The 134,550-nt window shown below is 34.6% G+C and overlaps 1 protein-coding gene across 5 annotated transcripts; it reads right to left on the reverse strand.

Annotated features, from left to right (window-relative positions):
- Positions 1-46,874: 46,874 nt before the first annotated feature.
- Positions 46,875-120,011, reverse strand: LOC145254829 (RAB6-interacting golgin-like). Of its 5 annotated transcripts, XM_080113661.1 has the most exons (6): positions 119,842-120,011; positions 78,088-78,117; positions 59,137-59,536; positions 52,409-52,510; positions 49,791-49,931; positions 46,875-48,124 (listed from the first exon to the last, which is right to left on the reverse strand). In XM_080113661.1, exons 1-6 carry the CDS (start codon positions 119,909-119,911, stop codon positions 47,365-47,367), a joined length of 1,503 nt encoding a protein of 500 aa, XP_079969787.1. In that variant the 5' UTR covers positions 119,912-120,011; the 3' UTR covers positions 46,875-47,364. The 5 variants fall into 5 exon arrangements, with proteins under 5 accessions (XP_079969787.1, XP_079969788.1, XP_079969790.1 ...); XM_080113662.1 differs by lacking the exon at positions 78,088-78,117 and having other exon boundaries at positions 119,842-119,992; XM_080113664.1 differs by lacking the exons at positions 78,088-78,117; positions 119,842-120,011 and adding an exon at positions 62,598-62,748.
- Between the last annotated feature and the right edge of the window lie 14,539 nt (positions 120,012-134,550).

The raw sequence follows: 134,550 nt of genomic DNA on the forward strand, positions 1-134,550 counted from the left end.
TTTATTTGGAGTTACTGTATAATAATTCCAGATCAGGCACCAAGGAACATTGCCCGAGGAACCACCGATTTGCACAAAATACTCGAATGGCATATTCTAAAAATTAAGTGTGCAGTCGATACGATATTAGGACAGTATTTGATGCATTAAAATACTTGGTATTTGAGAAATTAAAGACGCAATAATTTTATTATAAGATTATGACATGCTGAACATATTGGCGTTAAAACAAATTTAGTATTACATACGAAAAAGGAAAATAAATTTTTAAATCAAAATTTTATTTGGAGTTACTGTATAATAAATAAAATTATGTTAGTAAACCTCACATTACTAAAAATGCCTCTTACTTTAATCTGTCAACATATATCTGGGATTTACTTCGGTCATTTCATAATTAAATCCATCTTTTCATAAAATAAACAGGAACATAAAACATTCAAGCATTTTCACATCTATACAGTTCAACATTGATAAGTAGCATGATTAATTGTCCGTTCTATTGAAAGCCAATCATCACTGAACAATATTGCAACTTAGACTCACACCATCCATATAATGTGCAGAAAGAAGTCTTCGTTACCAATACATACCGTAGGAAATTAACAACCTAAGAGAAACTTACCATTATATCAGCTCCAGAGAAATCTGAATCAAGCAGCAGAGGATTACTCCAAGATTCACAGTAAGAAAATTGCAAATGATCAAAGAAAACACCAAAATGTAAAATTTTGGAAAATAATGGGAGTATTCCAATATCTACCTGCACCTCTAAGGGAGCTATAAGGGGATAAACCCCTTAAATCTTCAAATATAGAGTATTCCATTGCTATTTGCAGGATCTCACACCAAAAAGGTAAAACTATGAATACGAAATGCAGTTTTAAAACTTCTATGTAAGAGATTTTATACAGTACTAATAAGATAAGACCCTTAAATCTTCAAATATACGGTATCCCGTTGCTTTTTGCAGGACTTATGTTCTTTATATGCATTGCAAAAAGAACTGCAAATATGTAGATTTTATACGGTACTAAATGCTTCCCAAACACTTTCTAAACTTACTCATTAATACAGTAATATTTTAATTTTGTATTGCAACAATATTTTAAATCAAAATAGAAACACAGTATAGTTACTGATACTGTATCGTAAAGTCATTTTCTATGTGTACAACATGTGTATTAGAATTGACAAGTGAAAATTTAAATGCAAACTTAAATACAGTGTGAACAGTTCAGTTAATAATACAGTACCCACTATATTCCAAACAAAATCTCGAGATCTAGTGAAAAAAAAAAAAAAATCACTAAATTGGCAACACTTAACGGATATTTGTTTTTATGGCATTATGATGCTGTTCCAGTATACCAAAATAAAATGCAATACAGGGCCATGAACAAATGCAGGTATACTGTATCATTTTAATGAAATTTAAATATGTAGAAAACTTTCTGGAAGACAATGGAAGTGGTCCCAAATCTACGCTATCCTCTATGTAGAAAATATTTACACCTACACCTTTCAGTGATACATAGAGATACCACTATAAAATCTAACACTCTAAAAAATCTTAAAATATGGATATCAAATTTTAAATGAATTTAAGCATACGACACCAACTAAGAGTTAACTGACCTGGAAACATAGCAAACTAGATCAGGAAGCATTCGTTGGTACTTCAAGGAGTGAACACTTTGAATGAGCTTCCCAATTCAGTTAGGAATGCAGAAGGCACAAACTGGTCCAGTAGGCAATACAGTATTCAACCTATGCAGGTGTCCAAGACTAAAAGACAAGGCGCAGGAGTTAGAGGCTGCATAGTCTTTTCCTATAGAAGTATCCAAGCATATTGTGTGAAATGAAGAAAAAGAAACTAATACCTGGAATGAGTTTCCTAGTTTTCCAATGCAAAAAGATGCAAATTTGATCGCAAACTAGACAAGTATTGATCCAGTAGGTAAACCACTATTTGACCTATACACGAGTTATATTGGGGCAAAATGAGGGCGAAACAGTAAAACTAAGAAATATGGGGCTATAAGAATAGTGAAAAGTATTCACTATTTCACCTATACATGAGTTTACAGAGACTAAAAGACGAGGCATAGAGCAAGAGTTACAGGCTGCATAGCCTATTTCCTGAAGTATCAAGCTATATTGGGGGTGAAACAGTAAAACAAAGAAATACAGTGTTATAAGAATAGTGAAAAGTACATAGTAATTCTAAGCAACGTTGGGTCTTCCGGCTAGTAAATATAAACTAGACGTTTTAACTCACTAAAAAGTTATAGCCTATTGACTTCAATGAGTGTTTTATATCAAATTGTTGGTTGAATATAGTTAAATTTGTGCTTTTTGCATTAAATACTAATTCCTATTAATTTTAACTGTGCATTAATACTGTAATTCTTAGTTTGCTGCATCTTAAAACCAAGATCCTTAAAAAATTTTTAAAAAAGTTAAAAAAAAATTCAGCCAGATCGGTGCAGTAGTTTCGGAGACAAAAATGGAATGGACAGAGACAGACAAAGAAATAAAAATTAATGCTCGCAATTCTTGATTACCCATGCAGAGGTGATAATAACTATGATTAATATTAACACTTCCACCCAGTCATGGCAGAGAGAACAAGAAAAATCTACCAATTAAATAAAGAGTTCAGTTTGAAATTCCACAGATTACTGAAAATAAAACGTGTCTGAAAAACTGAATATAAAAAACAATATGAAAATAATCTGAAATCCAGATCAGTTTAGTAGTTTTGTTTTATGTTATTTAATTTGGTCATTCTGGTGAAAAAATTACGATTTTATGTTCTTTCTAATATTTATTCATGGTGTTTGGTTTTATTGACTTTATGTCAAATTGTTGGTTAAATATAGTTTAACTTGTGCTCATTTTTGCATTAAATACTAATTCCTATTAATCTTAACTGTGCATGAAGACTAATTCTTAGTTTGCTGCATCTTAAAACCAAGGTCCATAAAAAAATACAATTTCAGCCAGATCGGTGCAGTAGTTTCAGAGAAAAAAAAACGGAATGAACAGACAGAAATAAAAGTTTAAGGCTCTCACAATTCTTGATTACCCATGCGGTAGTGTTGAAAAGTATTAGTTAACAGTTTTCAATCTTTTAGGACTTGAACGCTCAATATGTGCAAGGTGATATAACTAATTAATATTAACACTTCAAACCTAGATAGGGCAAGACAAATCTAATTAAAGAAAGGGTTCTGTTTGAAACTCCACAAAAATAAAATGTGTCCGAAACCTTGAATATAAAAACCAATATGAAAATAGATTTTAATTCATCAGTCTAGTAGTTTTGTTTTATGGCATATCCACCCTTTCTGTTATTTAATGCCAACTCTGATCATTTTGGTAAAAAAATAAAAAATTATGATTTCATGTTTTATATATCTTCAAATATTTATTCATGGTGCTTGGTTTGGTTTTACAAAGGAAAACACTTTCCTTTTGGCTTGGTAGAACAGGATCGAGTTTTGAAAAGGAAAAGAAAACATCAATGTTTGTTGCTTTTTAGGTCAAGATGGTGGTATCTTTAGGCAGCCTGATATAGTAAAGTAGATTTTATACTTTTTCCATAATTTAAAATTTTTGAATGTCATATCTTGCTTGATGCAGCCTTTTAGATACATTGATTTTTTTTTAAGTTAGGAGAGTTGATACAAGACACTTCAGTTTAATTTTCATATTAGAGTATATGGACTATACGTTTGTACAGATACATTTAAAGTTAAATAGCTATACCCTTAGATTGGTCCATTACCAAGAGTTCAAAGAACTGTTAAGGACATTCAAAATCAACAATTATTAATACGAAACCTAGAACTTTCAGATTTTAGTTGCCAGCTTCAATTAGCGGATTTGGCAATAAAAACGCCAGAGATCAATGCGTTTCCTATGATGTGCATTTGGTACGGTTTCAAGTTTTGGACTAGTTTAAAAATGAGGATATTCCTCATTTTACCAGGGGTGTGATCAGGTTGTCACATAGAAAAAAAAAATGGTAGGAGGGGGAAAGATAGGATTTTAGACACCAAACAAGATCTTGGTCAAAAGAGACTTCAACTGCAGTGCATAACATTGGTTGGAACTACGATATCAGTGATGACCATAATGCTTACAATGTAGAAGGCAAATTTATCTCTAAAGGACATAATTGGCTTTGACAACGGAAGGTGCCATAAACTTCCACGTGATCATAAATCAAATACAAGACCAAGACATTTTATAGTGTGGCTGAATAAAACATGTCCAACCCATTTCCCCTGCAAGAGTTTAAAAGACTTGTCTCATGCTAATCACTTCATATCAATTGGGAAAAAACATGGAATATTTTTCCAAGAAATAAACTACATTTCATAATACCTATCAACAAAGAATGGCAACTAGGACACTGATGACCTAGGGACACAGGTATTAGCAAGAATACGAATTTCATGCTCCCTTAACTCATATATCCTGGAGAACCTTCAACATTCATACAATAGCAGTCACCATTCTTAATTTTGATAGATTTTCAATTATATTTTTTACTTGTGTCAGCAAGAGACAATTGACTTTTAATTTCTTTTTTTTTTTAGAAATAATGCTCAAATTATTTTTGAACTCTAATATCAATTAATAGTCTCAAAACACACACAAGTGATAGTGCATAACAGTAGGGGAGATAATTCAATATATATTCAAGTGAACACTTGCATCAACAGATGCGAAGTATTAGTATTGTTTGCAATGTAAATACAACACCTCCGCCCCCATCAAAAATGAATTTAAGTTTTTTTAATTCACTAATTTTTTTATAATCTAAGGTTATAAATCTACCAGTAATTTTGTTAAACTGTCTCTTACGTTATTGTCTGGTCATTGACTGTATCTGAATGTATATACACCCACAACAGTCTTTAGATTAGACAACACTGCTAGATCATACATATACACAGCACGTAGACATAAATGCCATTATATATACACAGCACCACTACACACATACAAAAATTAACGCTAGACACACAGGTAGATTATATATAGATACACACACACACACACACACACACACACACACACACACACACACAGTGTGCGTCTTGTATTTGAGCACGTCACTTATTTCATCTTTTATCCATTTCATCTTTTACTTTGTTTCTTTCAGAAAATTCATTATGGCAGATAACTCGGGAAATGAAAAGACATGCTGCAATAATGGCAGAACAAAGTGATTTGCAAATTGCATGATTTCTAAAAGAATTAGGACAAAACTGGTCCAATTTCTCCAGTTGCTAAATGCAAAAAGCATCAACAATGCTCTGATAGCATCAGAACACCTGAATTTGTTCCAAGAGTTCAGAACATCATTGAGTTAATGAGGTCAATTGCAAAAGATCTTAATGTCTCAGAAGCCACAATTCGTAGGACTTGTCATGAAAATCTTCGATACAAGTCATATGTGATGAAGAAAGGCCAGTTTATCTGCGGGACCAAAGAAAACCAGTTGGTAAGATCCAAGAGGCTTTTTTAAGCAAACTGAAACATCCTGCTGAGCAATACATTCTTTGGGTTTTTTCAGCCGAAAAAATTTTTGACCAAGACCAAAAGGTAAACCAAAGAAATGACAGATGGCTATGTGCTGACCCTTCTGAAGTTCCAAGAGTCACGCACACAAAATTTCCAGCAATTGTTATGGTTTTGGAGGTGGTTAGCAATGACGGACATGTGATGCCACCGCATTTCTTTCCACAAGGACTAAAAATTCTGCTGCTTACATTGAAGTCATGAGTACTGTTATGAAGCCTTCGATTGATAGAGTAAGAAATGGAAAGTCCTACATCTTTCAACAAGACACTGAACTGGCACATAAGGCTCAGAAGACAAGAATGGTTAGCAGAGAATATCCATGATCACATTACCCCCAATTTGTGGCCTCCAAGCTCTCCAGACCTAAATCCGTTGGATTATTATGTGTGGGGCGTTGTTGAGAGAGATGTTAATAAACATCATCATAACACTAAAGATTCTCTGAAAGCATCCATAGAGTAATGCAGGATATCGACGAGGACCATGTTAAACGTGCCTGCCAACGGTTTAGGTCTCGAATAGAAACTGTAATTGATGCTGAGGGCGATTTCTTTTAATAAAGCTAACTTTTTATGTACAATAAAGTGACTTTTTGTAATACCGATTTTTTTGTTTATCTTTTTGATTATTTTTAAAAAGGAAATATGTTCTCATACCAGACGCACCCTCTGTGTGTGTGTATATATATATATATCCACTTATCTTGTGCTTCCTTTTTTAAAATTAAATGTTTTTAACTCTTTTTCAAGATGTCTTTTAACATGTTTTATCAATCATTTTTCATATATATATATACCTATATATATATATGTATATATATATATGTTCTCATACCAGACGCACTCTCAATGTATGTATATATATATCTGCCAGTTATACTATGCAACTGGTAGGATTATTTAGTCTGCTATGCAACATTTTAGCTTTGATGTCCAAGCTTGACAATATATATTTAACACCTACATATTCAAGTGAACACCTGTATCAACCAACTTGAATATTAGTATTGCTTGTAATGTAAACACCTTTCTCCCTATCCCAAGTGAAGAGTTTTAATTTTTTAATCTTTACTTTTAAAAATGTAAAAGCTATACACTAGTTACCTCCCCTTGACAGCTTATTTTTTTAACACTAAAAACATTATTCAAGAGAATATTTTTCATAGGCAACATACAAGTAACAAACTTACTGTCATTTCTAACTAATGTGAGTGAAGAAATCTCTTCAAATAAAAAAGCTACTTAATGCTATTTAAGAATCTTAACTTTTTACTGTTTCCTTGCATAGTCCAATTTCCTGAGTCAGTAGTTTACAGCATATATGTAAGATACGGTAGTTACCTCCCCTTCCATAACTTGGAATATAAAAATTCAAGAATCTCATTGAAAGGTTTTGAAGAGGATGCCTAGAATGTAAATTAACAAAAGTTAACTGTTCCATAATAAAATGAAGCCATAACTTTAAACAGAAAGCCACCCACAAAAATTCATTTCACTTACTTTGGTTGGGTTCTGGAAACTGATCTCTTTGGGCTGAAATAAACAATTACACCAAGAAAATCTCAGACTTTGGGCTGTAAAAGTTTTCTGGAACAAACAGCCAGCACCATAGTTTCCATTTATAAGGAATGAACCCTGCTGCAGAAACGTATGTTATAAAGATGCTACACAACTAGTCTTCAAAAGATTGATTTTCTTCATGATTAAACATGTTGGATAGGGTACGCAATGAGTATGCCTGATCATCGCTTGAAGCAATGAGTCCTTTAACTAAGAGCTGCTGGAGTTTATTATATCTATTATATAAAGAATAGTTGTGTGTGTATGTGTGTTTGTACGTCCAGCTAAAAGTCAAAAATACAAAGCCAAAGAACCACAAAATTAACATATTTTTAATTCACAATGCCTAAGATGAATATATAAAATATAGAATGAATTATTCATTCTTTTGGGGACAACTGGATCTATCAGAGTGGGCTGAACAAGGGAGAAAAGAAATAAGATGTTGTAGTAGAAAAATGTTACCCCCCGCCCCCTTCAGGGCAACTAACCCTGCTATAAAAAAACAAAAACAACTGCTCATCTTCCAGTATTGCAATACAGAGATGAAGGTGGCTAAGTTGTTAATAATATGGACGGACAACCTGGGTTTGCAAAGTTAGAATGAGTTTGTTCCATAGAAACACTTTCACTTGATGGTGACAACCTTGACGGTGTCACTTCAATAAGTAACCAATGTCTTTCTAGAAAGAATTCTTAGTAGAAAGATACTAGGGAAATGAATACCAACAATCATCCAATTCACAAAAAATGAATGATTAATGCTTCACAAAAACACTAAAAACAACTTGACTATGGCTAGGGATCTTTATCCCTATTTTGTGGTGAGAGTTTAGTTCTGTGCAGTTCTAGGAGGTTCACCCACCCAAGCCTTGCCTTCTATCTTTTAGAAGGGGTTAGTTTATTGCTAATCGCCTGAAACACCCTCACCAGGAAGTGCTGATCGAGCTGCCCAGGCACCTTCTGCAAGTCAGAGGGCCCCCTCGTCGGGGCTCAGACTTCTCAATCTCACTTTCCAACCCTGGTGTCAGAGTTCTTACAGTGAGAGAACTAACATTTGATTCTCTACAGACCAGTCTGAAAAGTCATCCATGCCATGGCAAAAGATCTAATTATATATATATAAAGACAAGTCAACAGCATTACTTGTTGGAGAGTTTGTGGTTCACACGTTGTCTTCTCAACCAAATGAAGTGGCTCCAGTATCAATGATACCAACCCTTCCTATATCACTCCCATGTTAGGCTGTCATTAGAAGATGGTTTGGTTTATAAAAAAATCCTTAGCAGTAATCTTAGTCTTCAATACAACTGACCTTCAGCTACTGCTTTCTGGTATCTATTTGCAAACAAAAACGTAGAATCACATTAAATGATATGGTTGAGGATGAACTTGATACTCTGGCATGAGGTGACCAACTGATTGATTGGTTTTACTCGTAGTCTAAGGGTAAACTGGTTTTCAGGGCATTAAGTTTGTCTGCATGGGTCAAAGTCAGTAAATTTGTGCGATTAGAACAAAATCTGTTGGAAAAACAGAAAGAATGCCAACCTATTTTTCAAAACGAGTTCGGTATACAAAACTAAATGACATTTTAAAAGGCGAGTAGTTTTGCTTTTCAAAGAATTACTAGTCGTAAACTTTAGGCTGTTCTGAGAAACTAGATATATGACAGATTAAGAAATAAAAGAAACAATTTCATTTGTACTGAAAAGTTGAAAAATGAAAACAAGTTTCAATCTTGTGAAGTGAATAAGTATTAATAGGCCAAGACATATTTAAGAAACTATGAATTTAAGTTTTAAATTATTTAAAATTTATAAGTTATTGATTATTATTATTACCATGTGATCCGCTCGGCTAAAAAGTGCAACATTATTCCACCAGCACCTGACATCTATTGCCAATCAGCAACTGGCAGTTCTGTACAAAGTGTAACAGAAGCTCATCTATCACATCTTACTTTATGATCAGCTAAGAAGAAATTAATCTATGGACAGTTAAAAGTGGTTCAAGGACAGTAAAAATGTTATATTGTAAACTGTAATAACAGAGGAACACTTAGCAGCTGAAAAAAGAATGATGCTTTGCACACCATGACTACCTCTAGGTTAGCTCTTTTGCCATTATTGGTTACTTTTGCATTCTAGTTTAGAATTGTGTGTGCGACTAAAATTTCTCTGCTGAAGTATCATTAACATTGTAAATTTTATTTAGCAATACTGAATAATTTGACATACAAAACTCTAGATCACATCTTAAAGTTTAGTTTTTCTTTCCACAGAATTTTTAAAGGATTCTCTGAAAACTGGACATTTATGATAGATCAAGGGAGGAGGGATAAAGCAGTGGTTCCTAAAACCTTAAATAAAGAAAACGCGGTATCCTCAGGTTCCGTAAACCCTACTACCCTCGGGTCAGATGGAGATGGAAATCGTTCGCCCTTCGTGTGCTCGTGGGTTTGCTTCTGGTCGCGGGTTGAGCCAACATCGCAGGCATGCCCAACTGGAAGATCTCACCCAGGACAGGGTTGCTGGGCCCTGTCCCGGTTCGGCCTGGAGTTCGGAGGAGGATGCGCTATTGTCAGCCTGCGCATCTGAGATGAGGGATCTGTATCTAACAAAGGTGGAGCTGTGTATTGCGATCTTTCCTCGCTTTGGCCATGTGGCTGAGGCAGTGAGAAAGCGCCTTATTCACCTGGGCAAGCAGCAGTCTTCAGCAGTGTGATTTGCAGGGCTCTGCCATGGATGATCGGAGCTGGTGGCCAAAGGTGGAGTATCAGCTTGATGCGGGTTGCTGGGGAGCTGGATTCATCCTTGGATCAGGCTCGCATCGAATTGCGGCAGATTCTTGGTTTAATCCGCCAGGGTACCGACCTGGAGGTGGAAACCAGGCAGATCGACACCTTCCTCCTGCGCTACCTTTCCCTGTCCACTGGAGGGGAGGGGGATGATGCGCTAAGATCGGGTCGGCCGCTTCATCACAAGCGGTCTGGGAGGTTGGCTCACAAGAGTCAGCTTCACAGGAGGAAAGGCTCTAGACCGAGGTCTGTGGCCCCGAAAGGTAACAAGAGGGCATTGCGGAGGGCGGCTTATGCTGCCATTCAGCGACTTTACAGTGTTAAGAGGAAGGACTGCGCCGACGCGGTCCTCTCTGCGAGATGGATAGATGCTACATTGCATGCTAAACGAGGTCTTCCAGAGGTGTCCGTAGACTTCTAGGAGCAGAAGTTGTCCGCACCCGGCGAGCCAGATAAAAGACCGGTGCAGTCTATGGGGGCACGAGTGGTGGTCTGTGCTTGCCCCCTCTGTGAGGAAGAGATGGAGAGTTCCCTAAAGGCTATGCTCAGTTCCTCGCCTGGCTTGGATGGTCTCTCAGCCGATGAGGCCTTGCAGCGGTGCAAACTAGTGACAGCCACCTTAAACCTCGTGCTGCTTTGTGAAGCACCTCCGCCTACTCTAATCCGATCTAGAGTCTACCTTATTCCAAAGTCGCAGGATGCTAGTGAGCCCACCCTCCTGCATCCAATTGCTGTCTCCCCTATACTACTGCGCTGCCTCCATTGTACACTAGCGCAGCGATGGGCTCAGGTGTGTGAATTTCCCAATCAGTTTGCTTTCCAGGCTAAGGACGGATGCCTGGAAGTTACCACTGTCTGAACGCCATCTTAAAGAGTGCCCATAAGGAGACACGAGATCTGTGCGGTGATGATCAATGTGTCCAAAGTGTTGGACACCATCAATCACGACTCAATCTGCCGGGCGGTGCTAAGGTTCGCCACACCAGGTCCCTTGGTGCACTACATCCGGGCGAATTATGGTGCTGCGACCAGCGTGCTTGGAAACCGGGTTTTTCACCCTACCCGTGATGTTCGCAAGGGTGACCCTTTGTCGCATCTGCTTTTCAATATAGTCATGTCCAAGCTTGCTTATCCGATGGGGTCAATTGAGGTAGGGGCGTTGGCATATGCTGATGCCTTACTCTCCACTCCCAGACTCAGAGTTAAGCTTGAGGCGGTGGAGCTAGCTCTGGCGAGATCAGGTATGGTGATCAACCCCCGCTAAATCTCGGTGTCTCGCCATCGTGTCTAACAAGAAGGCGAAAAACGTACACCTGGCCACAGTGGAGCTCGTCTGGTGCTCAACCAGTCCGAGGCCTAGGGATCACCGATACTTTTGAGCTGCTCAGGGTCAGTTTTGACTGAAGGGGGATACTTCCCTTTCCACACCGTAAGGTAGTCCATGACTGGCTCAGTGAGTTGCATTCGTCTCCGTTGAAGCCGCAGCAGCGCATTGAGCTCTGGCGGGGATATGCGATGCCCCGGCTCTTGCATTCAATGGTCTTGGGCAATTTTTTTTCCTGTTGTAAAGTTCCAATCTTTGATCATAAATATTTTTTTTTTTTACTTCTTCAAAATGAAGTAATTATTATACTAAAAACAGATGCAAAATGTCTGCTTTATAAAATGTGAATATCTTAATAGTCTAAAACAAATTATGAATTTAAGTTTTAAATTATTTAAAACTTGATGTTACATTTGACTTCCAGTAACTTATTTTAAATACTGAAAGAAAACAAAGTATGGGTTATCTCCCCTTGTAATCACTACTAAAATAAAATTTTAAATACTGACTGTGCAATCATCCTGTAAGATTCAGAAGACAGAATGTGATGCTTTGCACGTCATTCGAGTTTAAAAGTGAGTGAGTGATCTCCCTGCTGAAGTATTAGAAAACAAACCTTGTGAATTTTATTTACTAAAAAATTCACAAGCACCAATTCTTTAAACAGGGTATTCAAATATATACCATGCTTAATACACAAACTACAATTAAAATAAAGGATATAATTTTGTTTTCACACAAGTGGTTGCAGTTACTAAAGACAATTTATGTTTCTTTTTCGAGATTTGGAAAGAAGGGGATAGAAAGTGATAATGGTGGAAATCTATTGGACAGTGTGATTGTTGTTGTACCCCCCCCCCATTTTTTTTTTTTTTTTTACCTTACATATAAACTAAATTGTAGACACTGGAAGTAGTGCTCATTGACCAAATTGATAAAGTATAGTCTGCTCCACTTGAAAACTGGAGATATTAGTCTTAAAAAGGAAAAATTAAAAACACTATATTGTCCACAGAAAATGTTTAAAGCAAGACAATACAGTCTATACCTACATATATCATGTATTCAGAATTTTAATTTGACACAGACACTAGAAGTGGAAAATAACAACCAGAACATGATGCAACTGTATTCTAATGCAATCATCCTCTAAGATTCTGAAGACAGAATGTGATGCTTTGCATATTATGAGTACATTTGCGTTTAGAATGTGTGACTAAAATCTCCCTGCTGAAGTATTATAAACAAATCTTGCTAGTTTTATGACCAGTATCAACTCTTTAAACAAGTTATTCAAATATATACCAGGCTTATTACACAAACTATGATTAAAATAAAGATACAGGATATAATTTTGTTGGGGTTGCAGTTACCGAAGACATAGTTTATGTTTCCTTTTCAAGATTTATAGTTAAAACTAGTTAACATGTGAAAACCAACCAATATATACAAAAAGATTGACGGAGTAGATTTGCAGAGGGCAAGAAAGAGATAATGGTGGAAATCTGGACAATTGGATCGTCTTTGTAGCCTTTTTAATCTTACATATAAACTAAATTTTTGATACTGAAATAGTGGTCATTATTGACCAAATTGATAATCAAAGTATAGGCTGCTCCACTTGAAACAGGAAATATAATCAGTCTAAAAAAAAAAAAAAAAAAAAAAAAAAAAAAAAAAAAAAAAAACCCTGTCCACATGCAAAAATCAGAAAATGTTTAAAGCAAGACAGAGTTTATACCTACATACATCATGTATACAGGGCTCTAATAAATTATTTCAGAATTTTAATTTGACACTAGAAGTGGAAAATAACCAGAACATCTACAAATGTAGAAAAGTGAAAACAGAAATCAAAAAATCCCCCCCCCCTCATTAATCATTATGAAATATTAACTGAATTGTGTCTACATTTTGTTATTGGTGAAGAGATATTTTCCACTTAAGAACCATGAATTTAACAGCTTTTCTGTTTTAAATGTCCAAAACAAGTACAGTTGAATTCCTTTTGTAATTGTGAATTTCCTTGCATTAAGTGCAAAGTCTACAATGTTCAACTTGGTATCCCTAGAGATTTAAATTGCATTTTAAAAAATTATTTTAGGTTTTGAAAATAAAATACTCCAAGCTTTAGAATATATGTATATTATACACGTTCAACCTATAGTACAAAAATCAAATAGATTAATTATAAACTCCTCAAAAAAGGTAAATCTAATGACCCATCCCTCAAATTATACTCGTAAGATCATGCATTTAAAACCTAATAATTAGAAAAAAAAACAAAAAAACATTAACTTAACTTTAAGCCAATATAAATTTACGAGCTCATTTGAGGAAGGTGTTCATAACAGAATATACATTCTCTGTGTATTCAGACAGTTTTCATTAGGCAGATGAAATCGCATGGAGTGTGATTATTCTCTTTTTGGTTTGTAAATTTTCGTCGAATTGTTGCAGATAGAATCCACAGGTTTTGTTATTTTGCTAAGCTTAAAAAATGTGGCAATTTAGTTTTTAAGGTAGATACAAGTATGACTATTGAATGCTGCATGTGAAATCATGGTCACATATTGGAGGCGTGGCTAAATAAATGTGGTCACATCATATAGGAGGCGTGGCTAAATAAATGTACGAGCAGTATTTAAATGGGTTAATTCTAATGAAGATATTAATACAGATCCTCCAAACTACTGAAGTAAATAAAATCATTGTCTCTCTGGATGTCGGAATTATTTTCACTAATGCCCGAGTACGTAAAACAATGAAGACAATAATTCATCTCTTCCTCCACTTAAAACGAACCGTATAATGTAATATAGTTTCTGTTCACACTAAGTTGAGCTATCACAAAGATTGTATTCAGAGTCAAACAACACATTCCATCCAAGGTTAGACATGCAAATTATTCACCATCAGGTTTTGAATAATACTTACGGTTCAGACATCTGTGAACACCTTATAATTAACAGCATTTGTGCCTCCAGGTTTAGTGGACCTGTTCTCCGTCCTGATAAGTCACTCACTTTTCATTTGAAAATTCTTGAAGCCATCTACATAAAGTCTGTGGCCTCTTTGCAAACAAAAAGATCTTTTAGGACTATCTGATTATTTCCCTACCCCGCTTTGGTCCCCCACAGTATTTCCATTGATTTTTTTTTTTTTTTTTTTTTTTAATTTAAAAAATCGTAGTTTAACCTTGCTTTAGTCATGTTGAGTGAGGCACGAAACTAATCAGCCAGGGTTTACATTTTTTACTATTTCATTCAATATGTTGAATAAATTTTGTCCATTATATCAAAATTCTGTACTAAATATATTCAATTAATAGGCAATGCTTCAAGTGAAGGTAAAAAAAAAAAAATTCATTTCAATTTGCGCAGCTAACATGACATCCCTGCTGATGACTTATTTTTAGTTGTTTTTAGTCTTCAAAACCTATCCATGTTGTTTTTAGTCTTCAAAACCTATCCATTTTAGATACATAATTTCAATGCAGGTAAAAAAAAAAAAAAAATTCTTATACGTACATACAGTGTAATATTGATTAATATGTACCTATAAGAACTGAAGCTACTAATTAAGAGCTCTGCATTTGTGAATAGATATATTTATGGTATCAATTTAGAAAATTTAGATTTTTCTCAAAATTGTTTAACTACAGGTACGGTATATTAATACTTCACAATTGGTATGAAAGTGTTCCAAAAGTGATCTTAATTTGTCATGGATCAACCTTTACATTTAATTAAGTCTTATCCTCTAGTGCTAAGACTAGTGATGAGCCAAAAGAGACTTGGTTCATAACTTTTCCATAAATGAATACAATAGATCAGTGAGAATTTGAATTCAACACCAATTTCATAGTCTGTGTGGTTATCCATTAGGCCCAGGTAATGTGCAAGACGAAAAATTCCAAGTTATACCACCCATCAGACTTTGTTCCTTTTCCATCCAGAAATAACATGATAACTTGTCATGGATCAACCAAGAAAACATAATTCAAACAAACAAACGAATGCCAATGAAAAACAAAGAAAAAACCTTGCAGTTCTGAATTTGTAATACATATCGGAAAGAAGATCCAGATCAGGCAGCAAGGGACACCGTTCGTTGAACCACCAGTTTGCACACCATACTCAAAAAATTAAAAGTGTGCAGTCGATACGATATTAAGACAGCATTTGAAATTGGTGCATAAAAATACTCGAGAAATTAAAATACTTGAGAAAATTTTTAAAAAAGACGCAATAATTTTATTATAAGATTATGACATGCTGAACATATTGGCGTTAAAACAAATTTAGTATTACATACGAAGTAGGAAAATAAATTTTTAATCAAAATACAATTATATATCAACATACATTTGGAGTTACTGTATAATAATAATTTTATTTATGTCAGTAAATCTCACATTGCTAAAAATGCTTCTTACTCGATTCTGTCAACATATCTGGGATATATGTGTTATGAAATTTAAATACGTAGAAAACTTTCTTAAGACAATGGAAGTGGTTCCAAGTCTTTACGCTATATATAGAAGATATTTACGCACCTACACGGGGATAACACCTCAGACTTAAAATATAGATAGCAAATTTTTTATGAATTTCAGTGTATGACAAAGATAAAGAGTTTCCAACATTTCAGCTTCTGATTATATTAACGGACCCAGAAGCATACAAAACTCTAGATCAGGAAGCATCCATTGGTATTTCAAGGAGTGAACACTTTGAATGAGCTTCCCAATTTAGTTAGGAATGCAGAAGGCATGAACGAATTTGATCGCAAACCGATCCAGCCTATGCAGGTGTCTGAGACACAAAGACAAGGAGCAGGAGTTACAGGCTGCATCGTCTTTTTCCTATATCACGTGAAATAAAGAAAAAATAGAGACCAAGAAATATGGGCCTCAAGTAGTGAATACCTGGAGTGAGTTTCCTAGTTTTTCAATGCAAAAAGACAAACTAATTCATATGAGATTACAAAAACTAAGACTAAAAGACGAGGCATAGAGCAGGAGTTACAGGCTGCATAGCCTATTTCCTGAAGAAGTATCAAGCTATATTGGGGTGAAATGAGGGCGAAATGGTAAAACAAAGGAATATGGTGTTATAAGAATAATGAAAGTATATATATAGGATTATCAAACAATTATGGTACATGGATACGTATTTGTTTATCAGTCACATGTGTACTTATTAGTTTCTGTTATTTTCAGATCTTGATCATTGTCAATCTTTATTCGTTGATTAAACAAAGAGCAGACTCTTATTTAATATATAGTAGAAATCCTCATCCAATCCTAAGCAACGTTGGGTCTTCCTGCTAGTAAATATAAACCAGACGTTTTAACTCACTAAAAAGTTATAGCCTATTGACTTCAATGAGTGTTTTATATCAAATTGTTGGTTGAATATAGTTAAATTTGTGCTTTTTGCATTAAATACTAATTTCTATTAATTTTAACTGTGCATGAATACTGTAATTCTTAGTTTGCTGCATCTTAAAACCAAGATCCTTAAAAATTTTTTAAAAAAGTTATAAAAAAAAAAAAAAAAAAAAAAAAAAAAAAAAAAAAAAAAAAAATTCAGCCAGATCGGTGCAGTAGTTTCGGAGACAAAAATGGAATGGACAGAGAAAGACAAAGAAATAAAAATTAATGCTCGCAATTCTTGATTACCCATGCAGAGGTGATAATAACTATGATTAATATTAACACTTCCACCCAGTCATGGCAGAGAGAACAAGAAAAATCTACCAATTAAATAAAGAGTTCAGTTTGAAATTCCACAGATTACTGAAAATAAAACGTGTCTGAAAAACTGAATATAAAAAACAATATGAAAATAATCTGAAATCCAGATCAGTTTAGTAGTTTTGTTTTATGTTATTTAATTTGGTCATTCTGGTGAAAAAATTACGATTTTATGTTCTTTCTAATATTTATTCATGGTGTTTGGTTTTATTGACTTTATGTCAAATTGTTGGTTAAATATAGTTTAACTTGTGCTCATTTTTGCATTAAATACTAATTCCTATTAATCTTAACTGTGCATGAAGACTAATTCTTAGTTTGCTGCATCTTAAAACCAAGGTCCATAAAAAAATACAATTTCAGCCAGATCAGTGCAGTACTTTCGGAGAAAAAAAAAACAAATAAACAGACAGAAATAAAAGTTTAAGACTCTCACAATTCTTGATTACCCATGCGGTAGTGTTGAAAAGCATTAGTTAACAGTTCTCAATGTTTTGGGACTTGAATATGTGCAAGGTGATATAATTAATTAATATTAACACTTCAAACCTAGATAGGGCAAGACAAATCTAATAAAAGAAAGGGTTCTGTTTGAAACTCCACAAAAATAAAATGTGTCCGAAACCTTGAATATAAAAACCAATATGAAAATAGATTTTAATTCATCAGTCTAGTAGTTTTGTTTTATGGCATATCCACCTTTTCTGTTATTTAATGCCAAATCTGATCATTTTGTTAAAAAAATAAATTATGATTTCATGTTTTATATATCTTCAAATATTTATTCATGGTGCTTGGTTTGGTTTTACAAAGGAAAACATTTTCTTTTGGCTTGGTAGAACAGGATCGAGTTTTGAAAAGGAAAAGAAAACATCAATGTTTGTTGCTTTTTAGGTCAAGATGGTGGTATCTTTAGGCAGCCTGATATAGTAAAGTTGATTTTATACTTTTCCCATAATTGAAAATTTTTGAATGTCATATCTTGCTTGATGCAGCCTTTTAGATACATTGATTTTTTTTTAAGTTAGGAGAGTTGATACAAGACACTTCAGTTTAATTTTCATATTAGAGTATATGGACTATACGTTTGTACAGATACATTTGAAGTTAAATAGCTATACCCTTAGATTGGTCCATTACCAAGAGTTCAAAGAACTGTTAAGGACATTCAAAATCAATTATTAACACGAAACCTAGAACTTTCAGATTTTAGTTGCCAGCTTCAATTAGCGGATTCGGCAATAAAACGCCAGAGATCAATGCGTTTCCTATGATGTGCATTTGGTACGGTTTCAAGTTTTGGACTAGTTTAAAAACGAGAATATTCCTCATTTTACCAGGAGTGTGATCAGGTTGTCACAGAAAAAAAAAATGGTAGGAGGGGGAAAGATAGGATTTTAGACACCAAACAAGATCTTGGTCAAAAGAGACTTCAACTGCAGTGTATAACATTGGTTGGGACTACAATATCAATGATGACCATAATGCTGACAATGTAGAAGGCAAATTTATCTCTAAAGGACATAATTGGCTCCGACAACGGAAGGTGCCATAAACTTCCACGTGATCATAAATCAAATACAAGACCAAGACATTTTATAGTGTGGCTGAATAAAACATGTCCAACCCGTTTCCCCTGCAAGAGTTTAAAAGATTGGTTAAAAAAAAAAAAAAAAAAAAAAAAACTTTTCTCATGCTAATCACTTCATATCAATTGGGAAAAAACATGGAATTTTTCCCAAGAAATAAACTACATTTCATAATACCTATCAACAAAGAATGGCAACTAGGACACTGATGACCTAGGGACACAGGTATTAGCAAGAATACGAATTTCATGCTCCCTTAACTCATATATCCTGGAAAAATTTCAACATTCATACAATGGCAGTCACCATTCTCCATTGAATACATACTACCTACAAAGATCTACATAAAAACATAGCCAATACCACCGAAAATCTACACACAATCTACGATAAATAACCTTTCATGGCATTAAATGACTTAACTCGATCGATATGCTTTTACTGACAGAACTGGTAAAGCGTAATATCAGAACAAATACTACACTTTGCTCCTAGCCAAAAAGCCAAAGTCTTTCAAGCTACCTAAAATGGTACTAAAAATTCTCCATACCCAACCTGTACAACCCTGCCTTAGTGAAGTAGGGTGGTAGCAACATGGTAGTGTCGGACCAACCTGGTTCAAAGAGCTCTGATGAAAATCTAGAAGTCAACATAAGGATTGATCATCAAATAGTCTCTCAAATCCATAAGATAAACATACCAGTTACTGCTATGCAACTGTCATTATTTGGGCCAAACCTTGCCTAACTTTGTATGCATCAGCTGGGTTTTGCTACTTAGTTTTGAACTTCAACACCTGCAATCATACACGTCTAATGAATAGCTTCGGTTAATGAAAAAAGAAAAAAGCCATATATCACTGAACAGCAATCTACTGAATTCAAATTGAAACATCACAACCTTTTCCCATGTGTAAGTAGCGTAATGATAGAAGATTGTTTGATATTTATGAGATTCTGACTAAATCTTGCATTCCCTAACCATTAATAGGTTATGTCAGTTTCAATATACATAAATTATTTCCAATAACCAACATGACTCCCAAACATTACTGAACTATCATACCCGAATTAAATCATTACATCTAAATAGATTCTCCAACTTATCGACAATCGAAAGTTCTCAGTAATCTACTAAACATTTTTTTCGTATTTGTAGACTTGCAACCAAAAACTGAAGTTTTCAGCATTACACACACAAGTGATGGGGTGATTCTAATACTTCACTCCAGATTCTGATATAATTACAGATTCTCTTCTATATTCTAGATTCTGACTCAAGAAAAGTTAAAATAAAGAAAATTTCTATTACTTTTGAGGGAGGGGGGTAGGTTGTTGCTAGCAATCAGTCATTATATAGTTTTTTTTTAATTGACTAACTTCTTAATGTTTTCCCTTTTCATAAAGATTTTGATAGATTTTCAATTATATTTTTTTACTTGTGTCAGCAAGAGACAATTGACTTTTAATTTCTTTTTTTTTTTTTAGAAATAATGCTCAAATTATTTTTGAACTCTAATATCAGTTAATAGTCTCAAAACACACACAAGTGATAGTGCATAACAGTAGGGGAGATAATTCAATATATATTCAAGTGAACACTTGCATCAACAGATGCGAAGTATTAGTATTGTTTGCAATGTAAATACAACACCTCCGCCCCCATCAAAAATGAATTTAAGTTTTTTTTAATTCACTAATTTTTTTATAATCTAAGGTTATAAATCTATCAGTAATTTTGTTAAACTGTCTCGTACGTTATTGTCTGGTCATTGACTGTATCTGAATGTATATACACCCACAACAGTCTTTAGATTAGACAACACTGCTAGATCATACATATACACAGCACGTAGACATAAATGCCATTATATATACACAGCACCACTACACACATACAAAAATTAACGCTAGACACACAGGTAGATTATATATAGATATATATATACACACACACACACACACACACACACACACACACACACACAGTGTGCGTCTTGTATTTGAGCACGTCACTTATTTCATCTTTTATCCATTTCATCTTTTACTTTGTTTCTTTCAGAAAATTCATTATGGCAGATAACTCGGGAAATGAAAAGACATGCTGCAATAATGGCAGAACAAAGTGATTTGCGAATTGCATGATTTCTAAAAGAATTAGGACAAAACTGGTCCAATTTCTCCAGTTGCTAAATGCAAAAAGCATCAACAATGCTCTGATAGCATCAGAACACCTTAATTTGTTCCAAGAGTTCAGAACATCATTGAGTTAATGAGGTCAATTGCAAAAGATCTTAATGTCTCAGAAGCCACAATTCGTAGGACTTGTCATAAAAATCTTTGATACAAGTCATATGTGATGAAGAAAGGCCAGTTTATCTGTGGGACCAAAGAAAACCGGTTGGTAAGATCCAAGAGGCTTTTTTAAGCAAACTGAAACATCCTGCTGAGCAATACATTCTTTGGGTTTTTTCAGCCGAAAAAATTTTTGACTAAGACCAAAAGGTAAACCGAAGAAATGACAGATGGCCATGTGCTGACCCTTTTGAAGTTCAAAGAGTCACGCACACAAAATTTCCAGCAACTGTTATGGTTTGGGGGGTTAGGGTTAGCAATGAGGGGCATGTGATGCCACCGCATTTCTTTCCACAAGGACTAAAAATTCTGCTGCTTACATTGAAGTCATGAGTACTGTTGTGAAGCCTTCGACTGATAGAGTAAGAAATGGAAGGTCCTACATCTTTCAACAAGACACTGCACCGGCACATAAGGCTCAGAAGACAAGAATGGTTAGCAGAGAATATCCATGATCACATTACCCCCAATTTGTGGCCTCCAAGCTCTCCAGACCTAAATCCGTTGGATTATTATGTGTGGGGCGTTGTTGAGAAAGATGTTAATAAACATCCTCATAACACTAAAGATTCTCTGAAAGCATCCATAGTCAGAGTAATGCAGGATATCGACGAAGACCATGTTAAACGTGCCTGCCAACGGTTTAGGTCTCTAATAGAAACTGTAATTGATGCTGAGGGCGATTTCTTTTAATAAAGTTAATTTTTATGTACAATAAAGTGACTTTTTGTAATACCAATTTTTTTGTGTCTTTTTGATTATTTTTAAAAAGGAAATGTTCTCATACCAGACGCACCCTCTGTGTATATACAGTGATGATCATATTTATTGGCACGGTAAAATAAAAGTTAAATTTTGTCTAATAAATTCTAAAAAAGGGATTAAATTAAAGAAAATAACAAAGTATATTATGTATTTTTAACTGGCCTTTCCGATGCAGCAATCGGATTTTAGAAAAAATAAATAACAAAGGAACAACAAACATAATTGCAAAAAACCCTTGTTCAAAATTATTGGCACGGCTTTGTTTTTCTTTTAGTATCAGTATAATATCAATCAATTTCCAGTTTACGTGCTTTCTGAACTTTTTTATAGCCATATTATGCTTGTTTAACGCTAATTCAGTGAATAATTTTTTTCAGATAATTTTTAGATAGCGATTTATTTAAACTATTATGAGTGACTAAATTATAATTTTCAATCGCCATGGTTAAAACTAAGGAACAGCGAAGACATCAGGAAGCTTGTTGTAGCATGCCATACCAATGGGGAGGGCTATGATAAGATTTCAAAGAAGCTAAACCTTCCCAAATTCACTGTTAGAGCCATAATAAACAAGTTCAAATCGCAAGGCCACGTTATGAGTTTAGAGGGTAGAGGGAGAAAAAGGATTCTTTCCCCAAGAGATGAACGGAAAATTGTTCGACAAGTAAAACAAAACCCAAGGATCTCTGTTGGGGAGATTGTTGATAAACAGAGCACCTCTGGAGTGAATGTATCTCGACATACAGTTGGTAGAGTTTTGAAGAGAGCTGGTTTAAAAGCATGTCGTCCGAGAAAGACTCCCTTATTGAAGCCTATGCACCTGAAAGCAAGGCTAGCCTTTGCAAAACGTCATTGATAAAGATGTTGCATTCTGGAAACGTGTTCTATGGACTGACGAAACGAAAATAGAGTTATTTGGCCATAATAAAGTGTCTTATATTTACAGAAAATCTGGCGAAGCTTTCCTGCCTAAGAACACCATACCCACAGTGAAGCACGGTGGAGGCAGTTTGATGTTTTGGGGATCCTTTGCTGCCTCTGGACCAGGGCGACTTGTTAAGGTCACAGGTAGCATGAAAAAGGAAGATTATGTTAAAATATTGGATGAAAACCTGAAAGACTCTGCTAAAGAGCTCTCACTTGGTCGTCGTTGGTGGTTCATGCAAGATAATGACCCAAAGCATTTGGCTAAACTGACTAAGAAATGGCTTGAGGACAATCATATTAATGTTTTGGAGTGGCCATCACAAAGCCCAGACCTTAATCCAATTGAAAATTTATGGAGAACATTAAAATTGAGGGTAATGCAAAGGAAGCCTAAGAATCTTATTCAATTGGAGGATTATTGTCAGGAAGAGTGGGCTAAAATTACTACTGAAGAGTGCAACAACTGGGTTGTAAACTATGAAAAGCGACTGAGGAAGGTAATCAAGGCCAAATGCTATACAATTGATTATTAAATAAATCGTGCCAATAATTTTGAACAAGGGTTTTTTGCAATTATGTTTGTTGTTCCTTTGTTATTTATTTTTTCTAAAATCCGATTGCTGCATCGGAAAGGCCAGTTAAAAATACATAATATACTTTGTTATTTTCTTTAATTTAATCCCTTTTTTAGAATTTATTAGACAAAATTTAACTTTTATTTTACCGTGCCAATAAATATGATCACTGTATATATATATATATATATATATATCTGCCAGTTATACTATGCAACTGGTAGGATTATTTAGTCTGCTATGCAACACTTCTTTAGCTTTGATGTCCAAGCTTGACAACTTATATTTAACACCTGCATATTCAAGTGAACACAAGTATCAACCAACTTGAATATTAATATTGCTTGCAATGTAAACGCCTTTCTCCCTATCCCAAGTGAATAAGAGTTTTAATTTAATCTTTATCTTTCAAAATGTAAAAGCTATACACTAGTTACCTCCCCTTGACAGCTTATTTTTTTTAACACTAAAAACATTCAAGAGAATATTTTTCATAGGCAACATACAAGTAACAAACTTACTGTCATTTCTAACTAATGTGAGTGAAGAAATCTTTTCAAATAAAAAAGCTACTTTATGCTATTTAAGAATCTTAACTTTTTACTGTTTCCTTGCATAGTCCAATTTCCTGAGTCAGTAGTTTACTGCATATATGTAATATACAATAGTTACCTCCCCTTCCCTAACTTTGAATATAAAAATTCAAGAATCTCATTGAAAGGTTTTGAAGAGGATGCCTAGAATGTTAATTGACAAAAGTTAACTGTTCCATAATAAAATGAAGCCATATCTTTAGATTAACCAGAAAGCCATCCACAAACAATTCATTTCACTTACCTTTGTTGGGTTCCGGAAGCTGATCTTTGTGCTTAAATAAACAATTATGGAACAAACAGCCAGCACCATAGTTTCCATTTATAAGGAATGAACCCTGCTGCAGAAACGTATGTTATAAAGATGCTACACAACTAGTCTTCAAAAGATTGATTTTCTTCATGATTAAACATGTTGGATAGGGTACGCAATGAGTATGCCTGATCATCGCTTGAAGCAATGAATCCTTTATTAACTAAGAGCTGCTGGAGTTTATTATATCTATTATATAAAGAATAGTTGTGTGTGTATGTGTGTTTGTACATTCAGCTAAAAGTCCAAATACAAAGCCAAAGAACCACAAAATTGCATATTTTTAATTCGTAATGCCTAAGATGAATATATAAAATATAGAATGAATTATTCTTTTGGGGACAACTGGATCTATCAGTGGGCTGAACAAGGGAGAAAAGAAATAAGATGTTGTAGTAGAAAAATGTACCCCCCCCCCTTCAGGGCAACTAACTCTGCTATAAAAAAAACAAACAACTGCTCATCTTCCAGTATTGCAATACAGAGATGGGGGTGGCTAAGTTGTTAATAATATGGACAACCTGGGTTTGCAAAGTTAGAATCAGTTTGTTCCATAGAAACACTTTCACTTGATGGTGACAACCTTGACGGTGTCACTTCAATAAGTAACCAATGTCTTTCTAGAAAGAATTCTTAGTAGAAAGATACTAGGGAAATGAATACCAACAATCATCCAATTCAGAAAAAATGATTAATGCTTCACAAAAACACTAAAAACAACTTGACTATGGCTAGGGATCTTTATCCTGAGCCCCTCAAAGCAACAGATTAGACCATTCCTGTAATGATCTGGTTTGTGTTGATTTTGTGGTGAGAGTTTAGTTCCGTGCAGTTCTAGGAGGTCACCCTCCCAAGCCTTACCTTCTATCTTTTAGAAGGGGTTAGTTTATTGCTAATCACCTGAGACACCCTCACCAGGAAGTGCTGATCGAGCTGCCCAGACACCTTTTGCAAGTCAGAGGGCCCCCTCCTCGGGGCTCAAACTTATCAATCTCACTTTCCAACCCTGGTGTCGGAGTTCTTACAGTGAGAGAACTAACATTTGGTTCTCTACAGCCCAGTCTGAAAAGTCATCTATGCCATGGCAAAAGATCTAATTATATATATATATATATATATATATATATATATATAAAAAGACAAGTCAACAGCATTACTTGTTGGAGAGTTTGTGGTTCACCCGTCGTCTCCTCAACCACATGAAGTGGCTCCAGTATCAATGATACCAACCCTTCCTATATCACTCCCATGTTAGACTGTCATTAGAAGATGGTTTGGTTTATAAAAAAATCCTTGGCAGTAATCTTGGTCTTCAATACAACTGACCTTCAGCTACTGCTTTCTGGTATCTATTTGCAAAGAAAAAAATAGAACGGAGAATCAGATTAAATGATATCGTTGAGGATGAAGTTGATACTCTGGCATGAGGTGACCAACTGATTGATTGGTTTTACTCGTAGTCTAAGGGTAAACTGGTTTTCAGGGCATTAAGCAAGTTTGTCTGCATGGGGTCAAAGGCAGTAAATTTGTGCGATTAGAACAAAACCTGTTGGAAAAACAAAATGAATGTCAACCTATTTTTCAAAACTAGTTCGGTATACAAAACTAGATGACATTTTAAAAAGGCGAGTAGTTTGCTTTTCAAAGAATTACTAGTCGTAAACTTTATACAGGATGTTCTGAGAAGCTAGATATATGACAGATTAAGAAATAAAACAAACAATTTCATTTGTACTGAAAAGTTGAAAAATGAAAACAAGTTTCAATCTTGTGAAGTGAATAAGTGTTAATAGGCCAAGACATATTTAAGAAACTATGAATTTAAGTTTTAAATTATTTAAAATTTATAAGTTATTGACTTCCAGTAACTTATTTTATCTACTGAATGTGCAAAAGACAAAGATAAGTACGAGTTATCTTACCTTGTAATCACAACTTAATGTAGGACAAAAAGGTTGGTTGGTTGTTTTGTTTTACGGCATATCAACTCTAGGACAAAAAGGGAAAGTGCCATCATGGAGGCATTGCCACTTCAAACAAGGACACTGCCACCAAAGCATAGGTTAATTTCATGCCCACCATCAAATGGTTGTCTCTTTCAGTGGCGATTATAAAAAAAAATTAAGAAAAAGCGAACTTAAAACTGCATGTAACTGTTGCTAAACAAGTGTTACATCTCATTTCAGTTTCATGTATACTTTGCTGCCATCGTTGACATCAACCTACTGACACCAACATCAACAGTCTACGTGCCCTTCACTGCCATCGCAGACATCGACCGGCTTGTTGCTACTGACGATATTAACAATACTACGAATACATCGCTGGCAACGATGACATCAACGTACTGTGAATACTATCGTCGTCGTGACCAATCTCCCGCGTATACATCGCCACCGATGTCAACGATATTAACCTACTGCGAGTAACTCGCCAAGATTCAACCAAACTCTCGGGTGATAACGACGCTTTGCCACTTTAAATCTGATTTGGCGAGAAAATATATTTAATTTTATTCAGTCGTTTGTATTTTTCTTGCAACAATACACTTGTTTATTACAAACATCAGACCTTATTTTATGATTAGCAAAAAAGAAACTAATCTATGGACAGCTAAAAGTGGTTCAAGGACAGTAAAAATGTTATATTGTAAACTGTAATAACAGAGGAACACTTAGCAGCTGAAGACAGAATGATGCTTTGCACGCCATGACTACCTCTAGGTTAGCTCTTGCCATTATTGGTTACTTTTGCATTCTAGTTTAGAATTGTGTGTGCGACTAAAATCTCCCTGCTGAAGTCTCATTAACAAACATTGTAAATTTTATTTAGCAATACTGAATAATTTGACATAAGTATTGATTCTTTGAACAGAAGATTCAAAAATACATATTTACCACACCAACTACAATGAAAATAAAATGAGAAAAATATGGGATAATTTTTTCACACAGGGAGTTTTGGTTCTAAGACATGTAATTTTTTTTCTTATAGATACTAGGGCACTATGTGACCAGCCAAAACCTGTTGGAGAAGCACAGAAGTATACCAACCCATTTTTCAAGAAGTTTTATATACAAAACTCTAGATCACATCTTAAAGTTTAGTTTTTCTTTCCGCAGAATTTTTAAAGGATTCTGAAAAACTGGACATTCATGATGGATCAAAGGAGGGGGGGGATAATGCAGTGGTTCCTAATACCTTAAATAAAGTAAATGCGGGATCCTCAGGTTCCATAAACCCTGCTACCCTCAGCGATCGATCGACCGACTGGGTCAGATGGAGATGGAAATCGTTCTCCCTTCGTGTGCACGTGGGTTTGCTTCTGGTCGCGAGTTGACCCAACATCAGAGGCATGCCCATCTGGATTGGTTGGTTGGTTGTTTTACGGCATATCAACCCTTTTCGGATTATTTAATGCCAAATCCAAAGATTTTGAAGAAAAAATTTTTAATAGAATATATTTATTGTTTTCAAGTCGGTTTCTATTTAACCCATAGTTGGAACCCTTACAGGTACTACCACTCCAGATCAGAGTGGACCTGGGAGCAATGGTAATTAAAGGGTGGCTCCACACTCCCCAAAGCCCGCAAGCTGGGGCCTCACCACTGGATATAGTTGAAGGTCATATCAAGGACCGCCCATCTGGAAGATCTCAACCAGGACAGGGTTGCTGGGGCCTGTCCCGGTTCGGCCTGGAGTTTGGAGGAGGATGCGCTATTGTCAGCTTGCGCATCTTAGACTCAGGCTCGCGTCGAATTGTGGCAGATTCTTGGTTTAATCCGTCAGGGTACTGATCTGGAGATGGTAACCAGGCAGATCAACACCTTCCTCCTGCGCTACCTTTCCCTGTCCACTGGAGGGGAGGGGGATGATGCGCTAAGATCGGGTCGGCCGCTTAGTCACAAGCGGTCTGGGAGGTTGGAAAGGCTCTAGACAGAGGTCTGTGGCTGGTGTCCCGAAAGTTGACAAGAGGGCATTGCGGAGGGCGGCTTATGCTGCCATTCAGTGACTTTACAGTGTTAAGAGGAAGGACTGCGCCGATGCGATCCTCTCTGGGAGATGGAGGATGCTACATTGCGTGCTAAACGAGGTTTTCCGGAGGGGTCCGTAGACTTCTGGGAGCAGAAGTTGTCCGCACCCGGCAAGCCAGACAAAAGACCGGTGCAGTCTATGGGGGCACGAGTGACAGTCTGTGCTTGCCCCCTCTGTGAGGAAGAGATGGAGAGTTCCCTAAAGGCTATGCGCGGCTCCTCGCCTGGCCTGGATCATCTCTCAGCCGATGAGGCTTTGCAGCGGTGCAAACTAGTGACAGCCACCTTAAACCTCGTGCTGCTTTGTGAAACACCTCCGCCTACTCCAATCCGATCTAGAGTCTCCCTTATTCCAAAGTCGTCGGATGTCAGTGAGCCCACCCTCCTGCATCCAATTGCTGTCTCCCCTATACTACTGCGCTGCCTCCATTGTATACTAGCGCAGCGATGGGCTCAGGTGTGTGAATTTCCCAATCAGTTTGCTTTTCCGGCTAGGGACGGATGCCTGGAAGTTACCACCTGTCTGAACGCCATATTAAAAGTGCCCATCGGGAGACAGAGGATCTGTGCGGTGATGATAGACTTGATGATCTGGCGGCGCTAAGGTTCAGCACACCAGGTCCCCTGATGTGCTACATCCGGGTGAGTTATGATGCTGCGACCAGCGTGCTTGGAAACCGGTTTTCACGCTTCCCATGGTGTTTGCTAGGGTGACCCTTTGTCACCTCTGCTTTTCAATATAGTCATGTCCGAGCTTGCTTATCAGATGGGGTCAATGGAGGTAGGAGCGTTGGCATACGCTGATTACCTTACTCTCCTCTCCCAGACTCAGAGTTAAAGACTTGCATGTACATGCCTCAGTTTCTGTATTAATCAAAATATAATTAATATGTATACTTTACAACCGGGCAATGCCAGACTGCCTGCTAGTATATATATATATATATATATATATAAAATTTTTTTACATACCTATTTGTTAACTAAATTATACAACAAAATTAATGTAATTAAATTAAAAACCTTATGCATAGGTCTAATGATTTATTCTCGAAGAGAAATTTATCACGAAGACTCTTTGTAACAATGGCTATCCTTTAGACATTGGAATCTACCATGAAAAAAAAAAATTAGAAAAACTTCAGTTGGCAGATGTCCTTTTTACTTCACCTAGTTTGGCTAGGTAATATAAGTGACAAATTTGTTAAATATCACTGGCTGTTCAGTGTTATTTTGCATGGATTTCCTTTTTCCAGACCCATGAAGAAAAAAAAAAAAAAAAAAAAAAAAAAAAAAAAAAAAAAAGAATTGCCCTTCCACCATAATAACTATCATTCATTTAAATGTAGTTCCTGTTCACACTAAGTTGAGCTATCACAAAGATTGAATTCAGAGTCAAACAACACATTCCATCCAAGGTTAGACATGCAAATTATTCACCATCAGGTTTTGAATAATACTTACGGTTCAGACATCTGTGAACACCTTATTTACAGCATTTGTGCCTCCAGGTTTGGTGGACCAGTTTTCCAGCCTGAGCAAGTCGCACTCGCTTTTCATTTGAAAATTCTTGAAGCTGTCTGTAAAAGGTAAATTCTTTCTGACCTCTTTGCAAACAAAAAGATCTTTCAGGACTATCTGATTATTTCCCTACCATGTTGTTCCCCCACAAAATTTCCATTGATTTTTTTTTTTTTTTTTTTTAAATTTAAAAAATCGTAGTTTAACCACGATTTAGCTATGTTGAGGGAGGCACGAAACTAATCAGCCAGGGTTTACATTTTTACTATTTAATTCAATATGTTGAATAAATTTGGTCCGTTATATCAAAATTCTGTACTAAAAAAATTCAATTGATATGCAATGCTTCAAGTGCAGGTAAAGAAAAAAAAATTTTTTTCAATTTGCACAGATAACATGATTAAACAAAAAGCGTTTTTAGTCTTCAAAACCTATCCATTCAAATATGTAATTATTTTCAATTAATATGCAACACTTCAAATGCAGGTAAAGAAAAAACATTGCATATATATGTACATACATTAATCATCAATTTAGAAAATTCAGATTGTTTTTTCTATAAATTGTTGAACTATAGGTACAGTATATTAATACTTCACAATTGGTATGAAAGTGTTCCAAAAGTGATCTTATCCCTCCCCCCCCCCCCAAAAAAAAAAAAAAAAAAAAAAAAAAAAAAACTGATTGCCAACTGAAGCTAAGACATACTTTTGAAAAGTGAAAATATATAAATAACAAAATCTAACTTGTCTATAGGAGTATTTTAAATAGAATCCTTATCTGTACATAAATACGTCTCAATTTTACTACCGACCTCATCTCACCCAATCTACTAAAAACTAATTTGAGAATCAAGATTCCAATGGTTCAAACTTATTCTATTATACTCAGATACACAAGGCATTCTGATATGATATAAAGAGTCACATGACCAGCTTTGTAGGCAGAACTATTGGTTCAAACTCTTATATAGCAAGATAACCACTACAAGGACATTAAAGCTCTTGCATTAAGAGAAATAAAAAATGATACAATGGATGTGTAATGCAAGTCTTAAAGACACGACTAGTTTTGATGAGGGTCAGATTAAATCAAGATAATATCGGGAGATGTTTGCAGAACAGAAAACATCAATGCTATGGCCATATGGAAAGAATAATGGATTCTTGGGTGAGTAGACTTAGAACAGTTGAGGTAGCAAGTCCAACGAAAACGCAAGAAGTGATAAAATTGGACCTGAGGGAAAGAGATAAATAAAGACCCAACCAGATATAGATGGCTTTAAGAACTGGGCTTCTGGAATAATTTAAATGCTAGCATGGAAAACAGACTTTAAACTGAATATGATAAAGTCTAATAAGGACTCTTACATCAAACCTGGAAACGACTCCGATGTTGTAATCCATGACAAATATACTTTACATGTTGCCAATCTAAATAGAAATTGAAGCTCGATAAGAGGTTAGGGTTACCAAGAGGATATACGAACCAATTCATTCAGTGGATTCTCAACATCTCAGGACATATGCAAGAACAATATCCTTTGGAGACGTCTATTATCCATTATAAACCTATCATCCATCCATTGTAGACTGCTTCTTTCCTAAAACTGCCCATCTGTGGAGCACTGTTCCATTGGACCGCCTCCCGTCCAACTATAGTAACTTTCATACCTAATGTAAACAAGTTCTTATTGAACTGTCCCCTTAATCAAATTGTACCCAACTTACACCATTAACGATTACACTATCACCTTATATTTCATCCTTAAGTGGCATTCAGGCCTTGATAAGTAGTAATTCCCTTGTAAAAATATCAACCCACATAAATTTGGCAAATGGTTTTGATCAGGATACTGCATTCTTGACTGAGTGTTTATTCATGAAATTCAGTTTTCTTCAGATTGACCATTTATCGAGAAATAGAAATGTAGTGTTAATGCCTTGTTGGCACTTGTAAAAAAAAAAAAAAAAAAAAAAAAAAAAAAAAAAAAAAATGTATGCAAATGACCAAGCTGTGGTGAAAACATGATATTACAGAAATAAATGGATATATATACAATGGGATCAAGAGATAAAACGGGAAAAAGAGCATGAATTGGCGTGAAATGAAGTCTTCACAAGATGCAGGACTCGCCAATCCTCTGAACCTTTTCAAAAGGTCAAACGACTAAACTGCATAACTTACACAATCTCTGTGCATAAGAAACTTAACCCAAAGAAAAAAAAACAGGAATATGACAATATTTTGTTGGTTTTGAGAATATATGGCAGCAACCTGGCATTAAAATGACTGCAATAAACAACTTTTGGAAGAAAAAGAAAAAAAAAAAAAAAAAAAAAAAAACTTAAGTCTTATTGAATTTCTTTTTCTTTCAGAGACTTATGGTTATGAGAAAAAAGAAAAGCAAAATTATATGACAAGAAGTTTGACCAGATCACGTAAGTCTTCTTACACATATGCAAATAAGATGGTACCAGTTGGTTAAAAAGCTGGCTTTCAGAGAAGGAGGGCAATAATTGGAATCTTGAGTGTACGTATACAGTACGGAAGCACGATTTTTACTGTACAAGCCAAAACTACAGTCCCTCTATAAAACTATGATTTTAACCGATCGTAAAGCAGTCATTTCCTGAAAACATTTAACTTCATGGAGTTTAGCTTCCATGTAAATAAGTATTTCAACATTGATGGCAATGGCAGTCCTTTGGCTTCAGTGTTGTTTAATATTTTATCTTGTACTTTAGAAAAAGTACAAGTTGTTTGAAATCATTGCTACTTCTACAGTTGAACTTCCCTCTTCATAAACCTCTATGGAAGGTGAAGTCAAGTCAATAGTATGGTACAGGTTATCTGGGATTTATTCTCTACTCAAGTCATAGTGATTTGATAGTCAATGCCCTGCCCTCAAGTTCTAGGAAGTCCGAGAGAAATGAAAAAGGATATGATAAAGGAAATAAGATTTATGTCCCTTTTTTTTCATTTTTCTTAAACTTTTTCTTCTAGGGGATGGGACATTTACCCCTATTTTAGTTAGTCCAACCAAGAGATCTTTTCAGGATTCTAGCCGTCCCTTTCAGTGCAATCGTTTGTATTTCACTTGCACTTGGTTCACCGGGTATGCTTGCTATGTACTTTTTAAAGTACAGTTTCATAAGCCCAGTTGCTCCTATGATGACTAGTATAATTGAAACGTCTTTTAATTTCCAATTTCGTTTCATATCATACATAAGTCCTTGATACTTTGTTATCTTTTCCCTCTCAACTCTGTTAAGCCCTGTATCATTGGGTACACTGACCTCTATTACGGTCGCTTTGTTTGCTCTGTCCCAAATCACTATATCTGGTTTAACAGCTGCGTTTTCAAGATATGTAGCAGTAGCGATTATTGTCCCCAGTGTGAGTTTTCATATCAGTATAGACAACACTTGTCATGCCATTGTTGGTCAGGGTGACAGTAACAAAAGTGATGGAACAATTTCAGCATTTTCTGATTCTTTAAGAATCAGAAAATGCTTACGGAGTTTGATATGCATGGATTTGCACATCAATAAAGCCTCCTCAAAGAACACAAAGACTAAAGGCTGAGAGGACACTAAGAGTTGAGATCTTTAAGCCAAACCAGTCAAAATATAGGAAGTCATATAGACACTGACAATCTTATAAATTACAAACTATTTTGGCATACAAAACAAATGTTAGTCTTTTCTTTTGCCTTTATTTTGCTTATTTCTTTGGCATTATTCTTGATTTCTGATACAAACAAAATCAAGGAAAAACCAGAATTTGTCATGTTTTCCACACACACACAAAAAAAAAAAAAAATCTTGATTGCAACCAATGTAGAAAGTCATACAAACATGGATAATCCTCATTTTAATTACAATTTAGCTATAGTTTAATTTTTTTTTCCAGATATCTGTATTAAACATAAAAAAAATATAATCTTTGCTAATATTTTCAACCATTCCAGCATTTTCTAATTTTGATACAATTACCGATTCTTAAGATCTGTATATATTAAGCTATAGTTTGTATCTGTTTGATTCCTATGAAAATTGATGTAATATGGGCATATATTTTTGCAAACAAAAATACACTGGCTGCAGATGAGGGGGGGGTCTATAGATTTTAGTTTTTCTGTTAGTTTAAAAATCAATAAATATATTTAAAAAAAAAAAAAAAATTTTTCTTCAATTCGATACCCCCTCATCTAAAAAGTATCCATTTTTCCAATAACAAGTAATTGTCCCAACACTAAAACGTTAGTGCATTAGGCTTTGTTGATAAATTATACATAAGATGCAGAGCCTTATAAAAAAAAAAATTTTTCAACGATTAGCATTCGCATCATTGAAAGATACCGCGCTCAAAAGCTGCATTTCAGCTGCAAAAGATCTGGTTTCAAGTTTCTTCAATCAATAAATAAAAAGGCAAACTATAACCCTTACCCTCGAGTGGCCTTTATAAAGGCTTTGTTAAAATAAATTTAAAAATCATACAAGAATAAGTTTCACTACAGACACTTAAGTTTGAACTTTGGAAATAACGAAAGGAAGGACAACCATTTGCGATAAATATTCAAGCAGGTTGTCTTAAACTGGAAATTCTGTAACAAGCTCCAACTCTTCCTAATGGCTCACTTTGACTGGTGCAGCTGCTCTTACTCATAAGCAGCAAGCACTCCACAGATCTGATTGCCATAAGTCAGCTAGAAAAAGATAAATTTGTAGCAGAAAATGCATAGAGTCACAGAAATTAGGAACTCATGTTTTCTAGAAAATGTAGAATAGTGTGGTCAATAATGGATATCAGATAAAATAAATTGTTCAGCAGTTTTCACTGAACTTAAAAACATGTCCCCCTCCGCCCCGATTCTCTATAGACAGAAACCATGATAATCTGATCATTCCTGCCGCAGATATTAAGGTGAAACTTATAATCACAGAATCAAACAGAGTCAAATCTAATAGGTCCCTAATCCTATCAAATTCCAACGCATCCTGTGCCTGTTTTACAAGCATTTTGGAAACAAAAGGATAAATATTTGACAAATTAAAACATTGGCTTCATTTGCTAACATCAAAAGATAACGCAATTGGAATTTTGGAAGAGCAATACAAATTAACAGACTGATCAAGGTGGGATGGGGGGGGGGTGTAAAAATTTTGGGTCAGTTAGAGAGTTGTTTGCTTGGCGATAGCATTGACTCTTCTGTTCAGGAAGCTAGAAGCATTTATGACTTGATGTAAAGACAAGCAAGGAGTACTTGGCATTGTGATTCATCACCACGGTGTCAATAAATAGAAATAAAGTACATTTAAAATTGTAAAACGGTATGCGTTCACTTTTAAGTACTGTACCTTGTCATCTTCAATGAATGACATTATGAACTGTTCTTTGTTATACATGTAAAATGTGCACAAGATACGAGCATTGATGATTTTATAAATCGACAATTATATATACAAATGACAACTATGATTTTATACAGGCAAAAAGAAAAAAAAATTTTTTTTTTTTAACTCAGGTTCACTCCTCACAAAGCATATTGCCAATTGGACTCAAGAGGCTACTCTTTGGAGCCATGTTTAGGAAAGATTAACAAGATACGTTTATGTTACATTTAAACTTCTGCATATCAGTACAAGTGTGTGTGCATGCGTGCGTGCGTATTTCCCCCGAACTGTCAATTTTCAGTTTACAGACTCGAGATTTGGGGGAAATCTTTAATCGGTTTTTGGCCAGAAATTTGGCTGTCAAGGGGGGGGGGGGGTCAATGTTCAACGATTCGACCTTTAAAAACTCCAAACTTCTCCGCCAATTTTGGGTCCAAACACTTGAAATTTTAGATGTAGGTTACTTGGACATGGATCAAACTTTAATTTAATTTGAGCTCAAAACAATAAATGTTAAAGTCAAAATTATGGTCAAAGTTACAAAAATTTTGACCTCTGCAATCTACCAAATTACTCAGCCAATTTTTAGTATAAACATTTGAAATTTTACACAAAGTGTATTCAGACATAGGGCAAGCTTTTAAATCTTTTTTTTGGCTGAAAATTTGGCTGCCAAGGGGTCAAAGTTGAAAAGATTTGACCTTTGCTGTCTAGCAAACTATTCAGCCAATTTTGGGTCTAAACATTTGAAATTTTGCATAAGGTATTCAGACATGCAGCAAGCTTTTTAATCAGTTTTTGGGCGAAAATTCAGCTGCCAAGAGGTCAAAGTTGAAAGAGTTAACCTTTGTAGACTACCAAACTCCATCAATTTTGGGTTTAAACACTTCAATTTTTAGATATAGGTTACTGGACATGAGAAACAAACATATGTGGTGCATACACAAACTTCTGATTAGTACATAAGGTCCAAGCAAAGCCAGACTGAACTGCTACTATGATTATAAAGATAAAAATCAATATTGTTTTAAAAATAGAGGTAGAAAGACTTAAAAGCTCAATATTTATGCAGGCTTTCTTAAAAAAAAGGAAAATGTCAATGACAAGGTTAGTTATTTAGAGGTATATGCTAAGGAAGGGGAGCAGCAGGTCTATTTTTATGTAGACTCAGAAAATACAGTAGAATCCCAGCTGCCCCTCCTACAAAATAACTGACCTTTGTCAGTGACCATTTTTACTCTTAAAAGAGCCCACATAAGACTGTCTTTCCACTTTTAAAATCATCCGATTTTTATAATTATATATAACTGATATTTTTAACAAATATAAACAATTTATACCTTCAGACACTAATGTTTCATCCAATCCGATTATATATATATATATATAAAAACAAAAAAAAACACATTTGTGTTTTAACAAATTATCAAATTCAATAAACTGAAAAATATTTCTGCTTTAAAATATTTTTATACGTGTTTTTAATTGGCATCGGTTGTAAAGACCCAATCGAAAGAGTTTCAGGTCTTGTACACTTGTTTTTATTAAAACAATTTTTCATGCAAAATATATAACTAGACTTTTAACAATTGAAAACATTGACTTAAGATACTTTGTCAAATTGATAGTTGAATATGGTTAAATTTGTGCTCATTTTTGCATCAAATACTAATCTATATTAATCTAACTGTGCATCAAATGGATATCAGTTTGTGAAAGTGGAACCGAGATGGACTCGAGTCACCAAGTGCTGAGAGGAGGGGAGCAATAGACAAAGGAATAAACAAAATAGGAAGCAGCAAACAATGGATCTGTAGGTATTTTTAGATCAAAGCCTGCAGATTCGACAATGACAATGCAAGCCTACAGATGACAAGGGAAGGGCAGCTTCCGGGTGGCCAGGGGCAACTTCAGATACCAACGCAGAGGAGACAGTTGACAATTAGATGCCCTTTGCGGCAGATGGGAGTTGACTGTGACAACGGTTGGACAATTTTTAGAGTTGACTGCGAAACAGAAATGAAGACAAATTGCGACTGACATGACCATAACATCGATAGAACAAGGAGAAGACGCACACACTCAAGTCCAACTGTCAAAAATATGTGAAACATTAGCGTTGTTTTTCATGTTTTATTTTAATATTTCTTTTGTGAAACCATGCGTGTGTTCCTATCGCCAGTGAGAAAATGACGATCCGGCCATAAGAATAGTGGAACGAAAAATCCACAACACGACATTGGGAGTCTGCGATCCATTGGGGCCCATACACGTTTCGGTCAGTTTGTTGCACAAAATTTATACCAGATAGGCCCAATAGTTTCCAAGGAAAAGTGGAACAGAGATGGACAAAGAAATATAGATACATAGCTGACATCCTGAAAATGTAGGTAGAGTGGCCTACTTTTTCAACTAAGAAAAAAACATTTTTCATTATAAAAGTCTAATAGATGTGATTAAAACAAGTGGTTGATAATTATTAAGTTGGTTCTGTCGTTTTTTGATGTTCAACTATATAGAAAACATTCTTGCACCAACTAAAAAAAAAAAAAAAAAAAAACACACGCTTATATTATATTTGTGCCATCCAGGTCAGAGTTTCATGATTTTGTTCTTAGGTCCCGAGGAAGTCACGGGGTCATTACTTAATATCACCAATACAAATGGAAGCATATGCGGTTTGTGTGTTCAAATCTCTCAATTTAATAATAAGAAGGTTTGCTTTGTTGATCTTTTGTTCAGATTATTGCTTTATATAAACTTATTCTAGCCGAGCGTTTTAAACGGACTTATTTTCAAGGCATTAATTTTCAGTATGTCAGATACTCTTGCTAATATTGATATTTTGAGACTATAACTACATTCTAAATTAAATAGAAAAAAAAAACAAAAAAAAAAAAAAAACAGCAACAACCAATTCCAAAGTGGTTAGGAAAAGAATGGTATTTTAGAAGAAACCAGCAAATAAAATTAGTGAAATTTCATGTTTAATTTTGTTAATACTAGATTTTTGTAATGTTTGTATAAAATTTTGTATAAAAAGCAAAACATTTCTGTAGACTAAAGATACGTGACTGTCCAGGAATGTTAGCAATGGTTGATATCAAAAAAAAAAAAAAAAAAAAAAAAAAAAAAAAAATCAATGCCATAATTGCAATCAGCAGGTTTCTGCAGACAGAAAAAGTAGAGATTTTTTCCATCATAACTAGAGTGGTTGACTGGTCGTGCATGCGTATATATGTATGTACGCCTGAAACTTTCGACAGAGGCGACAGATTTTAACAAGATCTGTATCATTTTTAAGCTTGGCCATTCAGACGACAAATATGAAAATTTTAGCTAAAAACATTAATTCCTTCACCCTCAACTGGGCACTTTTCTACAGAGAGGGGTCGCTTTTTTTCGCCAATATTTTTGGAAGCCATCCCATCTTTTCGATGGTCTAGCCTTAATTTAAACCTACGTCACTTCTGGTTTGGCGATAGGCGCAATAGTAAACCAGGCCCGTTTTTATTTTTCACATCCTTTTCCTCCTTCACAGTACAAGTTCAGGCCTGCCTGCTTGCCACCTACCACTTTTATTGCTCAACATACCTCCAAACACCCAGGCAACGCCGGGCAGGGCACGAGACTAGTAATAAATATAATGAAGTTTAATTACAGTGATAATATTTTTGATAGCCTTTAAAAGTAACTTAATATAGTTAACATACAATTCCCTAGGGTGGGGGTGGGAAATAGGAAAAACAAAAGCAAAACCCCAAATATCCAAAACATCTTTACCAAGATCATGCCCTAAAAGATTGATCTAGACTGATCTGAAAACATTGCTTAAATCTTGTCCATCAAAAATGTTATACCAGCTTGTATTTAATAAAATTCTTTCCACAGTCCAACCATAAACTTCCATCTTTGCTTAACTTATAGACATTGTCTTAATCATGAAACTTGTTTGATTCTAGCTGATGGCACTCAAGCATTTTTTTTTTTTTTTTTTTTTTAAATCATGACTATAATCGGTATAATATATGAAATAATTGACTAATGATAAATCCAAAATCTAAATTAAAATGTCACATTTAAGTGTATTTTATGACCAGACAACGCCAGGCGTCCCGGCTAGTAAGTAGCTATATTTCTGCTTCAATACATGTTTTCATTTGACATCACCAAGGATTAAATTAGTGGTTGTGAAATAAAGATTTCATTAAAAGAAAAAGGAAAATAACCATTTTTGAAGTTATTTCTCTTTAAAGCAGATAAGAGTATAAAAGGGGAACAAAAGACTTATTGGATTCAAATAATTTATGAAAAGGATTCTAAGATTAACAAAACACACTAATTTGTAAAGAAAAGATCCGCATTAACAATGCCACACTGAAGCTGCTTCATGTTGGAAATCTTTATCATTCTGTCAGCCGAGCTACAGAGGAAGAACAGACATCAGGGATAAAAAATTTTTTTGGCATTTCTTATTGACACTGATTACAAATAAGGTAAAATTTTAAATAAATAAAACTGCATTAAAACAATGTAGAAATGTCTTTTCTTTTTTTTTTTTTTTTTTTTAAAAATCAAAACTAAATTCATACTTTTTTCAGTCAATGCACTCCATTACACCAACTGAATATGCCTCAACATTTTCTTTAAAAAAAAAATAAATAAAATAAGTGACTTATAGGTTTTTGGGTATGCTGAAAACCAATATCGCAGGGAGAATTAGCACAGACAAATAGTTAGAGATATAAATATGTGTATTATGCAATGTAATTACTAGTAGTTTGCATTGGCCACCATCTTTGTTTCAATGAAATGGTTCAGTGAATATGCGCAGACACACTGAACTTAAGTCTACGAAATGCAAACGTTTATTCATCATTTCAAGCTAATTCCAGCCAAAACATCTTTCAAGAATTCAAATAAATTCGGTCAATGTGCACTGATTGTCCAACCTGTTTATTCCGGAAGCCATTCTTAGCATAGGGAGGTTAAAAAATAGCCTTTTGATCCGAATATTAGTAACACTGGTTGTATATTTATGCCATATACATGTGTGCATGTATATCTATAAAAATGATAATGTATGGAGGACAACTTTCAACCTACATACTCAAATTTTTTATCTACAAACTTGCAATTTGGTATAGAGGGTATTCAGACATGTGGAAAACTAATTGCTTTTCATCTGGAAAAAGGGGCTGCTAATAGGTCAAAATTTGGTACTTTGGAGTCAGGATTTTAATCTGTCAACTGTTTCATGACTGCACATGTGAATTATTCACACGACAGAATACAGTATCGGCCATAATATAAGGAACGGAAAAAAATTTACAATTATTCATGTATATTTAATTAGTGCATGGATTTTTCTGAAATACTCAGAATAAAAAAATAGAACCAATGTGTATAAATTAGTACCAAAAAAAAAGAAAAAAAAAAAAATTACGATTCAATATTGAGAAATATTTTAGTTTAAAATTATATCTAGATTTATCCTGGCCAAAAGTTAAGGAACGAAATAGAAAATTTATTTTTAAGTGACTAAACTTTACATAAAAATAGCTAGTTTTTAATATTGGAACTGCTGATAAGCACAAAGAAAAATGGCATCACTGACTCGCAAAACTCTCTCCAAGAAAAAAAAAAAAAAAAAAAAAATTAATTTTAGACAATTACAAAGAAAAGAAATCAATTTCAACAATTTCTAATATTGTTCAAAGATCAAAAAGTGTTGTTCATCGTGTGATAGCTCGATATAAGAATAAAAATACATTAGAAGCATCCCCTAAAACCGGCAGACCCCCTAAAACGTCTCAAAGAGAAGATAGGATTATGGTAAGGCAGGCTCTTCGTGACAGATTCAAATCTGCAACATCAATTTCGTGATTTTAATGAACAGACTGGGAAAAATATATCTAGAAAAACTGTTTCGACGGTTAGCAGCTGCCGGATTACATGCCAGGGTGCCAGTATCTAAACCCTTGATCTCCAAGAAGAACAAAAATAGCTGTTTGAAGTTTGCCCATGAGCATGTCGTCTGGTCTGATGAACAATGGACTAAGGTTCACTTCAGCGATGAATCCAAGTTCAATTTGTTTGGATCTGATGGAAAGAAGCATGTACGGCGTAAAGCAGGTGAACGATTATCCTCCAAATGTGTTAAAAAGACACTTAAATTCGGAGGAGGAAGTGTAATGGTGTGGGGTATGATATCCTCGGAAGGAGTTGGCCCTCTAGTTCGAATCTATGGTAGGGTTAATGCAGAGACTTATAAGCAGCTCCTTCAACAACATGTCATTGAGAGCTTACGCCTTTCACCTAATCAGCCAAGCATTTTTATGCAAGATAACGCCCTTTGCCATAAAGCTAAAAAAGTGATAAGTTACCTCGAGGAAGAAGAAATAAGAGTAATGGACTGGCCAGCGCAGAGTCCGGATCTGAAACCGATAGAAAATGTTTGGAAAACGATTGGAGAAAGAGCACAGACGAGGAATCCCCAAAATCAAAATCATTTGTGGGATTTATTGAAGGAAGAGTGGGAAAAGATAAATCCTGAATTTTGCAAGAAACTAATCCAGTTTTGTGGTCAAAGATGCAGTGAGGTTATAAAGAATAAAGGGATGTTCACTAAATATTGAATGAATTTATTTTTTAAAAAATTTGCATTAAAAAAAAAAAAAAAAAAAAAAAAAAAAAAAAAAAAAAAGTTTCTATTTCGTTCCTTAACTTTTGGCCAGGATAAATCCACAGATATAATTTTAAACTAAAATATTTCTCAATATTGAATCGTAATTTTTTTTTTTTTTGGTACTAGTTTATACACATTGGTTCTATTTGTTTATTCTGAGTATTTCAGAAAAATCCATGCTCTAATTTTTGAAATATACATGAATAATTGTATTTTTTTTTCTGTTCCTTATATTATGGTCGATACTGTAAGTAGGTTTGAAAGATCGTGGAAAGCTGACCTAATAGTTATCGTACTTACTGTTTTTAGGTTTCGATCTCAGCTAGAGATTTTTTTTTACTTACAAGAAGTGAACCGTTTAGAAAAAAGAAAAACGTAATACTTGCATGCACTTGTCTCAGTTTTAAATACCGGGTGCATCTGCTAACATATATATATATATATAATAAAAAAATACCAAGGTACTCCCTAACAAAGATAAATTCATGAATTCCAAATAACTCAAGCACAAAAAGACTAACTTACGGCTTAATTATCACTTACTCCATGGTTACAAAAACATTTACAAAAAACTGAAATCAAAATTATATACCAAAATATTCTACTTGAGGAAGATGGTGAAATTACATAAAACCAGAACTTTGTGATTTACTAAAAGCTGAAGCTACGAAAAATAGATAATTCTAAACCAGGCACCTCCATACTAACAAAATATTTAAACCAAGCCACAAAACAATTGCAAAACCACCAATTAAAAAAAATAAAAAAAATAAAAAAAAAAAGCAGACAAAATCAACATGTTAGTTATCCTTAACAAATCTGAAAATGAGATATTTTAAATAAAGACAAGTTTAAGAAAATAAACCATAACCCCCATACTTCAACTTAAAATTAATGAACTAATATCTGCAAAATCATGCAGATAGCCATAATGAAAAATTGCCCAAAATTATAGGTGATTACAAACCTGTTATTATGGGACAATTAAAACTCACAAACCTAATTTTTCATTATGCCCTATCATTTCAACCCCTACTTAACTCTAAAATTATAAATCAAATGGTATCTCCCTATATTCAAAACAAATACAGTATAAAATCTACAGAACAACTTATTCAGACTCTTAGGAGCAAGAAACCTGAGAATGGGACCATGGTTTCCTTAGATGTTAATCTGTTCACTAATGTTCCAGTAAAAGAAACAATAGATATTAAAAATATAATCCTAATCAATATCCACTTAAAATTAACTTTAACACCTTATGCAAACTACTGTTGACCTGTACAACAGAAGTCCCGTTTCATGATCATCATGGCAACACCATACAAAAAGATGGTGTTGCCATGGGATCTGTTTTAGGTCCAACATTCAGTGAATTCTATATGGGTAATTTAGAAAACAAAATCCTTAGTCTCATACAAAAACCAATCTACTTACATATGTTAATGATATTTTAATATTTATCAAACATAAAATGATATTAACACCCTACAATCAGCTTCTCCGAAATAACTGCTTAACTTTACTCATGAGCTACACAAAAACAATTCCTATCTAGAAGTGTTAATAGATTGTAGAAACGAATTCTACTTTGATCTTAAAAATCTTGAATTGTAATGAGTGGCCCGATCACTACAAAACAGCTTTAATAACTTACTAACCCGAGCTAATTTAATATCCTTTACCCAACTATATTTTAGAACCGGAATTCAACAATATTAAACAAACCTTAGTAAATAATGGATGCACCAACCATGTTATTGATGAACAAATTGGGAAATTCAAAAATATTAACCTTGATACAGGATTCTCATCTACACTTACTACACACAAAACAATAAAAATCAAATGCACTATAATTAGAGAATAGACGAAAAAGTATTAAACAATGTGCAACCTATAGACCCTAATAAAAAAAAAAAAAAAAAAAAAAAAAAAAAAAATTAATCATTTACTATAATTTAAAACCTCTAACCTGATTAGAACTAATAACTCTTCCCCTTCGATTAAGCTGTTTGATAGGACTAACTTGGTATAAGAGTTCAAAATGTCCTTTGGGGGACTATCCGATAATAAAAGTGGAAGCATATATTTAGATTTGATTACCATCACTTTGAAAACCGCGCTATATTTAATCACTTGACCAAGCAACATTCCTGTCCTAATTTAGGATAATTTTAGTTGATACCTCTATACTTGAACAAACCAATAATAAATGGAAACTTGAAATAATAGAAGCATTACTAAGAAAATCTAAAAAAAAAAAAAAAAAAAAAAAAAACCTATTAACAAAGTAAACTTTAGCAATAGTAATAACATCCTGAAGTGTTTGTACAGTTATTTATTTTAATAGATTTGCAAACATTTTAGGATGTTATTAATTTTAACCAATGGAAAAAAAAAAAAAAAAATTGACCAATGAGAAAAAAAAAAAAAAAAAAAAACTTTATAAATTGTTCAAAACCAGTTAGATTAATTTATCCCCAACGAAGGATTCGAAAGTAATTGGACTCATGATAAATATGGTGATTACATCATCCAGTTCCCGCCAGAAGTGAAGACTTATTCGGAAGTTGGAAATGATTGAAAAAAGTATATTTTATTCAAGGGGATATATATTAGTGATGAGGCGATTCTAAAAATCCCTAAATATTTACCCATAACTTATCCCCCCCCCCATTACCTTGAAAATATGTTAATTGTGCAGATATTACTAAAAGTACATCTGTGGGTGATCTATAGATTTTAGTTTAAAATCAATGAATAGCTATTTTATCAATAGCAGCAGTGGAAGAATGTTTTAAACAAGATCAGATAAAAGACAAAGGAATCGTTTTTGGCATCGGAAAATAGGCACACATTTTTCCAATTCTGGTACTCTAAAATGTTCCAATTTTTCAGATTCCGACTGATTAATATATATATAAACAAACATTTGAACATTAGCGGAAATTTGTGTAGAGCTCTTTCGGCTATCATCACGCCTGGAGAAAAATTCTATAGCAATGAAGAATAATGGTGAAAATAAAGAGCAATGGGGGGGGGGGGGTCATAATAAACAGTTATCCAGAAGACCTCAATGATTGTATTAAGAAAAAGATTACAGATTTCAAATCCCCTAAAATATTTGGGCCTTTAAAATGCTATTTAGTTAATTTGGCACCATTATCCAATATCCATGGTAATTTTAAATAAACATTGCTAGAAGTATTAATTGCTTCTACCATTTCCTTGTTTTGGTATATACTACTAGACCCGCATTTCCTTTTTGCAAGGATAGTTTGCATTACATCCAAAATAGTATTATTCATCAATTTAAATGCCAGTATGATGTTGGCTATTTGAGGCAGACTTGTTTGCATTTGCAGACTCGTAATAATCAGCACGTTCCATCAATATTAAACAGGATGGGATGGGATCTGCGAGTCCCTTCCTCTAATTTTAGACTATTGGTCAGAATTCCTTTGAGAATCTTAGTTCCAACAAGTGGTTTGAGGTACCTCAGAGCGGATTCCAAAAATCAATTACAAATTTTGGAATCTATTGCAATTCGAAAACCTTTGTACTGGCAGAAGGCATCAATAAAAACGTTAAATCTTTGGGAAAATTTGACCACCTCCCCTTTTTCCTTACCTTGCGGTGTCACAGTTTAAAATCGCCCAATCCTCATTAAGGGAATTACTTTTGCCACCTTATAAAAAATTCATTGCTCTTTATTTGCACCACTAATATTTTTCATTGCTATCAATTTTTCTCCGAAAGATAGCCGAAAGAGCTTTAAAAAGATTTCCGCTAATGTTCAGATGTGTTTATAAATTTTGTACCTCGAATGTGCGAGATGAGTTTGCCAATAAACAGCAAATTGTGATAATTTCTTATTGATGTATGATATCAGCCTTTTAAGGAAAAGGTAATGTCAGAGAACATGATGAATGAAGATATACTCCTCCGGCTAAAAAACAGCAAAAGTAATGCCTAGGAGGATGGCTGCATAATAAAACGGAGCCTTCACTACTTTCCCACTGAATTGAACATCAGTGTGTATGTATATATATATATATATATATATCTGTGTGTGTGTATATATTTTTTATATTATTCTGATATAGTCCATATGATTCGATTTAAAAGTTAATTCCTTAAAAAAAAAAAAAAAAAAAAAAAATTTGGCTTTAAAAAAGCCAGTCTCACAATTTTGGATAATACGAGTGTCCTTTTATGTAATCCCATTTTTCAAATATTATAATTAGGGCGGTGACAACAGAATATTCTTATTCTTTTGACTCTCGGATATATATCTGACACAAACACACATCCATCTATATAAAAAATATAAGATATTAACATATACTCAAGAGTCAAAACAATGAAAAGAATATGCTGTTGTCACAGCCCTGATTATGATAGATGATCATTGTTATACTGATGAGAGAAGAACATGTAATTTTGATGTGCAGATCTTTACCGAGAAAACTCAGCAAAACATTATGTAAAAAAAAAAAAAAGTCTGCCAAGAGGTGCTCAATTGAAGGAGTAAATTAAAGATAGTTCATTACTGATGATAAAATCACATTGTAAGAGACTATGTAACAATATTACTTTCTCAGTACTGATCATTTGGGTCACTTCTATATTTAAATTACAATGGATACTATTTTCATAGAAAATAGTTAACTCATATTTGCTGTCTTAGTTTTTCTGTCCAGAAAACTAATTTCTTGGTGCTATCCAGAAAGATATATAAAATTTGTTGATTAAAATATATTTCTCATTCCATGGAATTTCCACGGGTCACATTAAAGATAGTACAAAAGATACAGTAATAGTACAGGTTTGGATTCAGACATATACAAATTCTTTATAATTGCTTGTTCAAACAAGCACAATTTCTTTTTCATTTAAACTTTTTTTTTTTTTTTTTTTTTTTTTTTACTTTAAATTGTTCAAGGCATAAAAAAAAAAAAAAAAAAAAAAAAAAAAAAAAAATTCTTTATATATTACTCTTACCCCATAACTACTTTTATAAAAATGAATATGACAATTATATTCTTGTTGAATTTCAAACAATATATCAAAGCACCATCAGATAAATATATTTAAAACCATAAACAATGGCAATTTTTGTGTACATCCTTTTTCATATATGCATAAATAAAAATATATCTTTATAAATATTTCATAAAACCATCTTATGTCAGACATGTGAAAAAAAAGAAAAAAAAAATTAAGTGAAATATGACTATAAATGTAGAACCACCCATTTTCTCCAATAGATTCTACTATACTGCAAAATTAAGGGTAAACAATCCAAAATGCAGAACCCAGACACCACAAAAAAAAAAAGTTCAAATGTCGGTCCTAATGTTGCAGTATATTAAAAAGGCAAAGGTATACATTTTCAAAATACTGCCAATATAAAAAAATTGATATTATATATATATATATATATATGTGTGTGTGTAAGGGGGATGGGATGTATAACTATTGTAGACTTGATGTTCTTTCAATTGTTTTTGTCGTTTATGATGAAGTGTTGTGTATAAAAACAATTTAAAAATGTATCATTTAGCCAATTCCTTCAAGGTCGTTTTTTTTTCTATGTTAGTTCTTGCGTCATTTGTTGGGGACTGACTGGATATTTTTTCATTTTCTGTCATAGAGTCACTGTCAGAAATATTACAACCACTTAAAGATGCACTGCACTCATCTTCCTTTCTAGACTCAGATTCTGGTAATTCTATCAATTCCACAGACAGATCTACCGTATTATTAACCTCAGCTGTGATAGGCGTTGAAGAATTCTGCAAGGAAGAAGATACAGTATCACCATTGGTATCAGCCATCGTGTTAGGTTCATCCTGCTTTAATTCGCCCTCTTTAGGGATCTCCGACATAGGCGGAGAGGAGGCTGAGCCTTCTGACACAGACTCTTTTTCTTCAGTAGGGACATTTGTTGGTGCTAGCTGATTTTCCACTTTCTGGTCAATATCAGGCTCGACTGTTGGGTCAGCACCACTGAGCTTGATTGTTGGGTCAGCACCACTGGGCTTAGTAGTGTGAGGAAACTTACCAGAAGAACCCAAAGTCTGCATAGGGTTGTACATGGGTGGGGGTATGGCAGGTAGGATACACTCCACCTCTTCACCTGCAGTGGTCAGTTCTAACATTTCCATCAGTTCAGAGAGTTTCTGTGCCTTCCTCATTTCATTCTGATATATTATCGTGTAGAGATGTTCCGTTAGTTTCTCCTTTGTTTCAGCTCGACGGAACAGCTCCATCTTGGCATTCACAAATTCTTTTTCAGCCTTTTCATAACGTTTTCTGCAACAAAAAGCAAGTCTTATTCACACAAACACACATATATATATACATTAATACTCTTGAAATTAAAAATTTTAGACAAGTTTTATTTTATGAGAAACAAAATATTTGAGTTTAATTTTGGTTTTAGTAGAGCTCTAGAGGCCAAAGTTTTTTTTTCTTCTAGTGAAAAAAAATTCCATCCAGGTGCAGAGCATTAGAAACCTCAATTTTATTTGGATATTTTTAATAACCCTATGAAGATTCAAGTTTTATTTTGTTTATATATTTTTTCACTCCTTAATTAGTTGAAGGAAGTGATTCAGTGTTTCTTGGGAGCAATAATAATACAATATTATATATGGTAAATGATCCAAGTTGATCCGAAGTTCTAAATATTCTACATTGAGCAGGTATGTTTGAATGCTGCATTGTCTGGAATGATGAAAATTCAATTTTTTTTTAATACTGTTGTATGCAAGAAACGGTATTTAGTATTACCTGGGTGTCATAAGAGTAATTTATTGTTGAATTTAGAGAGTTGTTCCATTTTTCTCCCACTGGTCACAAACAACGGTTTATTTTACATGGATTTCATTAAAAACAGACCAACATTTAAGACATTCTTCTGACATTGCTAAAAAGTCAGATATTATTCTTATTTTTCTGGTATAGAAATATATTATTCGTAGAAGTTCATTTTGCCATCTAACTTAAAATTTTATAATGCTTACAGATAATATGCTTTGATGTTTTGTTATACAGCATATCAACTCTTTTTGGTGATTCAATGCTGAATTCAGTCATTTTAGTAAAAGTTTTAATGCTCCAAATTCTTTATATCTTCAAATATTTATTCATAGTTTTTGGCTTGGTTTTATAAAGAAAAATGTTTTTTGCAAAAGATGGTAGTTTCACAAAAAAAAAAAAAAAAGAAAATTGGTGCATTTTAGGCCAAGAAGTCAGTATCTTCAGTCTTCTGTGACACTATGCAAATTTGATGGTGACAGTAAAAAATGAATAGTTGCTTTTTCTAAATTAAAAAAAAAAATACCAATAGTTGAATCAACAGGGGTGGGGGACGACATCTAAATAGCTACAACATAGATTAGCAACTTGTTCAATTATAAACTACGGCTAATTAGAACAATAAAAAAATTTTTTTTTCACAAACATAACTCAATCTAAGAACTAGGATATATTTTAGCATGTATTTTGTGTTATTAAAGTATTAGAAAAAATAAAGTCTTCAGGAAAATGTTTAATATTTAGTGCAATAGATTAACTTTGAAATAAAATCAATTATTAATAACCACATCCATTATGGATGAATTATGTCCCTTTGATTTGCACAGGTATTGACAGCTTTCTCAGCTTAGTACAAACTTAATTAGTCTTCAACCAATATTACATAAATGTTCAGTTGGATTTGAGAAAAAAAAAAGAAAAAAATTATTTTCATGGAATTGGCTCTTAGAAAAGACATGGTGACCCAAATTACCTAATTTTTCTCCATCTCTCCTGAACAATAACCCAATCAAATACTGAAGTGGGAAGTAGTAAAAAAAAAAAAAAATTGATTTTTATAGAAATCGCTTTAGAAAAGACTGAAAAATGTTTAAGTTATTTAGTAGAGCATATTAATGAACAAATCGCTTACATTTACGGAACGAGACGGACAACTTACTGAGATTCTGTGTATTCCAAGCTGGCCGTTTCAATTTTGTCCCGAATAATAGACACATCAGTAGTCAGCAGGGTGTCCAGTCGAGACAATTCCTTTTGTAGATCAGTCAACAAATGAGCTTCACTTTCTGCTCTGGCCCGCCTACACGAATAGAATAAAAACAAATGTAAAGGCAAGATAATAAATACAATTTAACAACATCTGTTTCTGTAAAAATGATCTTTGTTCGTTATACTTAAAATAACATGAAATAAGAAACCCGGCATTGAAAGCAGCAGCAAATTTCGTTTTTATGTATTGACTCTTGATTAGGCAAAAGTTCTAATCTGCAGTTTCAGCCAATCATAATGCAAGAAATATTCAAATTTTGCACATACTATAACTGTGTTAAAGCCACACTCTCTAGACGGGTTGAACCAACCGAAGGAGGAAGTTTCCTGGGAATATCAAATTCACAAGCAGTTCCCAGTCACTAATATATTCTCATTAGGAGAGACAACATTAGGTTTTTTGCAGAGAGATAGTGGTTAAAAAGTCAAGAGTTAACTATTTTACACTTTTCAAGTAACACTTTTGGAGATTAAATTTAACATTGCTGTCAAAACTTACTACTCTGATATCCAAATCACTTCATTTACATATCAGGTGACAAAATCGCAACAAAACAGCTATTTTTTCTGCCAACGGACACTACAGGCTGCATAAAAACAGGTTTGTACTAATTTTTTTTTTTTTAAGGCATTTAATCAGAGATTAAAGCATCTTACATAAAGCATCTGATATTCCCAAATGGTCACAAATCTAGTACTGACCAGGCATAATGTATTTTTTTTTTTTTTTTTTTTTAACAAGAAAATCACCACTTATCAAGGCCCGGAGGCCACTCTGAGATAAGGGTTATTGCATTACAGTAATCAATGGGATAATATAATTGCTAGTAATGGAGATCTGATAAAATGTCTTAGAGAGTGGTTCATCAGGAACTTGTTTATATTGGACTTGAAGACATTGAAGTTTGCTTAATTTCGGTGATCTGATGAGCTAATGAGTCAACATGCCATGTATTTGTACTATAAATACAGAGTTTTCCTTTTTTCTTCCATAATCAAGTTTGGATGATCCATACAGGGTGCAGAGTACATAGTGGTAGCAGACAAGAGATTCATACTAATCTTACAACTGGCATGCTAATATAGATAGACATCAGCCATGTTTATGCCATTTACACACCAACACAAATGCTCATAATACCTGTTTAAAAAAAAAAAAAAAAAAAAAAAAAAAAAACTCATTTAGAACATTCTTGGAATGGTGAATTCTCATTCTTTACCAACCCTTGATTTTTTTATTGTCCAAGTTTTCAATAAAAATTAATTTTTACTTGATAGACTGCCAATCTTTCATTTGATAATGTCCTATTTTCATTCAACACCTATGTAGTGACAGTGGTTAAGTGCTTAATGGCATAGACTGACAACTAGTTGCGAAATAAATAGACTATTGAAATTTTCATATCAAACTTCAATATACAGTAGAACTCCAGGATACAATGTGGAATACAAGGTTTTTCCGACTCCTGGTTAACGGTATCATGCACTTTATTTGATTACATGTGTATTATATACCGTTCTGTATTGCGTTACTAATTTTTAATGCTGTATCCTGGGTTCTACTTTCCATTTAAGTTTTTAAAAAAATATTATGCATGCAAAAATAATGAATACAAAACACTGGTATACTAGTCTATCAATCCTGGATGTCATGTGTATATTTTATATTACCATTAATTAAAATTGTTAGATGAAACCAAATAATCCAATCTAAAAAGTTCATAACTTAAAATTACCTCCCTTTGAAATGGAATTATCTACACTTGGTGAGATCCCTTAAGGCAGGGTTGTCTTCCCGAGATACAAGTAGGGCTATGACCAGAAGACAGTTAATCAACCGAGAACCACATTATATATAAAAGCATATAAGATATCAGCAGATACACACTCAAGAGTTAAAACAATAAGAATATGCTGCTGCCCTAATCGTAAGCTAAGCATTTCGCCTTCTACAATCAAATTTTTATCAGTTAAGTTCTTAATTTAAAAGGATTTAATTTACAATGAATGATTTAAGAATCGTTTTATTTTTAAATTTTTTATTGGAGCAGTAGGATCCAAAATGGACCTTGAGACATGGGAGGACGTTGCTGGGAGCAGGTTGGCATGGAGGAGCGCTGTCCACGAAGGTGCTGCGCTTTATAGTAGTGACCTAAATCAAGCTGCTGAGGATAAACGCAAGCACAGAAAGGACAGATTATCAACCAGACACACCCCACCCCACCACCACTACCTTTATCTGCCCAAATTGCACAAGACAAATTGGGTCTAGGATTGGGCTCTATGCTCACCTGAGAACCCACAACGGAGGACAGTCTTACTCGGACACGAGTGACCGCCGATGATGATCCAAAAATATACATTTAAAATTCTAGAGTCATTTTTTCTAAGCAAATTTTGATCATTCTAAGAGGATTTAATGCAGTATAAAAATAAGCTTTATTTTTAGTTGTCACCTTAGTACTTTTTTTTTTTATTGAGTATATTATACATGACAACAGAACTTACCTTTCTTTTATCGCTTGTGCTAAAAGGTTTTTGGTCTGTTTATTCTTCTCTTCAATTAATTTCTGCTGGTGCTGGAACTTTTGTATTTGGTTTAATTCACGGCTAAAAAAAAAAAAAAAAAAAAAAAAAAAAAAAAAAAAAAAAAAAGCAAACTGAAGAAAAACAAACCTTTCTACAGAGTACCAAGCAATATAAGCGTTTAACAATTTTCAGCTTAAAATTTTTAAGCATACAAGCAATATTTAATCAGTATTGACGGGGGTAGAGATATTGGTTTGAATTTATAAAAATTCAGTCATGTTTACAATTTTTGCCTTGAAAAAAATTAACATTTCCAATATGAAGTCAGCACAGTGGTACTTAAAAAAGCGTCTTGTTCTACAGCTTAATTCTGGATAATACACTTTTATTTAATCATCTTGAATCTTTTCGGTATTTAAATTATTTTTATAGACATACTAGCAGATGTACCCAGTGTTACACAGCATTAAACATGTTAAATTCTAAAAAACGGAAAGAAACAGACATGTGCATTTGAGTATTATGTTTTTTCTAAAAAGTTCATTTATGTAAAATTAAAATACTGAAATTGAAGCCAAATCGAAACAAGTATGATAATCATTAGGCCAGTTTGTCAAGATCTTAAGTTTTCAAACCTACTCATTCTTAAAGCTGTCGAACAATTTTTACAGTTGACAAATAGATAAAAATCCAATGAACATCAAGTACCAATTTTCTCTTGGTTGGGCAAATTATTTGCATGTTCCATCCTCAGCTTAAAACAAAAAAGGGTGGGGAGAATTTCAAATTAAAACTACTTAGCACATTGTGAACTAAATGCAAGAGATTCAAACAATTCCGTTTAAAGGGACTGTTCGAATATTAAAGATCTCTCGATTGGAATGTACGATGCAGATGAATGCCTGGCATCCAGTAGCTAGAACAAAAAAAAAAAAAATAAAATAAATAAAAGTATTAGAACTTGACATTAATGATTTTGATACAAGTCCAAGGGCGATTAGGCATGGTTACTTCCCTTTAATGATAAATCTATATTTTAACTTTACTTCTGTGAATAAATGCATCTTTTTCATGTATGAGCTACTGAATAGTTATTAAACCTTAGTTATTAATTTTATATTTCCATTGATTTTTAAAAGGTTATGTTTTTTTTTTTTTATTGGCCCACTGTAAACATCTAACAGCCGCATACACATACAAACGTTTTGGCAAATAAATAGGATCCTGAACAGAAGTGTGCGTTCTATCCCAACCATTATCAATGGACCAGAGGTCATTTCGTCAGCATCAGACAAGGCCAAACTATTTGCAAAGAACTTTGCAGCTAATTCTACCCTATGCGATGAAGACCATCAACTCCCCATATTTCCTCCTATAAACACAGAACACACTAGATAACATACAAATATCTGTGCATGAGGTCGCCAAGCTAATCAAGAACCTTGATTCCAGTAAAGCAACTGGCCCTGACGGCATCCCAATTATAGTGTTAAAAAAAAGCTTCAACCAGAACTTGCTCCCATACTTACAAAACTGTTTAAACGTTGCCTTAAGTGCTTTCCGACTCCCTGGAAAACCTCATCAGTATGCCCTGTATTTAAGAATTCAGGTGATAAGTCATCTCCCTCTCAGTATAGACAAATAAGTCTGTTATGAGTAAGTTGCTGGAATCCATATTAAATAGAGAAATAGTCAACCACCTCAGCAGAAATAACCTTAGTGACACAATATGGTTTCCATTCTGCAAGATCTACCGCAGATGTGCTAACAGTTATATCTCACAGGATTAGTGAATCTCTTGACAAAGGCTTTCTTTCTAGGGCAATTGCTCGACATATCAAAGGCTTTTGACAAGGTATGGCATAAGGGCCTACTTCACAAGATTTCCAGCTACGGTATAACTGGAAATGTTTTCTCAATCATTAAATCATTTCTCTCCGATAGGCTCATAAGAGTAGTGGTCGATGGACAAAAATCAGAGGCCTGCAGTATTAATGTTGGAGTCCCTCAAGGGTCAATCCTGGGCCAAACTCTTCCTGATCTACATAAATGATCTCCCTAAACACATACTTAAATCATTCGTTGACATCTATGCTGATGACACGACCATCTACGGCAACATCAAAGGCTGTAAATGACAAAGTTCCAATTCTCTCTCCTCTGATTTCGAGCACGTGATTCAGTGGGGAAGACGTGGCTGGTTACCTTCAATGCATCTAAAACCAAACTATCTTTACATCATCAACGCTCTGATCCCCATCTGGCATCAATTGAAATGGATGGCTCTCGTCTAGAAGCCCCATGTTTTGACAAGCTTCTGGGTTTGTCCTTTATTCCTGATCTGAAATGGAACACGTACATCAAGTCTGTTGCCAAGGTCGCTGGAAAGATGGTGGGATCCTTCTACCACTCCAGAAGATATCTCACTACTGATGCAATTCTCTATCTATATAAAAGCCAAGTATGTCCAAGGATGGAATACTGCTGCCATATCTGGGCAGGAGCTGCTAAAAACAACCTATCCTGCCTTGACAGAGTACAAAATAGACTTTGTGGCTTAGTAGGGGATACACTTTTCTCTTCCCTGCAACCTCTCCCCACAGAAGACGTTGCGAGCCTATCCTTGTTTTATCGTTATTTCCATGGCAGGTGCTCGTCTGAACTCCAATCTCTGCCCCCCCCCCGCCAATCTTTCACGAAAAACACCCGTCTAGCTGAATCCACAGTGAAAGATTTTCCCCACTCTTTATCCGTGCCTAAATCAAAACGTAGATTCCATGACCAAAGCCTTAGAACTGCACGCCTGTGGAACTGTTCCGTCTGCCTGCTTCCCACCTGACTACAACCGGGATCTCCAAGTCCAACGTAAACAAGTTCCTAATGAACCGCCACCTCAAGTAAACACTTCAATAAATCTTCACACTAACGTACTCTACTTGCAATAACCCTTATCCCGGAGTGGCTTCCGGGCCTTGAAAAGTGGTGGCCACCGTATAAAAAAAAAAAAAAAAAAAAAAAAGTCTATACACACAAGTGTTGGGCATTACATTTAAACAGTATCAGATGTAGGGACTGATTAAATTTACTTGCTCATTCTGTGATCACTCACACGCCCATGTGTACAAAAACGCAGCATAACCAGCTATTATGATCTTAGAAACATTAATAGTAAAGCTGAAGTGTATTTTTTTTCTTTTGTTACTAAATTGCGCTAATCCTAGTACACCGTTTCAACTTAACATCTGGCCTTGTGCTTAACTTCTTAAAGGTAAATAAAGTTTAGTTACCTTTAAAATAATATTTTACCACTTATGCAATATGGGACTAATATTTGCATTTATTCATTTAGATACGTGTACATTTTTGTTGTGTCAAGGTTTTTTTTTTTTTACATACGCATCACCACTCGAAGATAAGGGTTAAAGAGTGGACAATATAGTAATCGTTAATGGAAATTTGGTAAATGTGTTAACCTATAATGCAACAGTTCAAAAACTTGTTTACATTAGACTTGAAGACAACCATATTGTAGTCAGCTGGAAAGCAGGAAAACAGAAGATAATTCCACAGACGTGCAGTTCTAAGAAAGAAGTTTTGTTCATGAAATCTACATTTAGATTTAGGCACAGATAAGGAGTGGGGGAAATTAGATAGTGTTTTCTGCTAGACGGGCGTTTCTTGTGAAAGTCTGGTGAGGGGGGAATAAAGCAGAGACAAACTCACAACATCTGATAAATACGTTGCAGAGAAGAGAAAAGGACATCCCCTACAAGGCTACGAAGTCTATTTTGAACTATTGTGTAACATGTAGAAGGCGTGTAACATGTAGTAGGCGTGTAACATGTAGTAGGCGTGTAACATGTAGTAGGCGTGTAACATGTAGTAGGCGTGTAACATGTAGTAGGCGTGTAACATGTAGTAGGCGTGTAACATGTAGTAGGCGTGTAACATGTAGTAGGCGTGTAACATGTAGAATGAAGTCTATTTTGAACTACTGTGTAACATGGCTCTATGCTTGAACCATGTTTGTTACAGTTCAAACATCTTTTGAACCCCCATGCCGTCTGATACCATCGTAAAGGAACAAACCAAAAGTAAATAAACCCAACTTGAGTGGGGAGTTCCTATTTTAGCAAAAGGCATTTATTACTGTTAATCTCAAACCTTTAGTCTGGCATGAGATTAACAAAAGCTGGTGTTGAGACGGCGGGGTTAAGTCTCACTGCCACCACAGGGCTACACATCTAGCTCTCTTAGCATGCACTTTTTTCTCACCAACCACATGCTGTTTTTTTTGTCACACAAGCCCGTGCACGTTTGCAAATTTGCATAGTGTTAAAACGGCTGCTGCTGCTGCTAATACCTTCACTAGCCTTCAACTGCTGCTGATATTTTCATACGCGCTCATTACACTTGTTTCGATCGTAGATAAAGATTTCACTGGCTATAACATGCAAAAGTGTAAAAATTACATCTATCTAAAGAGGTCATTGAAATTTTCGATTCCATCTTGGTTCACTCGGGATAACTATTCGTAAACTCCATGAAATGAATATAAAAATTTGTTTTCATAAAATCTCTGAAATATATTTAATCTATAAAAAAATGAGAGTATGTGAGGGCAACTATCAACGTATATACTCAAATTTTTTGATGTAGACTTTAAATTTGTTTATAGGGTATTCAGACACGTGGAAAACTAATTGGTTTTCATCCAGAAAAGGCCTGCTAATAGACTGTGTGTACGACTGGACAGAAATAGACTTTACTCATTTGCATACGTGTGGTAGAAGAGAGTGGATCTTGTGTGGGCGATATTTGTTTCAAAGTCTGATTTTTATACATGGAAAGTAAAATACCTTTTAGTTTAGAGATGGTATCTTGATAAAAGACATGGTCTTGTTACCTGTGACGGACATGAGGATCCTAAACCATGATCGATCAAACAGTGGAAGTGGTTTCGACTTGCCTCACCCGCCATAACAAGGCCAGTCATTTCCTGGCGTGCACTTGGAAAATTAGAGTAAAGTTGAAATCATAGGCTGTGCATGAGGATGCAAACACTTAATCATTGATTATGAATACCAGTGTCACCAGAGGTTTTTGATATCTAGAGGACATTAAAAATAAGGTTTTGTTTCGTTTTTTTTTTTAACAAAGGTGTCACCACTTAATTATCAAGGCCTGGAGATAACTTGAGGAAAAGGTTAATGTGTACGGTATTCAATGGGACAAACTGGATTACTTAAGGGGACGGCTCAAGAACTTGTTTACATTGAACTTTAAGACCATATTGTAGTCAGCTGGAAAGCAGGCAAATGGAACAGAGTTCCACAGGTGTACAGTTCTAAGTAAGAAATCATGTTATGTAAATCGAGTTGTTTTGTAGAAGTCTGATTCAAGTGAACAATTTGCATGTCTGGATTTAATAAATCTGAACTTTGAAGCACAGATCAAAAAATAAATATTTTTTTTTAAATAAAGACAGTAGAGTGAAGCAGCAAGTAGATTATTTTCATTTAATTCTCAAGTTTATCTTTAATGGTCCCACTAAAGTCGTAAAAACTTTAGATTGGTCACATTTTGGGTTATATAGTTTAAACAATGACCTGATCAAAGATAGGAAATTCCTAAAAAAGGTGTTTAATATATATATACAACAGCATATAAAAAAAAAATGAATGTTAAACCAAATATGTCGAGAAACGCACATATCCTCCACATTATAGATCTTTTTAACACCTACATTAAATACAAATCTGAGCAGATATATCATAAATTGCAGTAAATTGTAATTATACATATTTGTAAGATATGCGGGAGAGAATCCCAACAGATTAAGAACTTAAAAAGGAGAGTATAATATATACAGTGTAACCCGGCTATAAGAAACCCCGAATATAAGAAAAACGGATATAAGATTTTCTCTGGTCCCAAATTAGAGCCTGTGTTAATGTACAATGTATCCCAGATATAAGAACCCTGAACATAAGCGTAACCCATATATAAGAGAGCAGTAGAGTACAGAACATTGTTAGACTTGAAAATGATAGTAACAAACAGCATGTAATCTCCCTGTATGGATTCTCCTCTGCCTTCATTGTAATCTGTTGCTTCAGACTATTTTCCATGCTGTTGTCCCTTTGTTAGATTTGAAAGCAATGGTACTAATATCATTGTGAACTTCTGTAATTATTACTGTTTAGCTAGTTAAAACAGGCGAAAGTTATAACAGTGCTTTATGTCAAATTGATGGTTTAATACGGTTTAATTTCTGCTCATTTTTTGCATTAATACTAATCCCATTATTCTCTAACCGTGCAAACGGATACCATAATACCGTACCTTCTGATGGTTCATGCAAAATTACGGCCAAATAGACCTAGTAGTTTTTGACAAAGTGGAACGGACAGACAAACTACAAAATATATTCCAGGTTTATTATTGTTATAAAGATATCTGAAAATATAGCCATTTGTGTGATTTTATGAAAGTTTATTTTTTTATTTTATATTTTTATTCTTTATGTAAATACAGTCATATCTTGCTACGATGTGGTGAATGTTTTGATTATTATTGATCTCATCAGGCAAGAAAAATTAAAAATTGAAATTCAATTCGTTTTGGATATCTATCTGGAATATATACATCTTAAAAGTAAAAGCGATAAATTTAAATTTGAAGTGAAATTCAATGCAAGAACTTACTTAAGGGCTTCTTCTTCGTTTAACTCTCTGGAACACTCCACGTCGTTCAAAGAAACATCTGATAATTTCCCTTCATTTCCAAGAGAATCGGAATTGGTCCGTGAAACTTGCCGTTCTATTGGTTTTGACGGTTTCAATACTGATTTAGGTGGAGTCTTTGGATTTTGGGGTTTTGTGGGACTAACTTTTGTTTTACTGTTCGTGACAGGCGATGAAGATCCAGCATCACCATTTGACAAGCTGTCTGGATTTAGCATCTGATCGACTGGCATCACTTCTACAACATCAGAAAGGGTCACTCGCTTCTTTTGTTGACTAAACGACCGGTCTCTGTTGGCATTTTTGCCTTTCTGTTTACCAAAGCTTGCCTGTTTTTTTGGAGTGCCTCCAGAGGGTTTACCTGTTCAAAGAAAATGAAATAACATTGAACACTTTCTACAAACACCTATTTATTAAAACAAGACCTAGTTAAAGCTGTTCCAATTCTATTCCTTACAGCTTCTTTCTCCTAGAAGAGACATTGCTAGTCTATCATTATTTCCATGGAAAGTGATCAACTGAGTGCCAATCCAAGACATCCACAGCAAGAACTTTTCCAATTACAATGAAAAATCCATTCTTTCTCCATGTGCCGGACATCAGACAAATTTTCCATGAACCCGTCCCATCGCTGCAATGTTGCATCGCTGTGTTCATTTTAAAAATACTTCAATACAATGTGAAAAACACAGCAAAATCCCACCCCTTCACTATAGAGATCTGATGCCGGAGAGCCTTCTGAAAGTTTTCCCTTGAACTGTTAGACTTTGGAATTACCTTGTATCTTGTTTATGATTATACTAACATGCAGAAATTTAAGTGTAATGTAAACAAAACATCTTGTTGCTCAACTCCCTACTTAGAAGGTCCCATAGGCATAATCAAAGATTCACAGAAGCCCTTTATATCATTGAGATAAATATGAAAAAAAAAATTGAAAATTAGTTTCTTCCAAGACTTCAATTGTACAAGTCTTCAAATTCAATATTAGCTTCTCATGAACCATCCCTTCTTGTATTTGAACATTGTTCATTTAATTAATCTCTTGTAAGAGTCATCTTAATTTTTATCTTAAAATGGTTTGTTCATAACTTGTTGCCCGAATTGTCCCGCAGCAACAATTTTAAACCCACAAACCTAACCCTGTGTTTAATCTCCTAAATAAGAGCTTGTGGTCTGAATAAAAAATTTTTTCAAGATCACCTTTATAGCTCACTATATCAAAATCTATAAAAATAATGCATAGACAGAATGTTTAAAAAAAACAAAAAAACTAGTAAACAGACTTTGCAATATAAACTTGGCTAATACTCAGGAGTGCTGAAGAAAGACTTCCATAGAGTTATATATAAAAAAAAAAAAAAAAAAAAATTATATATATATATATATATATATAAAAAAGATGAGATAAAGGAATTTCTTTTAAATATATATTTAAATATATTAATATATATTTGAATATATATTTTATGTAAATATAATAACCTACTTTTTGTCTTACAAGTTTTGTCCATTTTGCTTGGATAAAAAAAATTTGTTGAAGCCTTACAAAATACTTTTCTGCCAACAACAAGAGAGAGAGAGAGAGAGAGATCCCTATCCTACCCCCACATTGTAGGATTAGTACTTCCTGCAGAGTAGAGAATGGTTAGTAGCAGCAGGCACCAACAGTAACCATAAAAATCAAGTACTCATACACACAAAGTGTAGAACTACAAATGTTACCGATTAATACTGACAGCAAGTCTTACAGAGAGCAAGATATATAATGTAAGCGGATCACTGAATATACAATGAAAATAGCAGGATATTTATAACTTTGGTAAATGTAGGCAAAGATTTTGAGAGCCTATCTTTTAGAGAATGAAACCTTTTGTTCACCAGTTTAAAAATGTAAACAGTACAAACCATAGCACCAAGCTAAACTAAATCGTAAAAAAAAAAAAAAAAAAAAAAAAAAAATTATAGCTACTTTGTAATGTTTTCTAGTGGGTGACCACTTATCAAGGCCAATAGTCACTCAAGGATAAGTTGGAAATGATTACCAGCTGAAAGATGAGGAACACTATGAGAGTACCAAACCAATATTTATCAATGGTACAAACTGCATTTGATTACATTGGATTTGAAAACTACCATGTTTTAATCATCAGGGAAGCAGTTGAGAAACCATTAGAAAGACGTGGAAATTCTGCTCAACGGTTTATTTCATATTTTAAGCAGTTTTTTTTAAAAATGGCGTTTTGTTGAGGAATTTGTGGTCTGAACAGAGAAACATTGAAACTTGTGATAATTGAATTTTAAATACAAAAATCCCGAGTAGGGGAACGGGGAATGATAGAATCGAAACGTGGTTAAATTTTACCAAATTCACTTTTTGCAAAGGGGGAGATAACTCCCTGCTATGAGGGTTTTGATTTTACCTATTTAGACTTCCAAAGCAATGAATTTAAGATTGATAGTTTGCGCACTAAAGTTTACAGCTACATATTTTCCATATTAAAAATAAAACATTTAAGCATGATTTTTTTTTTTTCAATTTTAGGAAAACAAATCGGTTTCATTATAAACAAAACTGTGGTGGGTAGAAACTTTCATCTCTACGAGAGACCCAGTCTATCAGATTTAGGAACCCTGCGATGGGAAAAGTCAGGTATGTATGGGAGCTTAGTACTCCACACGCAGACAGAGGACCTTAGGGCAAGCATGATTATCGCTCTTCAACTCGGGTAACATTCGGGTCAAGATCAAAGTGTAGTATCTGTTCTTCAGATACACACTTCAATTTCTTGTTCTGTCAGTGGAGGAGAAATCCTTCACGACTGAGACAATTTTTTATTTTTGTTCCTTTTCTCCACATTAAAAACGACCCTGGTCTAACTGTCCCGTGGGGAGGCATTGTAAATAGGAACATCAGGCCTTGCCACCAGGGGGCGATACAGCCGGTTTTGTATCTCTTTCACTGAACCAGGACAATGCAGAGGCAACGGGGGAGGGGGGGGGAGTTCTGGCAAGAGCCAGGCTGCATTCAAACTCTAAAAAAAAAAAAAAAAAAAAAAAAAAAAAAAAAAAAAAAAATATTGAGGTCTAAATGCAAGTAACGTTACTCATTCATCTTTCGCTACAAACTTAAACTTAATTTAATTAAATGTAAATAAATCTACATTTGTTAAATATCGGTGCAATTCGTGTCTTCATTACGCAACCTTTGCTTCTTTCACCTACCTTCCAACATGGAGGATGGGATTGCCAATTACATAAGCAGGCGATCCTGTCCTCTACATGTTAGTTTAGCTATGCTGTTTGCATAGCTGGGCCAGATAGATACTAAGGGAAAAATGGAAACGATATGAAAAGTTAAATTGAAACAAATGACAAATAACTACAGTAATAAAAAGTGGCTGTAATAATAAAAAGCTCACCTTTTGCAAGCATAGCAATATAGGTTAATGACCTTCCAACATGGAGAATGGGATTACCAATTACATAAGCAGGTTATTCTATCCCCCACATGTTAGTTTAGCTATGCAGTTTTCTTAGTATCTATCTGGTCCAGCTACGCAAAGTTAAATTGAAACGAGTGATAAATATTTACAATAATGAAAAGTGGTTGTAATAATAAAAAGTTGACCTTGTGCAATCATAATATAGGTTAATGACCGGTCAGGGAGAGGGGAGTTGCAAAACAAAGATTTTTAATAGTATTGAATCATGTAGTCTAACTAGATTGGAGAGTCGGTGTTAGGAACTGAAGCCGATAGATTCAATGTAGTCTCAAAAGATTATCCAGCAGAACAATTTGATACGCATCGGTATGGAATTGAAAGTCTAAATTTTTTTATACACAAATATGTGCGTGATTAATTGGTCATTTTGCAGAACTTAATTATAGATCATTATTAGAAATGGGTGATTGATTCCTTGATTAACACTGACTTGCCAAGTTCAAAACCATTTTTTTTTTTTCCATAGAAACTCTTGCAACTTTCACATTACAAGGAAAAATATCTTCATGCAATTGGTTGGTTGGTTGTTTTTGTTTTACGGCATATCAACCCTTTTCAGGTTACTTAATGCCGAATCCGGTGATTTTGAAAAAAAATTTTTTAATAGAATATATTTGTTTTTTGCAAGTCAGTTTCTATTTAACCCATAGTTGGGACCCTAACAGGTACTACCACTCCGGGTCAGAGTGGACCTGGGAGCAATGGCAATTAAAGGGTGGCTCCACACTCCCCAGAGCCCGCAAGCTGGGGCCTCACCATCGGATATAGTTTAAGGTCACTTAAAATTTGTTTGACGAGTCCAACAAGATACATCTGAAGAAGGTTGGAGGTTATATCAACCAAAATGTGAACATAACACTCAAGATAAGAACCGTAGTCTAAAGAACCCAAACACTTTATCACATTTTCTACAATAAAGTTGATTTTTGACAATCGACTTTTAATGGTGGCCACAATATGCTGACATATCTTTGCAGGCATTAAACGTCCAGTGCTGAGAAGACAGATTTAATAGAAAATAAAGCGTGAAATAAAGCGTTGTAAAAGTAAAAGTCAGCTAGTTAGAGAATTTCATTCTAATGCATTTGACATACATTATAATTTTTTTCTTGTTTACGAGTTATCAAGTGTTAACTATTCTATGTTTAATAAAAAAAAAAAAAAAAAAAAAAAAAAAAAAATATGCATACACAAAATAGTTATTGTTGCAACAGCATTCACCCTGGTCAAATTGTTACATAGCAGGAACCCTATGTCAGTATGTAGCAATTAAGTTAGCTAGTTTGAATTGGAGATTGTAAAGCAAAAAGTGGAATAAATCGGTGCGAGGTGATGGTAAAATATGCAAGATTATTATTTACTATATATTTTTTTTTTTTTTTTTGTGCTTACATGGGTTGTGCAATTGCATTCATCTGTAAAAGATCTAGCTAAGTTGTATATTCTTTTAAACATTCATTTTAATTCCCTACTAGGTTTTTCGGTTTTCTTATGGGATGATCATCTTTAGTTAACTATTACGTGTAATTATATTCATGCAGATATTCTACATGATTTATACTTGCGAAACATTTGCATAAAAAGCTTATAGTAAGCACAAGACTGTATGCGTATATTTGTTTAAAAAATTTTGCCTACTAAACTATCAAGTTTTTTGGTCTGCAGACATGAACCTCCATGTATAGGGTATTCAAACCCATGCAAAACTTTGGGTTTAACCAGAGAAAAACTGCAAAAGTGAAAATTGCAAAAACAGAATTTGTTAGATGAAGGTTGGACAGTGGCATTATGAATATGCATGTATGGCATAATAATTACTGGTTTGTTTTAATTTAGTTTTGTGGCAAACATTTCTTCATAGCTCAGGCATTAACGTCGACAAGGAAGTGAGCAATCAGTAAAATTGTTCTAGATGCAACTATCTGCACTTGTTTAAATTTGTAAATTCCACAAGCTCACAGCAAACGCATGAAATCTGATTCATTTAGGCAATATTGGGAATCCACGGCATATCAATTCACAGACCATGTGCCCAAGTCATTCATGTAAAGATGGCCAAAAAGAGGTGACCCCCCATTTCCAAGTTTCCTATATTGTGATTAAGCCAAGGTAGATACTATTGAACACTGTTAGGGTCTAGGTTACAGTAATGAACTATGAAGTTGCCGTTTGTTGGAATTTATTACTCACCAATCTCAGAAAAAAAAAAAAAAAAAATCACCTTGGTGACATGCAATATGGTTTCCATTCTGCTAGATCTACAGCATATGTGGTTATAGTTATCATGATTAGTGAATCTCTTGACAAAGGCTTCCTTTCTAGGGCAATTGCTCTTGACATATCAGGCCTTTGATAGGATATAGCATCACGTTATACTCCAAAAAATCTCCAGCTATGGTATAGCTGGAAAGGTCTTCAATTATTAAATCATTTCTGATAGGTAGAAATCAAACTCCCTGTATTAATGCTGGAGTCCCTCAGGGGGGGGGGCAGCCTGGGCCTAACTTTTCCTGATCTACAATGATCTATATCACATCCTCAGATCATTTGTAAAAATTTATGCTGACAACACTACCAGATAGCAACACTTCAAAGGCCATAAACGACCAAGTTCTGATTCTCTTGTCTTGAGCATGTGGTACAAAGGGGGGGGGGAATGGCTAGTTATTTTTAATGCATCTAAAAACAAAAGGTTCCATCTTCACAGCATCAATGCTGATCCTTGACTGGCATCAAATTGAAGTGAATGGCTCTCGTCTTGGGGAAGCTCCATTTTGACAAGCTTCTGGATCTGATCTTTACTCCTGATCTGAAAACACATCAAATCCATTGCCAAGGCTGCTGGAAAAATGGTGGGATCGTTCTACCACTCCAGTAGATGTCTCACTGCCAATGCAATTTTCTACCTGTATAAGAGCCAAGTACATCCAAAGATGGAGTACTGTTGTCACATATGGGCAGGAGCTACTAGAAGCACCTTATCTTGCTTTGACAGAGTTCAAAGTAAACTTCTTAGCTTAGTGGGGGATGACTTTTTTTTCCAGCAACCTCTTTCCACTACAAAAGAGACGTTGCAAGCCTGTTTACTTTATCGCTATTTTCATGGCAAGTGTTCGTCTGAGCTCCAAACTATGGTCCCCCTTTACACGCCTTCCATGAAAACCCCATCCAATTGAAACCACTATCAATTTCCTCCCCTCCTTATCTGTGCCTAAACCTAAACAGATTCCATGAACAAAGCTTTTTTTAGAACTGCATACCTGTAAAACTATTTTCCTGCTTTCACAACCGACTAAAATATGCTAGTCTTCAATCCAACATAAGCAAGTTCTTTATGAGTCGTCCCCTTAAATAATCCAATTTACCAAATTTCCACTAACAATTACGAAAACCAACTCAAAGCTCATGCCCGATGAACAAGGGATTCACAAAAGGAATGACCCCCCCCCCCCCCAAAAAAAAAAAAAAAAAAAAAGCAATACAGACCAATTCTAACTTCCAAGGATTTGGTGAGGACCAACACTTTGAAAAAGAGAAAAGAAAAAGAGAATCATTTTTGTTTCTTAACCCAGCTAAATACATCTTCCTTTAATTTCAGTCCTGTGTTAGATATTAGCAGACAACCTGGTGGTGGTGATGGAAGTTGAAGGGGGGGGGGCGCAGATTCGATGGGTTACACACACGCAAAGGGATTCCCATGTGAAGAATGTGGGATTTTCCACCATCGTCTAACAGAACACATAATTTGATCCAGAAATGTGAGAGGCTATCGATCAAAGGATTCAAACAAAGGAAATATTACACATTCCATTAGGAAAAGAATATTTATATAAATAAAAATGGTCACAAAAAAGTCGGTCAGAGAAAGAGCCAGGCTCGTCACCATTTCTTCACTGCCCGACAACCACCTAACCTTGCACACCTTTCAGAACGGTCAGAACACCAGTAAACTTTTTTTTTTTTTTTTTTTTTTTTTTTAAATCAAAAAACTGATTTGTCAGTGTTAAATATTTATATAAATATTTATTTATATATAAATAAATATTTAAATATATGTGCGTGTGTACCAATGACAAAAGTAGATGTCAACATTTGAACTTGAAAAACATTTTAAACAACCGGCCACAGTGAATACATACCCCCCCCCCCCGAATTTTTGCAAAGGGTGCCATTCAGGTTAGCCCCCCCCCCCCCAGTGTTCACATATTCATCATGAATGTATTATATTGAACTTCCCCTTGGCCCCTAGAGTTTGTTTCATTGAAACAAACCAAACAAATCCTTTATAGTTATAAAATCCCATTTACATGTTTCTGTCATTCTTGCTACTCATTTGAGCAATGCATGGTTGAGTGTGAACAGTAAACAAACAGATTCCGTACAGGGAGACAATTGCTCCTGGCCTTAGCCTCTTCCAGATCATGACAATATCTACACTTAAGTTCTAAATGCATGGGTTTACATCCTAGGATAGTTTTTATAGTTGTGTTCACTTCAAGTTCCAACAAATAAGATTCCATTATCTTACAACCTCCTCCCACCCCCGCACCGATTACCTATTAGTTTATTTCAAGTGAATTTTTCTTTTTGTTTCAAACAAACAAAATGAAAGACCTTGCCCACGTCCTAGATGTACTGACGGTCATTATTGCAGTCAATTCTTTTGTCTCACTCACACACACACACACACACACACACACGTGTATTTAGTTAACATGACAATTTTGTATTTGTTCCTGCTGCAGTGAAACCAGATCTGATGAGAAAAGACTGTCTCAAGGTTAAATTTTTTTTTTTTTTTTTTTTTTTTTTTTTAACTATAAATGTAAAAATGTCACAATCTCTAATTTGAATTAGTTTAAAGATTTATTTCTTGGGTTTATATATCAAATGCAGGCTTGTTTAGGTCAACCTTTTCAATAATGAACACAATTCAGATGAAAAAGGCATTTAGGAGGAGGAAAGGGACTAGAAATGTACAAGACTTTTTTAAAATGAAATTAGAATCCTTTATAGGATTCCTCAAAAAAAAAAAAAAAAAAAAAAAATTTACATGTCACAGATTTCGTGTGAAATTGCAAATAGTTGTCTAGTGAGGAAGTTTTAACAATACTACTCGTATTCAGAGTAGTTACAACACTTATGTAAAACTTAGTTGTCCTATCACAGAAAAGCTGATTAACATCAACGATGCAAACAAAAAAAATAAATCTATAAAAAGGTCCATTGTGGTATGATGTTGGTTCTATGCAGTTCTAGGTCCACCCTCCCAGACTGCCTTCACTCGTTAAGGTGTTACTGCTAATTGCACAAAGTGCCCCTACAGTGGAGTGCTGACGGGCTGTCCAAGCATTTTTTGCAGATCAGAGTACTCCTCAGAGGCACAGACTCTTCAATCCTACTTTCTAACCCTTGTGTCACATTTTGCACTATGGGGAAGGAGGGAGAAGCAGAGATATAAACACCAATCTTCTGATAGTGGCATCCCTCAAACTGCTACACTTTAAAATCGGTTTCCAATTGCACCAACATGCAGAAATTTAAATGTAAACAGACCTATTTCTGTTCAACTCCCTAGTTAGGGATCATGACTAGAGACCCTCTAATTCTACAGTAGCAATGTGTGCCTGGTTTTTGGGGAGGATAAAAGTAAAAATTTATGAATACAAATGACATGTCATTTGTAACCCTTGGGTCAAATGTTCAAGTCAGCTCAACTGTATCTCCCTTATCTTTTGTTTGAAGCTTTTATGTTAACTTTAGAGAGGGAGGGGGGTTGCTTGATATCAAGTTGAATGCGTTTTTTAGTGATTGCACAACAGTTTCGTCAACTTTCAGTTGAACTTCCAAGTGGGATATCATTCAAACTTCCAGATTTTCAAATTAAAGTTTTAAAAACAATTTGATATAAAAGAAATGTTGAAATTATTGACATTACTTCCAATGAAGATCACTTCGACAAAAAAAGCTTTGTATAATTAATGATGGGACGATTTCAATATTTTTCCGATTCCTTATAAATCTTTAATTTAAATTATATAGCTGTATTTTTTTCTGATTACCGTAGAAACATACATGTTAACTGTGCAGATATTTTCCTAAATGTAAAAATATACTTGTAAGGGAATATCTGTCGATTTTAGCTTTACTGGTGGTTAAAATAAAAAAAAAAAAAAAAAAAAAAAAAAATTTACTAGTAATGGAAGATTTTGCTTTAAACAAAAACCAAATAAAAGACAATCGTTTTGGCATTGGAAAATCTATACAAATTTTTCTGATTCAGATTAATTCGTCCTAACACTAATAATGTTCTGAAAAGGCAAGAAGTTCGGGTAAAAAAAAAAAAAAAAAAAAAAAAAAAAAAAAAAATTCTTCATTCCTTCTTTGAGTCCGGTCAGAATAGAAATCTTTTTTGACTTGGTACAACTGCAGCTCAAGACATTTTTTTTCTTCTGGTCTTAGAAGATAGATATTTATAGTGATAGACATTTCCAATTTAATCTTTCCTAGTGAGAATATTTTCCAAATGCGTCTCTCTTGCAAGCTGGTACTTTTGACATTTCTCCAAGCTGGTATTTTTGATATTTAACTGCCAAGTCCTCAGCAGAATTCTTGGATTTCCTTGAAGTAGATTTTTCTCAGCAAGATACAAATTCTTCAGGTAACTTCAACATTATAAACTTTGCTAGGTAACTTACAGGCGTTCACATCAACGTTTTAACATCCTATCTAGTCAGAAGATGACACTAAAAATGTGTTGATGTGTGACACTTACGTCACCCGCGCGTCGTCCAGTGGTGGAATGGCCCTGGTTGTCGGTTCTGGTGTTTCCTCGGCGAGAATGTCAACGGCCGGTTTCCTGAAACAGACTTGTCATGCAAAACAATTGAAAAGACCAAGTCAAGAGGGGTTCCTTTTGTTTAAACTTCTTTGTATTTCAATCAGGGTACAATCGCAGTCAGCTTTTCAGTTAGGGACTGGCCACTTGTTAACTGCGAGGTTTTCTCTTCTCTCTCCGACAGAAAACTCAATTATCTATGTGACAGGGTCAATCGATGGGGGAATCTTCGTTCGTCGGACCCAAGGAAGCAAAGCTCTCTCTCTCTAACCGTCAATCTCTCAAGGCTCGCTGCTTATATTGTGGGGGCGTGGACGGGGTCTCTTCCCGTTTCAGGTCGCTGGCCAATCAGAACCAAGGGATCGCTGTCCGTCAAATCTTCGCCAGGCGGCCTATACCCAAAAAAGGAGCTGTCTTTCTTCCTCTGTTGGCATTCGGGCGTTCTCAATTTCGACCGATGCAGCCTAATAGAACTTGACAGGTCGTAAAACCAGAATTGTCATACTTAATTATTTTTGAGAGAACATAAAAACAGCTGAATCCGATTCCACAAAGGCCACGTGTCTTTTCAATAGGGTCACTTATCGCCCAGCTGTTCGTCGACACTGTTCGCTTTGTACATCGGAATTTCATTGGTATCCTCGCCACCCACGGGCTGTCATGGCCAATTTATCGTCATCACGTTCTCCCACCATAAGCTATGATCTTATCTTTTTTCTGTCTTTCTTTCTCTTCCTTTCGTCGTTTACAGCTGCCTTTTTTCCCTTTCTTTTTCCACGCCCGTTGTTCGGGCTCACCGCTACTCTTGGCCTTTTGGTCAGGATCAAAGTGCAGCATGTGTTCTTCGGATGCCGCACTTCCATTTCTTGTTCTCTTTCGGTGGAGGAGAAATCCTTCACGACTGGGACAATTCTTATTTTTGTACCCTTGAGCGTCTCTCAGATGTGCTAAGTTCAAACTGCCAACTTCAGCTTGAATTTTATCAAAATGTGGAATGTGCAGATCAAGCAACAGGCAGAAATTAATCACATGACCAACGTCAGCAGCGGTGAAGCAAACGAGAGAGAGAGAGAAAACTCCAAATTTTCTACAATAAACCAAAAAATACTTTAGTTTATATTAAAAAAATTTTCTCATTTGTAAAGTATATGGATAACATCAGGTGATAACGGAACATATCTCACATTACCAGAAATAATGATGCAATTTCAGATTTTTTTTTTTTTTTTTTTTTTTTTTTTTTTACATAGGCCACTCAAGGATAGGGTAGAGTAGTCAAAAGGACAATATAGCAATCGATAGTAATGAAAGTTTGGTAAATTTGTTAACTTAAGTGGAACAGCTCATCAGAAACTTGTTCACGTTGGACTTGAAGACAACCATATTATAGACAGCTGGAAAACGGAAGAATTCCACAGGCGTGCAGTTCTAAGAAGCTTTGATCATGGAATCTATGTTTAGGCATAGATAAAGAGTGGGGAAAATTATTGATAATGTTTTCAGCTAGTCTAGTGTTTTTTGTGAAAGTTTGGCGAGGGGGAACCATAGATTGAAGCTCAGTCAAACACTTTCCATGAAAATAACGATAAAGCAGAGACAAACTCACAACATCTCTTGTGAGATGTAGGTTGCAGCGTTTCAATTTTATTTTTAATTAAAATTGATTTTAATAGTATTTTGATTTTATCTTTAATATTCAGACACAAATTTTTACTGGACATAAAGGACACAATTTTCAAGCCCTTTTCGAGACACTTCTATTTCCAAGGCTTTTTCAAAGTGAAAGTCAATTCAAGGCCTTTTCAAACCTGCGTAATGATTATGGCATCTCTCCCCTGTAATCTGAATTGATGAAATAGTAACAAAACTAATTACAAAAGGCACATGCAAGCAAACAAGCACTCCTTTAGCTTTATCCATGTTTAAAATAACTACCAAGTGATTCAAAGCTTAGAGTTTCATTTCTAAAATTTCAAAACCGTTTTATAATCTGCATATTTAGTTTGACTGGTCTTTAGATAACGTAAAAATTTGAAGAAAAAAAAAAATTACACTGATACTTTACAAGTCTCAACTTGATATTTTGATAGGTCAGTCTCAGCGATGTGAAGTCCAGTGAGGCAGCAGAGTAGAATCTTAGTCCAGTTCAATGTCTTTGAGACTCAATGCACAGACATGGGGGTGGGGGTGACTTGCCCCCCCTCCTACCAATTCATAATTTTTGATAATACATTATCGTTCTAAATTCTTGTCACGTTTACCGTTTCTAATTTTTGAGGATTTGCCCTTTTAACACTGGAATGGTTAGATTTACAACACATTTTCTTCATCTATTCTTCATATCCCACCCCCCCACCACATCCATTACCATGTCAGACTTTCCTCCTACAACCCCCCCCCAAAAAAAAAAAAAAAAAAAAAAAAAAAAAAAAAAAAAAAATCAATCACAATTCTTCAATTAATTTATCAATTCCAACCATAAAAAAGTGGTTGTCAGCAGGTATTTTTAATTAACAATCATTGGAACACAACTGCTAAGTGTAAGATTATAATGTGAAATTTTAATAGATATTAAACCAATAAATTTTAGTTTCTTCAGAATATTTTTTAAGTGTTTTGTTTTTTAATGGAGGATTGTTATATTTTGTGTACATCCTATTTACAAATTCAAACATTTCAGATCTTCATTACATTTGATCCAGAGATCAAAGACACTAATTACGATCTTTGAATTTCAAGGAAAAACTAAGCTTTAACTTTTTAAACATTTTCTAGAATCAAAATAATGTAAAAGATTTCAATCAAAATTGGAATAAGGATTCCAAACCTAAGGATTAAGAGTTATTCTAGTTGATCTTTTAATATCCTAAAGACTTGAAACATAACTATCACCAAAATGACTATTTGGGATAATCTCATCCAAAGAGTTGAGGTGCAAGGCCGTAAACCTAGAGATGGACAACGCTATAAGCCTCAATTTTTTTTTAATTTTTGTTTTTCATCAATTGTAACAAGTATGTAATGTAACAAAGTATAGAATACCGGTGGAGGTGCGATTGGAAGAATTAATAGTGAATAATATTCACTAGATTTACCATTAGTAACCAGAAGAGCATTACCACAGTCGACCAAAGGAAGAATTTACCAAGTATGTCTAGAGTGTGATGTATGGATGTAAAATCTATGCGGTGATAGGGGTTCCATATAGCAAAAAGATGTTAAAATTACCAGTAAGAAGAATTTTTTTATTTTTAATAGATAAATTGAGTTTTGCAAAATAAATAAAATTAAAAATAAGTTACTCCCACCTAATAGTGGATACCAAATACAATTCAAGAATCACTTCTCTACTTGTGTAGTTAGAAATCAGCAAAAACTGGTTTCTTGAAAAACAAAGCAAAACTCACTGAGAATTAAAAGTGGTTATTACCACTCTCAGAGTAACAATTCCCAAGAGGTGAGGAAAAAAAAAAAAAAAAAAAAAAAAAAAAATGAAATCAGATTCAAGGTCAACTTGTGTCAGTATTAAAGATGAATTAAAAATTCTGAAGCGAGGTGGGAGTGGGGGGGGGGGAGACTTAAATGTAGGTCAAACACTGAAGACAGTAGGCACCGCCAAAACTGGGGGGGCAGGTCAGTACTTTTTGACGGACCGTCTTTTTAAAAATCTACCAAAAATCAGGTAATTATCCGATCAATACGAAATTTTCAGCGATTATTAGGAGAAGAATGAACTTTATAACAGTGTACTTATTTTTCATAAACGATATTTATATATATATATATTTTTTTGCTTACAAAACCCCCCCTTGTTTTGAAGTGGGAACAAATATGCTTAAAATAATCATCTGAAACTGAACAAAACATATTGTGTTGTTGTAAGGGACAGAATTATAGATTAAAAAAAAAAAAAAAAAAAAAAAATTGTTTGCATACCTTATTTTGACGTCTGAATATCAGAACTTCGATTGTGTTTAATTATTCCGCTTTTGAGTTTTGAAGTGTGAAATTCGGTGAATATGTTAAATAAAATAATTAATTTAAGTTAAGCAAAACAAAAAAAATTTTTTTTATATTTATACGAAAAAAGCCATTTTAAAATTTTTGATAAATAAATTAACAATTTTTTTTTAGCGAGCCGAATAATGCATGACCATTATTAAACAGAGCATGCTTTGAATAATCGATACAAAAAAAAAAAATTCGATAAATATTGTGCCCTTTGTGTTAAAAATAGCATCATTTTTTTCGATCTCGTTTGAAAACGTTTGCCGCCTTTCGACTACGGTGGACCAAACGCGCTGAAATAATTTTTTTTTTATTCTGCTTTAAATTGCCCCCTCCCCCCTTTTGGGGAGCCTGGCCCCCACACACATACACATTAAAAACCAAACTCATACAAATGGTCACCCATCTGGTACTGGCCAGCCTCAGCTTAATAATACATTGAAATTTTCGTCACTGAAAAATAAGTTTTTTTGGCCTGTTTAGTCTTCCATAGTTTTCGTCTCATCGAAAGAAAACGTAAACAGAGTCGATCTGAACTCTTCCGCGACGCGAAATATCTGGTTACATATATGAATAAGTGGAATTATTTGAAATTCAGGTACTTATATTATAATATTTTTGCATATTCTCTTAGAAAATCATCCTAAATCTTAGACAATAAATGAATAAATAAATTATTTCAAAAACCCTTTTTTTTAAATATTTAAGTACGTTTTTTGTGCAAGACAAAAAATAACAATTGTTAACTTTTTGGGAAAATTTAACATTTAAAATTGAATTAAAAATAGTAGAAAAAGTTTTACATTATTCTGTTTTCTATATGATAAAATTCAGGGTTTTATCTTTCTGGAAAAAAAAAGTTACTCAGAAATAATGGATTTTAATAAATGTAATTTAGTTTTAAAAAACAACAACAACTTGATTTTGCGGCCATTTTTGGCGGTGCCTAGAAGACAGCATTACTTCTGTGGATTTAAAACATTCTTCCAATTGTCTTTGTATATATATATTTTTTTTTTTTACAGAATTCACTCCAGACAAGGTGTGAAGCAACTTATAAGGAGCTAACAAGAACGAAAGATTAGGATCAAAGACAGGAGACACCTATAGCCTTAGTCTTTAAATTCAAGGCCAGAGGTAGAAGGAAAAAGTTGAAAGAATTCCACAAGCAGCCAGCAGTTCCTTAAAAGAAGCTACTAGAAATAAACATTGCCATATCAAAGTTTGGTTCCCTTTTGTTGCATATAAGCCCATTGAGCTATTTGATGCCGAATCTAGTAATTTTGGTAAGTGATTTTATGCATTAAGTCCTTAATATCGTTAAATTTGTTGTTTTTTTTAGAGGAAAATTGTTTTTAGCTTTGGAGAACATGATCGAGTCAGGCAAAGAGAAAGGAAAAGAATGTTCGGTGTCTTTAGGTCAGGAAGCCAGTATCTTCAAACTGATCTGATTGACCCATTATATCAAATTAGAACTTACCAGATTACTGTAATTTCGTTATTTCTATCATCAATTTAATTCAAATAAACCCTTTTGTTTAAACGAAAATATTTTTTAAATGTATATAAATCTTGTAGGTCAAGGTCATAACCTGAACGTTGGGAAGAACATCTACTTAAACAATACCTTAATACTTAAGGAAGAATTACTAAAACCAATGCTGTATTATTAGTTCATCTTCGTGTTTATTCCATCACTTTTTTTAGACATCTACACATGCAAGTTAGTGAAAATGCTAAGGAAACTTGTTACTAAGAATAAATAGCATAGTACGTTTCAATATTACATTTCATCCTTTTTCTTCTTGGTCAATAGAAGAATCCTAAACTGAGGAAATTTGTTTAAATCAGGATTAACTTTTTAAGGGAGTTTGATCCAAATATTCATTACAATTACACATTAAAAACAGACCTCGTGTCAAACAACCCTTGTTATGGGAAGCAAATAACTTTCATAAAAAAAAAAAAAAAAAAAAAAATCCATAAAAGGAAATATACCCCCCCCCCCCCAGCAAATGGTTCTTGGTTAAGTTAAACCTCTAGTATGCTTTGAACACATTGTCACAAATATACGGTTCACTGAACTGGCTTTAGTATATTAATTTCCACTACTGTAATTTATATGGGTTCAGTTAGTTGAACTATATTTTATATCCTCTAACGGCTGTCACACCACATAATTTAAGGGTCATCTTTTCAACTAGCTTCACCCGTTAAAAACGTATTAAAACATAATTCATTTTCAATTCCAACTGCTTAAGCGACTAATAAAATCTTTCCCTGTCATAATACTTATCAAGCCCATTTTCATCAGCCGACCCCACCATCAGACAAGCTACCTAAATGGGGTCATGTTACTACTCAAGGTTGAAAACAAGAGTTTTTTTTTTTTTGTTTTTTTTTTACTATAGACAAAATAAAGTGGGCAACAAACGCATACATAACGAATAAATTTAACCGAAAAGTTACTATTCTACCTGGCTGCTAGAATTTTTAGGGTTTTAACTTTTAAAGCATTTATTCAGTTTGAAAAACTAGTGTCGATGGTTAAGCAAGAAAAAAAAAGAAAAAAAGAGCATTAAAAATACTAGTAGAAACCTACCCAATAAAGGTCAGATAACCTTATATTTTTGTTACATTTAAATGGATAGCAACTGCAGTCTATAATACAAATATTGCAACAGGTTTTTGATACATTCAAATTCAACAGCTGTTGCCCCTTGCATATCACTTGTATACATCATATTAGTAGAAAATCTTAACTGAGATTTAATATATTCTAAGACATTTTTAGTTTTATTTTATTAACAAAAATTTATGATAATTAGTGTATTTGATCAGTACCAAACTTTTGGTTTGTAAAACTTTAGATCATGTGATATTTTAGACTAAGCTGAAGTAAATGTCATCTGAAATTGTGTGCTTAAACGATATCAATAGATCTATTATATACATTCTTTCATCAACCCACACACACATTGGGTAGAGCACTGTTGTAAATAATCTCACCCACTAAATTGGCTGAAAAATGCGACGCTCACTGTTTGTTTATAAACAAGCGATTAGAGCACTGTAAAAGTGGTGGATGAATGTTTGTATAAATAGACATTTGGCGAGAATTTATGGGCGCCGCTCCTGTGGGTCGATCTGTAGAACTGACTGTCTACGTGAGGGTTCTAGGTTCAATCCTCGGCTTGGGAGAGGTGCTAGTCTAGCAGCACTGATGAGTTGGGATACAACGAAACAGGACTATGTCGATGACTACAAATATATATATATATATATATATATATATATATATGTGGGGGGGGGTGAAAATTCTTCAAATGTAAAAAAAAAAAAAAAAAATCACTAGTAAAGTTATTGATGTGGATATTTCAAATAGAGAGGGAATTGAGCCACAGCTTAGATACTAATACTTTTTAATTCTATCGAGTTTGGATGAGGTCAAAATAATGTTACTTAATTTTACATGAATACCAGGGAAATATACATAATTATATGGAGAGTCATATACAAAATAGACCCAACCAAGTGATTTCAAATTGACTATTTAAATTTCAAGTTTGCATCAAAGAATTTTCACCAACCCCTCACATACTGTACAATTTGATTAGCATGTTGCATTTAACGTTATTACACAATTATTAAGTAAATAAAATCATTAAACCTTTATATTTAACTAGATTTAAATTTGTTACAAATTTTTCATTTTTAATTTATGAAGTTCACATTGTTCATTACAAACAGTTATAAAAAATAAATAACCTTAATAAGTCCCTAGCAATCACACACACAAACGAAGCAGTAAATCGTCTATGGCAACATAGCGGAATGGATTAGGGCACTGGACTGAAGTACATAAGGTCCAAGGTTCGAATTCAAGTTATACTGATGAGTAGGGCTCCGAAACACGCGTGTCCGCAGATAACTGTTTTTAAAATAAATAAAAAATACGCCCAAATAAAAGATGGGCGACTTTCTAAGAAAAACACTGGTTCTGAGGTCTGAGAGTTAGTTGACAGAATCTTTCAATTTATGTAAATGAAATGGCTTTTATTAACCTTAATAGACTAGTTGAGAAGTACCTGTCAACACCCGGCTTCTCAAATCTTTGTTATAAAAGTCATTCAGAAAAAAAAAAAAAAAAAAAAAAAAAAAAAAAAAAGCCAGTACAGATTCCTATGAAGTCTACTTTTATTCAACAAAGCAAATGCTGCTGGTGGCTGCATTTTAGAACATGCAATAGACATAATTCCAAGCATATGTTTATAAAATTCCAAGCTGCTGAGTAATCTTAGGAGCCGTTTACCATAAACCAGTTCTTACTGGAAGCTTCCCTATCCTTAATACCAACCATTCTCCCCATTTTGTTACCAGAGGGAATTAAGCATTCAGAAAAGCAGACAAATGAAAATCAGACGTAAAGGTGCCAAAACCAACAATGCAGATAACAGAATTAAGAGTCAGAATAGGTTATCCTGCTGTATTAAAGATGAAGTAATAAACATGAAGTGCTAAATTATAGAAACAAATTTTTATAAATTTATTTGTACTTACGAGGAGGATACTGTATGCTTTGTAAATTCTCTGTAAAAGAAAAAAAAAAAAACTTCAGTTTCATACTTTTTAGCCATAAAATTTAAAACTACTTCATGATTTCTGATGCATAATATTTTCTTTCCATCATCAGTACACAGATTTAAAAGAAAAGCTTAATCTAAGGGGGAATTCTGGGTAAGCACTTGTCGCCATTTTGAATGCAGTGTCTAAAAGGAGGTGAAATGGTTAAAATGTATTTGTGTATCCTGTACACAAAGATAAATTGATGTTCAAAAATCGTGATAGGGGTCTGTATAAAAATACAGGATTAGCTATAATATGGGACTCAAACAAGGTCCAAAGCAAAAACTAAATTGATATGGAAAGGGGAGGGGGGTAATTAGAACTAAGAATCTAAACACAAAAGTAGATTTTAGATATTTTATATTCAAAATTTGTTTATCTGAAGCATCGTCATTAGCATGAATTTTGAATAACTGAAAATTAGGCCATTTTGAAAAGGAATTTTTGGTGCTTATTTTGAAGAAAACCCACTAAAAAAAAAAAAAAAAAAAAAAAAAAAAAAAAAAGAAAGAAAAAGTTCATGCACACATCGTCTCTTCACCTTTATAATCTATTATAAACATTTTGTCCGTCATGTACACTATGCAACAGAGCTACCAAAATAAAAAGGAGGTGAAAGTACATAATTAGGTGTGACTTTATAGTATAAATCTGACCTTGATAATTCAAGGAAACAGCATAAACAATGAGCCAGAAAAAAAAAAGTGTACGAGAGGGAGGTGTTGTGATAGATATAACTCACTGTAAAAGTCCATTTTTCAAACTGCATCTCTGATGCAAGGTTGTAGAGCGGTGCACCAAATTTTTCTGTGAGCCATTTTTAATACAACCCGGTGACAAAAGGGTTGTAATTTTTAACAATTTAGCAAGTTGGCAAAATGCTCTTCTACACATGTGCAAATATGCATTTACATAAATGTTAAAACTGAGCAGACTAACAATAGCTCAAACGGTAATGACTAAGGTTGAAGCACTGTTTTGGTTCTAGTTGATAGCACTTGTCTTTTTTTAACACTAGAAATCACAACTTTATATATTCAGTATAATATAATTGAGAATTAGCTCTATAATTATAAATCTTCATAGATTAAAGTGTAAGCATTTTATATTGTTTAATTACCAAGTAAATAAAAATGTACCTTAGAAATCTGGATTGTGGAAAGTATAGTCAAGTTGACGAAAGAAAACAAATTACACTTACATTTCTTAGCTTTTTCACAGTGACACAGAAAGTCACATCTATTTTTACATCTATGCATGAAAAAAAAAAAAAAAAAGGAGGAAAGACGCTGCATACATGTCTTGTATAACAGTGAATTAAAAGGGAGACAACCAAGTTGTGTACATCATTGAAAAGCAAGGGTTAAAGAGAGGATTGCACCCAAATACTTTTTACTTTTGAAATTCCAACTAGAATTATATATATATTATAAAATCTGAACAAATTGAAATCATTTAAGCATATTTTACGCCAGGGCAAAAAAAAAAAAAAAAAAAAAAAAAAATCGATCAAGTTAAATGAATTTTTTTTTTTTTTTTTTTTTTTTTTTTTTTTTACTTCAATATATATATATATATATATATATATATATATATATATATATATATATATATATGGTATCCCTGGAATAGCTGATTGTCTGGAACATGGGAGTATGATATGGGAGGCTATCCAAAGAGTGAAAATAAAAAACTGACTTGGACGTCATTTGGCTCGATTTAGCTAATGCATATGGATCAGTGTCCCATCAAATGATTCAACCATCCCTTCAAATGCACCACATCCCAGAGGGAATACGCAAGATGATTGCAATGTATTTTGATGGATTTCACATGCGGTTTACCACAAATGACTACACGACAAACTGGATGAGACTTGAGGTGGGAATTGCAATGGGATGTACAGTATCGCCTATACTTTTTGTTTTAGCAATGCAAGTAATTCTCAAAGCAGCAGGAAACAATGTAAGCCCTACTAAATTAGGCGAAGAATGCGAAATGTAACCATTAAAGGCTTACATGGACGATACCACGATCCTTACATCAAAAGAAGCTGACACCCGCAAGTTACCCAGCATTATGGATGAAATGATGGTTTGGTCCAGAATGACTTTCAAGCCCAAGAAGTCCAGAAGCCTCTCTCTTAGAAAAGGAAAAGTGCATGAAGATATGTTTTTCAGTGGGTGGTCAGAAAATTCCTACAGTCTCAGAAGAACCAATAAAAAGCCTGGGAGATGGTATGATAAAACCTTGAAAGACTCCAACCAGGTTAAGATGACAATAAAAACCGATGAGATTAAAGACGATCGGGCGCTGTCCACTTCAAGGTAAATACAAGGTATGGTGTCTTCGACACATGCTCATTCCAATTCTTTTATGGCCTCTTCTCATATATAAAGTAACTATGAGTATGGTTGAGGCAATCGAAGCGAAAATAAACATATACGAGGAAAAGTCAGATTCCAGATGATGTTAGACAATTCCAACGACACTGTTGTAAAGACAGTACAACCCTCTCTTAAAACAGGAAGGAAATGGAAAGTCCGAGATGCTATAAATGAAGCAAAAGAAAACAGCCTTCAAAGAAGTCATTGGGTTCACTCAGACAGGGAAGTCTGGACTGGGAATGACCAGCATTCAAAGATGGTCTACGGCTACAACCAAAGAGCGCCAAGATCTGGTCATTCAGGAAATAAGGAGCAAGGAGAAAAGCAAAAGGCTCGTAAAAGCCATTCAACAGTCATAGCAGGGACAATGGACAAACTGGGAAGAAGCTATGAAAAGATCCATTACGTGGAATGACATCTGGCAAATGTCGCCGCTAAGGTTGAGTTTCATAATACGCTCAACTTACGACATGCTTCCATCAATGACTAACCTTGCCAAATGGAAGAAAGGGGATGATCCAACCTGTCCTGTATGCAAAGAAAAACCTCAGACTATGGAACATGTTCTTAGTTCCTGCAAAGTAGCCCTTGCTAATGGGAGATATACATAGTGGCACAACAGGGTATTGGAAGAACTGATCACAAAATGAGTAATCACATGAAGCCCGAAGCAGCTAACATAAGTCACAAGTTTTTTGCCGAGGGAGGAAAAATGTGGATCGGATCAAAATGTATAACTAGCCCATTGCTAGTATAGAACCAAAATATTCTCAGAATCGATGATTGGATAGTCGCCGCAGATCTCCCTGGCTGGCAAAGTAATTATCCAAAAATTATAAAAGGAAAGTCAACGGCCAGACATTGTTCTCTCATCAATAACAAAGAAAAAAATTCATTTTGATTGAATTGACAGTACCTTATAGAGAAGCAACACCAATACAAGATGGAGAAATATGAAGACCTAAAAAGAGACTTGACCCATGAAGGTTACATTACAATTCTTCGAGCTGTTGAGATTGGAGCAAGAGGTTTCATTTCAGGCTCTTTATATCAACTTTTAGGGCAGCTTGGAATTAAAGGCTGAAAAAGAAGCGCAGCTTGTAAACGTCTAACAGAAATTACTGAACAATGTGCCATCTAGCTCTGGGTTAAAAGAAATACCGAGTGGTAATATGTGTCCACAGTGCTGATTTATTTAATGATTTTCATTTTTTTTTTTGTTTAACAATTTTTTAGTTTATTTTCTTTTCATTTTCTTGTTTTGTTTTTCTATTCTTTCGATATGAGCGCGTCTTAACGAACTTGATATAGACAGCCCTTAAATTTAAAGGTCATGCAAACAAAGCCGTCGTTATGAAACGCCAATTTTTATACATTTTTACTGCATTGAACAGTAAATTCAAATGCGATTCAGATATCTAAGACTCACATCAACAAATGTGGCTGATGCGAAAAAGCCGTAACAAGGAAAATACTCACCTAGATTGGATTTACAATAACTTATAACAGCCAAGTAGAAACAACATTAATACGTGACAAAAAATAAAATTTTTTTAAAAAGCTGACGTTACAATCTAGGCGAAAAGGAATACCGTATGTTATGTTCGCAAGGGTCTACAGTGTAGTTATTACTGCGAGTAGTTTTTTTTTTTTTTTTTTTTTTTAGAAAAAAAAAAAACCACACACACACACACACACAATTATTATTGTTACTAATATTATTTTCTTCGATATGTGCATGTCCCAACAAATGTCAGAGGTAGCCTTTGAACATTGAACGACATGCACAAAGCCGTTGCTCGTAACAAGAGCCGTTTAATTATCAATGTCTTTTCTTTTAACTGTATTGAGCAGATAACTGGGCCTCACATCAGTGAGGGGGGGGCCCGATACGTGAACAAGCTGTAGAGAGGAAGGCCCCGAAACGGTGCATATTCTCTCCTGATGACCCAATATTATCTATAAGACGAAATAGCCCCCAAACATGACTACATAAAGTTTCAAAAGATGCTATGAAATATCCCCCCCCCCAAAAGCACCATCCTATAAAACTTAGACGAGGAAGTCCTAGAAGGCGCTTTATCTCTTGACAATAAATTTATCCGAAAAGAAAACAGCTAATAAACATCAGTATATACAAGCCTATAAGGTAAGCTGTTTCTCTCAAATACAACATCTGTTGTTTGCTTGCTTCATAGCGAGTTTCTACTACTGTTTCGGTAATAATTTTTATCCTCTATCTATATATATATATGTGTGTTCGTTCAAACAGTTTAAGAAAAAACTACTTGATATATTTTTTATGATACATACATGAAAAAAAATGAAGGTTTTTTTTTACACTAACCTGTGCATGTTCGAAATCTTTTTAATGAAAATTGTTTATGCTATAAAACCTGAATTTTAAGGGACAGTGCGGTCCAAACCAAAAGACGAATTCGCTTAGGACAAAAACTAAGATTAAGAAAATACTTTATTCTGATTGGTTGCCAAATTTGAGTATTTTCCTCCACTTCACAGAACTTTGGAAATCAATGATATTTCGCAAGGATAATGCATGTGACGCTAAGGTGTAACACACATGACAAATACCTTAATTTCTCAGGGGGGGGGGTCAATGAATAAGAATTTACTAACAGACTACTGCAATAATTAGAAGACTACATAAAAATTTAGAAAAACACATTTTTATCAAAAAAAAAAAAAGTAAACGGCACAATTTAGAGTTTATACATTGTTTAACAATGTTTAAAATATTCTTCCCGTTTTAATGTAATGCACATGATGCTAGAAAAGACTAAAAAACAAAAACAAAAAACAAAAAAAACAAACAAAAAAAACAAAAAACAAAAAAACAAAAAAACAAAAAAACAAAAAACAAAAAAACAAAAAACAAAAAAACAAAAAACAAAAAAACAAAAAACAAAAAAACAAAAAACAAAAAAAACAAAAAACAAAAAAAAACAAAAAACAAAAAAAAACAAAAAACAAAAAAAAACAAAAAAAAACAAAAAAAAAAAAGTCAGAGGTACTGTTTTTTTTTTATGCACTACATGGAAGAGTAATGCCTTAAGACTAAACAAGCCAAAAAGAGTAAAGTATTATAAGGGCGATTTTAAATAAATATTGCTGAAAACCTTTCTGAAATGTGTCACGTGACATGGAATGGCCCCATTCAGAATCGCCTCCCCAGCTCCAGTTAGTATTTTTTTAAATTCCATTTTCACTCCAAACAAGGCACAGTGCCACTTTGATGTAGGGGGCTACTATCAGGGGACATAAGTTGCAGGGATATTATGTAAGGAGTTGAGCAGCAAGAAGTCTGTTCACATTATACTTGAACTCCTGCATGTCAGTACAGTTGGGAAAGCAAGAACCTGGAAGGGAATTCCAAAGTCTAGCAGTTCTGGGGAAGAAACTCTAAGAGAAGGCTTTCTTAGGGATCTGTAGGGGAGGAATTTTGCTTCATGCCTGGTTTGTTGATGGAGGAGGGTATTTACGCCGAAGGGGTACAAGGGCTTGTAGTTTGTCAGAGCATTCACCATTAAAATACTTGTAGAACAAGCAGACTGATGCAACATTTTGATAGGACAGAGGTTGAAGCAGTTAAGACAATTCAGGACCCGCTTGAACCATGTCCAGGAGCAAGAGACTAGTAGATGCACGACTCAAATGTGAATACTCCATATATGGAATAATGGTGGCCTTGTAGAGGTACAGGATAGTTTCAGGTGTAAGCAACCAGGGCTGGGGAGTCGGAGTCGAGGCCAATTTATGGACCAGAGGAGTCAGTAAAATTCACTCAACTCAAACTCCTCAAAAATAGCATTTTTGCGGTGGAGAAAATTGTTCTATTTTATCTTAAGTGACATTTTTTCAAGGTAGGTCACTCAAACATTTAATATTACCCGCAGTTTTCTTTCTCGCCCTCTTGAATAAAAGCAATCACTGGGAAACGCATAGCTCCTGTCATCCCTGGTCTGTAAGCCAAGCCACAATAACATGCATGCGATCAGCTGTTCTCTTCTCGCACAAGTCTAATTTAAGGACAGAGTCTACCCCTATGGGTCTAAAAATGCATTTTTATTATATTGTCTAAAAGATTCTAAACATCTTTAAAACATTTTACGAGAACGCAGAAAGTATTCTGAAACGCATCAGTTAATATCCCCCCCATACTCTACCCAACATCCTCGCGGCATACATCACTTCTTGATGTTCTCACACGCCAAGTGTCAAGACTGTACGCAATTTCATTGCCAGGCAAATTAATAATTTTGATGATTCGTCATAAGTAGAATCTATAACTTGTTTACTAAATTCTTTCATATTTTATGAAAATTCGTTTTAGAAGGTACTAGCAGTTCAGCCCGGCTTTGTATGCATGCATGTATTAAAAAGTTTGACTAAAATTTCAAGCGTTTAGACCCAAGATTGGCGGAGGAGTTTGGTGGAGCATGCAAAGGTCAACTCTTCCAACTTTGACCTATTAGCAACCAAATTTTCACCCAAAAACTGATTAAAAGCTTGCTGTATGTCTGAATACCCTTTATGTAAAATTTCAAATGTTTAGACCCAAAATTGGCTGAATAGTTTGCTAGACATCACAACTTTGACCCCTTGGCAGCCAAATTTCGGAAAAAAAAAAAAAAAAAAAAAAAAATTAAAAAGCTTGCCCAATGTTTGAATTTGTAAAATTTCAAATGTTTAAACCAAAAATTGGCCGAGTAATTTGGTAAAGACCGCAGAGGTCAATTTTTTTTTTTTATTTATTTTTTTTTTACTTTAACCCAATTTTGACCCCATAACATTTGTTTTGGGCTCAAATCAAGAAGTTTAATCCATTTCCAAGTAACCTTTAAAGTATTTAAAACCAAAATTGGAGGAGTTTGGTAGAGTTGAACTGACTCCTTGACAACCAAATTTCTGGGCAAAAACCAATTAAAGATTTTAAATTTCAGTACCCCTTATGTCAAATCTCGAGTGTAGACTGAAAATTGACAGTACTTTGCTAGGGAAATGTACACAGACACAATTTCACCCTCGCTAAAAAAAAAAAAAAAAAAAAAAAAAAAAAAAAAAAAAAAAAAAAAAAAAAAAAAAAAAAAAAAAAAAATATCCAAGTCTTATTCTACGAAATTTTTCCTCTCCAGGGTGGTGGTAGAAGGTTGCTAGCCAACGTTTTCTGTAGTCAATCATGCATAATGGTACATTTAAAAAGAGCAATGAGGTTTTGTTCATTCAATTTGTTTTTGTGATTTTGCCTCACTTTCGTATTTTTGAATATCTGGTCTCTTAAAAGATCTGTTTGAACAATGCCTTGTAAGCCAGTATTTCATAGAAGAAAAATAAGCAAAGCTATGAAAGCCGCTTTGAAACGAAGATCTTAAAAACAAGAACTCACAAAATAAAGTTGGGGGAGGGGAGCGCCATTAGCCGCTTTCAGTTGTTACTGATCCATTGTTTTATGCATCATGTATTCAGTCATTTATATGTAAACCTATGTATGTTACTTGGAATTCAAAAAATTATTTCTAAACCGATTTTCTAACCTAATTTGCCTTTAAACTTAGTTTTGTTTTTGTTCTCATTTTTATGTTAGAAATTAAGTCTTTTTGTGGTCTTTTCAGATTTGAATTATATACTAATTACTAAAAATAATTTAAATATAAACATGTATCCCTATCAGTATGGCAAGACTGACATCAGTTAAATTAAGTGTATTTGAGCACTTTCTGCTATCTGAAAGTTTTGTTTGTAACTGTACAGCAAATGAAGATGAGAATGATGATGACAGTGGAACTGGAAAGGTGTGTGAAAGTAAGATAAGTACATTTTGTGGTCTTGGTAAAAGTGCTCCAACAAGCTTATAATTTGAAGAGACATTTGAAACGTCACCATCCAAATATTCTTGAAAAGGTTAGAGAAAATAATCAAACTGTATCACTTCCAAAAGTGATGGTGCAAAGACTGCTTTAATTAAGATCAGTCTTAGAGGACATAGACAACCCATCATTGTCTAACTGAAAGCCATGGCACTCAACAGAATTGGAAGAGCTTTTGCTATCATACACTGTAACAAAAGTTACAAGCTGAAGACTTGACAGCAAGAGTTTATTTGAATTGAAAAAAAAAAAAAAAAAAAAAAAAAAAAAAGAAAATTTTCAATCTGACTGAAAAAGGTCTTGTAGCTAATGGGATACTCGACTCAAACAGAAGAGCCACATCTTACTGATAATGATATTCTGTTGGCTTCAATATTTGTAGATAAAACAAAAAAGATGAATATTTCTAGTGGAAGAGCAGTGCAAAAGAATTTCTTTGCAAAACTTGGAATATAAATGAAAGGTCTTCTGAGCAAATCATTAGAATATTCTAGTTTACACTGCAAATATTGAAGTGGAGTCTTCATCTTCAAGTGATGCTGAGAATTTTGAAAATTTTGTTAAGAAATTAGCACTACAGAAAGCTAAGAAAAAACTAGACCATGCCACCACTGAAGCTCAACCTGTGGAAATGAAAATAACTAAAATTAACAGAGCGTTGGCAGAAATAGAAAATATTGAATACAACAGAAAACACCCATTATTTTTGCAGGAAATAATCAAAAGCTACCCCAGAAATAAGTAGCTCTCACCATCGCAGCAATCCCTGACAAGTTAACGTGGAGAGACTTCCACTGATGCTCTAAGATCACTCATCATCTGCTTCAGAAACAAGACATTATAGAAGTCATTATTTCTAAGGACTTACAATCATTGAACAGAGTTTCAGGTTTCATTTCAATAAAGGATTGATTACAATATTCTTTTTTGCTTAATGTTTAAGCAGTTGTCTTGTAAATTTATGTTTAGTTGTTTGCAATGCAAGTATTTTCTTTGTATATTGTATTTTATGTGTTGTGTTGAAAAGCTGCTCATTGAAAACTGAGCGCCCTTGTTTAAATATTTACCAGAAAAAAAAAAAAAAAAGTGCGTGTGTGTGAAAAAGTGGTAGTAGGTAGGCTCGAACCTGTACCATGAAGGAGGAAAAATCGTGGAAAACGTGACGACTTTGCTATTGTGCCCATCGCCAAACCAGAAGTGATGTAGGTTTAAATTAAGGCTGGACAATCTAAAAGGGATGACTAAAAAATATCAGCGGAGAAAAAAAAAAAAAAACCCTCCCTGTAGAAAAAGGCCCAGCAGAGGGTGAAGGAATTAATGTTTTGGCCAATTTGTTTTTTTATGTCATCTGAAAGGTCATGCTTCGAAATGATACCGACCTTGTAAAAATCCGTTGCCTCTGTCAAAAGTTTTAGGCAAACATACATTTAAACAGACAGGTGAGATTTATATTTTTGACGAGCAGCTCTCAGGTTGGGTGTTATTTGCCTTTGGGAATTTACCAAAAACTATGGATATTCGAGAGTGTACAGTTATATCACTGAAGAAAAATTAAGGATAATTAGCAGTGTGCATGCATAATAAAAGAGGAATTTATGAAAATTCAGAGAATAGAAACCGTACCAGTCGAGTGTTTACTACAAACATAAGTGATTTTGTTAAAAACATTAAGGAAAATGTAAATAAAATTAATCTGTATCATGCGTCCATTTGCCAGTTACGCCTATGAAACTACTGCGCTGATCTGCCTGAAATTTTGTATGGATATTTGTTATGATAAAGTGCAGCGGACCAAGTATTATGATATGTTAAATTATGCCGATTCATTTACTAAGTTTAACACTTAGAAAGCAACACTTCAATTTGCATAATGCATTCATACACATCAAAAAGAAAAAACAGGCCTTTTTACTTTCGTAATATAGAAAGTACAAGCGTTTAGCTCTGCAAGAAAAATTTTGTGTTACATTTAAGTCCACGAATTTTTGGATGAAATAAAAACAAAAAAAACAAAGTGGTAATAGTTATAACAAGTAATTGGTATGTCTAATGTACTAACATGGTCATCTGGTGTTATCTGAAGACGGGGGAACTATAATAGAATAAAAAATGTGCATAGCTTTTTTTTTTTTTTTTTTTTTTTTTTTTTTTTTTTTTTTTAAAACCTACTCCCCAGTTAAGGATTTCTCTTCAGAAGAAATAAGATACGATAAGATCTTGATCTTAATTTGAACTAGTTGAAAAAAAAAAAAAAATCTTGTCGATCTGACCAATTTGTTTCTGGTGGCACACAAGAGAATGGATATTACAGAGAATAGATATTACAAAGATTACACAGAACGGGCCCATTCTGTGCAAGGCAATGCTGTCAAAAGAATCAGCTTTGTGGATGTGTACTGTAATTTTCAACTTTTAGCTAGCCTGGGTGCCCGGGTGTTAAGTGTGTGTTGAGAAAAAAAAAAAAAAAAAAGTGGTAGACAGGCAAGCTTGAACCCGTCCTGCCAAAAAGGAAAAGAATGAAAAAAAAAAAAAAGTTACATCTTTGCTGTTGTGTCCATCCCAAACTGTTGTGTCCATCCCAAACTGGAAGTGGCAAAGATTTAAATTAAGGCTATCTAATCAAATAGAGGGGATGACTTTCGAAAATATCGAAGAAAAAAAAAAAAAAAAAAAAAAAAAAAAAAGAGACCCCTCCTTGTAGAAAAGTGCCCAGTTGAGGGTGAAGAAAATGTTTTTAGCCAATTTTTCGATAGGTCATTCAAAGAGTTTAGCTTCCAAACGATACCGATCTCAAAAATCCATAACCTCTGTCAAAAGTTTTAAGCAGGTATACATACACAGGTGAGATTTATATTATAAACTAGCGGAGATACCTGGCATTACCCAGACATTGGCATTTTTCATTGAGTAATGTATACCACAATACATTACACACGTACTCGAATAAAAAGGAGGATATAAAGACTGGGGGGGGTGGCTTATTAAAAAAAGTGAAAAATCAGTGATCTCAAGTTGTTTCCAATTGATGAAGAATGACGTCATTGCCAGAAATTACCCCACTCTGCTTATTCCCCTCTACTCTAATATACAGGAGGAAATAATGTCAGAATTCTCATTTAATCACTCGCTAATCCATGTGATGATAATCTCAAGTTATCCCCACTTAACACCATAATATGCAGAGGAACGATATCACTGGAAGTTACTCCACCCCCCTCCCACTTTCCACCTACTCTATTAAACAGAAGATAATGTCTGGGGAGGATTGTCCCATCTAAATTTGCACAATTGTTCTGATCTTGAGCATTATTATCACGTTTCAGTAGATGTAACTTCTGACCTTCGGATCTATTTTAAACTGTGGCATAACAGATAAAATACTAAGTAAAAATTCAGCTCTGTTACTCTTCTGGAAATGGAAGGGTCAATACTCAGCACAGGAGCAATACTAAAAATAGAGTTGCAAGTTACTTAATCCTGACCGGACAAACATCCTAAGTGAACGAGAAAATGCTATCCCCAGTGGATTAAATAAGAGGTTCCATTTAAAATTCTGTGTACTTCCAGAATTTTACAAAACACCTAAACATCAACCATAACTCAAGATAAAAACAGTAGTCCGAATAATCCAAAATTAGAGCATCCATCTCTGGAAATGGCCCTATATGAAGATCATCTTTTAAAGTTAATATTTAAGAAAACAAATGGAGTAGCAGCATCAGTGAAGGATGTTCAGAGATTTAATTTAAAAGCTGCTCCCAGACTTTATAAGCAAAAATATTTCTAAAATACAAAAATTTGCCTTTCTGTGGATTTGAATTTCATTTTCAAAAATAGTTGAAGTCACAGCAAGGGAGGAGATAGATAGCAAAATTTACAGATCTTTTGCGAAAATCAAGTAAATTAATACAGTAGCAGAAAGCATTAATTACTGGAATATTTAATGAATTAAGTTTTTTTTGTAATAATGAAAATTGAGAAACAAATTTGAACAATGTTCATAAAAAAAAAAAAAAAAAAAAAAAAAAATTTGAACAATTTGAAACCGTCACTAGCGGAAAAATTTTTGGTTAAGATTTACTAAAATTTTAAGCATTTGTGCACTCGAGATTTCTATTTGTTTTGATTTTTTTTTTTTTTTTTTTGAACTTTCACAAAAGTCATGTTGCTTCTCTGCCCAGATTTAACTTTCCCAAAAATAAAGACCAAAGAAATCACAAGCGCAAAAGTGCTAAAGCATTTAACAGTTCATTTTTTTTTGTTTTGTTTTTGTGGTGAAAATTTTAGTCTTACATTCAAGCCTTTATTCATTTGCATCAATGAATTAGTTTTTACGTCCGTTTGTTAGGTTTATATAATCCTTAAACCAATTGAAGCTATCGATCAGAAGTAGATCGTCAACTTCTGATCATTTAAAGCAAATGAGACCAACTTCAAAATTGTTGACCGACTTGCCGTTAGGCTGGGGTATCATTCTGTTCAGTTATAGGAGGTTTACTTTCCCAGAATTTACCTTCTAAGATAGCATTAGCATGCTGCTAATTGCCTAAGGCACATCTAAGAATGCCGATGGGGCTGTTCAGGCATTTTTAGAAGTTAAAATGACTAGCTGGCTTTCCAAAACTAGCTGACCTTGTGTCTAACCTCCTGCAGAGGAGGTAAATAAATACATTCTGGACAGTATAGAGAGATGCATGTCGAACAGGAAACTTTATTGGTTTGGTCACATTGAAAGAATAGATGTAAGACACTTGAGGCGCACAGTCAATTGGATGGATTTGAGAGGAAGGAATAAATAAAGACCTCAGAGATAATTTTTTTTTTTAGCATTAAAAAAAAAAAAAAAGCCTGCAGCATTAATCCCAGGGGTGTTGAACCAGCTTCACCCCCCCCCCACTCCAAAGGAGGCAGTTTCATAGGAATATCAAGTTCACTAACAGTCCCCAGTCGCATCTATATCCTATTCAGGGGAGATAACAACTGGGATTTTCTTGCAAGGAGGTGTCATCATTCTTACAGCATCTGATATTCCCAAATGGGAACCCGTCTGGTACTGACCAGGCTCAAATTCAGTGATCTAACAATAACAAGAAGCAGTTTGAACAGACATGAAAGCGAATATAAGGATAAAAGAAAAGTATCTCGTGTAAATTGCACACTCAGAGTTCTACAGGTGTGCAGTTCTAAGAAGCTTTGTTCATGAAATCTGCATTTAGATTTTTGCACAGAGAGAATTGAGGATATTGTTGATAGTGGTTGTAGCTAAAGTGTTTTTCTTAAAGGAGGGGGGGGACCATAGATTGAAGCTCAGATGAGCATTTGCTATGAAAACAATAGAGCAGAGACAGGCTCACGTCTTCTGTGAGAAGTGTTGCAGGGAAGAGAAAGGGGCATCACCTAGGTTTTAAAGCAGAAAAAAAATTGGATAAACTTAGTCATGCTTTCTTTTAATAATATTCAAACTCCAATTTTGTAGGGTGTGTACGTGTGTGTGTGTGGGGGGGGGGTTTAACACAAAACAAATTTTCAAATAAAATTACAAACTGGGTTAAATCCTGAAAAATGAGACCTGACAGATCAAGGTCACATAAAAATATTTTCATTGTATTTACTTTCTATTTTTTCATATCTGGAGACCAAAAACTAATACATAAGGTATTCGAACCCATGCAAAACTTTATATTTGGGTTTTAGCCAGGGAAAATTGGTGCAAATATATAAAATTAATAAAAATTTGCCAGGTGAAGGTCGAACGATAGCATTACGAATATGCATTCGCAATCTAATAGCTATTGGCTCACATTTTAATTTTTAGCCTTGCAGTACACAGGTCTTCATAGCTCAAGCATTAATGTCAAAGGAAAAAAAAAAAAAAAAAAAGCTAAATGTTTTTGTTCAGATTCTCTGTAGTGGTATATAGTTTTTTTTTTTTTTTAATCATTATTATATATTGGGTCCAATATAATAGAATGAAATCTGCAGTAATCAAAATAATATTTAAGCCTACTTTATGACGAAGCAATGCCAGATGACCTGCTAGTATAACTGCTATTTTGATGGGGGAGCCTCTTTATATCCATTTGTTACCAGGACTGAGAAATTCAGTGGCATAGAGTCAGACAGATTAGAACTCTTTAAAAGTTCTAAAGTCATTAAGGCAAGCGTTTTCATCAATTTACTTATATATATATATATATATAACATACAGTTTAAGGGTCTTCCACTATTGAAAGCACATGCAAGATTTCTTTTATGAAGTATAACTTAGGAATGAATTGAATTTGGTTTTGAAAGGATTACATATGTATATTATACACACGTTAAAAATCAGTCTTGCTCTAAGATTTCAACTAAACCAAGCAATAAAGTATATTTCTTTCCAATTCTTTGATCTACACAAATTATCTATTAGGTTTTTAACTGAAAAAATTAAACGAAAACTGGACGTGCCACTCATTTTAATTACTACCCTCCCCCCATCTAACATTTGATCAATTGCAAGTCTTCAGATGAATCCACAATTCAGCACAGCAAGAAAAACTTTATGGAAATGCCATAGAAGTGCAGGGAAAACCGGTTTTCCATTAACAGCTTACAGGGGGGGGGGGATCCTACCAACAATATCTTATACTTTCGGAAAGACAAATAAAAGAAACTTCTCACTAACAATGTTACTTACCAAAACTTGAATAAGGAAAAAAAATAAAATAAAAATTGGAGGACGAATAAGATTCGCACCAGGTTTAATCACGGTCTTAGGTTGGTTGCAAAATTTACAACCACGGCCACGCATGCTAACAGCATGTTAAAAAAAAAAAAAAAAAAGTTTCATTTATTTAAAAATTTTAAAGAATCAGTTTGGAATCGGAAATTAGACTAATTTTTCCAATTAATCGTACCAACATTAATAGATACATGTTCAAATTTCATTTAAAAAAAAAAAAAAAAAAAAAAAAAAAAAAAAAAATCACTATAGAATAAATTTGTTGGAGCTAAATACAAAGTTTAAATTAGAATCCTTAGTCCATGGATTTTCAAGCAAAATACTGATGTTTGAAATTATTTTGCTAAATAGCACATATAAAAGGAAAATATTAATGAAATGCCTTTGAGGGACACAGAAAGGCAATGATTGTTGAAAACAAAAGGATATGATAATTGGTTTCCAAATACAGAACTTATCCTTGAAAGTTCCATATTGTTAGAAAATTGGTATGGTGTAGGTTAAAACCCAAAGTTTCTGGCAATTCATTCAATAATTCAGTAATAATTTTTATTACTTGGAGGGGGGGGTATTCGCCATTGCAGAATCCCATCTGCACAAGGAAAGTTTTTGTGTGCGTGGGGAGGGAGGGGGCATTTTTATTTATGGCGGCTGCCACTACTCCTTTCCCTTGTGCCCCTCCCCACTCCCGCTCCAATTAAATTATAAGTTGGAGAAATAAGAGATTTGAATAAAAAATAAAGTGAAAAAAACGTAATAATTGAAAACTAAGTCAGTTGTCCCTTTATCACAAAATCACACAAGGTATATGGTGTCCAAATAGTCACTGAAGAGTTATAAATTATTTATACCATTAATGGTTATTTCTTTCAGATATTCTACAAATTGTGGATAAGTATAGCATTGAACAACGTTCGCAAGTTGTGAACTTGTTTTACCCAAATCAGGGGTCAATTTTGAGACCACATTATTTCACTATAGCAATGTCAAATGGCCACCACGTTTGACTTTTTCTTAGGATATCTTAGACCGTTAAACCCCAAATCCTACAAGAATCGAAGGAAAACATCAGGAACGAAATAAGTTAAATCACAATACAGAGATTCTACAATCTGTTATTAATGTTTTGGAAAGAGCACAAATATGTTAAGCTGAAAACAGACAACATTCGACATTTTTTCATAATGGTTTGAATTTTGCATTTTAAACTTTCCCAATGTCTTAGATGGTGTTAAAAATTATGAAAAGATATCAAAAAGGAGGAATCTATTTAAGTTCAAAATCCTTCAGTGACTTTGGACATCCTAGTAATATGATAAACATAACGCAGAACAATTTCGATTTTATTTTCAATATTTAAAACATTGGAATTGTATTTTTATTAATCTATAAAAAGGTGTGTGGAGGGTGTGCGCGCGTGCATTTCCCTACGTAATAACTGTCCAGTTTTAGTCCGACTAAATTTGATATACAGGGTACCGAGATTTCGGAAAATCTATGTGATTGAATTTCGGTCAGAAATTTGGCTGTTAAGGGGGTCAAAGTTCAACGATTTGACCTTTGAGAACTCTACCAAACTGACAATTTGGGGTCTAAACATTTGAAATTTTAGATATAGGTTCTTGGACATGGATCTAACTTAATAACTTAATTCGAGCCCAAAACAATTTTAAGGGGTCATAATAGGGTCAGAGTTACAAAATTGACAGTTTTTTTGCTCAGCATACACCTCCAAACACCCAGGTAACGTGGGGTACCCATGCTAGTACTTAATTTCATAGTATACTTATATGTTGATTTTATTTAATATTTCAAATTTTTACTGGACGTAAAGAATGTCATTTCAAAGCCTTTAAGACAGTTTCAATAAATTTTCCACATTTCAAATAGTTTTTCCAAGGTGATAATACAAATAAGGCCTTTTCAAGTAAAAATTCAACAAATAACACCTGTATTTAGGGAGGATAAATACATCTCATTCTCGTTAATCATACCTTAAAAATTGTGTCAAAAAAATAAATAAATAAATAAATAAAATATATAAATAAAATAAATCTTAAGTAAACAATTTAATCTGTTAATGCAAAATTATTTTGAACAACAAATCTGATCAAATGAAATTGCAAGTGAAGTATAATATAAGTGTCCTCACTGCCCGTCACCCAATATGAAACAAGCTTTCAAATCAATTAAAACATTGAAATTTACAGGAGTTATTCAGGGTTAAAAAAAAAAAAAAAAATTTTGTGACATCCGGCAGTTACTGCTGGAATGAGACAAGCTGCATGGCAGGTGTATGAAAGTAACCTGTCTGCAATTTTTCTGTCTTGTAATAAAACTATTGTGTCCTAGTGATTATGTACTTGGAAGAATGACAGCACTTTGGGGTATAAAAACACATCGTCAAGCAGAGATGAAAGAAAAATAAGAATTCACAAGTCTTCTAGTACAAGTAATACTGTTTTTGATCCAGCTGACATCTCAATATTAAAAATCGTTTGCTTTTCTAGTACAGAAAAGCAATTGTATTACCAAAAACAGTTGTGCATGAACTTTGACATGTGATCTATTTGTGATGTGGTGGAGAAAAAAAAAAAAAAAAACACTTAGTTCTGAAGAGATTTCAGAAAACTTAATCTAACGCCATTTCCTTATGGAAAGGGAGTGTGAGAACCAAATTTTCCATCTTTATTCCCTTGAACAGCACTAGACTCATCAGCAGCTCACCGTTTAGATTTTGAGGCTGCCTTCAACTCCATTGACAATCCTGGTGCATCATGCAAGCAAAAAGCCCTTACAAAGCTTCGCCTTATCCATGCTTTTTTTTTTTTACAAGGTAGTCACCACTTATCAAGGCCTGGAAGCCACTCAGGGATAAGGGTTATTGCATGTACAGTATGTTAGTGTTGGAGATTTGATAAAGTGTCTTGAGGGGGCAGTTCATCAGGAATTTATGTTGGACTTGAAGACATCCAGGTTGTATTCAGGTGGGAATCAGGCAAACAGAACAGAGTTCCACAGGCGTGCACTTCTAAGAAAGAAGCTTTGCTCATGGAATCTACATTTTCGTTTTGACACAGATAAAGAGTGGGGAAAATTTTTGACAGTGGTTTCAGCTAGACGGGTGTTTATTGTGAAAGATTGGTGAGGGGGGACCAGAGACATGATAAATTAAAGACTGGTGTTCAGATGTGCACGATCAACTCTTCGAGTACACCATACGCTCTCAGAATCATCTATTGAGTGTCAAACCTGGAAAGTGGATCTTGGGTTTACTTTTCACAGCCCTGTAAAAAACACATTTTGTCCTTATGTTCCCCAAGCAATGTTTTTGACAAAGGGGAAGATTTGGTGTTTACTGGGTTGGAATCTCTCCGAATAACATTTATCGTTGTTAGCTCTATCTTGGATTTTTTTTTTTAGCTACTTACATCATGTGGCTTCATGTCTTGTCTGCAGTGTGGGGGGGGGGGGAGAAAAAAAAATCACTGGAGTCAATCAAGTGAAAAGGTGCGGCTTGTGCTGCAGGAGGCTGCACTTTGCATGTGCATTAAAGATCTATGTTGGAAGCAGTCTCTAAAGAACAAGGTCTTGAAAGACATGAAATCATTTCTTTACTTAAAGTCAGCCATTGTTGTAACCAGACAGAAGGTTACTTATTTGGGGCACCGCTAAATATAGCTTTGTGCACTGCCAACGACCCTTATGGGAGCATCAAGAGATTTCAATATCAACCAAAAAGCATGTCTGAATATGCTTTCTAATTAATTTTCCTCTATACCTGTGAGACATAGCCAATGAGAATAGTCAATCTGCTGAAGTTTGTATTAGACAATATGAAGTTTGGCATGATGATTGAGCTAGCAGTAGTTCAATAGCGGTTTTCCACCTCATTCTGGTTTGTTAAGTCTTTGGCTAAATATCCAGAGAGAAAATTTGCGATGTAATCTTCCCAGCCTAGGTGGTGCAACTGTGTTGGTGGGCAGCTAACGATATGTGACAACCATCAAGGACAGAGTCCTCAGGTCTATGGATGGTTGATTTTCAGCAATGGAATCATTGGTTAACTATATCTTACATAGACATGAAGACCAGGAAAAATAACTGGCCCAATCCAACCACAAACTAGCCTCTAATTATAGATTTATTACATTAAAACTTATACTAGGAGGTACATGTGCAATAATTTGTTGTACAAGTTTAACAATTTTTGATACCAAGCTCCATCATTTTGGCTGTTGAAGTCTTGATCTCTAACAGATATCTGGTTTAATCATTTTATGGTACATCAAAATTCACTTACTGCAAACTCATTTTTGCTTAAAGTTCTTAACATTTTCAATTATCTTGATGGCATACATTTTATAACTAGTCTTCAAAAATTTAGGTTTTATGGAAATGGCTACAGACAAGGTAAGAGACCACTTGCCAATGGTAAGCATTTTAGTTTGACTCCCACCTAAATAAAAACAGCAATTCTTCCCCCTTTGTAAGAAACATTGCTATTGGGATAAAGGCTACCATAAATAAATGCAAGGTCTACTTACTATTATCATTTAATCCAATAGTTATGACTTTAAAAGGTACTATCACTCCAAGTCAGAATCAACTTGGAAAAATTACCACTTTGCAGGGTGGTTTCACAATTAGAGATAGTTAAGTTTATAACAAGGAACACTGTCTAAATGCCATGAAACATAGAATGTAAGGAATCTATCCAAATGGATTAAACAAAAGTTTAATGAGAAAAAACACCACAAGGCCACCGAAGAAGGCATCAATTGAAAGTGAATAAAGGAACATTCAGAGATTTTTTATATATATATATATATATATATATATATTCTAAATTATATGATATTGAGCATCTTACAATTCATTCCTTTAATTCACTTGGCATTTACAATTCGACAGTATCTGCTTCATAGCATAAAATCATTCCCTTTATTATATCAATAAATCTGCTTTGCTCTTAACTCAGGAAATAGCAACTAAAAAAAATAAAAAATAAAAAAAAAAAAAAAAATTGGTCATGATTAAAAAATCCAAAAAGTGGAAAAGTTATTTCTTCTGATGAGTTAAGGGCAAAATAGATTCATTGATATAACCAACTTAATCATTTTGTCCTACAAAACAGATATGGTCAAAAATTGTAAATGTCAACTGAATTAAAGAAATAAATTGTAAGATGGTCAATATCATGTAATTTGGAATATAGACGTTTGTCATTTATTCATTATATCCTCTAATTACATTTAACTTCTTGAATTGTAATATGTAAAACGGAAATATAAGCGAATAAAGAATATTTCCATGGATATATAACACGATTTCAATGTGCTCGGAAATCCAGGGTTTTGTTTTTTTATAATGGTAAAGGCTTTGTGTAGAACCAACCACACTCTTTGGTATTACTGCTAACATTTGTCAGTGCAGATGATTGCCACAGGACAGCATATAACAGGTTTAGATCAGAGTTTCTTAGATGCAGGTTTTAATGAATACTAAGAAGTGCATCTCCCCCAGTGAATTAATGCGCCCCCAGATACCAACCTGGAAATTTCTATGACTCGGCACGGTACAAGCCTTCTCAAGTGGTCAACCATCTGTTACTGGTGAAGCTCAACGTTGCTTAACCGGTGATATGGCAAGAACCGGCGTGTCAATGCGATTGTGCCCCCTCCCACACACCTGTAGTTTATAGACCATGCTACGTTTGTTTAGATAGGATTATCACGTCTAATTTCTAAGGTATCCTGTTTATTAGATGGAAGTATAGAAGAGTTAAATTCCTCTTCCCATGTTAAGGGGTTTCTAAATAACGTTATTTAAGCACAGTCTGTAAACTGCACAAGTAAAAAAAAAAAATAAAATAAAATAAAATTCTTCAGTTATTGGACTTCCACTCCCAGACAACATTCGATATCTCTACTGGTAAATAAAATTACTTTCAACAATTATTCAATGAAAAACTATTTTGTCTAGCAAACAGATGAATGCATTGATGCTTGTTTACGCATGACAGTTGAATACAACAGCTGTTTATTATATTACATAAAAAAATAATTTTAAGCAACCATAAGCAAATAGAAAACGCAGACCATCCTAATACTACACTGCAAATTGCATACCATAACCCAATTGTACATTAATCTATATTGTATTAGTACTTAGGTTCGTACAAGTGTTTCTTGCATCAACATGACTGATTTTATTTGCTATCAATCCATTATTTGAAAACGGATAAGTTCTAACTTAAAATCATTAAAAAAATTTTTTTAAGGGAGTCACCACTTATCAAGGCCTGAAGGCCACTCGAGGATAAAGGTTAATGAATATACAGTGGTCAAAGAGACAGTAATTGTTAATGGTGGCAAGTGGGTGTAATTTGACTAAGGGGCGGTTCAAGAACTTGTTTACATTGAACTTGAAGACTACCATATTCTAGTAAGCCAGAAAGCAGGCCAGCAGATCAGAATTAAATTAATCTACCAGAATGCATTTGTTTCTTCATAAATATGTCAATTTAACGTTATGTTAATTTAAATGCAATACAACCGACATCTCTCCACTCAAGTCACTACATAGTGTCCTGGTAGGCACAATCCCAAATAGTATTCTTTAAATGAAAGGGGTAATATATCTAGTTTGAGAGAGAAAGTTAAAATTACTTAGATTGAAATTTGAAAGCATTTAAAATGTTGAATAAAGGGATAGAAATTACTTTAAAATATGAAAAGATTGTTAGCATATGAAGTGTAACAATTCTTTAGTCATTTAAAAAAAAAAAAAAAAAATATCCAGTCACTTACGGTTCCTTTAATTTAAGGACACCCTATAAACTTAAGTTTTCTAAATCCCATTTAAAAAAAGAAAAAAAAAAAAAAATTGATACAAATTTTTAAAGCGAAGCAAACACACACAACCGAACTAATGAAAGAATTTCAAAAACTATATGACGAATATACTCAGTGAACCAAGTGCAAAAGATACTATAACATAAAGGGACAGTTAGAATCTTTAGTTACTCAAACCGAGAGATCTTAACTAATGGGAGAAGGTTTAGCATCAGGTAGAATATCCCATCCCAGGAAAAACAGTGATAAGAAAATACACAAAAAAGTGAAATGCGTTTTGAAGCTCAATCCTTTAGCCGACAAATATCGAAAAATTAACAAAAAACCACACATTCATTCCTTCACTGGGCAGAGTTATTTTTTTTTCAAGTCATCATATCGGTTGGCTTGACTACGCTTAATTTTAATGCTCTTGGCTTCCACTTGTGCCATAGAGGCATCAGCCATGGCGTTACGTTTAACCTTTTTTTCTCCTTTATGTTAATTCGCGCCCGCCTGCTTATCGCTTTTTTAAACACCTCTCTTCACCCAAACTGCTCACTTGTTTTAACCCTTCCCCCGGGTTCCTTGCTACACCACTTACACGCGGGGAACCCCGCTAGTCTAAGAACCTATCAAGCTTTATACGGTTAAGAGGACCAATTCATATTAAATTTGAAGAGAAATAAGTTACATAGAACTTTAGTGTATCATTAGATCAATAAAAACGAATGAGAAATTAAAAACCTTTATGCCATGGCATTTCATATCAAAATGCTTCTCATCAGAAGAGAGAAGTCTGCATTATACAGATATACAAACAAAAGATTTAACATTTACATTAAAAATTGAAATATAAAGATAAGCATTCACCTTCAAATGCCATGGCCTGGAAATTTTTTCTATATTGATCTGATGATACAATAAAGTGCTAAGTTCTGTTCCTCATCTAATTTAATTATAAATCAAGTTAAAATTAAGTTTACGAGCCAAAAGCTTCTGTAAACTTTAAGCAAATAAAAGCATCTATATAGTAATCCCAACCAAAGAAAAGCTTGATGCAAACAAAACATACTCAAAAATATTAAAATTTCCTTAATCTGAAGCTTCAAAGAATGCATGTTTTTCAGAGGAAAGATAGCAAATTACAGCAGATTATAAATTTGCTGGTAAATTGAAACTGCATTATATGAAAACTAATCATATGGGAGCATGGGAAGTTAGCATAAAGAATTCATGCAATGGAGAAAAATTAAAAGTTAAAAATTAAAAATTCAGATGAAAGGATACAGTGGTTAGGCATTTCCAAAGACAATCATACGAGTCAATGTTCTCATATGAAGCAGTTGGATTTACAATGTTGACAAAGATCCAAATTAAAAACCCAAAATGTGCATGATGCAAACCTATAAAAAGTCTAGTTGGCAAACAAAGGATTACTCCATGGATTACGGAAATCTTAATTTCTTTTTGCAGATCCTTTCAAACAAATTCTTGTAAATTATAATTTACTTTTTTTTTTTTTTTTTTTTACACACAAAAGAATCACCACTTCGTAAGGACCAGAGGCCACTCAATGATAAGGGTTAATGAGTGTATAGTAAGCAATGGAACAATACCGTAGCAATCATTAGTGGAAATTTGGATTACTTAAGGAGACAGCTCACCAAGAACTTGTTTATGTTGGACTTGAAGACAACCATATGGTAAACAGCTGGAAAGCAGATAAACGGAACAGAGTTCCACAGGCGTGCAGTTCTAAGAAAGCTTTGTTCAGGGAATCCACATCAAGGTTTAGACACAGATAAAGAGTGGGGAAATTATTGATAGTGGTTTCAGCTAAAAGTGTTTTTCATGAAAGTTTGATAAGGGAGGGTACCATAGATTGGAGCTCAGACGAACACTTGCCATGAAAATGATAAAGTCAATGTTCATGCGTTATAGAAATTGCTAACTCAGAATATTCAAATTAGTTTCAATAGGGATTAAATTTTTCAATGAATGTAAAGGCACCATTGAAATTTACCTTAAATTTAATTTGGGCATAGTGGGTTATCCACCCTATATACTGTCCATTTGGGTTCTATGTTTGTATATTAGTGGTACCATGTGACAGCTTGCAAGGAAAAAAAAATACAACCACCATGTATATTAATCAAACTTTTACTGAGGCAAGTAATGAATTTAATTTACACAAAACAAAATATGAAGAGGGTTCCATTATGACAGAAGTGCAGTTGTTGGCTCTTAGTTATTGAATGAAAGATTTACTTGCAATGATCTCTTGGACTAGTGTTGTAATGCAGTCGAATGTTAATAGACTTCAACTGTTAAAGTTGAAGTGGGGGGGGGGAGCAATCTTAAACATTTTAGTTAACTAGCATAACACTCAAGACAGCAGTAATCGAATATATATAAGAGCATATCTGAGAAAATAGACCACATACTGTCTGCACATCCCTCAGCTAACATCCACATCTGTGGTGACTTCAATGTCCATAACGTGGAATGGCTGACCCATTCAAATAAGACAGACGATGAGGAGAGGTTTTGTCATGATTTTGCCATTACTTATGACCTCCCTCAGATTGTTCGCGAACCCACCCATGTGCCCGATGCACCCGGTCAATATGCAAGCCTCCTAGACCTTTTTCTATCAATTTTCCCTGAGCTATATTCATGTTCCATTCATTCTCCTCTAGGATCCTCTGACCACTCCGTCGTATCAGTTAAGATAAAAACAAAATGTAAGAAGTCCCCAGACGGACCCCTCCACCGTACTGTATACTGATACTCTATGGCCGACTGGGATAGCTTCCGTACATTCATATCTGATTTACCTCTGCACTCCATGTTTAAAAAGGAAGTGTCCTCTATAGTATCAGATCTGACTGAATGGTTAATTGTAGGCATAGACCAATTCATACCATCTAAAAAATTCCAACAAAAACCTAACAGCCAGCCATGGTTCTCCCCAGAATGTGCTGCTGCTATCGCGCACAGAAATCACCTTTTCCATAGCTACCAACGTAATAGATGCACTAAGACTAAAGCTGCTTTCAGGACTGCCAGCAACCACTGTAAAAGAGTAATAAAAAATGCAAGAGAGCTATATGCCCAGTCTGTTAAATCCAAGGTAGCTGATCAGCGGCTTGGTTCCTACCAGTTTTGGCAAATAAATAGGATCCTGAACAGAAGTGTGCGTTCTATCCCAACCATGATCAATGGACCAGAGGTCATCTCGTCAGCATCAAACAAGGCCAAACTATTTGCGAAGAACTTTGCAGCTAATTCTACCCTATGCGACGAAGGCCATCAACTCCCCATATTTCCTCCTATAACACAGAACAAGCTAGGTAACATACAAATATCCGTGCATGAGGTCGCCAAGCTAATCAAGAACCTTGATTCCAGTAAAGCAACTGGCCCTGATGGCATCCCAATTATAGTGTTAAAAAAGCTTCAACCAGAACTTGCTCCCATACTTACGAAACTATTTAAGCGCTGCCTTAAGGAGAAGTGCTTTCCGACTCCCTGGAAGACCTCATCAGTTTGCTCTGTATTTAAGAATTCAGGTGATAAGTCATCTCCCTCAGTACAGACCAATAAGTCTCCTGTGTGTTATGAGTAAGTTGCTGGAATCCATATTAAATAGAGAAATTGTCAACCACCTCAGCAGAAACAACCTTCTTAGTAACACACAATATGGTTTCTGCTCTGCAAGATCCACTGCAGATGTGCTGACGGTTATATCCCACAGGATTAGTGAATGTTTACAAAGGCTTCCTTTCTAGGGCAATTGCTCTTGACATATCAAAGGCCTTCGACAAGGTATGGCATAAGGGTCTACTTCACAAGATTTCCAGCTACGGTATAACTGGAAATGTTTTCTAAATCATTAAATCATTTCTCTCCGATAGGCTCATAAGAGTAATGGTAGAGGGACAAAAATCGGAGGCCTGCAATATAAATGCTGGAGTCCCTCAGGGTCAATCCTGGGCCCAACTCTTCCTGATCTACATCAATGATCTCCCTAAACACATACTTAAATCATTCGTTGACATCTATGCTGATGATACGATCATCTACGGCAACACATCAAAGGCTGTAAATGACAAAGTTCTGATTCTCTCTCCTCCGATTTCGAGCGCGTGGTTCAGTGGGGGAAGATGTGGCTGGTTACCTTTAATGCATCTAAAACCAAACTCCTATCCTTACATCATCAACGCTCTGATCCCCATCTGGCATCAATGTTGATGGATGGCTCTCGTCTGGGTGAGGCCCCGTGTTTTGACAAACTTCTGGGTTTGACCTTTACTCCTGATCTGAAATGGAACACGTACATCAAGTCTGTTGCCAAGGTTGTTGGAAAGATGGTGGGATCCTTCTACTGCTCCAGAAGATCTCACTACTGATGCAATTCTCTATCTATATAAAAGCCAAGTATGTCCAAGGATGGAATACTGCTGCCATATTTGGGAAGGAGCTGCTAAAAACAGCCTTTCCTGCCTTGACAGAGTACAAAATAGACTTCGTGGCTTAGTGGGGGGATGCCCTTTTCTCTACCCTGCAACCTCTCCCACAGAAGAGACGTTGCAAGCATATCCTTGTTTTGTTATTTCCATGGCAGGTGCTCGTCTGAACTCCAATCTCTGCCCCCCCCCCTCGCCAATCTTTCACGAAAAACACCCGTCTAGCTGAATCCACTGTGAAAAATTTACCCCACTATATCTGTGCTTTAATCAAAACATGGATTCCATGAACAAAGCTTCTTTCTTAGAACTGCACGCCTGTGGAACTGTTCCGTCTGCCTGCTTCCCACCGGACTACACCTTGGATGTCTTCAAGTCCAACGTTAACAAATTCCTAATGGACCGCCCCCTTAAGTAAACACTTCATCAAATCTCCACACTAACGTAATGTACTTGTATGTAATAACGTACGTAATAACCGTTATCCCTGAGTGGCTTCCGAGCCTTGATAAGTGGTGATCACAAAAAAAAAAAAAAAAAAAAAAAAAAAAAAGTTGACCAATCCATGTGGTCAAAAAAGAGTTTGATTATTTTGGTTATCTTAGTGGCCTTCAGAAGTGGTCATGTTTAAAAAAAAAAAAAAAAAAAAAAAAAAAAAAAAAAAAAACCTTAAGGTTATTAAATGGCGAGTCCAGTAATTTTGGGAAAAGGTACTATTAAAGTTCTTTATATCAAATATTTATTCAGTGGGTTTGGTTTAGTTGTTTTGTAAAGGAAAATTGTTTTTTTTTACAGAACATAAAGGAAAAAATCATGTTTGGTGCATTTTAGTTTAGGAAGGGACAAGGGAGAGAATCCTGCTAACAAATGTACAAGTTATAAATCCCAATAGGTAGCATAAATAATTTAAAAGGTATGTTATGAGGTAGCAGGATTGGTTCATAGAACAGGGCCAAAGAAAACATGCAGTTGTGATAAAAGTGAATTTGAGAGAGAAAGTTAAATAGGAGATGGCTAAAGATTTGGCAATAGAGTTTTAAGAGCACTCCGTCTAACATGCCGGGATGTAATACAAATTGGATCAGTACCATAAATATGTTAAGGTATCAAAGATTCTGATAATTTGAAACAAGATACATGTTATTTCTAGTGAGGAAATCGGATATCTAAATTGAAAATAGCTTGAAAATTACTTTCTAGAAAAATTAAAATTGGGCAAGAGTTCATAATTCCCCTCCCATGAAAAAATAAAATCTTTATGGTGCATGTATCTGATAGAAAGTATTTAAAAAAAAAAAAAAAAAAAAAAAAAAAATCACGCGGATTAAGTTCTATTTTTATAAGAGAAAACTTAATTTTTATAGCTAATCAATGATCAGAAAACCATTTTTGCAAAATCAAAAGGAGATAATTTCAAATAATTCAAACTTTAAAGATTTTAGAAAGCCATTCTTAATAGAGGGAGGGGCATTAAAAAAAAAAAAAAAAAAATTTATCACTTAACTGCCTTAACACTCTTCAGAAATAGAGTTCAAAATTAGCCTTACACATAATCACTTTAAAATGATTTTCTTTATAAAATAAAACTTGATCAATTTACATAATTTTTGGTGTACAATATTAACTATGTCAGATACCAAGGTCTTACAGATTTCTTTATTCTATATGCCATTTGCATTCATCCCTCAAGTACAGTAGAACCTCAGGATACGGTGGCCCATAGTTATGTTATTTTCAGGTTATGTGTAATACAAGGTTTTTGCCCCCTGCCCAATTACAATATTTAGCCCACCTTACCTTATTTATATTATTTTTATTATATACATGTGCATTATATACTGTACTGTATTTTGTTACTGATTTTTAATGCCGTATCCTGGGGTTCTACTGTAGCTTCCTTTTCAAATGGAACTATAAAATAAAATAAAAATAAAGAAAAAAAGTTAACTATATGCATACTTTTGTATACTACATTGCTCATATGCAAAATACAATTAGATTTCAGAAGCAAGAAAATTCTACGGAGTAAGATATGAAAAGTTTGCTTATTGTCCAAATAGAAAAAAGATTTTAAAAGACGTGGACAACTTATACTAATAAGAAAAAGCCTAAAATAATCCTTTTTGAAATTAAATTTGACCTGAAGATAAAAATACAAAAGAACCAGATTAAAAATCCTAATATCAAATGAACTGATCTTTGACAAAAATAAAATATAAATAAAAAAATAAATAAATTAAATCCTAGATCTTGAAATCTGCTCACAGAAAATAGTCCTATTGATTAACCAGAAATGAGTAAGACTACTTATCCAGTTTGTAAACGCTACTGTAATAAGGTTTAGAAAGCTATTCTTAACATTGGAAGGGCTTTGTCAATTATTCTGTACTTTCACTTAACTTAAAAATCCTATCTAATAAATAAAATTGCATTGGTCCACAACTTCAAATTATCCACAATGGTGAGACATACCCAAGCTGTAATATCCATCGGCCTGTTGCCACGATTATGGAGCCAAAGTATTTGACTGGTTCAAATACCTTGGCTCCATAATCACAGCAACAGGCCAAGGTGAGGGAGATATCCTTAACTGCATCAACAACTCTTGTCTTCAACCGCCTTTACACCCATCTATGCACCCCACACGAAATCACTAAGAACGGATCAGGATCTACCATGCTGTTGGTCGTACCATTCTCCTGTATGGTTGTGAAGCGTGGCCTATGCGGGTCTCTGGTCAGCACAAACTTAAGTGTTTGATCAGTGTATGCCACATCCTCCAGGTTCGCTGGCAGCATTTTGTCTCCAACACTGATCCACACATGCTGCAGGATGTCTCCTCTCACAAAAAAAATCTTCATGAGGCATGTATGCTGGTTTGGCCATGCCCTTCATTGTCGGCCAGGCGATGTCATCTACGAGGCCGTCAACCCAGCACCGCAGCAAGGATTGAAGAGACATCATAGTGGACAACTGAAGACTTGGATCAAGATGGTCAAACAAGAGTTGATTCTGGGTCCTCACCTCTACGTTGCTGGAACCATGAATGGCTTATGCTCATGGCTGCTACGACATCGGGTTGTCAGGCATGGTCAGCCTCAATTAGAGATGACTAATGCAATGGGTGGAACCGACTCAACCGATCAATGGTAATAGCAGAAACGAGTACAAGTGTAGACCATTCAACAGCAGTGCCAACAGGAAGCGACTACAAATTTTAAGCCCTTTGTATTTTCTTGCAACCATATAAAAAGGTAAAGAATTTATTCAAAGAGAAAATAAAGACTTAACTACACTATCTCTGCCAACTAAAATCACATCTCAGCTAATCTTTATGCAAATAGCTGTACAAGAGGGTTTAATTGTACATCGAACGAACTTTAAAACTGCACATCTTGATAATATTAAACAAAATGGTAATAGAAAAAAAAAAAAAAAAAAAAAAAAAAAAGTAACTTGGATGCCATCAGCTAGAATCGAAACAGCTCTTTAGCCTCAAATTTTAAGTTAACTTTACAATATAAATGTATATTTACAGACTTAGACATTCTAATTTTGTCCCATGAGCAACTATTTTTTTACTGGCTAAAAACCAAATCAAATTTGTTCCACAGGATTATATTATATTATATTATATTATATAATATATGCATAAAAAAAAAAAGAGAAAAAAAAAAGTTCAAGTCTTTAGACAAAATTAAGTTTTGTTGTAGAAACCATTCCTCACAAGACTGACATGGTCACGTTTATATTAGAGTCATTCCAAACGTATAGCCTATTTTGTTTTTGGGAGGGGGAGGGTACCTCAAAAAGTTGAAGCAAGTGGTTTTATTAAAACAAGAGACCTTTTGTGCTCCAGAATTTATTTTTATACAGTAAATTCTCATTTGCAAGGAATTCAATCATGCAACTCCATCACAAAGGTTGCTTTCTTAGAACGTCACATCAATATCTAACAGATGAAACTTCCAGGTCATAAATACACAAGTCATAACAATTCAAAATCGGCTTCAATTTATTCAAATGGAATAAAAATAGGAGGCATTACTTTTGGAATGCTCTTTGTGCACTTGTATGATTACACATATCACTTCAATAATGCTAATGGAATAAGGAAACGGTCAGTATTCAAAAACTATGTGACAACTTTAATACTTATTTGGATCCAATTTTTTTTATGTCTGACAAGATAAATGTTAGATAATGCAAGAAGCAAATTTTCTAAAATTTGGTTATAAAAAGTAATAGAAGACAAGTCATAATATGAACGACAAAATTGTCACCTTAAAAAAAAAAAAAAAAAAAAAAAAAAAGAATAAATAAAATAAAAAAAATAAATAAATAAACTATATTCCATTGATGAAAACCGGTTTTCTTTTGTTGTAGACCATCTAATTGGCCAGTTGTGTACGAATCCTAAGAGTGAGAAACAGCCTTCTATCATGTCTGAAAGTGACAATGTTCAACGAGTGAGATGCGCCATTGTACAACTCATACTTTCTACCAATCCAAATTATGAAAACAAGACCATTACTAGAACCCTCCAAATGCATTGCCAGATAACGGACATGCCCAGAGTGATGAAAACGGTTTTCGGCCACAGTGAGGACCACATCATGCCACCTCACATCTTTGAAGTCTGCTTGAAAGTCAGCACCAAAGTGTACCTGGATATGCTGAAGAGCGTGGGGGGATCCCATTGTGCAATTAATTGGCTGCTAGCAGATCCTGGGTGTGGCAGCAGGACTCAGTGCAGGTTCACAAGTCCAAAGAGACCCAGGCTGGCTTCAGTAGTGCTGTGACTTTGTACCCTTCTTTCACTGGCATCCTCTCCTCCCCAGACTTGAACCTGCTGGACTACTTTGTTTGGTCCTTAGTCGAGAATATCAAAGCTAGCCTGATCGCCGCCATCGGCCAAGCTCCTGCCAGCACTTGTGGAAAGACATGCTCCCAGTTCATGACCTGTATCAAGGCAGTGATCAAGACTGAAGGTGGCTACATTTAATAGATGTTACTTGTTTGATTTTCTTTTTTTTTTTTTTTTCTCTCTCCAAACACGTTTTAAAAGTTGTTTTCTTTAGGAAAAGAACTTAATCATGCCACCCTGTATATAAACAAAAGTGCTATCAAATTAGCAAAGAAACTCTGGTAAATACTTAGCAGGTATGTCCAAAAAAGTAATTGATTTACTATATAAAAAAAAAAAAAAAAAATTTTAGTTCAAAATTACAAGAGTAACCAGTTGTTTGAGTAGCACAACCATCTTGTACAATCAAAAGAAATGATATAGAAAGAGAAAAATCAGCTTCCTCAAAGAGGGCAGCACTAGTCAGATACAACGGTAGACCCAATATGTTGTCAGCTTCGTCATACGAGCGGCAATAACCCCTCTGGAAGGGGAGACAATTGAAAGGATGGGCCCCAAGAATATTCTTACTACAGACAATTTTGCAAAGAGGCTAAAACAGTTCCTATGTGATCATAAAAAAATAAAAAATAAAAAAAAAAAGTTCAAGTTTACAAAGGCTTACTTAACTTGAAAATGATGAATAAAAATATACAAATGAATGTTAAACAAAATACTCCTACCTAACTGGTTAAGTTTCATATTTTAATTGGTTTTAAAGTGTTTATTTAAAAGTAGTGAATCTAGAGTGAAAACAAAGAAAAATTGTTTTTAGTTTTTTTAAATCTTTAGATAATAGCTAAAAATCGCAGATAGTGCTCAACTTCCTGCATAGTACTCCTGCAACTTGCGTTCCCGGATCGTAGCCCTCCTACAATCAAAGTGGCACTGTGCCTTGTTTGGGGTGAAAATGGAATAAAAAAAAAATTACTAATCCTGTGAAAATGTAATATTCTACCAGTATTCTTTGATTTTCGAGCAATTATCAAAGGTCGACATGGATGTAACGAGTTATTTCTTTCCTTTCTCAGACTTGAAACTTTTCTTTCAAAGTTAAATGCTTTAAAATAAGTTAAGACAAAATTATCCAGGTAAGCAGCGCAGTAACTTCTCTTGCTTTTAGTATTTTTTCATCCACTTGTTTGGTTGGCTCTTGTTAAAAATGCCCTAGAGTAATAAAGTTTTATTTTGTTTGTTGTTTGGGATAATGAATAAAAATAAAAATTGAATTACATCACTCAACTATAATGAAACAAGTAAAAAAAGCTTAAAGAGAGCAGAGAACAATTAAAATTTTTCTTTCACTCTCAAATAAACAACTTTCAGGTTGAAGTCAGAACCGACGTTTTGTAACAATTTACTTCAACTTAAAATAGGTCAATTTCTACTTTAACTGCAACTTCACTTTTAAATTGGCAACTTGTACAGGCTTTTTTGGGGGCTGCTGGAGACATTCAAATTTGAGGCAGAGATTTGAGGCAGACAGATTTTGGATATTAAGACATTTTTGTCCCATGTATTACTTAATGTCAGTGGTGGTTACCATTCTTAACATAAGAGGGAGTTTTCTAACACGCGTGCATATTAGTACTTTCTCAATTGGAGAAAAAACATGGCATCCAATGAAAACAATGGATTACATTTGATAAAGGTATTAATATAAAAAAAAATAAAATACTTTTCTGCCTCAAATTTAAATGTGAAATTCGTTTTAGTATATCTGAATGTTAAATTGCAGCTAAAGATTAAAAACTATACAAGTTATTCGAGAGCAAGAAGAATAACACTGGTTTCCAGTTTCCAAATACAGCAGTCATGACGAAGTGGATATCTTGTATTTAACCATCTATAACAAAAAAATTACTTTTTGGCGATTCAGAAGTATAGGAGACAAAGTGCGATCGTAGATAGGCAAATTAACATGAAAATATTGAAACTTCAACATGTTTTCATTTTAATATTTTTAGATTTATTTGGAAAACAAAAGTCCGATTTGGTAATCGGAACATTTTCACATCAAGGCTGGGTTTTCACTCGATAGCATTTTATTCTCAGTTTAGAACTGGCAGAGATAATAGACATGACATTGAAAAGCACACTTACCTGGTTGATTAAGGCAGGTCATTTCATTGATTGCAAAATTATGTTGCATCATTTTGCTGCTCAGCCAAGCCTGGTAGTTAAAACTTTAAGTGGTAGGGGAAAAAATCTGAAGATCATTATTTCTTGGCTTTAGGCCCTCTTAATGTTCGAATAGAAGGCGGATAATTCTAAAAAGGTTATGAAGAAATTTTTCCAAAAAATTCGATGATTGCTCAGTCAAGAGAAGCAATGTGCACCTACCTTAGGTTGCGAAAGAATTGCCCCTTTCCGTGACATGACAGTTAACAAGTATCAAGCCAGCAAAACTGAGATAATAGAGTAGCTTCTGGCACCAGCCACCAATGCATTTATTTAAAAAACAAAAAACTCCCTCTTTCAACAGGAAAGTTCCTTTTAAAATCAAATGGTCATGTGATTAACTGTCATCTGACCTGGGGGGGGGGGACTTTAAAAACAGCTTAGAAGGCAATTTTTTTTTTTTGAGTAAGCAAGGTAAGGGCACATCACTGAGAAATCATTAAGTCTTTTTCACACTCCCCGGGAAAAGAAAATGAAAGAAAACAAAAATATAAAAGTATGCACTTACTCAAAGTCAACATGTTAGTTTAATTTTTTTTGTTTTGGTTCCTAATTATTCAGGGAGGAGGAGGCTAGGTCTACCTCACCGCTGTCTCTGGGGCGCACAACTCTGACAATGCCACTTCTGTCTGGCAGGAGGTGGAGCCTCAATTCCCACATCGGAAGTGATAAAAAATGTCCTGGTCACCCTGTAGAGAACCGCATACGGGACAAAATCAAATTACTTTATTGCATTGTCTTGAGCAGCCTTTATCGACCGAGTGGGGGAATGGGAGGCAAAAATCCTAATCATTCAGATCTAAAAGCAACCTAGAACTCTTAGGCCGCAAAAACATGCGAATTACTGCCTCTAACTCAGTCTCAACAGATTTGATAAGTCGGAAGACTTATATTGATAGCTCTTTGGATATCAGATATGATGGTAAGTAAGAGAAATAATCCATCTCATTTCTACCAATCACCTTGTAAAGAATTCTCAACTGTCTGGATACTCCTCTCCCAATCACCAACCCAGGCCAAGTATAATTTTTTTTTTTTTTTTTTTTTTTTTTTAATTAATTACATTTTCACCCCAAACAAGGCACATTGCCACTTTGGTGTAGGGGGCTGCTATCAGGGGCAACAACTACTGGGGTACTATGTAGGGATTTGGGCAGCAAGATGCCGGTTTACGTTGCACTTGAACTTCTGCACGTCAGTACAGTTGGGGAAGCAGGGACCTGGAATGGAATTCCAAAGTCTAGCGGTTCTGGGGAAGAAACTACTGGAGTAGAAAGATCTTTTACATCTAGGGATCTCTACAGTGTGGGGCAGAACTTGATATTCTTACAGGAGTCAAACTTCTGTTAGTAATCATGGCTTAACATCAACCTTTTAAATAACCGATCGCCTCCGAAAAGTCTTTACATCACTATAAAATGGCAGATGGGATGCCATACAGGTTTGTGAATTGCACCAATGCCTGCAGAAAAGCCAATACACTCTTGTACCCCACTTCGATGTGTAGCTCTGACACAGAGAGATTAAGATGAGTAGGTGCATTTTTACCTCCTTAAAATCTTCCCTAACCCAAAGGTAACTGATGAAATCCACTCCTGTATGTTTGAAGGGAACTTTCAATTCGACATGGGATGTAGGCAAGTTAGCTACACTGGGAGGCAACATCTGTCTGGCATTGTACCTTTGACAGAGCGCATGAAGCCAGAATAGTCTTCACCTCCTGTCTTCCTTTTGACACCCAGTACCCACAGCGTCTCAGTTCAGTTAAAGTGGACGCAATTCCTAAGTGCTGGCAACTAATATGTGCATCCGTTAGGAGGAGCTTGTAATTGTTGAATCTGGTGTTTAACCTTCATGCTAAAGTGAAGAAAAAAAAAAGGGGGGGGGGGTTGCTAAGTGGATCCTCATACGTGCTGTGGCTCTAGCATGAAACAGGTAATGCTAGAACCGAATTTAAGGCAAGGCTCTGGGTTCTCATCCGAGAATGACCCAAGTATAGAAACTGCCTCACCTCACCAAATAGAGTCCTGTTGGAGTAGTAAAACCTTGCTTGTACAAACAAGCATGGACCCAATTGGAGAGTGCCTAAGCGTTGAATAGAATCCAATTCTACAAAGTGGAATAAAGCTTGTCTCTCAAATTTACCTGCTAGGGGGCAATTATGTTGGAACCCATCTAAAAGAGTATTCAACTCAATGCATACCGATATATCCAGGTCTTCCTGTACATGTCTCCAAGTATGGTAGTTAGTTTGAGTTTGCAATCCAGTCCAATAGACGTTAAGAGATTAAGAGGTTCTAACACCTTACCCGACAGATAAGTCCAGCCACTGCCAGTATCCAACAGACAGTTGGGAGAAACCTGGTTACCATCTTTACCTAAAGTAACAAAATGGTGGGGGAGGCAAAAAAAGTTTCCACCCTGAGTGCAACAAGTGGAGTTAAGCTGAAGACTAGAATCCCTTCAAGAGGGACTGGGTCGTAACCCCCCCCCCCATAAACTAGTATTAAGGGGATGCCTGGGACTGCATCTCTCGTGACGTTTGAATCAATTCTCCCGATCTCTCTGGGGAATTTGTAAAAGAATCTTCCTAAGTCAAGTCCCCAAAGAATGGTTCTCATAGAAAGAACAGCCAAAGGAGGCTTCCAACTCCACCAAAAGTGAGGCTGCTTTGGTGATGAAGTTAGTCGTAAAGCCTCTATCCCGTTCATAGAAGTCCAGTATGTCCTGGAATATATGGTCTATGATCTTATCCTCATCAAGATATTCTTTCTTCAGGAGAGAAAGAGCTGCCTCATAATTTGTTACAAATCGTCAGATGATTAATGAGCAATAGAGGTAGACCAGAGAACATTTCAGGAAATTCAACGTTTTGGCATCGTTAGCCATGTGGACCACGCAATTTAAAAATTGGGATAAAAACTGAAACTTAGGAGGGTTGGATTGCATCTTCAACCCATCAAAAGTAGGCCCAGTAATCTGGAGCCGAGGTGGCTTCCTGGTAAATGAAGAACTTATAGACTGAGGTAACAGGAAACTTTTGACTCAAGCTACCCCCGTTCCCCCCCCCCTCCCTTCACGACAGTCAGTTAAATATCTTACCAGCAAAGCTTACGTAATCAAGTAGCTTCCCGACACCAGCCACCAAGGCACTAAAAACAAAAAAAAAACAAAAACCCTCTTCAACAGGAGAGAATCTCATTTTAAATAACCAAATGGTCATGTGGTTAACTGTCACCCGACCTGGGGTGGGAGCTTTAAAACAGCCAAGAAGACATTACTATTTATCTGTTAGTATAGATGGAAAGTGTGCACTTGCTCTTTGAGCAATCATTAATTCAATTTTTTTCACAAGGTAAAGCAAGCAAAAAAAAAAAAAAAATCATTCTTTGCCGATTAGAAAGAGGATATGTCAAGAAAGGAATACCTAACTTGGGTTAAATTGTCTCAAGGTAACATGACAATATTGCGTACCAAAGCCTTCAAATTGATATTAAAAATGAGTCACTCATGCATGAAAGATTTACTCTGACTAAAGTTTTCAGTTTAAACATGCCTGTACTTGTGGGTTAAAAAATTTAAATCAACCAAATGGAAAGGCTGTGATTAAAACTTAATCCAATCAACCAATGAAATGACACGATTTAAGTCATGTGATTTCTCACAAACATTTGCACTTAGTTGCTTATGCTTCTGAATTGCTTTATTTTTTAACTGAAATGAATACATTGAGTTTTATCAGAAATAAAGTTGACAATTATACTTGGTACTTAGTTATGCACTTATGTTCTCATGCTGAAATAGGTTAAGCCATTCTTAAGTGGAGGACGTTTTGTAATTCTGTACTTTCGCTTAATAAAAAGACATTGTAAAACTTAAATACTTGTTGCGGACCAGGATATAATAATACCCTAACTCGCTACAAGAAAATGAAACGAATGGAATTGAAGGAAACAAACACTCACTTGTTGGATAAGATAAATGTATCGTTTATTTACTGTTGAAAGAATGAATACTTTAGACATAACATGTGTTCATGTCCACGCGGGTGTAACCATCGTTCGTAGAGGACTGGTATTGTAGAAGGAAAAAGGAAATGTGTTTTCATCTCACGTTCGGGTCACTATTGTTTTTTCGCGCATGGGAAAAGAAGCAAGTGATGAAGTGGAAAATGGGAACGATAGTCCAGCGTGTAGACAAAGAGGAGAGTTGACATCAGTTAAACTGCGCGCTATGTTAGAAGTCAGCTACGCGGTGGTCTTCTCGGGGACAAGTAGTAGATAGAGAAAGATTGTGAATGTGTACGTACGGTCTGTTAGCTTTTTGCACCACATAGTAGCAAATGGTGAGAGGCACACAGTCGGTCCGTAGACAGACCAGCTCGAAAGCTGGGCCGAAAAGAAGGAGCCGCTTATTGCTCTTTCTTTTATACTCGTTTCCGGAGTGTCTTTTGCGCATGTGTGGATTTCCTTTGAAAGAGGAAGTGACGTTCATGTGCTAGTACATGTGTGTACGTTAGCGTGTGTGTATATATACACGTGAATGCGAGTATGTACGCGAACATGAATATATGTACGTGTGTGGACGTGGGCGCGTATGTGACAAGTAATATAGCTTGAAATGTGAACGTGTTTCTGTGAGAGACTAGGAAAGTCTCGCACATACTATTTAAAAATAGTACAATAACATAAGTGCATAAGTACCATAACTCCCTGTGGTAATGTTTTGTTCAGAGGAATAAGAAACAAATTGTGAATTCTTACAGTTTACATGGTAGTGCTCAATTGCGAGTAGAGCAGTACAAGTATTATTTAACAGAATAATGCTGGGCTACATAAGTGCATACCTGTTTCAGCTACAATTAGACTCGAGTGAAGTGCAAATTAAGTTGAGAATTTTAGAAGTTTTCGTGCATGTGTGGTGAAAGTTTGGGTACTTATGCAGAATACAGAAGGTGTTGAAATCGTTAAAGAAACCCATTCTTAACGGGGAGGGGGGCGTTTTGTAGGTACTTCAAACTCGCACTACAGAATAGTTACAAACACCGTTTTGTAACTATTCTGCACTTTCATAAGTTATTGTAAAATTTTAAATCTTAAATGTATTTATGGTATGAAAGACTAAGTGAAAACTTGTGATTAAAAAAACTGATTTAGGTATTCGTGACTGTTTCAAACGAATATCATATTTAAAATTGCCACAAGCATGTAGTTGTCATTAAAACCTACATTTTCCAATGTATCCCTTATAAATTAATTGGTCGCCTTTTTGAATATTGTTTACAAGTCAACACGGTTTAATTAATTTTGTTGGGGGGGGGGGAAGCTGTTGGAGAGTCCCATCCGTACAAGGGAAGTTTATTTTATTAATGTGACCATCGGAATACCCTGGTCAAATCATCGCTAAAAAAATTTGTCCGCATCCAAATTTAAAGATTGAACCAGAAACTAAAATTTTAGTTCAGTTACGCATTTACCAGAAAAAAATACATTTCCCCTGTTATTTGTCAGAAATTTCCATGTTTTAAGCTGCTTATGCAGCTTTCTTGTAGGCAGCCTGTGCTTGGTTAATTTGTATGGACCAAGATAATTACTTGGCGCCTTTTATGTAAACATGCATTTTGTTTTTCAGTCTATCAAAACCCCTGGCAAGAGAGAGACTCACTGAAAGTCAGCTCCGAGAAAAATGTCTTATCGAGAATGGAGCCGCAACAATGTCATGTTTGATGAAACAGGACTTGAAATCTCTACAAGCAAAGACACCTTTATATTGTGCCGAAGATATCCCAGTTAGGATGGCATCATTTGGACTTTCCAATTCAATTAGGGTCTCAATGAACTATTTACGCGGCACCAGAATTCTTGCCGAGGACACCATGAATTATCATGGACCTTTTCAAAGGAAAACCATACTACTACTCCAAAAGGAGTTAACTACTGGCTTCCAATTTGGGAAGCAAAACTGACCCGTTTTGCAAGGACTGTGCCCGGATTAATAACCTTTCTTTGATGTTATAACCGAATAAAATTTGAGTTTAAAAAGATATGGTTTTGTAATTGTGGGATTTTGCCTATGTCAGGGAGCATCGAGTTTGTGAGATTAAATTTCTCACATTTTAGTAAAAACTAATTGCACTAGTTGTCCAACCTACAAAAGATGTTTATTGCTAAATCCATTAACATGGTTGGTTGGTTGTGTTTTACGGCATATCAACCCTTTCCGGGTTATTTAATGCCGAATCCAAAGATTTTGAAAAAATTTTTTAATAGAATATATTTGTTGTTTTCACGTTGGTTTCTATTTAACCCATAGTTGGAACCCTAACAGGTACTACCACTCTGGGTGGTCAGAGTGGACTTGGGAGCAATGGTAATTAAAGGGTGGCTAGGCTCCACACTCACCAAAGCCCACAAGCTGGGGCCTCACCACTGGATATAGTTTAAGGTCATATCCAGGACCCCCATTACGGGACTTTTACCCTCTGCAGGAGGGGGGGGGCAGTCGGCGTATTCTAATGCCCTACCGACAGGGCCCCGTTAACATGGGAAAGTTGAAAAACGGCTTTCGGAATAAACACCCATTGTAGGTTGGACAACCACTAACCAGTGAGTGCACATTGACCAAAATAGTAATTGGTTCCTACTAGATAACAGGGGAAATACATCTTTTCTGGTAAATGCATACCTGAACTAATTGCTGCAAATAAATTGTTTCTTTTCGAGTTTCCGGTTCAGTCTTTAAGTTTGGACGCGGACGGAAGATTTTTTATTAATCTTTACGACTTGCCCTAGCGTATTATAAACACCCCAACCTCTCCATGTTAAAAACGGCTTTCAGAATAAACACCCTCCCCCCAAACCTCGAAAGCCGTTCTTAACATTGGGAGGGGGGTATTCCGAAAGCAGGTTTTAACAAAGGGGGGGGGGGTTGCAAGTCGTAAAAATTAACCAGATTTTTTTTTAGCGATGATTTAGCCAGTGCATTCCAATAGTCACATTTACCATTTACTTTTTATTGGAGGAAGGGGGCGGGTCTCGGGTGGAGTGATTTAAAGAAGACCGGGTTGACTTGTAAACAATATTCAGAATGGCGACCAGTGATTTAAGGAATACACCGGAAAATGTAGTTTTAAATATAGCTACTTACTGGCGACAATTTTACATGATATTCATTCGAACAAGACCCAAAACACTACCTAAAAAAAAAAAAAAAAAAAAAAAAAAAAGTACCTATGCAATGCATCTATGTTACTGCGCTAAAATAAAGTTTAGAAAGCCATTATTGCCATGAGGGTAAGGGAGTTTTGTAGCTTTTCTGTACTTTCATTTTAAAACAAAAATATCGTAAAAATTGAGTTTAACTCGAAGATACTATTTAAAAACAGCGCGGTAACAGATGCATAGACCCCCCCCCAAAAAAAAAAAAAATAAATAAAATAAAAAACATCAGGTCAGTATTCTGCACGTCCAGTACCCAAATATAAAGGGGAAAGGCTACAATTTCAACCCTTGAGAAAAACCTGAAGTTTGCTTTAAGCTGAGCACGAATTTTTTTCCTAAAAGGAGTGAAAAAGTTTTGTTATTGACATTTGACAACTGTCTGAGGAACAAGTTCCCAAGGCGCACTTATAAGTCTTAAAGTTATAACTATATATATATATATATATATATATATATATAATCACACAATGAGATATATATCGGAATAACTCAAATTTGTTTTATCTGAATGCCAAAATATGACATTGTTATCTATATAAATAAAATGGGGGGGGGGGCAGCGTAACCAACACCAGTTGCTAATATAGACAAGTTAGAAGTTATAAATAGCGCTTATACTCTAAGGTACAAAACAAAAAAGTAAATTTAATGTATTAAAGATAAAATTTTTAAATTAACATTTAAATTTCGCTTGAAAATGACGGAAACTTTAAGTCAAGTAAAAAACTTTCACTCGGTGTTAAAAAAAAAAAAAAAAAAGTTCGAATAACTAAGACCACGCACTATAAGCACGGGGGGGGGGAAATTCTACACAGACAACTTTGCAAATAAATACGTAAAAGGAAAATACTTTATTGAAAGTAAAATAAATCATCTTAAAGGGAACTTAAAAAAACAAAAAAAAACAGAAAACACTAAGTTTAAAGCAAATAACTAAATTAGTCAGACACGAAGTTACCACACTTAAAGAAAACGACATTTAAAAACTGACACTTAAGAATTCATATCCAAAAGAATAAAGTTAAGATTATTCAATTAAGTAAATAATTTTTTTTTCTTTCTTTTCAATTATCTTACCCATATCTATCTTGCCCGGATAGGCAAGTTGCCGGAGATCTTCTTCGGTAAATCCACCCCAGTCTGCCATCTTCTTGCATCCGCAGTTGTGCCACGTTGAAGATTCCGCTTTTTTAATACAACCACTAATCCCCCCCCCCTTCCCTCTTTCTTTCTTTCTTTTACAAATTCTTTCTTATGTAAAATCTTTAGAAGTATGTTTATGAGATTAAAAAAAAAAAAGTTTAAGTGATTAAAACAAAAACTGTCTCTTTATTAGTCGAAATATATTTTAGATAAAACTTAAAAAAAAAAAAAAATGATTTTCATTTTCGAATTTCAAATATCAAACAATAATTTATAGGATGCATTTTCGGGACCCTTAATAATAAATTAAACCGGGTCGCCAATTTATTGGCAGGATTACCAATTTACATCCTTAAATAAAGAAATAAAAATAAATTCAGGAAAAAACAGCACTCGATAAAGAACACGGAATCGCTGAGCAGAGTTCATATGATACTATGCCGAAATAATAAAGTTATTATTTTGAAAGCCATTTTAACATGGGGAGGGGAGGGTGTTTTGTAACTATTCTTTGCTTCCACCTAACAATTTAATAATACAAAAAAAAAAAAAATAATAATGATATCATGAAACTTGAATTTAACCTAAAAAAAAAACTATTTAAAAATAGCGCGGTACAAAAAATAACACCTAAATAACATTTATTTACGTAAAAGAAGTATTAAAATAAAGTGTCTCAACATAAGTGTTTTCTTGTGTTTGAACTTTTTAAATGAATGATTATTAGTGTGCAGATTTTGTGTATGGCGCAAGGTTTGAAAGTACTGATTTTTATGATAAGTGTGCCGAAGGAGGGCTTGGAGTCGATATGGTTTATTTCCTGAAGGAAACAATCCGTAATCCATATAAGTGAATGCATGTGTGTGTGTGTGTGTGTGTGTGTGTGTATGTATGCTCGTATTGTAAGGACAGTGGTTTGGAATACGAATGCTTGGAGAGAGGTTTGAGTTCTCGCTGGATGTGGTGAATTTCCACGATGAGTATTGTAGTTTATCTGCGGCCAGTGGTAAAACCATGACGAGTGTTTTAACGTCTCAGAAAGATGGAGTTTCCTCAAACACGTGCTGCAGTGCACTTGAGAATTTGAAGAGAAACTGTTTTGATTTTGGTGGGTAAATGCCTTTATAGTGCCTGCCTGCTGCTTCGGGACTGATCACCGTATTCAAGCATGAGAGAGCGTAATCATAGTTCCTTTGCTTTTATGTATGCATGTGGTCAGATCACAACACGTTTTTAATAACGCGTAGGCGTTTCAAAGCGGTGACCGCTGTGGAAATATTCCTGCCTGTCATTTATTCCGACTGGACATAGCGGGTCGCTACAACACTCCCTTCCTAGATGAGAAGTTGATGTAAGGGGAAAGAAATAGCGACAACTCACTGAGTATAAGGAGCAAATCGGAGTGGACACTTTATATTGTGGCTTTGCTGACCCTGTTCGAAGGCTATATCTTGGTTGATGCCAGTCGAAAAGAAAAGTGACGTCACCAACTTTTGTGTTGCGCGGTTGCCTGTTGAGATAAATGGTACAATTTCGAAGGAAATGAGCCGTCTGTGTTTGAGACGAACATTATGGACATTCGTGTCCATTTAGAGTATACCAAGGAGTTGAGTGATACGGCCGGAATCTATTCATTTCAGGAACAATTTGTATCGCCAAACACTCACACAAATCTGTATCTGTCTTCCTAGTATTTCGCATTCGTAAAGTTTTCTTTGTTAAATTATGTTGACATTAATAACGTCCTCAGTCTCAGAGGATTTCCTCATTCACTAGAAACTTCCAGCAATAAATTTACAATCAAGCAATATTCTTTTTCTACTTGAATGATGTTCCTGAATTTTTGTCTTATAAAAAATATACGTCTCACCACATCATTAATGGACCCCCAATCTTTTTAATTTCGCCCACATGGGGTGACAGTGCACATTCAAGAAGGACTGTGACTTGCACCTATAGCATACAAAAAACATGGTCCCTTTCTGGTTAATAAAAATTGTTACTTTAAATGTTTAAATATTTCTGAGTTGTCGCTATTTTCTGATGTATTTTGTGTTCTTTTTTCTTGCTAGAGAAAGTTGTTTCGACCCATGCTCTCGACTTCATTATGAATTTAGAGACTGGTTGATGTTGAAAGTAAGTATGATAACTCTTATAATGGACCCTTTTATGATTACCTCCCTTTTATGTTGTAATCCCATAATCCCTTTTTACTCCCCGCTTCCTCTCTCTGTCTCAATAATAAAATATACTTCTCTTTATACCCTTCAACTATTCGTTCCAGTTCCTTTTCTCTTTTCACTGAAATGCAACTCGCAACAGGTTACGTGCCCAGGAGAGATAATGGAAGCCGATGGAACAGACTTTTATTTGACGGAGATGAAACCAAATACAAAATTCGGGAGACAAAATTTTTATGTTATTTATGCAAATAACATAAAAATTTTAGGTATACACCTTAATAGAGACAGAAGTGACAGAGAGAGAAATGAAGATGCTTATACCGAACTTCTGGACGACAAAAGTTTATTCTTAATAATGACAAAAACTACAGATAATGGGGGAAAAGCTCTCAAAATATTATGCGAACACTACGCAAGCAAGGAAGACCAAGAGTAATCTCCTTGTACACCCAACTCACATCTCTTAGAAATAAAGGAGACGAAAGTGTTACAGAATAGGTTATAAGAACTGAGACAATTTTAACAGCTCTGAGAAATGCCGGACAAGCAGTTGACGATACCTTAATTATCGTCATGATATTAAAAGGACTACCAAGCTGCTACAACCCTTTTTCGATTCATGTGACACACAGCAACAAAGAAATAACATTCCTGGAATTTAAAACAGAACTCCATGGTTTCGACGAAACATTGAAACATAAAATCCAGTCGACCAGTGACGAAGTGATGAAATTGACATTGTCTTTTTCAGAGAATACGATGGAGAGCCAGCACCATCATGACAAAACCTCCAACCCGGACGAAGCTGGACAAGTTTAAAAAATTTTTATTCAGACCCTAAACTAACACTAATCTGCTCTCACATATCTTTGTTTTTGTAAAGAAAAAGAAAAAAAATGAAAAAAAATATGCTGAGAGTAAGGTGGGGTGTTGAAAGTAAGTACGATAATTCTTATCATGGACTCTTTTATGATTGCCTCCCTTTTACGTTGTAATGCCATAATCCTTTTTGCTCCCCGCTTCCTCTTCCTGTCTCAAAATAAAATATACTTCTCTTTATATCCGTCACACACGTGCTTGTGTCCTCCTTCAAATATTTGTTCCAGTTCCTTTTCTCTTTTCACTGAAATGCAACTTGTAACAGTTGATCCATCTTCTCTTTACAAGCTACTCCCAACATAAGTTTAATGGTGACATGCAACCTTGGCGCTCTGTACAAACTGGTGAACCCCAATTACAAACTGGTTATAGGAGAATGAGCTGAGTTTATCCAAGGGACCGTTCAAGGTAAATGATATGTCCTGTAGAGGACTAGGATATATATATATCCCAATCCTGTTACAAAAGAAAATAATGAAACGAATGGAATGAAGGAAACAAAAACTCAATTGCTGGATAAGATAAACGTGTTGTTTATTTACTGCCATTTTAAATTTCAGTGGTCTCATTTGCGCACTGTTCAGCAGGAAGAGAAAAGATATTTCGCCATGGGGCATCTCTGATAACTTCAAAATTTAGATGTTTATTTACTGTTGAAAGAATGAATGTTTTAGATATAACACGTGTTCATGTCCGCGTGGGTGTAACCATCGTTTGTTGCAGGACTGGTAGTATAGAAAGAAAAGGAAATGTGTGTTCATCTCACGTTCGGGTCACTATCGTTTGTTCGCGCATGGGAAGAGAAGTGAGTAATGTTGTGGAAATGGGAATGATAGTCCAGCGTGTAAACAAAGATAGAAGGTTGACATCAGTAAAGCTGTGCGCCATGTTAGTAGTCAGCTACGTGAAGGTATTCTCAGGCACAAGTTGTATATATATAGAGAGAAAGAGTGAGAATGTCAATCCAGTTCATGAAGAGAGAAAGCGTATAAAGTGTACGTACTGTTTGTAAGCTTTTTGTCCCACATGATAGCAAGTGGTGTGAGGCACGCGCGTGCACACGCACGCCTGCTGAAAAGGCACGCTGTTGGTCTGTAGACCGCCCAGCTCGGAAGCTGGTCTGAAAAGGGCTGGAAACAGCTTGTCTCTTGCTTTTATAGTTGTTTCCAGTGGTCTTTTGCGCATGTGTGGATTTCCTTTGAAAGGGAAGTGACGTTGTCCATGTGTGCGTTCATGTGCGTACGTTAGCGTGTGTGTGTATACACGTGAATGTGAGTGTATGTACGCGAACCGAAATATATGTGCATGTGTGGACGTGCGCGCGTATGTTTGTGTGCGCGCATGTATATGACAAGTAATATGGCTTGAGATGTGAACGCGTGTTTTTGTGTGAGACTAGAATAGGCTCACGCAGTCCTAAGGTGGCCTGTTATTCAGACAATCAAAAATAAAGTATTCCATGAAAGGAAAAAATAAATATGCACTGTGGTTTGAATACTGAAAGAGAAGTTTATTTACGTATTTACATAGAGACAAATACAGCGTGTTAATGTTCAGGGGGAAGTCTTTGTTTTACAAAGGTCCGGTAGAAACCGATGATTTAGTAGCAGGTGAGATTAAAAACAATTCTTTCTCAAATATTTTCTCAGGACTTGTTGCTACTTTTCAAAACCTATATGTTCTAGCAAGCATTTAGATTACTGTTTGGAGATTAAATACAAGAAAAAGTAATTTTTATCCACATGAGACATCACACAAATAAAAGATTATTTTTACTTCAAAAAACGTGCATTAGTTTATTTGTTACTCCGTTCAATAAGGTATTAGCTTGAACATTTAGTAGTCAAATTACTTTTTATTTGATACTTGGTATAATTTTGTAAAAGACATAACTGCACCTATCCAGCAGTTCCTGGAGTTGTGGCATGGTTCCTAACCTTGGTAGAGGCCATCTTGGAGTGTATTTGTGTATAGACAGAAACCACATGAACATTTAATATGAATTGGGGTAAAAAGTTTTTGTTTCAGCAAAGGAAGAAATTGGAGGAGATATATATATATATATATATATATTTACCTATCTCCACATCACAGTAAATTTAAGGAGATCACCGATTAATAGAAGGGTGTTATCAGATCACATCCTCACATACATAAAATAAAAATACAGAAATAACTCCGGAAAATACATAAAATAAAAATACAGAAAATAACTCCGGAAAATAATGACACCTGACAAAGAACTCGAAATTACTCTGTTAGTATGAAATAAACAACATTTTACTTACGTGTTAGGAATATTAGTTCAAATCGTTTTCTTGTAAGGAGTGTTCATTATGCAGGATTAACTAAATGAGGATTTCATGAAAATAGCATGGAGTTTAAAATTACTAATGTTTCTGTGTCGAGAATGTCATACATGGCTTTGAATTAATGTGATTATTTTTTGAAAAGGATAACAGTCCCTAATCATAAGAGTGTGCTTGTGTTCACCTTGTAAGAACAGCAGGTTGAAATAAAATTGTTTAAAAAGAAGAATTAAATTCTCATTCGATGTGGTAACTTTCCATGATGAGAATTAAGGTTTATGTGCATGACGTGCAAATCCAAGATGAGGGATTTTTAATGTCTCCCTTGTGACGGAGTTAATCTGTACATCCAGTTCTTGGGAAAACAAGAAAAAAACTGATTTGATTTTGTGCCATTATCGACAGAGTCTGATGTATGTAATGATCCTGAGCAGCAGTGATGGTTACTTGTAAAACTGCATCCTGGACTGTTTAAATTTTGGCAGTTAAATCCTGATATAGGGATGTTCTCAAAAGTTGTATCTCTAGACGCAGAAACATAACATGGTTCCTGAATTGCATGTGTGCAATTGGTTTGATCACAATGTTGTGTCTTTGCGCATTTTGATAGCGTGGATGTTGAAAATGGTGAATGCTATGATGAATGCCGTGGATCTGTTCCGACTGTATGTAACGGTCGCTACATGGTGACTCCAACTTCAGCAAAATAGCAACACGCAACCTCGGCATCCCTCTACAAACTGGTGACTCTTGACATCAGTAAAATGGCAACACGCAACCTCGGCGCTCCGTACAAAACCACTCACAATTCTCATGAAATGTCTTATGAGTTTTGTAAAAAAAAAACAAAAAAACGTGGGTCACTTCATTTTAAAAAAATTAATACTGGAATTAAAGACAATCTTACAAAAAAAGGAAGCGAACAGATGCTGAAAAGAAAAAAGCAAAACTAATCTTTCCTTTCCAGTCATCAAACAAAACAGTACAAACTGGCGACTGTGACTTCAGTAAAATGGCGACACATGCAACTACGTACCTCCCCTCTACAAACTGATGACTTAACAATGTCAGTAAATCAGCAACACACATCCACAAGCCTCCTTACAAACTAGGGACTCCGGTTTCAGTAAAGTAGCGATTCATGCCAATAATCACTTAAAAATCGAAAATTAAACAAAACATGGCCTTCCTACAAAGTGGAAGCCTTGATTTCAGCTAATTAGTGCCACACACAAACACAGTCTTCCTACCGATTAGCAGTCCAATTTCCAGCGCATTGGACAATTTGACCACCAGGATTTTACCTATATCATTGTCACCAGTGATTATCAACGCTTGTTTAACGCCGACATTCCTATTAAATTCATGATACAATGGAGACTGATGCTCTTTCATTAACCACGGCCATGAAGGCCATATTAAAGATCCCGCCCTTTTGAATGCAGAACTCAACACTGTGGTTTGTCCACATAAAAGCACAATTCTTAACACAGAATACATAGCGAGTTGACAAAGCTCCATCATATGATAGCCTCAGTAACGCATAAGTTTAACAGACATTGATAAAACCCGCAAGACTACTCTCCACTCCGGCACACTAACAAGTAGGACCGTCCCCGTCAACAAAACAACAGCTGCACAGGCCATTTTGGAGATAATGCCATTTTCGACACGTGCGGGAATGAGAAACTTCCCCCCATTATGGGCTAATTATGCACTACACCTTCAGAATGAGCTCATTACAAGCACATCGAATTCTGATACATTTTTATGCATGCATAAGGAAGCTTCTTACAAGTACATCATCTGACGCAATGCCGATACACAATGCGCACGCATATTGATGCCATTCAAGCCATCAATAATGCTGATGTACAACAGATCGCAGCAGACTAGAGGAATAACGAGGAATTATATAACCTATGAGATTCTGCGGTGCTAGTGCACTTACTGATCCGCGCTATTTTTTAAATTGTATTTTCACGTTTAAATAAAGTTTTATATGTTTTTTTATTCAATTGTAAGGTTAAAGTATAGAATAGGTACAAAACACCCTCCCCTCCCCATGTTAAGAATGGCTTTTTAAATAATAACGTTATTATTTCAGCATGGATCAATGAGTACCCATTCTGCTTATCTATCGCTCAGCTCTTAGGTATATTTCACATGGACACGAACGTCCATAATGTACCTCCCAAAATTGCACCATTTATCTTACCAGGCAACCATGCAACAAAAAAGTTAGTGATGTCACTTTTCTTTTGGACTGCCATAAACCAAGATATACCCTTCAAACAAGTACGGCAGAATCACGTTGACACAACGTTGAGCCTGGCCAGTACCAGATGGGTGACCATTTGGGAAGGCTCGGCTGTATGTACCTTCTGGGAAGGTTGGGCGTAGGGCCAGCACCCTCACCCTGTAAAAAGAACTCGCTACAAAAGCATCTACAAAAAGTTGTAGATGGCCTATGCCTCTCCAGGGGCTCAAGAGCTATGGATGGATGGGACCCTTCAAACAGGGTCAGCTAAGTCACACTTGATTTACTACCTATACCCAATAAAATACTTGCAGTATTTTTGTTTTTCTCCTTTTTATCAACATTCGTCCAGTGAGGAGTATATAGTGACCAGCTAAATTAAGCCACTCGTCACGTAAACAGAAGAATATATACGACCAGAATCTATTCATTTCAGGAACAATTTGATTGTGTCACCGAACACCCACACAAGAGGCGCAACTATAAGACGTCATTTTGATATACAAATCTATGGGACTATATTTTTATTTCTTTGCATATGAAGACAGTAAACAGGTTAGAACGTTCAAGAAAGCATGTACATAAACATTAATGTGCCCAAATTAAAACAGTCTAGACAGTGTTTCCGCAAGTCACTATGTTGATGCCCGTGATATTGCTCATGTCTAATGCCGTCCGATAGATGTAAAACTGTGCCAAAAAGAAAACAGTACTAGCAACGATCCCGCGATCTTCAGCCAGCTTTGTGCAGGCTGAATAATAGGCTCAAAATTACCACCATGGGGACTCAACTGCTTATACAAAAAAAGCGGCACAAATTAAAGTGTCATATGAAACTTGCAAATGGACGAAATACTCTATCTTTTACTAAGGAAGCTTACACAAGCAACAATGGATGTTCTATGCTTACAACCTTTTTCTTCCTAGTATTTCACATTTGTAAAGTTTTCTTCATTAAATTATGCTAAGTTTCGGAAGATTTCTTCAGTCATTAAAAACTTCCAGCAATAAATTCACAATTAAACAATATTCTCTTTCCACTGGAATGATGTTCCTGAATTTTTGTCTTATAAAAAATACACATTTCACCGTATCATTAATTGACCCCCCCCCCCAATCTTTTTACTTTCACCCACATAGGATCACAGTGCACTTTCAAGAAGGACTGTGACTTGCACCTATAGCACACACACACAAAAAAAAAAATGATCCTTTTTCTGGTTAATAAAAATTGTTATTTTAAATGTTTGTAATTGTCCTCGAGTTGTTGCTATTTGCTGATGTATTTTTTTCCTTGCTAGAGAAAGGTGTTTCGACCCACGCTCTCAACTTCATCATGAATTCAGAGACTAGTCGACCCATCTTCCCTCTACTAAAGAAATGATGAAAACTTCTACAGATTTTGAACCGAACCAAATCGACTTTTGCTGCACTAAACCTACAACGTAGATTAAGGTTATATTACGACAGTTTATTAAGTTAAAATAAAAAAAAAAAACAAATTAACAAAAGGACAACCAAAAAAGTTTGAGTTAAATTTTGTACAAATAGTTTCAGAATTTTAAAACTATGCAGGTTGGTAGAAAGTTAAATTTGAATACATTTGTAAAAGGTTATTGTTATATAATGTTTATTTTTCGATTTTTCGATATTTAACCATACTAATTTCTTTCTCTGGTATTTTAAAAGGCTTTATTGATTATTTAAAAATAAATATTTTCAAAATTTTAATATTAAAAAAGGAGATTTATTAAATATACTTAGGTAAAACTATCAAAAAGATCCAACTTAACTGTTAAACGTCATTAATCTTATGTTTTGTCTTTGCGTGCTTAGAATGCGAAGACAAAAAGCTACTTGTAAGTTAAATTAAAAATGAATAAGTATCGAAAATTTCATAAAAATCTGACCATTAGTTGATTTTCGCAAGATTTTTTAAACGTGAGTATTTTTAGTTTCAAAATGATCACTACATTGTTTTAAGGCGTCGATAATGTAAACACGATTTTAGTGTCGTATTTTCATTATTTTCGTATGCTGGAAATTAAAAAATATATATTAACAGTTTATTTGAAGCTTCTTCTTTTAAATGGTTCAGAAGTTAGGATGATAATATAAAATTATATTATAGTTATATCGTGGTACATATGAGGGGGGGGGGCATGTGGCGCGTTGGATGTACCTAGCGTCCTCCGACACATTATCTGAAAACAAATTCCTTTTCTCTTATACTGATTTTTAAAAAGTTTATTTTATTAATTATTTCATATTTAAAAATATATTTTAATATAAAAAAAATATATTTATTAAATAACGTTAGATTAAAAAGAAAATATTCAAATTACTCGTTAACTTTTGTTCATTGTGTAAGGTTGCGTCCAAGTTTTATAAAAAAGAGATTATTTTATTAATTGATTATTTAGAAATATACATATATATTTTTGTTTTTTAATATATAATTAGAAAAAAAAAAAAAACCCAAACTCGGAAACTTATTAAATATCTTCGGATATTAAAATAAAATTAATTTTTTTTTTTAATTACCCATGAGCCTTCATTCATTTTTAAAATCTTGTCTTTTTATTAGTACGCCATTTCCATTTTCTTGGTCCAAAAGCAATTTCCTTTCTCTGGTACTGACTTTTATTTTAATGTTTATTTTATTGATTGAGTGATTGTTTGTTACATAAATGTTTTAATATTAAAAAAAAAAAAAAAATGGCGATTTTATTAAATATCTGTAGTTAAAAAATTTTCAAAATTTAAATCAACCTGTCAACATTTAATTTGTGTAAATATTATCTTTGCGTTTCCACATATTTGATCTCAAATTAATGTCCTTCTGGTACCTTTTAAAACATTTATTTCATTAATTTATTGTTAATCAGATAAACATTTATTAAAACTTGTAACCTTTTCTTTCCTGTATAATTTGTTTTTGGATAGAAATAAAATTCATGGCGGTTTAATTACTGTGAAAAACAAAATTTATTTATAAAATAAATCGTATTTTCTAAGTTGTTTTCGTAAAAATGCAACATCTTTCCACCCTAAAAAAAATCGTTTAAAATAACCACTAGCTGAGGTTTAAAAATGTTTAAAACTCCAGGAAACAAGTAGTTTCCAAGATCTGAAGAAATTAGTTTAAAAAAGTAGGGGATCATTTTTCAATATTAATTTAGCGTAAAATGAGTACCCACTTTATGGCCATCTTTTTTTTTGGGGGGGGGGGTTATTTGGTAATTGTGGCCTGGTAGACCAACACAAAACCCGGCAAAACTTTACTTTAAGGTCAGTCTCACGTTCGTATAGAAAAATATTTGGTACTTCTGCAGTTTATCGCCGAAAATGAAAACATTTTTTTTTTCGGGCACCTGTCATTAGAATCAGAGGGAGAAATCAGTATTTTAAAATTTTAAACTATGGCCGAAGTAGGAAATAAATAACAAAAAAATTAAACTGGTTATTAATTACTTAGGTAAAGAACTATGAAAAAAAGTAAATAAAGAAAGTGAAAGAGAACACATATCGGTAATTGTTTAATTGGAAATATTTCGATTTAATTAATGAAAACGGGAAAGTTTTTCATGAAACACACACACACATATATATATACATATATTAAAAACAGAAATTGAAAATGACGTAATTGTTTAAACTGGGCGACGAGCACCATTTGAAAACCAAAACATTTATTGTATAAAAATGTATCAAAATATAATTGTAAAAAACATTTATTGAAAAGTCTGCGTAAAAAAAATATAATTTTAAAACTATTTTGTAATTTTTATTTTGTCATTTCCTACTTCGGTCATGGTTTAAAATACTGATTCCTCCCTCTGATTTTAACGGCAGGTGCCCGAAAGAAAATGGCGTCTCCATTTTCGGCGATAATGTAGAAATACCAAATATATATATTATATTTTTTTTGTATATTTCGGTGTGCTAAAAACGAATCTGCTAATCGTTTCTGTCACAGAGAAACAGTTTTCCTGATATGAAGAAATTACTTTGTCAAAAAGTGGGTGATCACTTTTCCATGTAAATTTAACTTAAAATGAGCATCCACTTTCTGGCCACCTAGTGAGGGGGGGCATTTTTTTTTTTTTTGTTTATTGGCTAAAAGATTTTTAAATTTTTTTGCTTTTATCCTAGAGAGATGTTGGGATGGTTGATAAAAGACATCCACTTTCGATGAAGAGTATCAGATTAAGTATATCTTTACCAACTTTGAGTACTCTCTGACTTGGTGATTGGTCCAAAGCACATTACCCTTTAATGGCATACTTTTCATTTCAAGCATAGTAAAAACACCTAATTCTTTGCATTACAGCAAGGCTAAAGAAATAACAGCTGAGTATGCTTTTGACTGTAGCAAGCTTTGGCTGTTCTGAAGATATGTCGAGGTGATGGCATGCAGTTGGTATTACTGAATGTTGCATATGTGACTGACAGTATCGATCCACTATGTCCTACCAAGAATGAATTGTGATGTGAATGATGCGCCTAGTATGTATGAGGTTAAGTCTTTTCTCATCAAAATCTGATTTTATTCTTTAAGCATCAGCTTATGGTTAAAATTAGATGTGATAGATATTACATTTCATAGAATTCAATGAAAGGTGAGTACAAGTTGCAAGCTTTTGCGTATGAAAAGGAGTTAGTGTTGATTTTTGCATGAGCCTGGAATCCAGCTCAAGGTAACCGCTTAGCAAATTAGGTACACTAGTACAACTTTTGGACCACGCCCAATTGATTTTTGCTGACACTTAATTACGTAACAAGCCAGAAAAAGGCTTCAATTTTTTGTTTTCTGTTGATGGAGGAGAAATCCTTCACGACTGAGGCAATTTTTTTGTTCCTTTTCTCCACGTTAAAAAAACGACCCTGGTGTCTAACTCTGTCCCGTGGAGAGGCATTGTAAATAGGAACAAGCCAGAAAAGACCAAATGAAAATTAATTGGTGTCAAAATCAACAACATTAAAAGCAAGGAAAACTTTCATAGTATGTTAATTTTTACAAAAGAATTTTTAACAAAAAAAAATTAAACAATTTCGATAATTTATTTATTTATTTTTAAAATTTTTTTTCAGTATTGGTTCAGCTTTTGAAACAGACAACAAAAAAAAATGAACCATTTTTTTATTTTTATTTTTTTTTAATCCTAAACTACTTTTATTACTTTTTGTAACCGTTATTTTTTTTTTATTTGTTTAATGTTTACCTTTCATTTCACTGTTAAAAATTCTTGACAATTTAAATTGATGTCTCTTCCAAGCAGAATAATATGATTTGGTCACATGATGGTTCCTCTCATCCTTTCAGTTAGAGGGAAAATTAGTTTATGTCCAGGTATCATGAATATGATGCATCAAGATGTCAGTTCTCAAGCTCATCGGATGAGTAAGACTTTGCAGATTTTTCCTTACATTTCAAATAACCAGTAAACTCTGAATATATTCCTCATACACTTGATAAGGATCCTAATTTATAAACAATTTTATTTCTGCATTATCACTGACCAAATTCAAGATATGTTTTAATTCTTATCCACAGATTATTTACTATTATAGAACAATTTTTACTTTTTTATACCATTTTTACATATATACCTTTTGTACCCTTTGTAGAAATATTAAACTATAAATGTTATTTACATATTTTTACATACTTGCTTTGTGCATGCATTCAATTAGACACCTGCTGTGTATATAAATGAATTGAATTACTGACTCTGTTGTCAAAACTTCCGGTTCTACAACTCAACACTCTGTTGTCAGAACTTCCAGTTCCACAACTTGACACTGTTGTCAAAACTTCAAACTCCAAAACTCGACACTCTTTCAAATTGACTTGCACATGCCGTCTTCCAGCTCATTTCTCTGTTCGCATCATGCACATTTTTATTCCCTGCCTCATTTGCATAGAAACGACATTGCTCGCTCGAACGTCAACCATAAAACTAACTTGGTGTTGTCATTTTAACCTTTCTTTCTTTTTTTTTGTTGTTGTTACACAACCGACCCTTTAAACACACACACACGTTTGTGAAGTAAGTTATGATGTTCTCTACAATTTAATGTCAATTTTACATGCTGGCAAAGTAATTTATCTATAACCAAGACTTTGTCTCTCTTTCTCTGAAGTCCAGGTTTTCCTTGGCTTTCTCTTATGAATGGAACATGCTATCTCAAGTGTTCTACATCTACTAGCACCAAACTGTCATCCATTATTTCAATGTGGCCATACTATCAAAGTCTCCTGTTCTTCACATACACATGACTCTCTATACTGTCCAGATTTAATCTTCCTCTTAGGTCATCAGCTTAAAGTCTGTTTTTAAGACTTGCGTTATAAATCTATCATATTCTCATATCATTTCTTTCCATGTAATGCATATTTTCAAGCCTCACTGACCATGTTTCACTTCCATACATCGTCAGACTGCATACACATACCTGATAACCTCTTCCTTTCGTTGACAATGGTAACTCTCTGCTGGTTAGTAATGCCAGGAGTTTCATGAACTTACTTCATCTATTGAAGTAAGTCCAGAGAATTTATATTAAAAAACGACAACAAAAAAACCTTTTTGTCATAATTCTAAAAATATGTTAATTAAGTAATAATTTCCATCTTTTGTTTTAATTCACAATTAATGTAATAAAAAAATACAACTGTTGTTGTGTCAATTTAAATAACTAAAAAATGATCAAACCAAGTATTATTTGGATTCTTCCGTTATTTTCATTTGGATTCTTATTTTCATAATGTTTCGGCTGATGTAACCTTTTTATGTTCTTTAGGTGCATCAGTTTTAACTACACCCATGATGTAATAGATAAATGTATTTAACAAGCAGTTCTAAGCGGCAGTCTTCTAGAGGTGGAATGTTCAATTCTTTCTACAGATGATAATAACTTAGAATAATATCATAATTAATACTTCCCGATCATGGCTGACAGAACGAGGACAATATGCCTTTGTGAATTAAATGAAAGGTTTAATTTG

The sequence above is a fragment of the Euprymna scolopes genome, chromosome 30, assembly GCF_053919585.1.
Source record: "Euprymna scolopes isolate OS-2025 chromosome 30, ASM5391958v1, whole genome shotgun sequence".
Taxonomy (NCBI): domain Eukaryota; kingdom Metazoa; phylum Mollusca; class Cephalopoda; order Sepiida; family Sepiolidae; genus Euprymna; species Euprymna scolopes.

Bases quoted from the DNA above. Each gene is read 5' to 3' on its own strand.
- LOC145254829 (XM_080113661.1), bottom strand. From the start codon at position 119,911: ATGGCAGACTGGGGTGGATTTACCGAAGAAGATCTCCGGCAACTTGCC. The intron at 78,118-119,841 runs GTAAGATAATTG...TTTCTTTTACAG, and splicing joins TCCGGGCAAGATAGATATGG to AGAATTTACAAAGCATACAG. The intron at 49,932-52,408 runs GTAAGTTCTGTT...CTATTCGTGTAG, and splicing joins GCACAAGCGATAAAAGAAAG to GCGGGCCAGAGCAGAAAGTG.